General features: G+C 50.9%; 7 protein-coding genes across 13 annotated transcripts; 5 read left to right on the forward strand and 2 right to left on the reverse strand.

Moving 5' to 3' along the window:
- Positions 1–1,557: 1,557 nt before the first annotated feature.
- PSD4 (pleckstrin and Sec7 domain containing 4) lies at positions 1,558–29,887 on the reverse strand. Of its 6 annotated transcripts, none has more exons than XM_035119571.2 (16): positions 29,687–29,887; positions 22,761–23,945; positions 22,192–22,264; positions 17,269–17,701; positions 15,188–15,394; positions 14,262–14,342; positions 13,128–13,240; positions 11,053–11,111; positions 10,725–10,814; positions 10,079–10,122; positions 6,697–6,869; positions 6,358–6,428; positions 5,521–5,666; positions 4,215–4,359; positions 3,902–4,045; positions 1,558–2,927 (listed from the first exon to the last, which is right to left on the reverse strand). In XM_035119571.2, the coding sequence occupies exons 2-16, from the start codon at positions 23,838–23,840 to the stop codon at positions 2,664–2,666; spliced, it is 3,123 nt and encodes a 1,040-aa protein (XP_034975462.2). In that variant the 5' UTR covers positions 23,841–23,945; positions 29,687–29,887; the 3' UTR covers positions 1,558–2,663. The 6 variants fall into 6 exon arrangements, with proteins under 6 accessions (XP_034975462.2, XP_034975464.2, XP_034975461.2 ...); XM_035119573.2 differs by lacking the exon at positions 29,687–29,887 and adding an exon at positions 28,193–28,333; XM_035119570.2 differs by lacking the exon at positions 29,687–29,887 and adding an exon at positions 27,854–27,989.
- Positions 29,888–33,795: 3,908 nt separating this feature from the next.
- LOC132592350 (interleukin-1 receptor antagonist protein-like) lies at positions 33,796–39,656 on the reverse strand. Of its 2 annotated transcripts, XM_060276375.1 has the most exons (5): positions 38,973–39,655; positions 38,208–38,253; positions 37,304–37,392; positions 35,987–36,111; positions 33,796–34,910 (listed from the first exon to the last, which is right to left on the reverse strand). In XM_060276375.1, the coding sequence occupies exons 1-5, from the start codon at positions 39,010–39,012 to the stop codon at positions 34,698–34,700; spliced, it is 513 nt and encodes a 170-aa protein (XP_060132358.1). In that variant the 5' UTR covers positions 39,013–39,655; the 3' UTR covers positions 33,796–34,697. The 2 variants fall into 2 exon arrangements, with proteins under 2 accessions (XP_060132358.1, XP_060132357.1); XM_060276374.1 differs by having other exon boundaries at positions 38,208–39,656.
- A 2,127-nt stretch (positions 39,657–41,783) lies between these two features.
- Positions 41,784–45,092, forward strand: TMED4 (transmembrane p24 trafficking protein 4). The gene is made up of 5 exons (XM_035120678.2): positions 41,784–42,016; positions 42,132–42,232; positions 42,738–42,863; positions 43,159–43,305; positions 43,831–45,092. Exons 1-5 carry the CDS (start codon positions 41,824–41,826, stop codon positions 43,978–43,980), a joined length of 717 nt encoding a protein of 238 aa, XP_034976569.1. The 5' UTR covers positions 41,784–41,823; the 3' UTR covers positions 43,981–45,092.
- A 778-nt stretch (positions 45,093–45,870) lies between these two features.
- Positions 45,871–55,332, forward strand: DDX56 (DEAD-box helicase 56). The gene is made up of 14 exons (XM_035120638.2): positions 45,871–45,947; positions 46,040–46,201; positions 47,099–47,259; positions 47,988–48,158; positions 48,690–48,780; positions 49,337–49,581; positions 49,819–49,947; positions 51,517–51,630; positions 52,043–52,140; positions 52,353–52,426; positions 53,570–53,659; positions 53,752–53,857; positions 54,264–54,343; positions 55,023–55,332. Exons 1-14 carry the CDS (start codon positions 45,891–45,893, stop codon positions 55,116–55,118), a joined length of 1,674 nt encoding a protein of 557 aa, XP_034976529.2. The 5' UTR covers positions 45,871–45,890; the 3' UTR covers positions 55,119–55,332.
- Positions 55,333–58,139: 2,807 nt separating this feature from the next.
- NPC1L1 (NPC1 like intracellular cholesterol transporter 1) lies at positions 58,140–83,208 on the forward strand. Its single transcript, XM_035119174.2, has 19 exons — positions 58,140–58,327; positions 61,538–63,081; positions 64,569–64,669; positions 65,440–65,612; positions 68,077–68,205; positions 68,534–68,716; positions 69,224–69,338; positions 70,489–70,616; positions 70,833–70,979; positions 71,510–71,599; positions 72,920–73,110; positions 74,155–74,282; positions 74,522–74,651; positions 75,522–75,577; positions 75,762–75,912; positions 76,096–76,327; positions 79,752–79,865; positions 80,561–80,723; positions 82,129–83,208. Exons 1-19 carry the CDS (start codon positions 58,274–58,276, stop codon positions 82,323–82,325), a joined length of 4,026 nt encoding a protein of 1,341 aa, XP_034975065.2. The 5' UTR covers positions 58,140–58,273; the 3' UTR covers positions 82,326–83,208.
- Positions 83,209–85,817: 2,609 nt separating this feature from the next.
- Positions 85,818–90,822, forward strand: MRPS24 (mitochondrial ribosomal protein S24). Its single transcript, XM_035119175.2, has 4 exons — positions 85,818–85,900; positions 87,769–87,849; positions 88,919–89,030; positions 90,087–90,822. Exons 1-4 carry the CDS (start codon positions 85,850–85,852, stop codon positions 90,368–90,370), a joined length of 528 nt encoding a protein of 175 aa, XP_034975066.1. The 5' UTR covers positions 85,818–85,849; the 3' UTR covers positions 90,371–90,822.
- An 18,127-nt stretch (positions 90,823–108,949) lies between these two features.
- SLC20A1 (solute carrier family 20 member 1) lies at positions 108,950–119,539 on the forward strand. Its single transcript, XM_035119860.2, has 11 exons — positions 108,950–109,128; positions 109,756–110,385; positions 110,547–110,687; positions 110,817–110,902; positions 111,705–111,801; positions 113,373–113,492; positions 113,986–114,246; positions 114,363–114,903; positions 115,064–115,249; positions 116,355–116,439; positions 116,950–119,539. Exons 2-11 carry the CDS (start codon positions 110,034–110,036, stop codon positions 117,109–117,111), a joined length of 2,031 nt encoding a protein of 676 aa, XP_034975751.1. The 5' UTR covers positions 108,950–109,128; positions 109,756–110,033; the 3' UTR covers positions 117,112–119,539.
- Positions 119,540–137,557: the final 18,018 nt, after the last annotated feature.

Here is a 137,557-nt window from a genome sequence, read left to right on the forward strand (position 1 = left end):
TTGCGCGCTCATCTCGCATTATTAGCCGAGGGAGCCGGGGTACAGCTTCCAGGTCATGTGGCCAGCATGACAAAGCCGCTTCTGGCAAACCAGAGCAGCACATGGAAACGCCATTTACCTTCCCGCTGTAGCAGTTCCTATTTATCTACTTGCACTTTGATGTGCTTTCGAACTGCTAGGTGGGCAGGAGCTGGGACCGAGCAACGGGAGCTCACCCCGTCGCAGGGATTCGAACCGCCGACCTTCTGATCGGCAAGCCCTAGGCTCTGTGGTTTAACCCACAGCGCCACCTGAGTCCCTGTCTTCTGTAGGGAACCCTTAAAGGAAACAGTGGGGCTTTGCTTCTTTTCATATAAGCAGTTATAAGGTCATAAGCGGAAGTCCGCTGCGTTTCCGCATTTTGTGGCTGTTGGCGGGTACGACGCCTTCGTGAACCCTTGCCAGGGAAACCAGCCCTTGCCAGGGAAACCAATCAGTGCTGCTGTTACTTCGGATTCCACGAGTAACCAATCCGAGGCAGCGATCGGCGGTCCCTAAACAGAGTCAGAACAACTTTTAGTACCCCCCATAGTCGCTCCCTCTCCTGCTGAGCCACTCCTCCTAACAGTCACCTCTGAGATGCCCCTCCTCCACCCATTCATACGGTAGTAGACTTTGATAGAACGAGGGGGCACCACTCCTGCCCTCCCTTGCAATGGTGATCCTGGAGCCAGTTAGCCAGCCACTTTGCCACCGGAGGACTTACCTGTGCCTGCCCCCAACGGCAGCAGCTCTGGCCCCTCTGTGCCACGCACAAGGGGTACAAGCACCAGGCCTCTTTCCCAAAGCTGGGGGGGGGAAGGGGTCACCACTGCTCTCAGCTGTTTGTGGTTGCTCCTAGGTTCAGGGCCTTCCGTTCTGGTAGGCAGTGCGGGCTGCAAAACAAAAGGCTCATTTGGCAGCTTGCATTGCATCCCCTTGCAGCCGGCCAGTGGAGGACTTATTTTGGACATTCCGGAGGTTTCTGATTCCCATTGTGGGGAAGGCTCGGAGACCCGCTGTGACCAACCAGCTACCCACTTTGAGGATAAAGTTGCTCGACTTTGGAGTGATCTTGACTCTGCAATTGTCACAGTAGTGATTGAAGTACCCAGGGCTGCCGTTGCGGGTGTTTCGTGGGATCAGTTTCACCTTATGCCAGGCACCCCCAAACTTCAGCCCTCCAGATGTTTTGGACTACAATTCCCATCTTCCCCAACCACTGGTCCTGCTAGCTAGGGATCATGGGAGTTGTAGGCCGCAGGTTTGACATGCCTGCCTTATGCAATCAGCTGATGTGGGCAAGGTGCTGGCGGCAATGTGACCGCGTGCCCCCTCACCCCTCCTGGTTCATTAAATCTAGCAGAGAGGGGCTGACTGCTTGGCCCCAGAGCGTGGCTAACCCTTCACTAGTCCCTGCTGCACTGAAAGCGGCCGTAGTGTGACTGTGTCTAAAGAAACCGGCTCTGGACCATTTGGATGGGATCAACCATCAACTAGCTGAAAACACCCAGTTTTAGGCAAAGGTGGTGGAGGGGGGGGAAGGGGTGGGGCAGCTGCAAACATTCATGGAGGACACCAGTTATTTAGATCCATTCCAATCTGGCTCCGGATCTGGCCACGGAACCAAGTCAGCCTTGGTCACCCTGATGGATGACTTCTGCAGAGAGTGGGACAAGAGGAGAGAGCGACCTTGCTCCGATCCTACCTTCAGGGCAGAGTCCAGAGAGGAGGACTGGGATAGTGCCTTTGGGGCCCCTGGCAGCTCTGCTATGGGGCGCTGTGGGGGGACTATTCACAGTTCTATTTGGTATCTACATGAAGCCACTGGGATCAGTTACAGTGGAATCTTAATCATTTCCAGGAGTCCATTCGATTCCCAAAACCGTTCGGGAACCAAGGTGAGGCTTCCGATTGGCTGCAGGAGCTTCCTGCAGCCAATCGGAAGCTGTGGAAGCCACGCCGGACGTTCAGCTTCCAAATAACGTTCAAAAACTGGAGCAACCACTTCCGGTTTTTGATCGTTCGGGAACCGGAACGTTGGGCTCCCAAGGCGTTCGGGAGCTGAGGTTCCACTGTATTAGGAGTTTTGGGGTGAGAAGCGTGAGAGGCCTTCAATTCTCCCCAGGCACCCTCTCTCTCTCTCTGGGGCAAAAGGGTCCCGGGAGCTGCTCCGCTTCCCCACCGGCCCTCAACATCCAGGCTGAGTCCCTGCATATCTCCGTTTATTGCACAAAGGTCACAGCTGCCCCAGTGGCAGCGATTGAGGCACGAGGGACGGGGACGGGGGTTAAGGCAGCAGAAGGCTGAGCCCAGTGGAGCCCAGCAGCAGCAGGCAGGACACTTCCCTGAGTCTCTGCGTTGAAGGCGGGTGGTGTGAGCAATGCCCTGGAGAATGTGCAGAGGCTGCCCAGGACAGCACCCCCCCTCCCAACAGTCTCTGCCCATCCATTTCTTGAGACGTTGCGCCACCTGGAGTCCAAATACTGCAAGTGCTGATTCAGAAAGCAGCGCTCCTCATTTCGTACCGTGTGTCCACTTTGGGCTTCGAAGGCCGACACCCAAAGGGATGGGTGAGGGAAAGAGAGAAGGGTGTCCCAAAGCCAGCGAGGGCGGCGACAGCAGCACTGGAGGGTGGGGGCCCCTCACAGCAAGTGCTTGTTGCGCCTGGGGATGATTTTGCGTACTGTCCGGCGCTCGGAAATGTTCCGCTTCACCTTGACCCCCGCAGGCAGCCCGTCCACGTTCAGGGAGGGGCTGGAGTGGGACTTCTGCAGGGGCGAGCAGCCCTCCTCGGCCGGCAACTCGCCCGACTCCCCCAGCCGGACCTCCCACTGCTCAAGGTCCTCCGTGTCTTCGCCGGCCAGCTTCACCTCCAGCAGCCTCACGTAGGTCTCGTAGCGGCGCTTCTGCACAAAGGGACAAAAAAGGCAGGGTGTCATGTGGGGGTGGGGAGGGGAAGGCCCCCTCTGGCCGGCAGCACCTGAGGGAGTCAACCAGGGCAGCAATATGGGCCTATGGCCGTAATAAACTATCTATCTATCTATCTAACCAGGGCAGGCAACCCTGATTGCACCGGGACCAGGGAGAAGGTTCATCCTGTTAATGGAGGTTTTCTCCCCAGCTTCTCTTTCTTACCCAGGATTAAGGATGCAAAAGATGTCCATAGTTAATGTTTCTGTAGTCTAAAATCATGCAATTATCAAAGCTGTAGAGCTGGAAGACACCCCAAAAAAGTCGTCTAGCCCAGTGTTTCCCAACCTTGTGCCTCCAGCTGTTTTCGGACTACAATTCCCATCATTCCTGACCACTGGTCTTGCTAGGGATGATGGGAGTTGTAGTCCAAAAACATCTGGAGGCACAAGGTTGGGAAACACTGGTCTAGCCAACCCTCTGCGATGCAGGAATCACAACTGGAGAATCTGACAGGGGGCCCTCCAAATCTCTGCTTAACAACCTCCAACAAAGGAGAGTCCACCACTTTTCGAGGGAGTCCGTTCCACTGTCAAAACAGCTCTTGCAGTAATGGTACGTACATAACTGCATGCAAAAGTGGCAGGTTACTGCAGATTTCCCTTTCTTTTAAAGGAGCAGTAGTGAGATTTATTGCGATAGATGTGTTGCACTCACTGTGGGGAAGGTTGCAAAAGACCACAGGACTGCGAGGAGACATTTGGATAAGGAAAAGCTCAGAGCCGGCAGCCTGAGAGCAAGCCTCAACAACATGCAAACTCTCCGTTCGTAAAAAAAACCTTGCCCTGGAGAAGTTATGTATCTCTTTTTACAAATTAGGTATTCTGACCCTTCAAAGTGGGGAGGAGTACAGGGGGTTGGCATCCTCTGAAGGTTCCCCTACCGTCCCCTGCAAAAGCTCCTTGCCCACCTCGTAGAGCAAATATTCCTTCTTGAGTTGATACTCTTCCAGGTCCCGGCCCCGGCCCCGCTTGCTGGGCAGGTTCCGCTGGTGGTCCAAGAGGTCGTCTGACACCTGGTCCATCCAGGATTCATGGGAAAAGTGCTGCTCCTCCTGCAGCAAGAGGAACAGGTTGTTGCTCAGCCTTACCTGCCCAGGGGGTTGCAGCTAGGGAGTGAGCCGCAGAAGGGTTTGGGGCAGCCCATCCCAAATTCCCCCATCCTGCCATTTCTGTGCACCAGCCGCGAAGCAGCCTGCCGAGGGAGCCCCAGGGCACACACACCAGGGAGTTCTTGGAAGGTGCCGTCGGCAGAACCGGCCGGATGAACTTCCTCTGGGAGCCCACAGCTGCTGGGAAGGGTGGCGAGGAGAACATGGCAGCCACCAGGTTTATGCGGGAAACCCAGGAACTCATTTCCGCCGCGGTCCTAGGGAAACGGGAGAGGGCAGGGAGAGTTCTATGAATGCACGTTCCAAATCTAGGAAGCTTTCCTGCTCCCAAGAGCCCCACTGGCACTTCCTTGGCAGTGGCAGCAGCCGCAGCAGCAGAACTGTCTGGCTTTGCAGAAGATGCAGAAGGAAGACAGTCGACGGGAGGCATCTGAGCAGGAGTCTGCATGCGGCAGGCACAAATCACTCCAGGCAGCCCTCAAAGAGAGGGGCAGCAAAACCAGCAGGCAAGAGTTACACACACACACCACCAAGTTTAGCTACGTTTCAAATTGCAATTCAGAAACAGAATTGTGGTTGTCAAATAATAAAATCCTATACAGTGGTACCTCTGGTTACAAACTTAATTTGTTCCGGACATCTGTTCTTAACCTGAAACTGTTCTTAACCTGAGGTACCACTTTAGCTAATGGGGCCTCCCGCTGCCACTGCGCTGCCTGAGCACAATTTCTGTTCTCATCCTGAGGTAAAGTTCTTAACCCGAGGCACTACTTCCGGGTTAGCGGAGTCTGTAACCCGAGGTGTTTGTAACCACTCTCTACAGCCGTATCCCAAGAGCCATCACATCCCAGCAGGCAGAGCTGGGTTTCAGCCTAGCAGGATTGGGTCCCATACCTCTCCTCTTCCTGCTGCAAGAATTTGTTTACTGTTGGGCCTCTTCACCCGGTTAAACGGGAACAGCAGAAACCTTGACTCCCCAGGACTGTCGACGAAGACTACAGTCAGCATTTTAACTGACAATGTTAAGTGACAGGGACAGATTTTGAGGCACGCCAGAGGCCAAAGCCTGTTTCTCCACTTTGAATACACACTTAAAAAACTAAAACTGTTTGCTCTACGCTTTCTGATTAAGAATGTTGCCGCTGCGTCGCTAATACCGCAAGACCCGAAGTGGCCCCTTGTTTCCGAATGGGATTTACTGCTTCCTGCCCAAAGCCAGCCTTTGTCGCTTTTCTTTTTGGATCTGTGAAACATATGAATCGCTCAGACGAGGAGGAAGCGGCAGTGGCTTGGGGTAGGCCTGCCTCCTTTGGACCCAGCCATGCCAGGGGTGCTTCTGCCTCTGAGGGAGCCAAATAGAAATCCTGAGCTGAGGAGCTAGCCTTGGCTCCCCACAACAGAGGTCTGCAAATACTCACGGGGCTTGGAAGAGGAAGATGCGCCAGTCGGCCGTCTGCAACCGGAAGACATGGGGCCGCTTGGTATACTTGCTGGCCTTCTCGGCCAAGGCGTGGTGCACCCCAATGGGCTCCTCTGAGGCAGAGGCGTCTGGCCGGCTCTCATCCTGCGAGAACAGCAGGAGCAAGCTGAATTGGGGGTGCGGGGCAGAGCAGAGATTTTGCCTGCAGCACTAACCCCAGGTAGATGAGCTGAGAGGCGCCCGAGGCCAGCCAGGCTAGGTGGGCAGGAGGCCAGACCCAGGATAACATGCATGGAGCCAGGGGGTGGGGTCCTGGGTGGAACTGAGCCGGCAGCCAGGGCAGAGGGCCCACTCAGCCAGCCTGGGAAGAAGCCCCTGGTTAAAGAGACACACAATGGTCCCTCTAGCTCAGGACGCCCTAACCCAGATGAGCAGAGGCTCTCCAGGGTCTCAGCTGGAGGGCATTCCCAGCCTGGCCGTATGGGACTGAACCTGGGACCTTCTGCATGCAAAGCAGGGCTCTCTACCTGCAACTGCGAGACCCCAGGGGTCAGCAGAAAGGGTGGGTGGTGAGATGGGCACAGCCTGGAAAGTCAAGAAGCCAGAAGAGAGAGAAGGGCCAAGTACTGCACAGCCAGCTGGGGAGGCAGCGTAGAATGAAAGGATGCCCGTCCCTCCCTCCCTCTCTATGCCATGGCCCCCAGAAATGCCTCACTGCCTCCTGGAGGACCCCTCTCTATTGGCTCCACTGGGCCTGGTCTCCCGTGGGGAGGGTGGCCTAGGAGCTCACGTCCTTTGGTTTCCGCGGTGGTCTGGCCTGCTCCCAGTTAGTTACCTTGGAGAAGTAGAGGACCACCCCCTTCAGCACCGTATGAAACATCTTCCAGCCTCTCTTGCCCCAGGGCGCTGCAAAGGAGTGAGATGGGGAGCGGTCAAGTTGGGTCCGGCGCCTGCACCGTGGTGCTCTAGGGCTGCCTGCTGGGAGCTACCCAGGAGGGGCTGGTGTCCCCAAAGGGCTGGAGGTTGCTTAGGACCCCTGTGGCACAGGAGAGCCCCAACCACTGCCCACCCCCACCCCCTGGCTTGCCCACAGGCCTGGCATGCATGTGAGACGGCTGATATCTCTCGCAGGCCCAGGTCCCTGTGGGCTGCTGCCCCCTGGCCCAGCACTCACTCTTCTTGCCGTCGGCCTCCGCGTGGACCTTGCGCGCCAGTAGGCCCTGCCGGTAGGTTTTCGCCTCGGGGTCGTGCGACAGAGTCAGGAAAGGGTTGGCTTTCTTCTGGCCGGATGCTGAGGGCGAGAGCAGCATGGCACCGGACGACTTCTCCTCCTCCTCCTCTTCATCCCTGCAGCGGACAAACGGAGAAAGAGGCTTCTTCGTGAGGGTCTGTCTGACCCTCTGTTTCGGGGGAACAGAGGACAGGATGAGCAACAACTCCCGGTTCAGCCACTGCAGTAAACTCCTCCTTTTCTGAAAGCTGACATGACTGCCAAGCACGAACCCCCAAGGCATTGGGCTGCCCTCCCCTCCCACAAACAGAAGCTGATCCAACTGGAAGCTGAATCTGATGTCAACATTGGAGATGGGACAGAAGCCCTCTCGCTTAGGGGAGCAGAGGGGAAAGTCACCTGTCATCTGTGGAGGAGGACGGCTTAAACACATTGCTGTGCTCCCATAAACAGACCAGAGGCAATTGTATCTCATCCAGCAGAGCTTTACTGCTACTGAAGGCAAATGAGCATGATGGTCACAAATCCAATACATTCAGGATTGGAACTGCCCATAAGAAATCCAGTTGCAGCAGACTGAACTCAAACTTACTTATAAGACTATAGCATACAGAACAGAACAAAGAGATAGAAAGAGAAAGGAAACTCCGGCTCCTTCTAGCCTTACAATTATAGTCAGCATGACCTTGACGGAAAGATAACAGAATCAGTTTAAAGCAGCTGCTCTCAGCTTCCCAGAAGGAATAACCCAAACAAGAGCCTTCTTCCTGTTTCTTTCACATGGAAAGAAACCTTTCAGAACCCTATTGATTTAAGTCAGGCATCCCCAAACTGCGGCCCTCCAGATGTTTTGGCCTACAACTCCCATGATCCCTAGCTAACAGGACCAGTGGTCAGGGAAGATGGGAATTGTAGTCCAAAACATCTGGAGGGCTGAAGTTTGGGGATGCCTGATTTAAGTAGAACAGGAAAGATCTCTACACATCAGATCAATACTTTCTGGACTAAGAAATGCAAACTGACAAGGCCATGGGGCTGACATGGCTCTGCCCTCCAACACCTCTCTGCAGCATCTGCTGCTTGAGGTGGCCACCTGCCTCTGCCTCACGGAAGGGCCGGCCCTGATGGCTGCCAGCCGCTTACAAATTCTCGTCCTATTAGCAGGTAAATGTCCACCTCTTCCTTTTAGGCACCTGAGCTCTGCTGCCAATCCCTATTCAGGATTTGGGGGACGGGGTGGTTAGGAGCCATCAACCCACTGGGAAATCAGGAGCCAGCCTGTTCTTCCCACCCATGCTTGATAACCATCGGGAAGCTTTCGGTTGTGGGCCTTGAGTGTCTGTTTTTTTATTTGGTTTGACTCGATATTTGTATTCTACTTTTCCAGCAACAAATGCTGATCTCAAACGGCTCACAATCATCATCACGACGGCAATAAAAACAAGCAAGCATTGCAATTGCTATAATGTCAAACGACAAGAACAAATTCATTAAAACAGTTAATACAACACAAATGTTTTGAGTCCTTCCACATTCATAAAAAACCTTACCTACTCGTAGAATGTCAGGGAGGAAATTCCAGGCCTCTCCTGAGAAACTAGAGTGGGAAAGGGACACCCCTGAGGCACTCCCAGCAGCCAGCATGCCCAATGACGGTGGGAATCATAGCCAAGCAACTTCTGAGGACTACAGGTATCTCCCACCTCTGCCCTGGGGAACCCACATACTCAGACCCCAGCAGGAGGCACAGACCTTTGTCCAGGTCCAGGAAGACAAAGGTGCTTCCTGCCACATGCCTAGATTGCTGATGATGATATTCCTGGTAGCCCAGCACCCGCCAGGAGAACTGAGAGGTGGCTGAGCTCTGCTAGCGAAGCTTATCCTCAACTCCCTGGATAGCTCCATTGGTTAGAGCATGGTGCTGATAACACCGAGGTTGCAGGTTTGAGCCCCGTATGGGACATTGCAGGTGTGTGGAATAGATGGTCCTCAGGGTCCCTTCCAACTTAATTCTTGTGGGGTGTAACATAAACAGTCAAGTACAACACTTCCTGTTTGCCCAGAGTTTGCCCAGAGTTCCTGTTTGACACACAGGGGGGTGTTACTCCAGCCAAGAGGACTTCCTGTTACACCTGTCTGGAGCATCCTCCCCCTGCGTGTGACCAGGTAGATGGAAGTGACCCTGTGAGACCCTATGAAAGGGTCGGGCATGCAGCCATCTTACTTTTTTGACTCATGATGCTGTTCTCTTGATGCAGTTTGCTGTCTGCTGGCTCTCAGACAGCAGCACATGGGCTCAAATCCCTACATGCGATGAACCCACTCTCTTTTCTGTAACGCCAAGCTAAAGCCTGCCATCAGGGAATCTTAAAGGTAAAGGACCCCTGACAGTTAAGTCCAGTCGCAAATGACTCTGGGGTTGCGGCACTCATCTCGCTTTACTGGCCGAGGGAGCCGACGTTTGTCCGCAGACAGTTTTTCCGGGTCATGTGGCCACCATGACTAAGCCGCTTCTGGCGAAACCAGAGCAGCGCACGGAAATGCTGCTTACCTTCCCACCGGAGTGGTACCTATTTATCTACTGTACTTTGATGTGCTTTCGAACGGCTAGGTTAGCAGGAGCAGGGACTGAGCAATGGGAGCTCACCCCATCGCAGGGATTTGAACCGCCAAACTTCCGATTGGCAAGCCCAATGCTCTGTGGTTCACACCACATCGCCACGCATGTCCCAGTAGGGAACCTACTGTGAATTGAATGTAAGTAAACTTCTTATCATTACTTTTAAAAGAAGACCGTTGTGTCTTTATTCTTTTCAAGAGGGATAAAAGGGGAATTCCCCAGGATCAAACCCAATCTGGACAAGCCAGACTGGACTGCTTAACTCAAGAGATTCAAATGAATCTACCAACTAGCTTCCTGTTATATACTGGGGAATGTACCCTGCTACTGACTCACTAGTGTGAGTGAGGAAGGATAATATTTAATCAATATATCCTCTCCTACTATCCACAACATTCCCACAATCCTATGGTCCCCGTGGTGGGAGAGACCGCAAAGGCAGACCAGGGAAGCTGCCAACAGCCTCAGCCTCCGTCCATCACCTGAAGTCCTGGCTGTGAGCCACCTTTGGGAGCAGACTGGCTGAAGATTATTTCCCAGTCGGTTTGTGGCCCCTCACTTCTCTCTCTCTCTCTCTCTGCCCCCAGGGCATTTGGGGCTGGAGGGCTCCAAACAGGAGCAGCCATGGGCCTCTCTTCTGCCCACTCAGAAGTTCTGACACCCGCCACCTGCCCCCAATGTCAAGTTGCCACCACCTTTACTTACGCAGCCCATTCCAGTTTCTCTTGGCGGATGGAATGATATAGCTCCTAGAGAGAGAGAGAGAGAGCGCAAAAGAGCACCATCAGTCTATGATTCCCTCTTCACATCCAAGCCCCACCCTGCCGCATGTCCCCCCCCCAGGACCTGCAACACCCCCTGGAGGCAAAGGAGAAGCCAGCTGGAATGGGCCTGGGCCTTAGGCGCCTCCACTGGCAGAGCGAGTCTGTCAGGATTTCCCCTTCCCCTCCCAAACCGAGTCCCTGATTCCTTGGAGACAGAAGCTCAAACGAAGCACGAGGTGCTCAGAGTCACGCTTTCGGCTGGACAAGACGGAACTCTTTAAAAGACATTTTCACGTCTTAAAAAGGTCTGGCCGGTCGTCCAGGAGAATGTGAACCCAGGAGCGTCTACTCTCCCCTTCTGTGTCCCAAGTTCCCAACACAGAGATAATTTTTTTTTTTGTACAGGGGAATTTCCAAGTGGACAGCGGCCCATCCCTGTGGCTGGCACCTAAAGTGGCAGAAGGCTGCCCATCTCCGTACAAAGAAGGCCTAAGCAAGGCTGCCCAGCAAAGCTCAGCCCTCAGTCTCTCTCTCCCCCCCCCACTCATCTCTGGGTGAGACCTGAGGACGAGTGAGACCCTTTGTACCTTCAGCTGATCTTTGGGGAAGTTCCTGCCATCGTTCAGCCCGTCGAGGTTGGCGAGGAAAGCCTGGCAGGTCATGCTCCGCCCGATATTCTGCGTGCCACAAGCAGGGAGGGGAGATGGGGTGCACATCAGGCCAAAGGTAACACAACGTTCAGATTGTGCTTCACCCAAAGGCCCCCCCCCCGTTTCCCTTCCCCACACGCACAGTTAGGCCCAGAAGCGCAAGGCGGAAGGGGCATCAATGCTCCTCTCCGCCTAGGGGCGAGTCCTCTTTCCATTGGGGCCCCTGCATACAAAAGCCACCCCCCCCAGTCTCCCATGGCCTTACCTGCCCATGCAGGTCAGTGTTGAGGAGCATGATGGCACAGGTGAGGGTGTGCACAGCATCTGCAGAGGGGGGAGGAGACCAAGGGGAAGCTCAGGGGAGGCCTGCAGGCTCAAAGGACCCAGGACCCAGGACCCCGCCTCCTGCTCCCAGAACGCCAGCAAACCCCCTTACTCAGAAAAGGGACTTAGGTGACTTCTGGGACAAGATTTATAACAAACTTAAGAAGGTGTTGAAAAACACATTTGTTAAGAAACCAGAAGCATTTCTAGTGGGCATTGTCGGTAAAGAAATTCCTAAGAAAAATGTTTCTTTTTTTATGTATGTCACGACGGCGGCAAGAATTTTATTAGCCAAGAACTGGAAATCCCATGTGCTACCAACAGTTGATGACTGGCAGATGAAGATGATGGAGTTTATGGAACTGGCTGAGATGACCGGAAGAATCCGCAACCGGGGAGAAGAAGCGACAGAAGAAGAATGGAAATATTATAAGCTATATTTAAAAAAATATGTAAAAGTTACATATTAAGATAAGAATTAGGCCAAAAAGAAGCTGTGGAATGTATGGATATGTTAAGTAGAAAGGAGTAATATAAGTATAGAAAATGTGATTAAAATGTTTTAGAAATTGCTAAAAATTTAATTTGGTAAAGAAACGCAGTAGAGGGGAGTCCGAGGGGGTCCCTAGGTACAATGTGAAGGAAAAAGGAACAAGTAACTTGAATTTTTGTGTTTATTTTCCCCCCTCTCTTTTTACTGTTGTTATTGTAGTGTCTTTTTATATTTTCTGTTGTGTTATTCTTTGTTGTGATTATTTTAAGAAAAAATTCTAATAAAAATTATTTTTTTAAAAAAAGAAAGAAAAAGAAAAGGGGCTTAGGACCAGCTGAAGTGGCAGGGCAAGGAGCCTTGGGCTGGAGCCCAAGGAATGAAAACAAATCTTCTGGCCTGCAGTTCCTGCTCTTAACATGGGACGGAGCACAATGTCCCAGGCCAGTGCAGCTCCCTCTGCCTCATGCACCCAGCCTTTTGCCCCGCGCCATCAGAAGTCAGGCATTGGGTGTGCGAGAGAGGGAGAGCCGGGCAGGTCGCTCTCTCTTTCCCTCTCTCCGCCCACACGTGCCTCCCTCACCCCACCCCACTCCGCCCAAGACAGCGGCAGTGATTCTGAGGCGGTGGCGGTTAGACCAAGAGCAGACGCGGGTGGGGATGGTGTGCTTCGGGGAGGCGGTGGCTTTTGTCGCTGCTGCTGCCACTGCTGCCGTGCCGGCTGCTGCTGCTCCTCCGTCCTTGCTGTGGGGGTGAAGAGGAGGCAGCGGAGGGTGTAGCCATGAGCAGAGGATCCTTCCCCCCCTTTTTTTTCTTATTAACCTTTATCTGGACCCAGTGTTTCCCACCCTAGGCTTATACTTGGGTCAATAAGTTTCCCCAGGTTTTTTGTGGTAAAATTAGGTGCCTCGGCTTATATTCGGGTTGGCTTATACTCGAGTATATATGTGTGTGTGTATTTATATATATATATAGAGAGAGAGAGATTAAGGGACCCAGGTGGTGCTGTGGTTAAACCACTGAGCCTAGGGCTTGCTGATCAGAAGGTCGGCGGTTTGAATCCCTGTGACGGGGTGAGCTCCCGTTGCTCGGTCCCAGCTCCTGCCAACCTAGCAGTTCGAAAGCACGTCAAATGCAAGTAGATAAATAGGAACCGCTACAGCGGGAAGGTAAACGGCGTTTCCATGTGCTACTCTGGTTTGCCAGAAGCGGCTTTGTCATGCTGGCCACATGACCTGGAAGCTATACGCCGGCTCCCTCGGCCAATAATGCGAGATGAGCGCGCAACCCCAGAGTCGGTCACGACTGGACCTAATGGTCAGGGGTCCCTTTACCTTTACCTTTTAGAGAGAGAGATACCAAGTGGAAAGGATCCTGTGCAGTTCAGGATACATATGGGCCACCTGGGACCGTTTGCACACTGACACCCAAACTGCATGAGAGAGGGGACAAGGGCTCCATCCCTCCCTCATGTAAGCCCTGTCTGGGGCTGCAGGTAAAGAGCTGACCTTGCTTGGCTGCCTTACCTGGGCTGAAGCAGACCTCGGGATTGCAGCTGTGATAGCGCTGGGAGAAATGCCGCAGGATCCGCTCCCGCTCCTGAGTCTCCCCAGTGAGCACAAATGCCTTCAGGAAGGACCTGCAAAGAGGAGTGAGAGAAGCGCGTGAGGGGAGGCAGCCCCGAGGCAACTGCCCTCCTCTGCCGGCTCCCAGTGTCAACTACATCACTCCATGAAGCTGGAAGGAAGTTGGGACCTCCCAACAGCTACTGCATCCTTCCCAAGGGGGGAGCTCAGCACACACAGACGGCAATGGTCCAGGGACAGTAGGGAAGATAAGGTTACGCCTTCCCTGCCCATGTCAGCAGGACCTTCAGCCAGAATCCTGCTCTCTCTCCCTCCCCTCCCTCAAATGATCATGGACCCCCTCCTGGGCGAGGCCTGTTTCTGCCCTCCTAGAATAGCCAAAACAGGAATTCCCTCCCATCTCCCACAAAGCTTCCTCTCTGCTTCACTTGGATGCTATATTTTAAGTGATCCCTTCAAAAAAAATTACTGCTCTCTCTTTTTCCCCACTAATACAACACGATGTAAGTTTCTGGTTGGAACCTCCCACGGGGCCCTCTTGAAGCTGATCCAAAGTGTGTAGAATCATAGAATCATAGAGTTGGAAGAGACCACAAGGAGGGCCATCCAGTCCAACCCCCTGCCAAGCAGGAAACACCATCAAAGCATTCTTGAAATATGCCTGTCAAGCCTCTGCTTAAAGACCTCCAAAGAAGGAGACTACACCACGCTCCTTGGTAGCAAATTCCACTGCCGAACAGCTCTTACTGTCAGGAAGTTCTTCCTAATGTTTAGGTGGAATCTTCTTTCTTGTAGTTTGAATCCATTGCTCCGTGTCCGCTTCTCCGGAGCAGCAGAAAACAACCTTTCTCCCTCCTCTATATGACATCCTTTTATAGAATGGATGTAGAAACCTAGAGCAGCCCCCTGCCTCTCCCGCTGGGCTGATCCCTGGGAGGCCAAGACCTCCTCCTCTGCTGGTTTAGCATACTTTCCAGGGTGGGGGACATGGCCACCCGCCTTCCCATTCAAGAGCAAGGTGGAGGGGACACACACACACACACACACACACGACCCCACAGTAAGGAGCATCACCTCAGCGCTTGGTCCAGAGTCTGTCCACTGAATTGGAAGAAAGAGAGGTAAGCTTCTCTCACCAGCCGGCTGAAATCATTGCTGTGGACAAAGACACAGGAGCAGCTCAGGACCCCGCCCTCAAAGGAATTGGGGAGCAGCCTTGTAGGGAACCCACACACCACCACCTCCACCCCAGTTTCTCCAGCATCAGCTGCTGCCCACCTCGTCAGCTGCTGCCCAGCCTGTATAGGGACTCCCAATTCTGCCCATGGGCTCCTCAACCCAGCCCTCGTATTCCTCCCACAAGGTTGGCCAGGTGCAAAAAGGGGGCAGCCCCCCTTCTCCTGCACCTCTAGGAACAGTTGGGCAAGAAGGGGACTTTTCAGCCCAGAGAGGACGCCATCAGGAAGGCCTGCCTTGTTTAAAGTTCCTGCCCTCCGGCTCATTGCAAGAGCATAAGAACATACTAAGAAGGGTTTGCTGGATCAGGCCAAGGAGGATCAGGTCCAGCATCCTGTTCTCACTGTGGCCAACCAGATGCCCATGAGAAGCCCACAAGCAGGATCCAAGCACAAGAGCAACTCTCCCCTCCTGTGGTTCCCAGCAAGAGGCATCCAGAAGCGTTTTTGCCTCCAACTGCGGAGGCAGAGCCTAGCTAGCAGCCCTCAATATCCCTCTCCTCCTCCATGAATTTGCCCGGGGCTCGTTTAACGCCATCCAAATTGCTGGCCCAAGCCTGCCTCCTGCGGGATTGAGTTCCACAGTTTAACCACATGCCTCAAGAGGCTGCAGCCGTGTCTAGCTGGGAGAGCAAAAAAAAGTTTTAAAAAAGTGAGCTGAGCCGAAATAAGCAAGCTGGGCAGGATCCGAGTAACACCACTCCAGCCGGGAGGAGGGCCGGGAGAGAAGCCTCTGCCTCTGTTCCTAATCCAAGACCCCCTTACTTCTTCCGGAGAAAAGAGGCCACCTGCGACCTCTTGAAGCCATCCAGGTGGTAGAGCCGCGTTGCCAGCCTCATTGCGGCAGCCTGGTCTGCAGGGGGGGCGCTGCCGTTGGCGTGGAGGATGCCGTTGGGCTCTGCCTGCTCCTTGGCGGGTGGTGTCTCCTCCCCTGAGTCGGTGCCCTTCCCAGAGGGTGGCTCTTCAGGGCGGCTGCAAGAGAGGAAAGCGAGAGGCCAGTTGCAAACCAGGGAGCCTTCAGTGGGGAGGGGTAGCAGCTGCGTTCCACGGAAAAACACTGAAGCTGTTGCCCTCATCTCTGAGTAGTGGCCAAATCACAAGGTCCAGCCCAGGGTGATGCTGCTGGTGTTTTCAGGCCGAGACTGCCAGCAATCCATCTATACATCATTTTCATAACATTTTCTTTTTTCTTGAATTTTTTGAATTAATTTTCTTTTCTCTCATTACACATATACTTATAACATACAGCTTGCATAAACATCTCTCCCTCCCCCCTTTTGACTTCCCTCGACTTCCATTTCTGATTTATTAACCTCGTTAATATAATCTGCTATTTTCTACAAATATATTGTTCCTTTTATTACATTACCTATTCCCTATCCATAAAATAGGGAAAGTTTATTTAAATCCTACCACCGGATCAATATTCTTCTTTTGTTTCTGCAAATGTAATGTAAAAGGTTCCCACTCTTTTTCAAAATCCCTATGGTCCTTTTCTTGAAGTCTGTGTGTCAGCTTCGCCGGCTCTGCGTAGCTCATCAGTTTTTCTTGCCATTGTTCTTTTGTTGGAATTTCTCTAATCTTCCAATTCTGTGCTAGCAATATTCTCGCCGCTGTCGTCACATACATAAATAATGTTCTTTTCTCTTTTCCTGAAAGACCCCCCCCCTGGTGACACCCCAGAGTTCCCCTGCAGATGGCAGCCTGCCTGGCAGTATCACACTCTCTCTGTGAGTCTTTTTTCTGCTGTGTGAGGCCAGCAGTGGGCTACCCCTCTGCCCTTCTCCCTCTAGGACAGGCATCCCCAAACTTCGGCCCTCCAGATGTTTTGGACTACAATTCCCATCATCCCTGACCACTGGTCCTGTTAGCTAGGGATCATGGGAATTGTAGGCCAAAACATCTGGAGGGCCGCAGTTTGGGGATGCCTGCTCTAGGATGTTACAGGTGGGTAGCCGTGTTAGCAGAGAAACCAATAGGAGACAGGACATTCTATACAAGATCTCAAAGCAGCTGTCTTACTACAAAAGAATTTCAGAAATAGCCTGGAAAGAGAAGTTGCTGAATTGCAACTTATCACCAAGCTTAAAACCATGGAAAGACCTGGTTTGAACAGAGACGTTGGATTCTTATCTCATTATACATGATAAAGCGATCTTCAGCCATCTCACCCCTTGCTTTTTCATGCAAGACCATTTGCAGTCATTTACAGTCGTCAACAGGTACCAGTCAGTCAATCACCCATTTCCACCACCCTTCTGAGTGATACCCCTCCCCACCCTTTCTCTACATATAAGCGTCTGGGGGCTTCTATTTCAGTGTATCTGAAGAAGTGTGCATGCACACGAAAGCTCATACCAAAATTTTAAAAAACTTAGTTGGTCTTTAAGGTGCTGCCGGAAGGATTTTTTTTTATTTTGCTCCCTCTAGGATGGACAGAGCACCCGAGGGATGCTTTTCTTTGCAATGCTTCCGTTCAGATGGGAGTCGCAACACAGTGCCCCTCCCTGCCCCACACGGCTTTGGAACCCTTCCTTTGCACAGAGAGCTGGAGGAGCCCTGAAGGAAAGAGATCCTTAGAGCCACAAGCCACAAGGGCGGACGGCCCAGCAGGAGGAGGAAAGGAGGAAGCAGCAGGCGAACAGAGGGCTGAGCTGCGGTTCCTCAAAGCAGCAAGCGCTCTGCCATGCCTCTGCAAAGGAAGACACCTCCCCACACAAGGAGGCTGCTGCTGGGTTGCGCCTGCCCAGGCCCAGCCTCTAACCACACCAGGAGGATGTATGTGGGCGTCTAGCAGATGAACGGACGTCAAAGGCCCCAGGAGACACTCAAGGGAACAAACTTACTGTACGGTCGGTGTCTCTTCTTCTTCTTCCTCCTCCACCTCGTCCTCTTCCAAGGTTTCATCTCCATCCTTGACGGGCACCATCTCGAGACCCTCTGCTGAGCTCTCCAGCTTCCCTTCCGCACCACCGAGGGAGGCCAAGTGCAAATCTGCCGCAGCAACTTCCTCCTGCAGGCAGGAAGTCCTTCTGGGCTCCTCCACCCATGCGCAAGAAGGCAATGGGTGGCCACGGGATGGGGCTTGTGGCTTGTGCTCCTCCTGCTCTGCAGCAGGAGCAGAGAGGACCCGGAAGCTGGAAGAAGCCCAGCTGATCTCTGCAGGAGACGGAGGCTCTGGGGCAGGGTGGCTCTCCAGAGGCTCTTGCAGCAAAGCAGTCACCAGGGAGGTGCTGCAGACAGAAAACAGCAGGCCTTCCTGGGCTGGCAAGTCAACACCTGGGCGGGAAGGGAGGGAGGAATGGATGAGACAACAGGTTAATTACATCGTGACAAGGCTCCGCTCTGGTCCTCCATGGAACAGGGTTGGGGTCAGGTCGGGTGGGTATTTCGTAGGGCTGGGCCATATGTATTGTCCAAAACCGGTTCAAGGTCCCTATTGTGAAATTGGTTTCAAAAATTTTAACCTGGCAATATATTGCAAATCATGATGTGTGTGTGTACGCTCTGCAAAAATCACAATGCGGGGAAAACCATGAAGCCAGCCAATGCATCTACATAGCTGCATCCTTATTTCAGACATTGTGTTATCCTATATAATAAAGTCCCTGTGTCTCTGCGTCCAGATTCCCTGTGTCCCGTTTTCCGTGCTACTGAGCATGTGCCCCAGGGACACAGGGATTGGACGCAGAGACTGCACGCACACACACACATACATGCTCTCCCCACCCCACCCCCACCCCTCTGCCCTGTACTGGCTCAATAAGCAGTTAAAACAGAGGCCACCAGGTGGAAGGCAGGAGCAGGCAGCCAGGCCCCTAAGCAGGGCAGGCCTTCTCTCCTCAACGTGCCCAAGGGCCTGAGGAGGAAGCCGGGACGACCAAAAAATCGAGGCCCTGGCTTCTCCTCACTAACAGGCCCGAAATTGAGGCCCAAACAGCGCAAGCAACCGGGAGACCCCCGCTGGGCCGGAACGGCCAGGAAAGGCGCGGGGAGGCCACCGAATGCTCAGCGCCAACCGTGGGACCCTCAGAAAGTGCCGGGGCGGGCGCAAGCCCCCCGGACAGCAAAGCTCCCTCCCGGACGCAGCAGGCGACTGAAAAACAGCCGCGGAGGCCAACAAAAGTAGCGGGAGCCACCCCCACCCCCCGAAAAACTGGGCGTACACCCCGGAGCAGCCGCCTGGGCTGTCCAGGAGCCAGAATTCGGCCACTGGGCCCTGGCAGCAGCAGCACTATTGATGGGGGGAAATTAGGAACCAAACAGCAGGCGCAAAAAGTGCGCGAAAACAGGGTGGGGAGGGATCTGCACTCCAAACACAAGCTTCGGAGGGGGTAAAGGAAGAAATACCCCTGCACCCCCCAGCCAAGCCCAGGCTGTAAAGGTAAAAAAGGGGGGGACTTTGGTTTGGGGTTTGGGAACGGGGGGGGAGGGAGAATTAGGGATAAATTGAGGATCAAAGGGAGGGGGGAGGAACAATCAATTAGGCAAGGAATAAAAGCCCCCCACGCGCCGCTGCCACCGAAAAAGGCCGAATGTTCTAGCGCCCGTTTATTAAACTTCTCCGAACCCCCGAGATGTTCTAGCGCCCGTTATTGAACGGGCTGAAATACACTAGTATCAGTATAATGTAAGGATTAGCTGGTGATATACTATACCATGAAGTTGAAAACCAGGTATCGCTGAGCCCTAGCATTGGGCCCATTTAGTGTGGGCTTCGAGGGTCCAACTATAGTGGTACTTTGGTTCTCAAACGCCTTGGTACTCAAACAACTTGGAACCCAAACACTGCAAACCCGGAAGTAAGTGTTCTGGTTTGCGAACTTTTTCCGGAAGCCGAACGTGCTCCGTTTTGAGTGCTTCCAATTTGAGTGCCACACTTTGAGTGTTACGCTAAGGTCTGTCTGTTTTTGCTATTTATTTTGTGTTTTGTGGCTCTTTTTTTGGGTGACTGTGCAGAACCCAGTTCAGCTACTGATGGATTGATTGTGTGACTGCAGTACATTGTTTATTGGTTTCATTTTATGGATCAATGGTCTCGTTAGATAGTAAAATTCATGTTAAATTGCTGTTTTAGGGGTTGTTTTTTAAAGTCTGGAATGGATTAATCCATTTTACATTACTTTCTTTGGGAAAGCGTGCCTTGGTTTTGGAACACTTTGGTTTTGGAACGGACTTCCAGAATGGATTAAGTTTGAGAACCAAGGTACCACTGCTTAATGATTCAGAGGCTAAACAGAGAGGGGGCCTGAAATTGTGATGGGAACCTGAGATGCATTGCCCCACACCACAAACAGCACTATTTCCCCCCACAGGCCTGTCAGCAAAGTTAAAACTGGAAAATTAAGAAGTCTTCACTTGAGCTAACAGGTTTAAGCTACTAATAACTTCAGTCCCAGAAAGGATGAGTCACAAGCTCAGGCCCCCGACCTGAATGCCCACACCATGGAAGCTGTGGACGCATCCTGCAGCCTCACTTACTCCGATGCCCCAACACTTTTCCAGTCTGCCCCCGTTCCTGGCTAGAGGTGAGGTGACACCAAGATCGGTCAGGTGATAATTTTTGAGGACTGCTTGTAAATGCTGGATTTTCAATTCTGAAAACTGAGCTCCTGCATGGTTTATGTTAAACCGCAGAAGGCCGTCTTGCGCACGCTGGGCCAGCAGCCTCTCAAAAGCAAGGGCAAAAGGGAAGCAATGACATCTTGAATGGCATGAGCGATGGAGCCTCAAGAAAAGCGTGGGTGCACATTTTGTTGTCGTTTAGTCGTTTAGTCGTGTCCGACTCTTCGTGACCCCATGTGGGTGCACATAGAGATCTCAATTTTGACCACACAGTAGGAAACTGTTTTAACTGCTATAACAAGCTCATGCAACAAAAAATAATATTTAGAATATACTGGACCCCATTACATTTGTTTTAAAAAGGGCTATCTAAGGTATCGAGGACCCAGGTGGCACTGTGGGCTAAACCACTGAGCCTAGGGCTTGCTGATCAGAAGGTCGGCGGTTTGAATCCCTGTGACGGGGTGAGCTCCTGTTGCTTGGTCCCAGCTCCTGCCAACCTAGCAGTTCGAAAGCACATCAAAATGCAAGTAGATAAATAGGAACCGCTATAGCGGGAAGGTAAACGGCGTTTCCATGTGCTGCTCTGGTTTGCCAGAAGCGGCTTTGTCATGATGGCCACATGACCTGGAAGCTATACGCCGGCTCCCTCGGCCAATAATGCGAGATGAGCGCGCAACCCCAGAGTCGGTCACGACTGGACCTAATGGTCAGGGGTCCCTTTACCTTTACCTTTACTAAGGTATCTAACTGTTGGAGAGGCAATAGGGATAATGCTTCTCTAAAACATATGTCCTTTCATTGTCCTATATTGAAAGATTTTTGGCAGAAGGTAACAAACGATCAACAGAACTGTACAGAACAACCTTACATTTACAGAGCAAAATATCCTCTTGAATATTTACAAAGGGACATTACGAGTAGACTCTCCGTGCCCTTACCACAGTGAAAAGACTGATCCTGATGAATTGGGAAAATAAAAATGCGGCTCCCTACTACAATTGGATTGAAGATTTATACAAACTCGCAACATATGAACAACTTGCATATAAATGCGGACTTGCCATGGACAAATTCAATGATATCTGGAATCCATTCTTACAAATACTGTAATAGGTTAAGATCTGGTGAAGTACAATAACAACCTTGTAAATTATACAGTTTGGGGGTTCCCCTCCCCCCTTATTTCCCCTTCCATACATATTCTGTTTCTCTTTTGCTCTCTTTTATGTCTCACAATGTTTAGTGCACACATAATTACGTACTTTTTGAACTTTCAATGAAGATGTTTAAAATCTAAAAAAAAGTGCATATACTGTATAATTATGTACTTTTTGAATTTCAATGAAGATGTTTAAAATCTTTTTAAAAAATGTTAAAAGGGGGTGGGGAGAGCGACCCTGCACATGAGTGCAAGGACATTTCCACAGTGAAGAAGCTAAAGAGAGCCTTATAATTTCTTGCAGCGGGAGTGAATTTGCATGCGTGCGAGTGTTCTCTTAAGCCAAAGGCTTTTGGATCACAGAGTCTCTCTTCATCCAATCACTGGGGCTGAACAAGCAGGCCAGAGGGCTCCAGTTCATTTAATTTATTTTCGTATGTTCCATATCACTTTTCACCGAAAGTACATAGCAGCATCCTCTTCATGGAGCTATGCCATGCAGGGCCACCCAAGATGGACAGGTCATAGTGGAGAGTTTTGACTAAACGTGATCCACCTGGAGAAGGAACTGGCAAGCCACTCCAGTATCCCTGCCAGGAAAACTCCATGGACAAAGACAACATGAGTTTGACCAAACTGCGGGAGGCAGTGGAAGACAGGAGTGCCTGGCGTGCTCTGGTCCATGGGGTCACGAAGAGTCGGACACGACTAAACGACTAAACAACAACAACATAGCAGCATGACCTGCCTTTAAAATCTTCACGATCAATTTAAACCAACAAAACACAAAAGTAAAGAACAAGCAGCCCGAGATGACCTGATCTCAAAGGTTATTGGGCAGATAAAGGGCAGCTGAGAAGTGAACCAGGAGGCCTCTTAGGTGGGGATGGGGGTGGGTGGGGTGGCAGTCATAAAAGAAGAGTCCAGCTTTCTGGGAATACTTTGGCGCTCTGGGCAAACTGGAGGAGATTGGCAGGGGAGACAGTGAGTGTAGTAACCTGATGCTCTTAAAAGATGGTCTGCAGCCCACAGCAAGACTCACCTGGGGGAGTCATCCGGTCCAAATCACTGCTGGAGGGGGTGTGGTCCGACTGGTCTGGGAAGAAGCCTTGGACCTAGAAGACAAAACCAGAGGTCAGAGAAAGACAGGCCTTGGAGAGCAGCTCTGGCCCCCTCACCCCACCATGGTCTTGCCTATGGAGTCTCCTGCCAGCCCAGGCAATGGGCAATGTTTCCTAAGTACCTACGGGGGGAGAGAATGGCAGCCTGTGAGCGGCTGGACCAGGCAGGGAGGGGAGCAAATGATGGTGGGGGCTTCCAAGGAGGCCTTGCACCCCATCCTGAAGCACGTCTGCTTGTAGGGAAGGCCACCACGCTGGAGGGAGGGTGGGCAGGCCAGGCTGTGATAGACAAACAGCATCAGTACCAATTGTTAAGCACCCTTCCTGCAGCTGGCAGGTCTCCTTTGTTCCCAGGGCAGGCTGCGCAGAGATCCAACATTATCTGGCTGACCCTTCGAAGGCCAGGCTGAGCTCTGGGCTACGGCTGCCTTTCCCTGCAGCCTGGCCCAGGGAAGCAGCAGTAACACCGGGCTGGATGTTCAGGACTCACCTCCTTTGATGCGTCCGACAAGGGAGCAAGGCAATGAGGCAGCTCCCTGTCCTCCTCTTCCACAGCGCAGGCACTTTCCAGCTCCCCTTCTGTGATCACCAGGGGAGACAAGGAGCGGTAATGAGGCACGTAGCTTGGGTAAGGGGCTGGGGACGGGTCACCGCCAGGATCTGGCTCAGGCGCAGGCTTGGAGTCCGTGGCCGCAAGGCTCATTGCCACACCTGTCTGGCATGGCAGGCCGTGGGCACAATCCCTAGAGGTCAGACCACAGGTGGGGATTCCTTCCCCATCTTCCTTGAAGGGCTTTTCTTCCATATGGCCCAAGAGAGCTGGTCCTTCGGAGCTGGTGGTGCTTGGACTTGCGCAAAAGAGCGGGTTGTCGTAAAACAAACATTCTACCTCCTCCTCCTCCTCTTCCAGCGAGCCTTCATCCTCCTCCTCCTCCTCCTGCCTCTCCGAGTCCTCCTCCGGCTCCTCCCCACTATCGCTCTCCAGGAGCAAAGGCCCATGGGAAGTGGCTGAGTCCTGCAAGGGGGGCGTCCCCAGCACCTGCTCAGGGCTAAGGGAGGAACTCCTAAGTGGCTCCTTCTGCCGGTCAATCTCCCCTTGCAGGTCCAGGACGCAGCGCTCGGCTTGAAGAATGCTGGCCCAGAAGAGAGCATTTGTGGCATCATTGCTGCCGTCGTCCAGGCTCTTCGGATTTTCCGGTGGCTGCTGAGATGCTTCCCTCCTAGGCTGCACAATCTCCAGGCCCTCTGAAGCAGGGCAAGTTCCAGGGTGGAATTCCTCAGCACGGCTCTGAGCCAGCAGTGGGGAAGGCTTTTCGGAGGACGTTTCACCTCTGCTCCAGCCCACGCCCTCCAAGCTACCCATGAGGAGGTCTATGTCTTCCAGGCCCAAGAATGGAAGGGGAGTCATGGTTTCAGTCTGGGGGGTTTCTGAAGGTGCCAGCAGGCCACCCGCCCCTCCTAAGCTGTCTCCAGTTTCACAGGTCACGTCTCTTATTCCTAAATCAGTCAGAAAGTCTATTAGGTCCGAAGGACTGGAGGATGCAGGAGGCTCCATTCTGGCGTTCACCATGAAAATGTCCAAAAAGGTCCAGTTAGGCTAAGCCCTCATCTTGTTTGTAAAGGGTTGAGCAACGCGGGCCTCCTGCGGGCAGGATCCATGCCTCTCCTGCTGACGCTGGAAAAGAGAAAGCAAACATTGACGTATCACGAAACAGAAGTCCGGGGGGGGGGGGAGCTGCTGCAAACAGAACCAGGCCGAAAGGTCACCTGGAAAGGGCCCTGCAGGTGTCACCAGGTTCAAATTGGGAGTGCTTAAATTGTCCATCATTTCAAAGAACCTTTTCATGAGGGTGAAAGAGGAGAGCGCAAAATATGGTCTGAAGCTCAACATCAAAAAAGCCAAGATCATGGCCACTGGTCCCATCACCTCCTGGCGAATAGAAGGGGAATAAATGTAGGCAGTGAGAGATTTTACTTTCTTGGGCTCCTTGATCACTGCAGATGGTGACAGCAGTCACGAAATTAAAAGATGCCTGCTTCTCGGGAGAAAAGCAATGACAAACCTAGACAGCATCTTAAAAAGCAGAGACATCACCTTGCCTACAAAGGTCCGTATAGTTAAAGCTATGGTTTTCTCAGTAGTGATGTATGGAAGTGAGAGTTGGACCATAAAGAAGGCTGATCGCCGAAGAATTGATGCTTTTGAATTATGGTGCTGGAGGAGACTCTTGGGAGTCCCGTGGACTGCAAGAAGATCAAACCTATCCATTCTGAAGGAAATCAGCCCTGAGTGCTCACTGGAAGGACAGATCCTGAAGCTGAGGCTCCAAGACTTTGGCCACCTCATGAGAAGAGAAGACTCCCTGGAAAAGACCCTGATGTTGGGAAAGATTGAGGGCACTAGGAGAAGGGGACGACAGTGGACGAGACAGTTGGACAGTGTTCTCGAAGCTACGAACATGAGTTTGACCAAACTGTGGGAGGCAGTGGAAGACAGGAGGGCCTGGCGTGCTCTGGTCCATGGGGTCACAAAGAGTCGGACACGACTAAATGACTAAACAACAACAAGGAAGCATCATTTCAGCTGGTGGAAGCCAATCCAAGGGGCCCAAATCTCTCCCCACCAATCCATTGGCATGAAAACAGAAGATGTTGGAGGTGAAGTGCAACCCCACCACCACAACAGCCCTAATAATCTTGGGCTGGAGAAGGAGAAACTGGTTGGTGGCAGTGGGGTGGGAGACAGAGACTCACCAGCTCTGGGGCTCCAACCGAGGCAGATCAGAGAGGAGGCAGCGGTAGGTGCTGGCTGACCAAAGGAGCAGCCTAGCCCAAAGGAATGCCTTTGCTGCCGAAAACACACTCTGAAAAGAAACTAGGTTTCTCTTCAGTATTTTAAGAATTTATATACCGTATCCCTGCCCAAAATTAGGTTGCTAATGGGGACTAGCTATACGGATCACATCCCAGCAGTTCTTAAAGCACGGCACCGAGTTCAGATCCATTTCTGGGCACAATTCAAAGAGCTGACGGATACCTTAGGGCAGTGGTTCCCAACAGGTGGTCCGGGGACCCCCAGGGGTCCGCGAGCTATGCCAGAGGGGTCCGCAAGATGCTATTAGAATAAAAAATATATTAAATTTATTTTGTATGATAACAGATTTTTTGTTTTAGCCGCTTCCTGCATGAGCAGAGTCTAGCGCAAAACTAGAATTAGATAGAGGCAGTAGTTCTGCTGTATGCCGTTAGGTGGCGCTTTACAAACACTACTGTTTTGCAAAGAGGCAGCGCGCGCATTCTAAACGCTCACCTCCCCAAGATGCTTTGCGCGTGTCGGCTTCATTTGTGCGCTACTGCGCAGGTACCCTGTCTTCTCCATTCCTCTCCCTCCTCCCTGGCGCGCGCTGCCTCTTTGCAAAACAGTAGTGTTTGTAAACAAAGCGTTGTTTTTCGCGGAAGCTACAGTTTGCGTAGTTAAAAATGGACCGTTGGTTAAAAAGTGGTTCGTTAAAACGACAAAGGCCTACAGATGAAGAGGAAGATAATGCATTTGATGTTCAAGCAAGTAAGTCAATTAATGGGGGTCCTTGTCACAATAGCGGCTCGATGAGGGGTCCTCGAGAAAATTTTGTTGGGAACCCCTGCCTTAGGGGGTCACTCTGGTCCCTGGAGGGTCACCTTTCATCCCAGCAGCCAGCCTCAAGGCCAAGCCTCCCTGGTGCAAAGCCTTAAGTGAGTGGGGAACAGGGAGGGGGCCTTTTGAGTCATGGGAGGGGGCTCACTAGGGAAGACCCTCCTCAGGAAGGCTTGCCAGGCATCAGCTATGACATTTCAGTGCCAGGCAAGCACCTGTTTGTTTGCCCTGAAATTCCAGCAGGCAATGATAGTCAGCCTTGACTATTATGTAACCCATTCTTCTGAACTTTATGAGTTTGCTTTCATTGCTTTAATTCTGTCCTTTATGGTTTTTCGGGTGTTTTGCACACAGGAGCTGCCTTTGTTGTTCTATTGCCTTCTGACTTACAAAAGAGCAGTACTGGCGATTTCCAAATAAGCAACCCCCGCTTCCCCCAAGCTGGTGCCCTCCCCGGCCAGAAGAGCATCGCCCGCCGCCCCATGGTGCTCTTCTGGCCGTCCCCGGTAGGGCTTGTGCTCCAAAACACCTGGCAAGGCCCAGCTGGGTGAAGGCTGCAGGCCGACCCTGCACGGTCAGCCTCCTTGTTCTTTAAGAAGGGCGGCGTCTCCTCCGATTGCGGAAGGGAGCACGTGGGAAAGGGGCTGGGGGCGCCGGGGAGGCAGGCAGGCAGGCATTTGCACGCAGGCGGGTAATCTCCACAACTCGACCCGCGGCGCAGGTGGCCTTCCCACTAGGAAAGACCAGGCAGGTAGGCTGGCGCTTGGAAACCGGCTGCCCGAGGGGGGGGGGGACCCCGTTTCCAGGCTTCTCGGTTCCGGAAGCGGCTTTTGGAAAAGAAACTTGGCTCAGAGTTCTCATCTCGGGCCTCCCAGGGCAGGAATAGTCTACCTGCGAGCAGCCTCCGTCCTCCAGCTGCCTCCAACCGGGCCGCACTCGGGAGCTCCTTGGGGGCGCCGCGGAGGCGGCAGCTGCTCCCCGGGCAAAGTCCCCCTCCGTCGGGGCCGCCAGCCCGCGGCGTCTCCTTCCCCCGGCCAAGGCCTCTCCCAGCCCCGCGAAGGGAGCCCGCCCGGCCCGCTTCCCTTCCGGGGCCGTCCGATCCGAGCGGCCCCTTCCCACCGGCCGGAGCCCCGCGCACGGCCGCACTTACCCGACCGCGCGCCCGGCTCCGCTCCGCCTTTCCTGCTCGTCGGGCGGGACTGGCGACGGGAGCCCTCCCCGCCGGGCCAGAGCCAGAGCCGCAGCCGCATTGCCCGGTCGCCTGGCCTTCCTGTCTCCGAGAGGCGGCGTCGGCCTGTGCCGGCCGAGCTCGGCTGGGGCCCGGTTGCTCTCGCCCCGCGGAGGCTTCGCGCCCCCGACCCGAGGACACCTTTGCGCAGGATGGCGCGCCGCGGGCCGAGGTTGGGGACGGGCCCTTTGCACGAAGGAGCAAGCCCGGAGCAGGTGGCCTCTTGCGCCCGAACCGCCTCCGCAGGGCGGCTTTTGGCACGGCAGCAGCCCCCTCCCCATCAGCAGGGCTCAAGGCAGCCTAGGAAGCCTCTCTCTGCCCTTTCCCGAGAGTGCATGCAACCGTTTTGCCTGGTCCACTGGGGGACCCCATCCCCCAACTGCCCCCAGACTGGCCTTTCCCCCCTTGAGCGAAGTGGGGCAGGTTCTGGGCAACTGTTTCAGCAAGGATCCCGGAAAACAGCACAGGGTTTGGGGTGGGATGGCCCCCCCTTGCCAAGCCGAGGGGGGCGCTTAATAATAATAATAATACGGTAATACATATTTTTCTCAATAATGTGAAGTTTCAGTTAGCTTATTGAGAAGATCCAATAAAAAAGCAACTGTACCAAAATGAATTATTGTGAAAACAAGAAATATTAGAGAGGTTTTGCCAAATTTTGTTCTCATTCATATGTTTTCCAGGTGGGCCTGTGGAAAGGGGCAGGGTGGGGATCACTCACCTCCGTGTTCATTGCCCGCTGGCACAGAACTAGATCCAGCTGAATCCTTTAGGCTCCCTCCACTATGGGGTGCCCCAGAAGCACTTTGCACCCACTCTGTCACTACACAACACCAGGCCAGCCCTGGGCACCGGGAGGGATGTAGAACTGACCCTGCAACATCCCCTGGGAGGGGCAGATCAACCTGTCCTTTGGATCCCAAGGGCAGTGGCCCCAGCTCCTTGCCGTGGGGCTCAGCCCCGGACCTGCACAGGGGCGGCTTCAGCCATCAGAGCTACTTTCCCATCCCGCACCTCCCAGCCCTAGGTAACGGATGGGGAAGTTTCAACACAGACTTACCCAACAGCTGCCTGTTGCCCAGGGCTTGTGTCCATTTCCTGAGCAAGAAAGATGGGGCAAACTTGCTGCTTCCTGTTTGCCTGCAAGTCTACACTCACCGTCAGCACCCGTCTCAGGAAGTAACTGTCAGACTGCTCTTTGGGGGGCTCCTTGCAGGGACACAACAAAAAAATTGTTGGCCCAAAGGATGTGCCTTTTCATCCTCTGCCAAGGTCACCCAGCGAGAAGAGGGTGCCCAGAGGGGAAGGCAAGCAACTGATTCATTGGTTGCCCTCCCCTCCCTGCAATTGCACTGGGGAAAAACCGCCTCCAGGGTGCTCACAGACCTCCCTGCAGTGGAAAACAGCAGACTGAGTCACCCCAGAGAAACCACATGGGTACCATGCAGTGGCCAGCCACCCTCCCACCAAAGCCCCTGCTGCAGGTGGCCCAGGCTCACCCCCCCCAAGCGGTGCTGTGAGCCATCTGGGACTGTGGAAGTGAGGGGGTGGGCAGCAGAAACAAGCTCTGGCTTTACGTTTTTGTTTGAAGTGGCCGTGGAACAACGAAAGGAACATAGGAAGCTGGCTTTGTACTGAACCAAACCACTGGTCCATCCAGCTCAGTGTTGCCTGCACTAATTGGCAGCTGCTCTCCAGGGTTTCAGATGGAGGGTCTTCCCTAGCCCTCCCTGGAGATGCCACTGGAGAATGAACCTGAAACCTTTTTGCCTGCAAGGCAGACGCTCTGCCAGTGATCTACAGTGGTACCTCTACTTACGAATTTAATGCGTTCCAAACGCACATTTGTAAGTAGAAAAAATTTGTGAGTCGAATCCCATAGGAATGCATTGGGAGAAAAAATTCGTAAGTCGAAGCAACCCTATCTAAAAATCCGTAAGTAGAAAAAATCCTATCTAAACCGCATCCAAGATGGCGGATGGAGCTCCATTCGTAAGTAGAAACATTCGTAAGTAGAAACATTCGTAAGTAGAGGTACGACTGTATATGGCCATTCCCCTATTAAAACGGTCAGCATCCGAATTACCTTTGCAGAAAGGGAGGGTCCTGCTGGGGCTGGCACTGGGCCTCCCGAGGCCCTCCCGCAACCTGCTTAGCACTAAGTCAAACCGCATCACACTCTCGGGGACAAAGTGCACGGGGCACTGATCACGTGACGGGCCGTGTGGCGGGTTTGTTTTTCTTCCCTGGCTAGCAGCCTTGGGACCCAGATTGGGTTGCATTGCGAGGGGGAAAGGAGGCTTTGAACTCGCACGCAAACCGCATGGTTCTGATCGGGATCAGAGTCCTTGCAGCTGTTGTGCATCCCATCGATGCCAGTGCAGGCCTGACAGAGAAAGGCTGGAGTGGTTGTGCCTTTTGCACAACTCATTTTGGGGAGTATCCAAGTTTGACAATCCCAGCAAGGCTAGGAGAGTTGGAGTAGGGGTGCCCTGGCTCCAGCCCCGCCCCCCCCGAAACTGAGCTGGTTCCCTGCCAACTCCCCTTTACTCACCTCAAGTTTTGCCAGCCGAGTTCCTCCTTCCAGGTCTCAGATGGTTCAGATAGGCCTGGGGCAAAATTCACGGCAGGAGGCCCCCTTGAATGTTTCTGGTCCGGATGGTTTGTCTTTTCACAAGGCTCTCCTGTCCCTTTGATCCTGTTTCGCCTCTTGTGAATGAGCTTCGTAGTTTCTTCTCTCTCGCAGAGAGCCTGCATGCCTACAGAAGAACAGGACAGGGGAGGATGTTGGCGATTTCTCATCCATGGCAGGATCCTGGCATCGCTCTCGCCACAAGCCTGCAGCTGCTGCGGTCTCCAGAGGAAGCTGCAGCTGGGAAGGAGCAACAGAAGCCTCACAGTCCAGTGTGACCTCGCTTCCCACCTTTGAGAAAGAGAAGCTGCGCTGCTGCTGCTGCTGCTGCTACTGCTGCTGCCAGGGGGCCTTTGCCAGGTGGTGAGTGGCACGGCTGAGCTGAGCCGGGGGACTCCTGGGCCCCCACAAGCTCTCCCTGGTTGCCAGTGCTGTGGGCAAAGATTAATAATGAACAAAGCGTCTTTCTCACTGTCAGTGGAGCCAGCAGTGGAGGAAGAGGGATGGAGGCCAGAGCCCCTCCCTCTTAAGCAGGCTCAAGATCCCCCCACCCCCAAATGAGCAAGGCAAGAATGAGGTCGGAGCTTGGGAGGAGGAAAAGCATGGGGTACCAGGGCAATAAGAAGGAGGAATGCGATTTCATCTTGCTGGCTTTTAACACTGAGCTTTTTGCGATAATGCTTTTTAATTTTATTAATCTCTTTCTACCGTGGATAATTTCTGTATTATACTACACTGCTGTTTTAATTCTTGATGTGCACTTCCCTGGGATTTTTTTAAGGAAAAATGATAGATACAGGTTTTGATATGATAGATACAGATTTTTTCCTTTAAAAAAATCCCAGGGTAGTGCACATAAAGAATTAAAACAGCAGTGTAGTAAAATATATAATTTTAATTAAATTTTCTGTTTTTCAATTTAGAATATTTATTTAAGCAACCTTAAAATATCAATGACTTGCCTTCTTCTCTTTCCATGGTTCATTTTGCATAACATAAATCCCTGCATATTTTACAGGGGCCAGCAAACTTTTTCAGCAGGGGGCCGGTCCACTGTCCCTCAGACCTTGTGGGGGGCTGGACTATACTTTTTTTTGGGGGGGGGATGAACGAATTCCTATGCCCCACAAATAACCCAGATATGCATTTTACATAAAAGGACACATAAAAGGACACATGTAAAAACACACTGATTCCTGGACTGTCCGCGGGCCAGATTTAGAAGGCGATTGGGCCAGATCCGCACCCGGGTCTTAGTTTGCCTACCCATGAACTAAACCATTCAGTACTTCATTATTACATCCATCAAAACTTATTTACACTGTTGAATTAATCTCAATGCTGCCAACGTTTTCAAGTGTACATGATTTCCCCCATATATTCAATAAACATTTTCCAGTCTTTCTTTAAACGTATGTTGTTCTCGTTCTCTTATGCTATATGTTGATAGGTACATGTTTTAAGCAGATCAGGGAATCTTCCAAGGGCTCCATGGCAGAGTGCCTGGTCTGCATGTTCCGCCCCCAGCTGGGGCTGGGACAGACCCTGGAGAGGGGCTTCCAGTACTGAACTTGATGGGCCGGTGGTCCGACTCGATGTGAGTCAGTTTCCTATGTTCCTGTCTTAAGAGTGCAAGTATATACTCCAAAGCCACCAGCATTGGGAAGTGTCGGGACGCCCTCTGGCCTGTGGGTGTCATTGCCAGCACATCCCCCGATTGGTGGGCTGTGGGGGGGTCTTTCCAGGGATGATGTGGGTTTGTGTGCTGCTGTTGCTTATTATTTTTATCTTCCATTCCTGGGCTGCGTAAGCATAGAACTTGGTAGCTGTCCCCCTGAAATCTGGGACTGTCCCTGGGAAATAGGGAGGGTCTGCAAGGGGTCGTTTTTGATGGCAGCAATTAGAAATACCCCCCAAAAAAGCTGTAAAACAGAATGGAAGTATGTTGAGGACTTCTTGAAGAGAGAAGGGATAAATGTAGATTTGGTGATTTGTTTAGATTGAAAGATATAAAGGGAAAGTTGGAGAATATGTGTAAATAGCAGTTTAGATAAAGCGAGATAAAAGAAATCAATTAAAGGAAAGCGGTATTCAAACAACAGGAAGCATTTCCCCCCCTTTTTCCCTTTTTCATCCTTTTTTTCTCCCCCCCCTTTTTCTTTTCTTTTTTCTTTTTTCTTTCTTCCCTTTGCCTTTCCTTTCTTTTTATATACATATATTGATATATTATTTAATATATATGGATATAAAATTTGAAATATTGTCTAGAATATTATTTGGAATATTATTTGATATATTTGATATAACTTTTTTTATAACATTTTTCCTTGTTCCTTTTTTGTTGTCTGCTAATTTTGATAATTCCTTTTGGTTATACTTTCTTGAATGCCCTTTTTTGTATTTTTTTTGGTTCCTATGTAATTTTTTAAAGAATCGAAATAAAGATTTTTTTATTTTTATTTTTAAAGGGAGGGTCTGCAAGGGGAGACCCCAGCCCTAGACGGGGGGCTTTGACTTCTAGGCAGCAGCCGACAGTGGCCCTTCTGCTTAGCCCATGTGATGTCATACAAGGCCTCTGCTCCTTCTCACAGAGGAAATGAATCAAAGTGTGGAAAGTTATTGAAAGAGAAGGCTTACAACTAACAGTGAGGGGCAAGGGGATGTTTTCAAAGGGAGGGGTTTCCCGGGGTTCAGTCTCAAGTGTTGCCGCCCCATCAGGGCAAGGGAGGCTGGCCAGGCTCATTTGAACCTTTCACTCAGGTAAATAGGAAGAGGACCCAGACTCCCTTCCCTTAAGGAGGGTTTTGCTCAGGATTTAGGTAACAGGGGGGACCCCCACTCCCCCTTCCTTTGAATCAGGAAACCCCCTCCCCCTTTCTTTACCAAGGACCCAAGCAAGAACCACCCCCCACCACCCCACTTCTCCTTACCCATTATTTCATGGCGAGACACGGCAGAGTCCCGGTGCCAACACCCAGGGGGAGTTCGGAGTCCCAACAGGGTCAGAGGTGTGCTGTGAGGAAGCAACACGCCCCCCCACCCCCTCCCCGGACTGCTGAAGATGGAGCGAGAAGGAATGCAGAAAGCTGTCGCAGAAGGAAGGAGGAGCATGTTGGGCGGCAGGACAGGTTTGACGGCAGTGGATTCCCCAGGCGCAAGAGGAAGCTTCGCTCTTGGCCAGGGCTCAGGAGCCAAAGGCTGGGATGGAAGGAACAGGTTGCAGCAGAAAGGCTGCCGGGATCCAGAATGGAAAATAGGGTTGCTGTGCTTTCTGGATGAGGGAGGGTCCTAGGAAGCTGAGGAGCTGGTAGGACCGAAGTGAAACTGCAGCTCCCTTTACAGGTAGGTAGCCGTGTTGGTCTGAGTCGAAGCAAAATTAAAAAATTCCTTCAGTAGCACCTTAAAGACCAACTAAGTTTTTATTTTGGTATGAGCTTTCGTGTGCATGCACACTTCTTCAGATACACAGAGATGCAGCTCCCTTGTTATTTTTTGCTGTTGGGTGTTGATGTAACCGTGTAACAGTGTTTGAATGTTGTTATATATTTTTTGTTGTGTTGTTTTATTCCATTATTATAATTTTTTTCTGCATTGCTTGATTTTGAAATGCATTTTTGGGGTTGTAAGCCACTTTGAGCATTGTGTGTGTGTGTATGGAAAAGTGGCATATAAATAAAATTATGAATGGTTAGCCATGCTTCCATTCTCTGAGCAACACAATGCACACAAGGACATTAAAGAACCATCTCCGAGCATCACAGGTGGATTGTGTCCATAATTCATGATAATCAATTTAATGTTGTTTTAAAAGGGGTCACAAAAGAAGGAAATCAAAGATCTGAGTGCGTCCTCAACAGTTAAAATGTCATGGCTGCCTGTTTTCAGGTGCCCCGGGAAATATATTTCAGACTCCTGCTGCTGTTGTGAGGTGGGGGCTTCAACTTCCTTGCAGTGGTTCTTACGGTTGTCCTGCAGTGTCGTCGTCACCCCACCCCAGCAACTTGTAGATAAATAATACCAGATTCCTTTCTTTATATTTATTTAATTATTAATAAAAATTTGTACAGCACCCTTCATATTGTAGATCTCAGGGCAGTTCAAAACACACACATGCAAGATTATATATAAACACATTAAACATCATAAAAACGAGAGCAAAATTTCTAGAGGCAGCATCTTTTGGCATCTTAAAAGACATGCAGAATCTGCTCAGGGCTGTTTCTGTAGGTGATCTGCCTGCCCAAACGCTGCTGGGGGGGGGGGAGTCACAAGCCCAGCAGAAGCCCCGCCCTTCATTTTAACTGAGTTCTTCACGTTCTGCTAATTTCTTTCGAAACAAATATGTTCAAGCCCTGATGTCCCATATCTTTTCTCCTCATGAGTCCAGAAGATTTCTGGGGAGGGGAATTTGAAGGCAGAAAAGCAGCAGCTAAGAAAGCTGCTGGAGACATCCCCCCCCCCATCCCCTCCGCACTGGCTTCTCACTGGAGATCTCAGCCATCCCACAGTGGCACAGTGTGGCTTCAGAAGGGAAGCTGCATGTTCAGGGGTGGCACGATTGGTGCTGGAGACAATCAGCTGGGGGAAGGGGGGCTATTCACACACAGCCCTCCGAGAGAGTCCCTGGGGCATCTGTCCGGATAAGAAGTGCTGGATCTTGTGAAGCTACTTGTTTGCCCTTAATGACCTGCCTGGAGAGGACCCCTTGAAGGCTGAGAGGGATGTCTGGGGGGCTCTCCACGCTTGGCCACCTTTACAGCTGCTCCATCCGAAAACTTCCACTTTTGATGAGGGTGGGAGGACTAGGGTGGCTGAGAGAGGAGGAAAAAAGGAGAACAGCAGCTTGGAAATCCTCCCAGGAGCCTTAGGAGCCCTCGGTGTGGCTGTGCCAGGCACCTGGGCAGGTCCGGGGGCAGGGGGTGCCCCTCAAGGCTCAGCAGGGCTGGAAATAAAAGTCCACCACATGAGAAGGTCCCGGGAGCTGCGTGAGGCCAAGAGGTTCGTTGGCTCTGGAAGAGGTGCACAGGAACCAGCCGGGATGGGCAGCCGACTCAAACCGCCAAGCCCCGTCTTTGTTAGAGGAGAAGAACGTGAAACGGCTGGACTCCTTCCTGCCACCTTTGGGCAGATCTGTGATGTTGACGCTCTGAGGAGGAGGAGGAGAGAAAAGGAAGCGATCTGATGAGGGTGGCAGGCAGAGGGAGAAGGAGGCTGCCCCCTGTCTGCTTTGGGCTAGCGTCCCCCTGACTAGTGAGGGGCGAGAGAGAGTTCCCAAGGAAGACAGATCTTTAGAACATAAGAAGAGCCTGCTGGATCAGGCCCATGTCCCTTGTGGCCCAGCATCCTGTTCTCGCAGAGGCCAACCAGATGCCCCAATTGGAAGCCCGCAAGCAGGATTTGAGCCAAGAGCCCTCTCCCATCCTGCGGTATCCAGCAACTAGTAATTCAGAAGCATTGCTGCCTCCAACTGTGGCGGCAGAGCAGACCCATCACGGCTAGTAGCCATCAATGGCCCCCTCCTCCATCTAAAGCAGGCACCCCCAAACTCCACCCTCCAGGTGTTTGGGGACTACAATTCCCATCACCCCTGACCACTGGTCCTGTTAGCTAGGGATGGTGGGAGTTGTAGTCCCAAAACATCTGGAGGGCCGAGTTTGGGGGTGCCTGATGTAAAGTCATGGACTTGTCAGGTAGCAGCTACCCAGACTCTTTCCAAGGCCGGCCTGCCGCTGCTTCCGCCACCCACCCCTGGCTCTCTGCTCTTAAGCTGGCACGTGGCAGGAGGAGGATTGACGGTGAGGCTTTCAACCCCCTAGGGACCCAGGTGGCGCTGTGGTTAAACCACTGAGCCTAGGGCTTGCTGATCAGAAGGTCGGTGGTTCGAATCCCTGTGACGGGGTGAGCTCCCGTTGCTTGGTCCCAGCTCCTGCCAACCTAGCAGTTTGAAAGCACATAAAAATGCAAGTAGATAAATAGGAACCGCTATAGCAGGAAGGTAAACGGCGTTTCCATGTGCTGCTCTGGTTTGCCAGAAGCGGCTTTGTCATGCTGGCCACATGACCTGGAAGCTATATGCCGGCTCCCTGGGCCAATAATGCGAGATGAGCGCGCAACCCCAGAGTCGGTCACGACTGGACCTAATGGTCAGGGGTCCCTTTACCTTTACCTTTCCACCCCCTCTGTGAGCACATCCTATGAGGATGCCAAACTGCCTCTCCTCACCTCAAGCCGCAGCGCAGGCCAGGTGCCGGAGGAGCAGGCCAGGCACCTCTTCCCATCCTGAATGCTCAAGATGATGGAGACCTTCTCGTGGTCAAAGGCCCGGTTGTGAATCCAGTAGATCTTCTCTAGGGATGGGAAAGAGTAGGTGAGAGAGTATGTTGGCGTCCTGCGGGGAACCCAGTAATATAATAATAATAATAATAATAATAATAATAATAATAATAATAATAATAATTTATTATTTATACCCCGCCCATCTGGCCGGGTTTCCCCAGCCACTCTGGGCGGCTTCCAACAGAAACATTAAAATACACTAATTTATTAAACATTAAAAGCCTCCCTAAACGGCTGCCTTCAGATGTCTTCTAAAAATCTGGTACGTAGCTGTTTTCCTTTTTGACATCTGATGGGAGGGCGTTCCACAGGGCAGGCGCCATCACCGAGAAGGCCCTCTGCCTGGTTCCCTGCAACTTGGCTTCTCGCAATGAGGGAACCGCAAGAAGGCCCTCGGAGCTGGACCTCAGTGTCCGGGCAGAACGATGGGGGGTGGAGACGCCAACCAGAGAGGCTGGGGTGTGAGGGCATCCCCAGGGGTCATCCTGATGGGTGGTGTCAGGGTTAGGGGCTCAGTAGCAGTCAGAGGACAAGGGTGTGGTCTACCCTTGCCTCTTTTGCTGTCCTGGAGGGAGGTGGGGGGATGACCTTCAAGCCCAGGATGTGGGTGGCCTTGCATACACAACCTGCCTCTAGCTTAGAGGGCCACAACCAGGGGAAAAGAAGGGTATCCAGTTTCCTTTCCCAGTGACTGATGCCAAGACACAGGAGCCCATAAGAGAAATCCAGAGCTGATGGTTGAGGTAGAATTGGGCCGGGGAGGGGGCAGCAGAAGTGGTGGAGAGGCAGAACAGGAGAATGAGCAGGAGAAAGTCTGCAGGAGAGGGAAGCAATGGTGGAAGCAAGAGCACACATGGGCACACACACACAAACACGTTCTGTGCCAGGCAGGCAATCGAGGGCAGCATCAACGCAGGAGGAGAAGAACAGGCTGTGCCGATGGAAGGAGAAAGTTGCAGGTCTCTCCCTTTGAGAAATCATAGAATTTAAAGGGACCCCACTGGTCATCTGGCCCAAGCCCTTGCAATGCAGGAATCACAGCTATGTTCCAGGCTCCCCAAGTGGTCCAACCCCAGGTCCTGTCTGCCCGGTGGGAGGGAGGCATTGGTTGTGTCCACAATATGGGTCACATCCAACCCATGAGGAATAGGTCTTCTCCCACCAGCCTATAAGCTTCAGGAAAGCAAAACCCTGCAGACTCACCTTCCAGGGCAGAATCGGGGCCTTGCAGGTATCCAGCTACCAGCTCATTGTTCTGGAGGTAGAGGGACTTCTGGTTGACATCCCAGATTCTGAAACAACAAGGCTGCCTTTACAAGAAAAATCTTCCCCTTTTCTCTCCCCAGCAAAAAACCTCATAGTATAAGCCTCAGCATTATCCAGATCTTAAGGTGTGCATGCACACACAGAGGACTGAGCTGCTTCAGACTTGACCAATCAGCATGGACACCTCATTGCCCATACCTGGCTCCACAGGCACGGCCTGCCATTTACAAAACCCGCCAGCACTGGCAATGCTAAAGATCCTGGCCAGGGCGGTGCTTGTCCCTTTCTAGGCAGAGTGGCATTGGTTCATCACCCCCAGCAACTCCTCTCCCCTTTGACTCATCAGGCTTGCCTCCCCAACCCCTTGTACTGTCAGCATTACCAGGCAACATCAAACTCGCCAGGAAGAAATCGTATGCAAAACTGGACTGAAAAGAAACACGCTGTATTCATAATGTGATAAAATAGAGCTGTAGTCTTGCATTGGGCAGTGTGAATGGGGAGGGAAGGTGTGTTGTCAATCCATCCCAAGTGAGGAGAGATTCCCTTTCACACTTTTCACTAACTGCAAGACTCGCTACTCATCTACTTTGATGAGAAGCTGGCTTGGTCTTAAGAGTGACACCTGATTGCAGGCAAAAAGCAGAAATCGGGCATTGTCGAACAGCGTTGATTAGGAAGTCCCAGGACAGAGAAGTTTTTTGGTGGGCACAGAGGTTTCTGTATTCTCACAAGCATCCAGTTAGCACCCTTTCCCTCCTAAGTTATACTTGCCACTTACGAAGGAGCACCCACTCTGCCATGGAAACCACCTGTACGCAGTTGGGCCCAGGGCACTTACCTGGACCTGAAGACGGCTGCCCGGGCAAAGACCTTCTTCTCCCCATCTGGACAGAGAAAAGAAAGGAGGAAGAAGAGGATATGACTCCCAGGGTATTTGTGAGACTCCATTCTAAATCAGGCATTACCTGGTAGCTCTGCTTGACCAGTGTGGCTGATCCCTTTTTATAGATCCCTTGACAACCACTGGGTGGGAATGTACATGATTGCTAGACACGAATTCATTCTGTGGTTGTCCCCCAGGATTTCCAGCAGCTCTTTTGCATGTTGCAATTCATGTCGCAACTTTGGACGCTGAAACTAAAGTTCCCTAAAATGACAGCTCAAGCTCCTTCCTCTTGCTACGTGCAAAGGGGAGGAAAGAGTAACACATAAGCAGAGTGACAAGAAACCCTGACGCATTTTTAAATTATGCCCATAGCAGGGGATACAGATATTCCAAATGCTTCATTCTTCAAAAGAAAGCCAAGACTCAATTCCTCGATAAGAGCTGCAGCCAGCAACCCCATTTGAGCGGAGCATTATCTCAAATCTCAAAACAACAGCTGGTCTCTCTTTTGTTTAAAATAGGCTTACCAACGGTCCCAGTTTCTGCACTCCGCTACCCAACCACCCTGTTCCGGCATTTCCGCTTACAGAATGAACCAATTCACCACAAGACGAGCATGAGAAGCAGTTGGTCTTGCTCCCTTAACTTGGCGTCTTGCAAATGACCAGTATTAAAAAAGAGGCACACTCGAGTACACTAAAGCACACTATACTGTACCAGCAGAGTTGGAGGGTTCCTGCTTCTGCTGGTCACACATGGTTTCAATCCTGGTTCCTGGGTGGCCTTGTGGGCCTCACCCCCGGCTATTTATGGTGCACTTTTAGGAGGCGTGGCCAGGCTTGGGAGGGTGTCAGTGTAACCACAAAATATGCAAGAGATAATTACATCTTGGGACAAAGCTCTCTGGAGTCATTCCCCAAACCTTGAGTGGCCTTTTGCAGTGTTAGGAAATGCTGCTCAATTATGGATCTTCTCAATTTTGTACCCCTTTAGCTCTGCAACCTTTTTTTTGGGGGGGGGAACTGCCCAGATCACCCTAAATCCAGCAGTGGAGGAGTTGCCTGCTGTTCATGGTAGAGCTTGATGGGGCTGTTTTAGGGAGTGTCAGAAAGGGGGTATACCATTGCTGCTCTGAACTGCTCTGCTATTTTTCTCTGTATCTCCTTCTATGCTTGCAATATATCTTCCTTCAGCATATATGGTTGTTCCTTGCTCTGTGTATGGTTGTAGGGGTGTTGGTGCCATCTGAGTGTGTTTGGGACATAATAAGATATAGAATCATAGAGTTGGAAGAGACCACAAGGGCCATCCAGTCCAACCCCCTGCCAAGCAGGAAACACCATCAAAGCATTCTTGACATATGCCTGTCAAGCCTCTGCTTAAAGACCTCCAAAGAAGGGAACTCCACCACACTCCTTGGTAGCAAATTCCACTGCCGAACAGCTCTTACTGTCAGGAAGTTCTTCCTAATGTTTAGGTGGAATCTCCTTTCTTGTAGTTTGAATCCATTGCTCCGTGTCCGCTTCTCTAGAGCAGCAGAAAACAACCTTTCTCCCTCCTCTATATGACATCCTTTTATATATTTGAACATATATATTTTTATATAGAGAGACCAATAAGATATTATAGTCAAATACCTAAAGGGCTGTCTCACGAAAGATGGAGCAAGCTTGCTTTTCTTCTGTTCTGGAGGGTAGGACTCGAACCAATGGATTCAAGTTACAAGAAAGGAAATTCCAACTAAGCATTAGGAAGAACTTTCTGACAGTAAGATCTATCAGTGGAACGGTGGTGGACTTTCCTTCCTGGGAGGTTTGTAGCAGAGGTTGGTCATTTGTTATGGATGCTTTAGTTGAGATTCCTGCATTGCACAATTCTGGTCTCGGGGTGCTTGGAGGAATCAGCAGCTTCATGTGGATTTGTTTACAGCATCATGCTCGGTTGCACATTTTGTGTACATCCATCAGTGACTGTGCGTGGTGGGCAGCGTGCCTTGACTGGGTGACAAAGGACACAGTGTGTGCATCATTGAGTCCCCTCTGCCAGGCTTGGACTCTCTGGCAGTACCAGCCCACTTTCAAAATACAGCTATATTAAAGCTTTTCTATAGTTTTTAAGGTAAATGACTGAAGCAAGGTATGTTTACCCAGGACAGCTTGTCTGAAGTGAAGAGGAAGCTACTATTCTGAGAAAAAAGGAACTTCAGATTGGCTTACAATGAAAGGGTACATGATGCTTACTCATACACCAACATCATGTAGTAGGAAATGGTCTCCTATGGACACAAGCTGGGGTATGAGGAAATGAGATCATTTCCAATAAAACTTGTCTGTATTTAGGAACGCATGGCTGCAAGATGTTGTGCAACACATGTCCAGCCCCCATTAAAAAAATATGCACGCCTGTGGTCACTTTTGCTGTGTGTCACCAGCTGAACACGATCCAGCAGTGGTTATGCTAACCAGGGATCCCCAAACTAAGGCCCGGGGGCCGGATGTGGCCCAATCGCCTTCTAAATCGGCCCATGGATGGTCCGGGAATCAGCATGTTTTTACATAAGTAGAATGTATCCTTTTATTTAAAATGCATCTCTGGGTTATTTGTGGGACATAGGAATTCATTCATTTTCCCCCCCAAAATATAGTCTGGCCCCCAACAAGGTCTGAAGGACAGTGGACTGGCCTCCTGCTGAAAAAGTTTGCTGACCTCTGTGCTAATCCATTCTTGATCCATGTTAACAGAAACGGAGGTTTTTTAATATGGTAACAGGAACCACCAACCGGTCCTACTCAATTCCACATTGCTCTGGCCGCATCTGGAGTAGACCTTCCGAGTGCCACGTTTCAAGAGCCTGGGCCCACTGCAGCATGTGCAGAGGAGGGCAACCAGGATAGTAAGGGGGGTGGGTAGAAAACCAGGCGGAATGGTTGGAAGGAGCCAGCTTCGCCTTAACCTGGAGAATCAAAGAATTGTAGAGCTGGAAGGCACTCCAAGGGCCACCTGGCCCAACTCCCTGCAGTGCAGGAAAAACAGCCGGAGAAGCCCTGATTAAACGGAAGGCATGCCAGTGGTCTTCAAATGCCGGAATATATGCGTGCCTGGTGGGGAATGTGTGTTTCCCGCCCCCACGGTTTAAATATTCTGGGATTCAGTGTTATTCAAAGCAGCTGATGGCATCTGCCTCGCACTGGGCGGCTGCGCCTCTCGCTCAGTCCTGCCCAGGCGGAGGGACAGCAGGAGGAAATGCCTGACTAGATGCCCGTTTAGTCCTCCTATCCAGAGGCCTCAGTCCTTTTCCTCCTCCCTGCAGGGGTTAAAACGTCCCCGAGGAGGCTCCTTCCCAGCCTTGGGGTTGGGCTCGATGACCACGCGGGAACCCTTCCTTCGTGCGGCTTCTTCCGTTCGGGCTTCCGGGAAGGGAAAGCCTCCCAATGCTTTCTGCGCACGCGCAGCCTTCTCCGTCGGGCCGAGTCACCTGACCGGCGCTGTTTCCCCCTCCGGCGAGTGGTGGTGGGAAGGGCAGCTTCAGCGCATGCGCAGCAGTTGACAGCGTCAGCCAGAGTCGTTCATGGCAGGCGGGTGTTGCTCGGGGGATCCCGCGGCCTTCTCGGCCCGGCCGCCGGGGAGACGGCTCGTGGCGGCGGCGGCGCTGCTGGTGCTGTTGGTGGCGGGCCGCGGGGCGCAGGCGCTCTACTTCCACATCGGGGAGACGGAGAAGCGCTGCTTCATCGAGGAGATCCCTGACGAGACCATGGTTATCGGTGCGCATGCGCGAGGGGAGAGAGAGGGGCGGGGTGTGGGAGAGCGCGGGGGTGCGCGCGCACCAGCTCACCTGTCCCCTGTTGACGGTGGCGCGCCTGTTCCTCCGCTCCGCAGGGAACTACCGGACGCAGTTGTGGGACAAACAGGCCGAGGCCTTCCTGCCCTCCACGCCGGGACTGGGCATGTTCGTGGAGATCAAGGACCCCTATGGGAAGGTGAGCAGCAGCAGCAGGAGGAGGAGGAGGCGGGAGCGGGAGCTGCTTCTTCTTGGTCTGACAGCAGCAGCCAAGGGGGTGCTGAGCAAGGAGACCCTGCCCGCCACCCTCTCCTTCCTGGGGCCTTTCAATAGTTTGGGGATGGGGTGGGTGTGTGCAGGGGTGAGGGAGAGGATTAAAAGTCCCTGAATGGGCTAGGCCAGTGCTTCCCAACCTTTGGTCTCCAGCTGTTTCAAGACTACAATTCCCACCATCCCTGACCACTGATCTTGCTAGCTAGGGATCATGGGAGTTGTAGTCCAAAAAGAGCTGGAGATCAAAGGTTGGGAAACACTGGGCTAGGCGACTACTTGGTGGGGGTGGGGGTGAGGATGGCCTGGGGTTATTGCCCCTGGCGAAAGCACTAGCTCCAATCAGATATCATAGGGAAGCAGGAATGGAAGCAGCAGGTGAGATACACCCACACTCCTACCTGCCTGACTTTGCTGCTGCTTGATGGTTTCAGATGGTCCTCTCCAGGCAGTACGGCTCTGAAGGCCGCTTCACCTTCACTTCGCACACCCCAGGAGAGCACCAGATCTGCCTCCACTCCAACTCCACCCGCATGGCCCTTTTTGCAGGCGGGAAACTGGTAAGCAGGTTTCTCTGTGCCCTTTCCCTCTGTCCATCTAGCTCCAGCCAAGATGGTGGGGGGCTGCTCTTCAGGTGCTCTGCCCTCATGAACTGGACCCCACCTCACACTGGCTATTGCTTGTGTAAGGAGGCAAGAGAGAAGCTGGTGTAGAAGGCCAGAGCTCCTTCTACATTTGCTGAGCAACTGAGGTGGAAGGGAGGAGGAAGGAGCCTTGATGAGGCCGGGGTGGGGAATGGGTTGAACTGCAGTGGTGGCTCTTGAACTAGTGTGTGTGTTGCTGTGTTGTATTCAGCGGGTGCACTTGGATATCCAAGTCGGGGAGCACGCCAACAATTACCCAGAGATTGCAGCCAAGGACAAACTGACCGAACTGCAGCTAAGAGCCAGGCAGCTCTTGGACCAGGTGGAGCAGATCCAGAAGGAGCAGAACTACCAAAGAGTAAGTAACACCCACAACGGATTTCATTCATTCATTCTTTCTTTCTTTCTTTACCATAATGTCATTCAGGAGGAGGAGGGGGATCTTGAATGGCATTATTGGGGGGGGGGAATCTACCCTGTCCATGGTTTGTGAGGAACCTGTTAGACCTCGATGTTTAAATGGTTCCTACCTAATCACTAATACCATACTTAAGGAGCATCATCTTGAAAGGCTTTGCTCATCTGAAAGTTCAGAGAAGCACTTGTCAAATCCTAGGAACTTCTTTGGGAGGGGGGCATTCAAGCTGCATTGGTGCAGGCCGACTGGAGTTAGGGTGGCGTTTGCTGTAGGTAAATAGCAGCGGGTTTACAGGTGGTGTGCCTGCAATAGAACAAGCTTGGCAGGAGTTGTTCAGAGGGGAAAGGTTCTACATCTGCAAGGACCCACCTGCGTAGATGGAGAAGTTGGGTTGTATGGGTCTGGTGTGGGGAAGGGGAGAGGGAAGTACCTTCTCTGACTCTCGCCACCATGTTCACTTTGCAGTACCGAGAGGAGAGATTCCGCATGACCAGCGAGAGCACCAACCAGCGGGTGCTGTGGTGGTCCATTGCCCAGACCATCATCCTCATCCTCACTGGCATTTGGCAGATGAAGCACCTCAAGAGCTTCTTTGAGGCTAAAAAATTGGTGTAGCCCCTCTGACAGCACAGGCACCGTTGCTCTTCCGCTTCCACTGAGCACTTCTTGACCCTCCTGGATTTGGCACAGCTGAAAGGACAGGTGGAAGCACAGCATGTGAAACATCTTTGGACCAGCATTTGCATACTTCCTCTTCCCTGATGAAGGGGGTGCCCTGCCCACAGAAGTCTCTCACGTGCCACCCCGTTCTTTGCTTTGCTGTGTTGCAGCAGCTGGGAAAAGCCTCTGTGAGCAGTGCCCTTGTGCCGATCCAAAGGAAGAGAAAATTGCTTTCTAAGAGACTGAGTAGGCTCTTTTTTTAAAAGTGCTTTCCTGTTTCTACATCCCGATTGGTGGGAGTGACTTCTGGGTTGTTCTGTCCTGGTGGTTCCCTGTCATTCTTTGCTCTTAACACATGAGGTTTGTGGGGGCAGCCCTTATAATGGAAAATGGCCTGGAAGAGGAAATGGGAGGGGTGGAATAACATTTATACTAAAATGGGGGTTTTTCTTGCTGGGGGTGGGGTGGCCTGATACCACTTGGAACTTGGGGTGGGGGCTGCTTAGGACAACAGCAGTGGTTGCCTACAGGGTTCTGGCAGTATCTCCTCTTGTAACCGTCCCCAGTTTCCTGCAAAGGGGCTAAATAGCCATTGTGAACAAGGGCAAAACTTTAGGCTCCAGGTGTGTTTCAAGTGCTAGCACAGATGGGATCTCTAGACTTCTGCAAATGAGCCTAGCTTAAGGATACCCACAGGTAGTATCTTTTAATTGCACAGAGAGGAGTTTCCACTTGGATGAGTAGGGTTTTTTAACGGCCCTGCTAATGCCTTTAGTGTGGATGGCAGGAAGCTTGCTAGGAGACAGCATTAAGTGAGTTGCCATTTATGTACCATGGAGCTCCTTAACAGCCTTTCTTGAGTTTGGAAAGAGAGGCCTCTACCTATGCAAATGTATTCCTGATGATTTGTGGGTGACAGCAGGACCGGAGCATAGAATGGTGGAGAATTTGAAATGCGGTTATCTTCCCCTCCTCTTCCCTGTGTTTTATTTCCTGCCCCCTATGGTAAATTCTTAATAATGTTCCTTGTTACAGTTCTGGAGTGAAATAAAATTTCTTGCAAAAGGCTTTCTCTTCCATGTGTTATTGATTTGGGGGTTGGGTGGGGGTGCGGGGACAAGGGTGGCTGAGCTCAAGAGGAAAATATACTGTAATTGGCTCCTCCTGCAAGTTTCTTCTTGGCAAAGGAGCCCCCCCCCCCAACCAGCAGCTTCAAAGATTTTTTTGTGGGGAAGGTGTAAGGTGGGCCAGGCTCTCTAGAGAAGGTTCCTCTGGGTCCTTAGGCAGTGCCTGGCATGCGAAGGATCATAGAGCATGAAGACAGATTGCTTAAATGCAGGTAAGAAAGGCCCAGTTGCCCACTCACAGTGGCCAAGCAGATGCAACAGACATCAGCCAACCTGTTTCTGGGGTGATGGGATCAGTTCCTTGGTAGCTGCTCTAAACCCAAATAGGGTTGGCCAGTCGAACCAGATTTGGGCTAATAAAGTCCGATTTCGGGTAGATTGCCCTGCACCTGTCTGCCTGGCTGACGGTGCCCCCTTCACTCCAGGGACCCAGAGGAGGCCGCTCGCTTGGTCAACATTCCACCCATCTAGGCTATGGAGTAGGTCGTCAGTACTGAAAGGGCACCCGAGTCCCGGCAAGGAGTTCCGCCGGTGCGCGCTAAGCCATCGAGCCAGCCAGTCGCGTTTGGCTCCGAGACCCCGCGCTGCAATACCACCGAGTGAAGCAAGCGCAGCTCGAGCTGCCAAGGACTGCAGGGGGCGACGTTGGGGCCGCGTCTCGCTGCTCGGTTTGACCGGCTAGAGCGGCTGCTTCCGGCTGGGGAAAGCGGAAACGGCCGCCGCGCGGACAGGAGCAGCATGGAGGGAGAAGCGGCCAGCTTCGCGCACCTCGGGCTGGACGCGCGGCTCCTGCAGGTAACGCGGGCGAGGTGGGGAAGGGGGAAGCTGCGGCCTCCGCCGCCTCCTCCAGGCCTGACCTCCTGTCTCTCGTTCTCTCTGCCGAGCAGGCGACGGCGGAGCTCGGCTGGGCGAAGCCGACGCTGATCCAGGAGAAGGCCATCCCGCTGGCCCTGGAGGGCAAAGACCTGCTGGCGCGGGCCAAGACGGGCTCCGGCAAGACGGGCGCCTACGCCCTGCCCCTCCTCCAGCATCTGCTCCGGGGGAAAGCGGTGAGCGCCCCGGGGCCCCGACCTTCTCCCTCGCTGCGGGCTCTTTGCGGCTCCCTCCCTCTCGGAAGAACCGGAAGGTGGAGCTGTAGAGTTGGAAGGGACCTCCCCCCCCCCCAAGGCCATCTAACCCAGGCCCCCGCAGTGCAGCGGTCTCAGTGCCGGATTTACATATAAGCTAGACAAGCTATAGCTTAGGGCGCCACTCTCTTGGGGCTCCAAAAAAAAAATGTAAAGGAAAAAATACTGGATGTACATTTCCAAAATATAAGATAAAGTTAAGTTTAAGTTTGTTATGAATAAAAATCATTTTAAGTTAGAGCTTAATAACTATTTCACTATTAGTATACTTCTTATTAATTGTATTTCAGTTCAACAATTACTTTGATAAAATACATATTTTGTTATGTGCAAATGGCTTTAGATACCTATTAGGTCCATAAATGACAGGCATGTCCAACAGGTAGATCGTGATCTACTGGTATATCACTGGACCTCTGCGGTAGATCACTGTTGGATCATTGACTCCCCCCAAAGAAGCTGAACAACTGTGGCTTCCCTAAAAAAAGCTCAACATTTACCTCCCTGAAAAAGCTCAACAACTTTGACCTGAACCCCCAAAAAGGGGGTAGATCACTGCTAGTTTTTAACTCTGTGAGTAGATTGCAGTCTCTTGGGAGTTGGCCACCCATGTAGCATATAATCAACACAAAAAAAAACAGCAACAATTTGTTGTTGACAAAGGACAGCTGGACATATAAAGGGCTCCATCATCTTCAGTAGCTTAGGGCCTCATCAAACCTAAATCTACGGTAGCCCTGGGTCGCACCTAAAGAGCCCCTTTTGTGATGGCCTGGAGAGGGTGGGACTCTTCTGACCAGGTCTCTTCTTGATTCCTAGTCAGCGCTGGTAGCAGAGCAGGCCGTTCGGGGACTCATCCTGGTCCCCACCAAGGAGCTGGGTCAGCAGGTGCTGCAGATGCTCCGGCAGCTAACCTCCTACTGTGCCCGAGACCTGCACCTCGTTGACATCTCTGGCCAGGCGGACTTGGCAACTCAGAGGTGAGTGGTGGGCAGAAGGGCAGGATGGCTGTCTCTTGGGCTGGCCGTGTTAATGAAGTCCCCAACCCCAAAACGCTTTCTGAATCCTGGCCCGACCGCACTGGCTGCCAATTTGTTTCCCTGCCCAATTCGAAGTGCTCATTTTGACCTAATAAAAAAATTCCTTCAGGTAGCACCTTAGAGACCAACTAAGTTTGTTATTGGTATGAGCTTTTGTGTGCATGCACACTTATTCTGATTTTGACCTGTAAAGCTGTAAGCTCACAACCGCAATACCTCAAGGACTGTTCTCCCCATATGAACTGACCACGGACCCTGCGATCGTCATCTGAGGCCTTTCTTTGTGCGTCGTCTCCATGTGAGGTCTGGAGGGTGGCAACACAAGAACAGTCCTTTTATGCAGTGACTGCCTGTTTGTGGAATGCTCTCCCCAGGGAGGCTCGCCTGACACCTACGTTACATATATTTAGGTGCCAGGTGTGGCCTCTGGTTGCTTTCTGGGTGGAAACAATGAATGGGGGACCTCTTCTGCAGTTGACACTGTCCTCTTGGGGAGATCCTCTGTAGCCCAGCTAAGGGTGGCAGTCTCTTCCCATCAGCAACCTATGGTTATGGTTGCATTGCAGACCCAAAGCTTTCCATTCAAGGTCAGGCGGTAGTTTCAAAGAGACTGGGCCTTCCCATCTCTGATAGAGGCTTTTGTATGTTGTGGCTTCTCTTCCTTCAAGACCCATCTTGATGGAGAAACCGGATGTTGTGGTGGGGACGCCATCGCGGGTCCTGGCTCACTTGAAAGCTGGCAGCCTGAGCCTGCAGGATTCCTTGGAAATCCTGGTGTTGGATGAAGCTGACCTCCTTTTTTCCTTTGGCTTTGAGGAAGATTTGAAAAGTCTGTTGTGGTGAGTTTATCCTGGCCCTGGGTTGTTGGCTTTGAAAGGCCTGGGGCCAGCCTGTGATTTTGTGGGTGGGTGGAGGAGGCCTAGGAGGTCTCTGGGGTCTTATGAGCAGTACCTGCTCAGGTATCCTGCTACATCATTTGTTGAATGTTGGGTGCTATGCCAAGGGATAGTCCAGGAGCTAGATAAATTGCTTTTTGTATCCAGGTAGAATCCGTTTTGATGCTTGTTGGATCCATTTTGGTTTTGTGGCATATCTTATTGGGGAAATTGTGTAGTATAAGCAGAAATCCTGAGTTGAAATCCGCTTTCAGGCTGGAAAAATTTGGTGTCATCACACTAGGAAAAGAAGCTCGGCATATTTATAGTGACAGCTATGGAAGCAGAGGGATAGGTTGGGACTGTTGTGCCTGCAATGCCCTGTTTTACTCTCATGCTGGAGGCATCTGGTTCATTGCCTTTGGGTGCTGAGTGCTGGGCAAGGGGGGCTTTTGGTGTGACCTTACAAATGACGGGCTCTTGTTTTCTCTCCAGTCACTTACCCAAGATCTACCAGACGTTCCTCATGTCTGCTACCTTCAATGAAGATGTTGAGGCCCTAAAGGAGCTGGTGCTCCACAACCCTGTAAGTTTGTGGGGAAAGGGGTTGGAGGTTGCGGGGGAATGGTTTTGGATTCAAAGGAGGCAAGGTTAGAGGCTGGGATTTCCTTGTCCCATTGCTCTGGGGTTGTGGTGGTTGGGGAAATGCTCTTCACAGATAGGAATGGTCCCGTGTCTGTCTGCCTCTTGCAACTTGCGGGCGTTGAGTTGGTTCTGGTGGTCTCCTAGCAATCTGTGGCCCAGAAAGGGAGCAATTAAGAGTAATCTGGGGAGCAGGCCTCCCTCCCGGAGTCCATCCACATGGCCTTGCCAAGCTCTGCCCTGAAAGAGGAAACAGCAGCATCAGGGGCCCATTGAGGCAGCCCCCAGCCTGCAAGAGCCTTCACACTTGCAGCTGCATTTAGCTGCGGGGGGCACTGGCTGGAACATTAGAGGCCCCCACCAGGGAAGGGATTCACATATGCCTTGGCCCCGCTGCAGTAACGACTGTAATAGCTGAAGCTGCCTCAACAACATTGGTTGGTAGGCAGCGCATAAATACTCCAAAATAAAAATGAAGCCTCTTTTCACCTCCTGCACAGGTGACCCTGAAGCTGCAGGAATCGCAGCTGCCAGACAGCTCCAAGCTGAGCCAGTTCCAGATCCGGTGCGAGACGGAGGACGACAAGTTCCTGCTGCTCTATGCACTACTGAAGCTTTCGCTGGTGAAGGGCAAAGTCATCCTCTTTGTTAGCACCATCGACCGCTGCTACCGCCTCAAGCTCTTCCTGGAGCAGTTCAGCATCCCAGCCTGTGTCCTGAACTCCGAGCTGCCTATTCAGTCCAGGTGAGCCTTGCTAGGTAGGTATGGGGGCAGTGTTGGAGGCAGCAGCAGCAGCTGCCATCCTGGGTGACGGGAAAAGGAGCTGCAGCTATGGTGCTTTGGCCTTGTAGGGGGAGAGGAACAAATTGGCAGGCCGTGGCATCCATGCCTGGCCACGATGCAGCCCCGGGCACTGCCTGCCATATCCAGAGGTGATTTCCCCTGGTGAAACCACAGTTTCCATCAATTGATCTGTTCCAGGTGCCATATCATCAGCCAGTTCAATCGGGGCTTCTGTGATTACATCATCGCCACCGACGAACAGGACCTGGCAGAGAAAGAGGGACCGACAGGGAGGAAGAGGAAGAGGAAGGGCAACAAAGCAGGAAAGTAGGTTTGAGTTAAGAGCCACAAATACATTCTGTTTGACAACGGATGGTGTAAAATAGGAGACTTGGGGGCTAGGTGCCATCGGTGTGCAGCTGACCCTCAGGTCTACTTCTCCATAATCAGGAAGTGCCATGTGGACCAGGGCCTGGAATAAATGGTGGCGTAGATCATAGAGTTGTAGAGTTGGAAGGGATCCCAAGCATCATCTAGTCCAGGCATCCCCAAACAGGCAGCCCTCCAGATGTTTTGGCCTACAACTCCCATGATCCCTAGCTAAGAGGACCAGTGGTCAGGGATAATGGGAATTGTAGTCGAAAACATCTGGAGGGCCGAAGTTTGGGGGTGCCTGATCTAGTCTAACCACCTGCAGTGCAGGAATCCTGCCCACATCAGCCCCTGGTTGTGCTTGAACCCTCAACCTTCTGGTTAACAGAGAGATGCACTGTCCCACTGCACCACAAGGAAATAAGCTGAATTTGAATCATGGCAGGTGACTGGTTCCCATGGCTTCATACATCTGTGGTGGCAGAGGTGACCTATTTATGTTCCAGCCGGCCTACCCTTCAGCCGCTCCGATTTGTGTGGTATAGAGTACTCTCCTCACCTCAGACCACTTTTCTCTCTCCAGTGAGTGATCCAATGACTTCTACCCAACTGGCCAGTCAGAAGTGAATTTTACAAACCTCCTAGCACAGCATAAATAGCAGCCTCATGCAACTCTGGCAGCTGGCAGCCACCAACTGGAGACTGGTGTTTTCCCCACATAACCCTGTATAAGCAGTAAACTCTTATATCTTTGTGGAAGGAGAATAAAATTAGAAAGGAATTAAAAGAAAATTGAAATGCACATGAGGAAAGGCTGAGCAAGGTTGTTTTCGCAAGAGAACCATGAGAGAAGTGCGGAATGACATGTATGCGAGAGCAACTGCTATGACTCTTGAGGACAAAGGAAGGAGGGAAAGATAAGGAAGTTTTTATGCCTCGTGATTCAGTCGGTAGAGGCAAGTAGAAGGAAATACTGCCATACGTGGACATAGCTGCATTTCCCCTTGTGACTTGTGCTTTTTTCATATTTGGTGTGCCACCCCCGCAACTAATAAACATCCTGTTTGACTTTGAGCTGAACCCACAGGGTATTCAGTATTGAAACACAACACTTCCCTGACACCTCGAGTATAAAACAATCCCCCTCTGAGTAAATGCAACTTTAAAGGTGATTTCTCCCAAGAAGCTGGTGTTGTGCATGGTAACTTTAGTTCATAATGTATGCTTTTAAGTGTTGGATTTTATTCACTTTGGTTTTGAAATTTGTTTTTAAATGTTGGTTTTTGTTGACAACTTAATGCATTTTTTAATGCTCTTTGATAAGCAGCTTAGAGGTTTTAGTTGCAGTTAAGCAGTATATAAACAGGTTAAGTAGGGCTGCAGGATGCATCCAAGTGGCTTCGTTAGCAGAGGCCCAGAAAGGCCCGGATGCTTCCGAGGGGCCTCTTCCTTGTCCTGCTGCCTAGGAGAGGGAGAGAGTCGCCCCCTTGCCTTCATTGTTCTCTTCTGCTGCTTTCCTTGCAGGGGCAAAGACCAGGAATATGGAGTATCGCGTGGGATCGACTTCCAGAATGTCTCTGCTGTCCTGAACTTTGACTTCCCTCCCTCAGTAGAGTCCTACATTCACCGAGCAGGCAGGTGAGCAGCAGGTGGCCTTGCATTTACAGAACTGAGAATTCCGCATTCCTGGGACAAGGCACCCAAGCCACACTCGGGTTTCTAAGAACAGGGACTTATCAAAGGTCACTTGATGCCTGTGTGTCATCTGGGACTTGGTTGTTGTTGTTTTTTTGCAAGCTGCCTGGCACAGAACCCAGCCTTCTCTGAATTTCCTCTTGAGTCGGTTATCAAAGACCGAAGCTGGTCATTTTCATAAAGGTGCTTCAGGGGGAAGGGGCCAAGCGTGTTTGTGTCCTGCCTCCCTTTTCACGGACCGTGCCTTTCCCCTGCGCAGCCCTGGTGCCCCTCCTGAGCCCCTTCTTGCCTTCCAGCTGTGGCACCCTCTCTTCCCTGCCCTTACCTGATCTCCTGACCCCTTCCTCCCTTGCAGGACTGCCCGTGCGGACAACCCGGGCACTGCCCTTACCTTTGTGCTGCCCTCTGAGAAGGCTGTGCTGGCTGAGATCGAGGCGGCTCTCACAGGAGGAGGTGGGTGTGCTCGCGAGGCAGGGAAATGCTTCCCTCGGGAGGTCTTCCAAGCAGGCAGAGGGAACACCTCCCCCCGGGGGCGCAGGGGTAGTGAGATCACCACGGGGCACTGGCTTGGTTCTGGGCACAGAATTGCCCAATTCAAGAGTTGCCCCATGCAGTGGCTGCTTGCCTTCCTGTCGTGTCAACCAGTCCCGATCCTCCCCCACCAGGCAGTGACGACACTCCCTTGCGGCCCTACCTGTTCCGGATGGAGGAGATTGAGGGCCTCCGGTACCGTTGTCAGGTGAGTGGGCACGGCCTGGCTGCTCTGGGAGGTGGCTGATGCAGCACCACCTCCTCTTGCCCTCTCCCTGCACGGGGGCAAACGGCGGGGGGGGGCGGAGGCAGCTGTTACAGGTGGTGCTTCAGAGCCATCCTTGGCAGGGCAGACTGCAAGTTGGGGGCAAGGTCGGCATGGGCCCAGACTTTTGAAAGAGGAAGAAACCCGTAAGGGATAGCAGTTTCAGGCAGATCTTGGGTTCTCTGCGTCGAGGACAGGCCTTCTTCAGGGATATACAATGGTACCTCTACTTACGAATAACTCTACTTACGAATGGAGCTCCGTCCGCCATCTTGGATGCGGTTTAGATAGGATTTTTTCTACTTACAAATTTTTAGATAGGGTTGCTTCAACTTACGTACGAATTTTTTCTCCCAATGCATTCCTATGGGATTCGACTTACAAATGTGTGTTCGGAACGCATTAAATTCGTAAGTAGAGGTACCACTGTAATAATAACAACAACAACAATAATAGATTTATTATTTATACCCTGCCCAACTGGCTGGGTTTCCCCAGCCATTCTGGGTGGCTTCCAACAAAATATTAAAATACAGTAGTCTGTTAAACATTAAAAGCTTCCCTAAACAGGACTGCCTTCAGATGTCTTCTAAAAGTCTGGTAGTTGTTTTTCTCTTTAACATCTGGTGGGAGGGCGTTCCACAGGGTGGGCGCCACTACCAAGAAGGCCCTCTGCCTGGTTCCCTGTAACTTGGCTTCTTGCAGAGAGGGAACTGCCAGAAGACCCTCGGCACTGGACCTCAGTGTCCGGGCAGAACGATGGGGGGATGCTCCTTCAGGTATACTGGATCGAGGGAGCCCCCTGATACCCCCTTCCCTGAGTGGTTTTGCCAGGCGCTAGAGGGGGGAAATCTCAGAGGAGGCAGGAACGTTTGGCGAGGAATTGTAAAGCACAGAATCCAGTTCTCTGGATGCCACAGCATGACTTGGAGGCATTGCCTCTTCCCCCTATTTCTTGCTTTGGTTGGGGTTGCTTTCTCCCGACTCAGCTGCTGCTTTTGGTAATCATGGGGGTGGAGTAAGTCCTGTGCTTTAAAACCAGCCACCCATCTCCGGCTGGTCCTCAGTTGGGTTCTTTGCTTTCAGGACGCCATGCGGTCCGTCACCAAGCAGGCCATCAAGGAAGCTCGCCTCCGGGAGATCAAGGAGGAGCTGCTCAACTCTGAGAAGCTGAAGGTATTCACCTGCGCAGCACCTGGGGGACCCGAGAGAGTGGGAGGGGGCCGTCAGGGAGGAGCGGCTGCTGACCTCCATTTCTCTCCTCCCAGACATACTTCGAGGACAATCCCCGGGACCTGGACCTCCTGCGGCACGACAAGCCTCTTCACCCAGCCATTGTCAAGCCCCACTTGCGAAACATACCAGCGTACCTGGGTAGGAGGAGGGGGCGGCATTTGTGGCCTCAGCAGCGGGGCTCGAAGCTGCGTCTTCACCATGTCTGAGGGGATGGCAAACAGCAGCAGGCCCTGTAGATGAGCCCTGGGGCGGGACTTGGGCTTCCCTCCTCCAAGGGGGAAAGAGAGGGAGCCCCTGCTTCTCCTGCAGAATCCTCACCTTGGAGCTCACACGCCCCCTTGCCACTGTCCATGCAAATCTTCAAGGCTTCTTAAGCTGTTCCAGGGCAGAAGAAAAAGTGCAGCAAAGGGGGCTGGGTATTGGGCAGGGGGGGAAGCTGGTGCAAAAGCACCGCAGGCCTCTCGAGAATGGGCTGCAAGAGGGGGCTCTTCCACCTCCTGTTTGGGCCAGTAACTACCAGTGGCTGCTTCTCTTCTCTCTCCAGTGCCTCCCACCCTCCGGGCTGTGGCGCAGCCCCTGGGCAGCAAGCGCAGGCGACGGAAGCCGCTGCCACCCAGGACCAGGGTATGTCTTGCTCCTCTGCTGCTGCCCCCAAACTGGAGGGGGAGCGGGGACTGGCCTGCCTTTCCTCACACCCCAGCATGGGCCCAGGGAAGGTTTCTTCACAAAACTTTGCGGAACCGGGCACGGTTCCCTGTTGCCCAGCCTATGCCTGGGAAAGTTTGTGGCGCCGCTGCCGATCGTGCTCTGGGTCCTGTAAAGAAGGCTTGACAATTGAGGGGGGGGCTGTGGAGGGCTTGACAGCTGGGGGGCCTTGACACCTGAGGCCCTATTTCACCCCCTCCTCTGTGCTTGTTCCTTCACCCCCTTACTCTCTGGGGTGCAAGAGCAAAAATCTCACATCTTGCTGCTTCCCGGGATCTCCACTCTTTGCCACATTGGATGTGGGTTGAGTTTGGGACCTGCCATTAGCCAGAGGCACCTGCCATGTGGGGCCTTGGGCAGTTCTTCTGCCCCTTTGTGTGGTGCTGCCCCTTCATGGGGGGAGTCCCAAGTGCTGAGAACAAATGGCGGGTGGGCTTTACAGACCCAATCCCCAAGCTAAAAGCTCAGAAGTCTTTGCCAGAGGCCCTTTGGATCTGTGATTGTGGCAGCAGGCCAAGGGACCCAGCAGCCTAGTGGTCAGGGAACCCCCCTCCCACTGTGAGATCCACTTCTACACTGTCTCTCCCTCCCCTGATAGGGCCAGCGGAATCCCCTGCGGAGTTTCAAGTGCACGAAGCGGAGATCTGGAGCTCCAGCCAAGCACCAGAGGGCCACTGGAACGCCTGGATCCTGACCGCCGCTTATAGCTGAACTGTGTCGGGGAAGAGGCTGGCGCTGGGCCCCTGTTTTGGGGCCAGGATATTTGATGTAAATAAAGGACAGGTGTTTGTGCTCGGCCACCGTCTTGTCAGGTTCGGAGGCCTTTCTCAGAAGAACATTAAAGGGGTTGACCTCCCTTGGCCATTACAGTGCCTTAAGGCCAGGAGCAACTTTTCCTGCATTCTCAAGTCTTTGTCGGGTTTTTTTTGTTTGTCTTTGAGCCCCTGAAACCAGCTGGCTCCTCTGTCCTGGCACCACTGCCTGGGGAGTAGCCCTGGGCCCCTCGTGCCTGCCTCTCTGGGCCGGGTGGTGGGCACAGGACCCCCCTTCCCATTGGCTTCCTTGTGTGGGTGAAGGTGCTTTGTCTTGGAACCTGGGTTCCTCCCACGGAGATTCCTGGCAGCAGCTGCTGCTTGGAAGAAGTCCTGAAACTCTGTAAACATCCTTTGCCTTCAATCACATCCCACACCCCCTGCTTCTGGATGTGCCAAATGCCCCGTCTGCAGTTCCTTCTCACCTGGTTTCTGTAAACCGGGTGGTGTCTCTTGTATCGCACTCCTTCGCCCTCGCAAGCTGGGCCCAGCCCCAGCCCTTTGCTCCCTGGGTCTGAGGTGAAGGTAGAGCATGGCTCTTCCAGGGTGGTGGTAGCTGGTCTGCTCACAGCAGTGCATCCTGTGGCCCTTTGTCCTGACTCTGCTTGTGGCTACCTGTGCCAGCAGCTGCCAATAATGGCAACTGGTGGACTATTGCCCGGGCTCCCCTGGCCTTATCAGGCGTCAAGGCCAAGCCAGGCTTGTAAACCTTGAGGGAGGAAGATAAGCGGCTCAAGGTGGAGGCAGCAGACAGGATCAGGAGCCTGCGGACCATAAGCAACAAACACGTAACTCCCTCTCCTGTTCCTCAACCCCACCACCCCTGGTTTCCCTTGCCTTCAACTGCACTGCTTCCTCCTCCGATGTTTCCCCAAGAAGCTTACGTGGCTTTGCACTTGCAAGGGTCAAAGCCAGGCGTGGTGTGACTTGGCAATTCAAGTGTCTTTGCCTTGAGTGGGTTACCAGGTTGAATGGGCTACCAGGCCTGCCATTTTCACATGGAGGGAGGAAGACGGGCACCTTCCTTGTTGCCATGTGGCAAAATGAATTAGACCCACCTGGGGGTGTTCTCCCATCTGGGCTGCAACAGCAGTTTGGTGCCGAAGAGCCCCCCCCCCCGACCTGCCTTCACCCCTCAGCTGGGTACACAACTTCAGCTGTTCCTGAGAATATCCTGCTCCCTCACAAACCCTGAAGGGTTGCATTGATCTCTATATATAAAAATATATTAAATATATAAGTTCAAATATATAAAAGGATGTCATATAGAGGAGGGAGAAAGGTTGTTTTCTGCTGCTCCAGAGAAGCGGACACGGAGCAATGGATTCAAACTTCAATAAAGAAGATTCCACCTAAACATTAGGAAGAACTTCCTGACAGTAAGAGCTGTTCGGCAGTGGAATTTGCTACCAAGGAGTGTGGTGGAGTCTCCTTCTTTGGAGGTCTTTAAGCAGAGGTTTGACAGGCATATGTCAAGAATGCTTTGATGGTGTTTCCTGCTTGGCAGGGGGTTGGACTGGATGGCCCTTGTGGTCTCTTCCAACTCTATGATTCTATGATTTTTACAATGTATTGGGGGGGGGGGGCAAAGGACGACAACCCCAGAAGGGGGAAATAGCACCTGCTGCATTTGCTTTAAATAGTGAATTGCTTGAGGCAGGGGGATCCTGGAGGGAGAACTGAGCAGATGCTGGGTGGTGAGGCAGAGTCCGCCAGGTGCTCCATCGTACCTGAAGAGGACCATCAGTCTTTGGAGGGGCAGCGGTGGGGAGTTCTGGGCAGCCAGGATGCTGTGGGATGTGTTAGGCAGCTTACAGCTCGCCTGTTTCAATGCTAGTATACCAAATCTGGTGCAACTGCATTTGGGATACTGCATGCAGTTTTGGTCGCCTCGCTTTAATAAGGATATTGTGGAGCTGGAGGTGGATCCCAAATGGCCAACCCAAATGATCAAAGGGATGGAGCGACTCTCCTACAAGGAAAGGTTGCAGCATTTCGGACATTTTAGTTTAGCTAAAAGGTAAAGAAGCAGCATAATGGACATTTATAAAATAATGTGCAGCATGGATAAAATGGAGAGAGAAGTTTATCACCTCTCACAATGCTAGAACTTGTGGACGTCTAGTGCAGCTGAAAGTTGGAAGATTCGGGGTAGATAAAAGGAAGTCCTAGACCTGCACAGTTGAAGTGTGTATTATTTATACCCTGCCCATCTGGCTGGGTTTCCCCAGCCACTCTGAGTGGCTTCCAACAGAATATTAAAATACAATAATTATTAAACATTAAAAGCTTCCCTAAGCAGGGCTGCCTTCAAATGTCTTCTAAAAGTCTGGTAGTTGTTTTTCTCTTTGACATCTGGTGGGAGGGTGTTCCACAGGGTGGGCGCCACTACCGAGAAGGCCCTCTGCCTGGTTCCCTGTAACTTGGCTTCTCACAGCGAGGGAACCGCCAGAAGGCCCTTGGCACTGGACCTCAGTGTCCGGGCAGAACTATGAGGGTGGAGATGCTCCTTCAGGTATACTGGGCCAAGGAGGCAATGATGGCCACCGACTTGGATGGCTTTAAAAGAGGGTTGGACAAATTCATGGAGGAGCAGAGGGCCATCCATGGCTGCTGGCCATGATGGCTCTGCTCTGCTTCCACAGTTGGAGGCAGCCATACCTCTGGATCTCAATTTCTGGAAGCTACAGGATGGGATGGCTCTGGTGCGCCAATCTGGCAACTGTGAGGACATGATGCTGGACTAGATGGACCATGGGCCTGATCCAGCAGGCTTTCCTTATGTTCTTATGACTGAAGTGCATACAACTGGTAGGTCTCCCCGAAGCAGGTCAGAAGAACTTCAGCTCCACTTTCAGGTTAATGATAGCAGAGGTTTTACAGCCTTGGCGCAGCCTGATTGGCTCCACAGATGTCAGACCAGGGCTGCTAATAACTGGGCGTCTGGTGGACTCGGGACAGGCACCTTGGCACAGCAAGTCCTGGGCACTCCCTCCTTTGTGAATCTTCTGTCTGGGACTGAGGAAAAGCTGCCAGGATGCTGAGCGCCATCCTGCTTGCCTTGGTGCTTTCCAGGGCCGGGTTGGGCCTGGTGAGTGAGGTCAGGGGCCTGGTGGGGGGATGATGGAGGGAAGGGCAAGAGGGCTATAGGAGCCAACAGGCTTCGAAAGGCCTTGGGCAACTGAGCTGTTTCTTAGGGGAGCAGGATGAGATGGAACTAAATGGGCAGCCCAAGTCCATCTCTGTCTGGTTTCAGCTGCCCACAGAAAATGGGTCCTATATCTCTGGACTGCCAGGGAACAACAGACAGGCCTTGTTCAACTTTGCTTTCCTAAGAAGTTCACACTGGTTTACGAAGGTATAAATCATACAACTGTAGAGTTGAGAAGGACCCCAAGGGTCATCTAGTCCAAATCCTTGCAGGGCAGGAATTGCAGCTAAAGTATCCCTGGCAGATGGCTGTTCAACATCTGCTTTAAAATTTCCACTGGTGTCTGTCACCTTCAAAGGGAGTCTATTCCGCTGTCAAACGGCTCTTACTGCCAGAAAGTTCTTCCTAGGGTTTAGCTGGAATCTCTTTTCGTCACTAGAATCCACTGGTTTGGGTCCTGCTGTCCAGAGCGGTGGAAAACCAGCTTCCACCATCAGTAACAAAATAGCATAGCAAGTACATGGGAGACAATACTGCAAGCAATATTGACAGCCTTGTGGAAGAGGTGCCTCGCCTCTCCATCTTGCTCCACATCTCCTCGAGGAGTCCCAGTTCTTGCAAATTCCAAATCAGTCTGATGCGATCCACCCCTCCTGGACAGATCAGAATTTAGTTGTACTTTCACAGTTCCAATGCAGTTCTTGGCTCAAAAACAAGGCCTCCAAATATATTTTAATGTGTGCGTTTTGAGAGGAAACTGGGATTTTAGTGCAGATTCTCACACCCAAGGAGAAACCTAGTGGAACAGAGAGGCCTGGTGAGACAATTATCTACAGTTGCAAACTCAATAGGAAGAATAGGGCAGAGGGCTTTCTGGAGGAGGTCTTGCAGTATGTCAAAGAGGACACAGAGCAGCATCGCTCCAAATGATCATTGTGTGCGGTAATGCTGGGCCCCAAGAGTAACTTTGTACTGGGGACATGTTATCCCCTTGGCGAAAATGCCCAGGGAGATATTCAGATGGAGAACGAAATCAAGGAAACATCCAAATGAGGAAATGCTGTAGTAATAGGCAGGGCCGGCGCGTCAATTCAGGCGACCTAGGCAGCTGCCTAGGGCGCCAGAATGGAGAGGGTGCTGGCCAGCGCCCCCCCCCCAGTGCTGAGTGGCTTCAGAGGTGCAAGCCTGAGGGCACCTCGCAGCTGTAGAGCCGCTTCAGGCCGCTATCCCAATGTGCACGCGTGTCTCCGGAGAGCGGCCTGAAGCCGCTCTACAGGCTACAGCTGACAGGCACAGTGAGGTGGCCCCAGGGTTGCACTCCCGCGCGAAGCTCCGGAGGGGAGCGGGAGCCTGGGACCACCTCCCTGTGCCTCTCAGCTGTTTTTTAATTTTATTTTTATTTTTTCTACTTTCCCCTCTATTTTTTCCCTATTTTTTTATTTTTATTTTTTCTATTTTCTATTTTTATTTTTTCTATTTTCTATTTTTACTTTTTTATTTGGGGGGGGGCAGAAGGTGATCTCGCCTAGGGCGCAAAAAACCCTAGCACTGGCCCTGGTAATAGGCAACTTCAGTTATGCTTGCCTAGGCTGTGGGTACACACCACACTTAGAGATAACATTTCTAGATGCCCTCAATATCTGTGCGCTAGGAACAGTAGCACAGAGCGGGGTGCCTGGGACTTAAGTGGCACCAGAACTTGGTGCAAGTGATCTTGAACCAGCTGGGAATAGCGACCATAGAGCTATCTGATTCAGTGTATGTGCAAATAGACAATTGCAAAGAAAATCCAACAGTCACATTTGAAACTTCCGAAAACCGAGAGGACTGGGAGAAAAAGGAAGTTGCAAGGGTCAAAGTCAAGAGGGTCAATTCTCTCCAAATATTTGGGGTTTGTTTAAAACTACAGTATTAGCTAGAATGTATACACTGCAGATCAAACGAGGTAAGCTGTTAGAGAGGCAAGAAGATTCCCAATAGAAAATGGAAGTCTTGTTCAAATGAGACCAAAAAGGAACACGAAAATGCAGAGAAAAGTAAGCAGACAGAAAGGAAAGCAAAAAAGAAGAAGAAAAGTATTTGAGGAGCAAATTGCTAAAAACAGAAAGACCACGAGCAATGAAAGGTCTCTGGTAAGTTGCTAGCAGACAGACAGTTAGGGAGGCAGTGGAGTGTCTTTGGGTGGTGAGGGGGTGACTCAGAGAAGCAAGAATGAATTCTCCGCTTCTGTCTTCACAATAGAAGAGACCTTGACTTTCACAGGAAGGAAGTTTGAGGAACTGAAGACTCAGAAACTCCAGCGGGTGCAGAATGCCACGGCGAGACTCCTTACTGTGATCCTTGCTGTGGGATCACATTCATCCATTGCTTTACCAGCTGCACTGGCTCCCGGTGGAGTACATGGTCAGGCTTAAGGGGGTGTTTTTGACCTTTAAAGCCCTATGCGGCCTAGGACCCTTGTACCTACGGGACCGCCTTTCCTGGTATGCCCCGCGGAGGACCTTAAAGGTCCATAAATAACAACACTCTGGAAGTCCCGAGCCCCAAGGAGGTTAGATTGGCCTCAACCAGGGGCAGGGCCTTTTCAGCTCTGGCCCCGGCCTGGTGGGACACTCTGTCACAAGAGACTAGGGCCCTGTGGAATTTGACATCTTTCCACAGGGCCTGCAAGACAAAGCCTTTGGGCTGGACTCAATCTAACCTCCAACCCCTCTCATTTATTTTTTTGATGGAACCCCTTATATGGGATTTGTATATAAATTTTCCCTCGGCTCTTTTTGCTGGGCCATGTAGGACCAGCGTGGATAGTTGGCCCCAGTGAATATTTGACGTTTTCTCCCCTTATGGCTTTGTTCTATAGGCTACCACTAAAACGAGGCTGCATTTTAAACTGTATTCTAACTTACATTTTAATCAACTGTTTTGTTGTTGTTGTTGTTTTGTTGTTTTTAATGTTTTTACTGTATTTATATTCGGTTTAGCTGCCCTGAGCCTGGTCTTGGCTGGGGAGGGTGGGGTATACATAAAAAATTATTATGATTAAATTTATTATAGTGGTGACAAAAAAGTCTAGACCTAATTGACAAAATAAATACTAAGAAATGACCAGTTCTGTGTGGCATCTCTCCCTCCCCCTTCTATGGGACCAAGGCGGCTGCCCTCACACCAATCCATAAGGCAAAATACTGCTCCTTCTACGGAAACTGCGGCAAGAACCCTGAAATCGGTTCCAGTCTTCTCCCGTCAAATGTCCCTTGCATCTCCAACACGCCGGCCCGGAAGCTCAATGGCTCCCACCTCAACCTCCTCCAGGCCATCTGCCCGATGCTGTTCACGGGGGCCGATGATACTTTTGCCTGCTGCTCCGAGGCCCAGCTGCAAGACCTCGGGAGCAGCCTGGCCATGTCCCAGGTGATTTTGTCTCGCTGCCCGGCCTGTTCGGAGAACTTTGCCAACATCTACTGCCAAAACACCTGCAGCCCAGACCAGAGCCTCTTCATCAACATCACCCGCTCTTTCAACCGCACCGTCCAGGGGGAGGAGAAACAAGGGGTCTTGGAGTACCAGTGCTACTACAGCCAGCGCTTCGCTCAGGAGTCCTTCGACTCTTGCAAAGGGGTGAGGATGCCGGCCACGGGCGGCTACGCCATCGGCACCATGTGTGGCAAATACGGGGCCACCTTGTGCAACAGCCAGCGGTGGCTGGATTTCCAGGGGGACACAAGCAATGGGCTGGCCCCTTTGGCCATCTCCTTCCAGCTGGTGCCCGAAGGCTCTGCCCCAATTCAGGATGGCATCGTGCCCCTCAACGGAACGACCTGGAAGTGCAGCGAGGCAGTGGGCAATGGGACCAAGGAGAGGTGTTCCTGCCAGGACTGTTCCCAGGCATGCCCTGCAGCCCTGGACCCTCACCCTGCCCAGAAGCCCTTCCAAGTGGGGGAAATGGGTGGGGTCCTGTTCCTGTGCACCTTTCTCTTCCTCCTCCTCATGGTACTGTTTGTGGCCTTCCTGCTCCAGCAAGGGTGCTCCTGCTCATGTCGGAAACAGAAGGAGGAAGGCCCCAAGAAAGCCATGCCCGGGCCAACCTGTTCTCAGAAAGCGAGCCAGGCCACCCATGACTTCCTGGCCAGGATATTCAGCCGCTGGGGCACACTGGTGGCCTCCTACCCTGTCACGGTGATCACCATCTCGGTGGTGGTGGTGATAGGGCTCTCCAGCGGGCTGGTCTTTCTCCAGCTGACCACAGACCCTGTGGAGCTGTGGTCCAAACCCGACAGCCAGGCCCGGAAGGAGAAGACCTTCTACGACGAGAACTTTGGGCCCTTCTTCAGGACTAACCAGGTCATCCTGACCGCCAAGGACCGTCCCAGCTACACCTACGACTCCCTCGTCCTGGGCAATAAGAACTTCAGCGGAATCCTCTCCATGGAGGTTCTGCTGGACCTGTTGGACCTGCAGCAGAGGCTGCAAGGCATCGAGGTCTGGTCTGCGGAGCATGGCAGGAACGTCTCTCTGAAGGACATCTGTTACGCGCCCCTGAACCCTCAGAATGCTACCCTCTCCGACTGCTGCGTCAACAGCCTGTTGCAGTATTTTCAGAACAACGTGACCCGCCTGAATATGACGGCCAACCAGACGATGAGGGGCAAGAATGGCACTGTGGACTGGCGGGACCACTTCCTCTATTGCGTCAAGTAAGCCCTGGCCCCCAGGGGACCCTCTTTTTTTACATTTTAGTGGGACAGCGGCCTTTGTTTTGATCAGGCTGAGCTGGAGCAGGGTGTGTGGGTCTGGCTGAGTCCTATGTCTGGAGTCAGGAACAAATGACCTCCTGTGCCATCTTGGCACAGCCCTCAAGGCGGGAGGTGAGGCTGGGCTGTCCCGGGAGCCTGGCTTTTGTTGGCAGCGCCCAAGGGCAGCCTTCAGAGTGGAGGGTTGGCAACCTCCTGCTGGCTCCGAGTCTCTGCTCATGCTCCGCTGCAGTCCAACAACAGCAGAGTTCTTCCTCCCACAAGTGTCGTTGTCCCTTTGCCTGTGGCTCAGGCTTAGAGCCCCTGATCGGCAAGCAGAAGGTCCTCTGTTCATCCCCAGCATCATTTCTAGGTAGGGTTGAGAAAGGCCTGGGAACCTGGAGAGCCGCTGCAAACTGAGGTTGATTGAGGGAGGGGGGGAGAGAAACGTTTTGGCTCTGTGGCCCCCCACCCCTCCACGGCAACGTGGGCAGGTGGTGAGACCAATCAGGTCACAGCATGAAAATAGGGATGTCTTATTCCATAATAATAAGGATGATATTATTTATACCACACCCATCTGACTGGGTAGCCCCAGCCACTCTGGGCAGCTTCCAACATATATAAAAACATAAGTAATCATTAAAAAACAAGCTGCTTTCAGATGTCTTCTAAAGGTTGTACAGTGGAACCTCGGTTTTCGAATGTAATCCGTTCCAGAAGACCGTTCGACTTCCGAAACGTTCGGAAACCGAGGAACAATGGGCGGTCGGCAAAACCCATTGAGGAAAAACAAAAACACGCAGCAGAAGCCTTTCGACTTCTGTGGTGTGTCCGAAAACGGAAGCAATTACTTCCGGGTTTTCGGCGTTCGGCTACCGAAATGTTTGGCTTCTGAGACGCTCTAAAACCGAGGTTCCACTGTATAGTTACTTATCTCCTTGGCTCGGGGGTGGCATAACTCCATACCCTCCAGCATTTCTCCGATGGAAATAGGGACAGCCTAAGGAAAAGCGGGACATTCCGGGATCAAATGAAGAACTGGGATGATGGATTCTGTAAATCCGGGACTGCCCCTGGGAAACAGGGTCTGGCGCAAAGCACCTTGCAAGCCCCATGCCTTCGCCCCAGCCAATGACCCTTCTTTTTTCAGGCACTGGCAGCTCAAGCAAGTTCCTGGTGTGTGCAGCTGACTCAGCAGGATTTGGCCCTCCCGTCCTTCAGCAGTTTAGGGCTCCTAGTTGTGCCCTGCCCGCTGCTTCTCTTCCCGCCCCACCTGCAATTTTAGGTGTGGGGCAAGCAACTGCCTTTTGGGGGCCACAGTTGAACTCCTGGTGGGGCAATTTTGGCTTGTGGGCTAGGAGGTTCTCCACGCCGGAAGCAGACAGCGCTTCCTAGAGGGTCCTTAATGCCGGTCTCTCACTGGGTGTTCAATTCCTTTGCCTTCGCAGCTCACCTCTCTCTTTCCAAGACATCACCGAGCTGGAGCTGAGCTGCATGGCAGACTACGGAGCACCTGTCTTCCCTTTCCTGGCCGTGGGGGGGTATCCAGGTAGGAGGCATGCCCACCCCCACCCCCCGGAAGGAAAGATCGGGTCTTTTGTGTCATGCACAGATTGGGCTGCCCAGGCAGCAAGAGGCTGCGGTATAAGTGGTATTAAGACTTTTTTAAGGTCACGGGGCGGGGGGTTTGCACATGCACATGTGCTATTTTGGTGCTGTGGCAACCACTACAGCTTATGTTATTTTATTTTAAAAAAATGCTTTTTATTAACTTTTTGTTACAACACAGAAACACACACACACACACTAAGATATAAGGGCAATTAAGAAGCAAACTAAAAAGAAAACACAAAACAAATGACAAACATATGACCATAAATCAGTACGCTCTTGCACACGGACCCATGTTACCCATAAATAGCTTATTCCATTTTTTTCTGTTTTTTTTCCTTTCCCCTTCCTTTCTTTTTTTAGAAATGAGTGATGGGGGGGGGGAACACAAATGAAAATAAAAGAAATTACATTTCTGCACATTTTTATACAGATGTGCGTAATCTTTATCCATCACCTAATATATTCTGTATAAACTCGTTCCAAGTATCATTATACTCATGCAGAGAGGGAATTCCTGAGGGCCTCAAGATGCCCCACCTAGTCTGGTCCAGCAGTGGGGCCTGGCGAAACCACCACACCTGTGGCTTGAGGGAGATGGGGGGGCTGTGTGTGAGGGAACAAGGGCTCCGGGGGGGGGCTTGCTGCCTTGCGGATGTGCCACCCCCAACCTGCCTCTCAGTGACCTCCTTCTTCTCCGCCTGACAGAGGAGGAGTACTCGGAAGGCCAGGCCCTCATCCTGACCTTCTCCCTGAACAACTTCCCTCTCAGTGACCCCCGATTTGACTTCGCCATGTTGTGGGAGAAGCAGTTCCTGAAGATCGTGGAGGAATTCCAGCGGGAACATGAAGACAGCTACACGGTCGCCTACATGGCAGAGGTGGGTGCTGCTGCTGCCCCGCCAGGGTCCCCACCGAGGACCCTCGTGCCTCCCATTTGCCATTAGGGGTTGGGGCTAATGGCAGGGGTCACTTCATGCCACTGCGGTCAGCGGTGCCCTACATCTGCCGGCCAGAACCAGCCCATTCCACTGACCGGTGGACCCCAGGTTTGAAATGAAGGTCCAGGTGCCTGGCCAGCCCCAAAGTGCCCTGCTAGACTGGTTGGAGAGGGTTATACTCCATCCCCGCTCCCCTCCTGTGCTGTGTCTACTTTATTCTTCAATAATAATAATAATAATAATAATAATAATAATAATAATATTCCTTCAGTAGCACCTTAAAGACCAACTAAGTTTTATATTTTGGTATGAGCTTTCGTGTGCATGCACACTTCTTCAGATACACACGAAAGCTCATACCAAAATATAAACTTAGTTGGTCTTTAAGGTGCTACTGAAGGAATTTTTTTATTTTGCTTCGACTCAGACCAACACGGCTACCTACCTGTAATAATGATAATGATAATGATAATGATTTAATATTTATACCCTGCCCATCTGGCTGAGTTTCCCCAGCCACTCTGGGCGGCTCCCAATCGAGTGTTAAAAACAATACAGCATTAAATATTAAAAACTTCCCTAAACAGGGCTGCCTTCAGATGTCTTTTAAAAATAGGATAGTTGTTTATTTCCTTGACATCTGGTGGGAGGGCGTTCCACAGGGTGGGCACCACTACCGAGAAGACCCTCTGCCTGATTCCCTGTAACCTCACTTCTCGCAATGAGGGAACCGCCAGAAGGCCCTCGGCGCTCGATCTCACGATAGGGGTGGAGACGCTCCTTCAGGTATACTGGGCCGAGGCTGTTTAGGGCTTTAAAGGTCAGCACCAACACTTTGAATTGTGCTTAGAAACGTACTGGGAGCCAATGCAGATCTCTCAGGACCAATGTTATATGGTCCCGGTGGCCACTCCGAGACACCAGTCTAGCTGCCGCATTCTGGTTTAATTGCAGTTTCTGGGTCACCTTCAAAGGCAGCCCCACGTAAGAGCGCATTGCAGTAGTCCAGGCGAGAGATAACTAGAGCATGCACCACTCTGGCGAGACAGTCCGCAGGCAGGTAGGGTCTCAGCCTGTGTACCAGATGGAGCTGGTAGACAGCTGCCCTGGACACAAAATTAACCTGTGCCTCCATGGACAGCTGTGAGTCCAAAATGACTCCCAGGCTGCGCACCTGGTCCTTCAGGGGCACAGTTACCCCATTCAGGACCAGGGAGTCTCCGCCCCGCCCCCTGTCCCCCCAAAACAGTACTTCTGTCTTGTCCGGATTCAACCTCAATCTGTTAGCTGCCATCCATCCTCCAACCGCCTCCAGGCACTCACACATTCACCACCTTCACTGGTTCTGGTTTAAAAGAGAGGTAGAGCTTTTTTGCTGTCCAAATCAGTCAGGTTGGTGGCGGAGGAGAGGAGAAAAATGTGCCTGGAGAGCCTGGTGTTCATCATTTTTACACTTTGGGATTTTTCAAGTACTATGTCCCTCCCACCCCCGTGTGCCTGGAGAGCTTGAGCTGAGTGGGCATAGAATCAGGGGCACCGTCCCCTGAAGTAGCAGCAGCTGCTTCATCTCTTGGCTGGTGCAAGGAATGTGGAGGGCCGGCCTAAGTTATGCGCTTTGAGCATCTTATGTGCCTGAGAAGCCAATGCTGAGCTGGCCTTGCCCATTGGTTGCTGCTTTTCCATGCTCAAGGTGAAGTATTCGAAACTCCCATTGTTTTGCGACAGGGAATTTCATTAGCGCAAGCAGTTTCTGAGCTCTGGGTGCAGTGCTGCGGCTGAGATTTCAGATAAAAACTGCAGAGTGGAGGGAAAGGAGGACCTTTTCTGACTCCCCACTTCCAGCTGCTCTCTGAATACTGGATAAGAGACCCTCTTAAGACGATTACGGGGGCAGTGGGGGCAGGCAGGGGAAGGACTAGACCTTGTGAAAAATGAACGTAATATTTTAGCTGCATGCAGTTCATTCATTTTCAGTTTTGTATTCTTGTTATTTAAAAAAGTGTGCCTAGACATTCTGTGGTGGCTCTCATAACCTAGGTTTAAGGTGCCGTTCAGCTCCTAGCTTTCCTGCCTCAGTTTCTAACACTGTTAAGGTGGGATCACATCAACGTACAAAATAAATATATAGCAACATTTCAAGAAAATGCACTAACAGTTATGGAACAGAGCACGACTGAACCAAATAGTCACACGTAATATCATTAGGGCAAACATCTCATACTAATAAACACTGAAACAATGCCAAGCAATAAAATGCAAACATCCAAATAGCAGCAAAAGCAATACCTGCCCTCCACCCGCCAGGAAGGCAGGTGGAAAGTCTTACCCTTGATGGCTCCAGCAGACTCTCCCCTATAGACTCTTAAGGCCCTCTTATTCTCTCCCCCCCCCCATATACCTGCAGCGTTCACTGGAGGACGAGATCAGCCGCACCACCTGGGAGGACCTCCCCATCTTTGCTGTCAGCTACCTGGTGATCTTTGTGTACATTGCATTGGCCTTGGGCGAGTACTCCAGCTGGAAGCGCATCCTGGTATGAAGGGGCTTCCCCAAGGCAAGACGGGTGGAGGTGGCCACACCCGAGAGAAGGAGGAGGAGGAGCGGGGGGGGCAGAGGAGTTCCAGCCCCTCCTGCAGCATCAAAGCTTCCAGTATTTAAGGAGCTGTTGCTTTCCGAGTGCTTCCGGAGTTTGGTGCCACCACGGAGAGAGCCCTGCTCTTCTTCTGGACCGGAAGAGGTTTCATGCCTCTCTGGGTGTAGAAGCAGGTGCAAGGATGTAATACAAAGACTGGGCTTGCCTCTGTGTGTCCTCGCTGCTGAGGAGCATCCTCTCGTCACCATGCCTTCCATCATCTTTTCAGGTGGACTCCAAGGTGACGCTGGGCTTTGGAGGAATCCTGGTGGTCCTGGGGGCTGTGCTGTCGTCCCTGGGCTTCTACTCCTACATAGGGCTGCCCTCCTCCCTCATCATCATCGAGGTCGTCCCCTTCCTGGTGCTGGCGGTCGGTGCTGACAACATCTTCATCTTCGTGCTGGAGTACCAGGTGCGGGAAATGCCCGGAGGGCAGGAAGTGCCCTTGGCTACCAAGGCTTGGCATGTCCAGAACAAAGATGTTTTTGCTGCTTGAACGGGAGAAGAAACAGAGGCAGGAGAGGATCAAGCAGTGGCAGCCATGGCCCTGCTCTTGTTAGGCAGAAGCCCCCGGCAACGGGGGCAGGAGGTGACAAGCAGCATGCTGCTTGGGGGCCCAGGTCTACCACCCCTCCCAGCTGTCCCCGGCCTGCCGCCCAAGGCAACTACGTCACCCAGCCTCATGGGTAGGCTGGCCTTGTCCAGAACAGAGCAGCTCTCCTACTTCAGGACTGCTGGGCTTTGGGAAGGAGAATGGGGTCTGAGAGAGCCCGGATTGGAGGGGCACCTTTGCACACAGCTGAAGCTAGACCACCTCTGTTTGGGAACCCCAGAAGACACCTTGACTTCTCCGCCTTGCTGCTCTGTGGGTGAGGACCCCCCTTTCTCAGACCCCCCCTTCCTCTGCCTCCCACTACAGCGGTGTGAGCCACGGCCTGGGGAGACGACGGAGCAGCACATCGGGCGGGTTTTGGGTGACGTGGCCCCCAGCATGCTCCTTTGCAGCCTCTCCGAAGTCATCTGCTTCTTCCTGGGTGAGCAAAGCCACTCCTTCTCCGAGGTTGGAGTTGGGTACAAAACCTTGGTGGCCAAATGCCGCCAGGTTTGGGCAGAGAAGGGTGGCAGGACTCTCGGGGCTCATCTCGACTTCTGCCCATCCTGCCACTTCTCCCCGGAAAAAGCCCATCTTTACCTCTGAATCTCAGAGCAAACGTCAACCAGGTTTTCTGTGGACGGATGTTTGCACCGATTCAGTGCTAAAGAGCAGGTTTTCCTGGGGAAATGGTGGGGCTGATAGAAAACGGTCTAGAATGTGGAAGTGTGACGATCCCTCCGTCAGGCTTTGGGAAATGCCTGACTAATCTGATTTTGCAAAGCTTCAAGCCTGGGAGTCTCTAGAATGCAGAGCTGCTTTGGGGCCCTTTGACTGGCGGCTGCTGTCTAGCTGCACGGACAGAGACCACAACTCAGGTTGTGATGGAGACACGGTTCAGGCAGAGAGGGGCTGCCAAATGGGCCAGAGGCCTCCTTGCAGGGATACCCTCATTCCGGCCTTGTGACAAGGCCTGCCTGCCTGGGGGTGAGCGAGTGCTAGAGCAGGCAAAGCTGCAAGGGGATAGGGGCCCTGAAAAGCCAGGAGAGCCCGGATGTGGGCTTAGCTCTGAGAGCTGAAAAGAAGAATACAAGGGAATGGCAGTAGCTCAAAGCTAAAAGCTGACCCCGACTCGCCCTGTGGCCAGAAAGCCAGGGAGATCCACCCCGTGCCTTTTTTTCCATGGACATCCAATGGAGCTGAATGTTGGAAGATTCAGGACAGGTAAAAGCTAGGACTTTCACGCAGCGTCTAGCCAAACAGTGGGTCTCCCTCTCAAAGGTGATGGCTCCCAATCTGGCTGGCTGTAAAAGAGGATTAGATGAATTCATGGAGGAGGAAAGGGCTGTTGTTGGCAACTGGCCAGGATGGCTTGGTTCTGCTTCCACAGTCAGAGGCAGCAATAATGCTTCTGATTCCCCGTTACTGGAAGTCACAGTTGGGGAGAGGGCTCTTGTGCTTGGATCCTGCTTGTGGGTTTCCTAATAGGGCAGCTCATTGGCCACTGTGAGGACGGGATGGACCACTGCCTTTGGCCTGATCCAGCAGCCAGGATCTGCTGCTGGACCTTACGCCTCCCCTGCTGCTTCTAGGTGGCCTGTCGGAGATGCCGGCTGTCCGAACCTTTGCCTTGAACGCTGCCCTGGCCGTCCTCTTTGACTTCTTGCTCCAGGTGTCCATGTTTGTGGCTTTGCTGTCTCTGGATGCCCGCAGGCAGAAGGTGGGTGGGGCCTTTCTTTTAAAGTGTATTTTTGAGGTTGGAGGGTTCCCTTCCTGACTGGGGTTGGAGGCTCCCCACTGCCCCAGACTGATGCTGGACTCCCAGGCAGGTCCTGAATTGCCTGCTGTGGCAGAGGGTCCCCAACACCTCTACTCCTCCTCCTCCCCAGCCCCGCACTCCGACAGGGTCCTCAGCTGGCACCCCTTTTACCCACAGGCCTCTCGCTTTGACCTGTGTTGCTGCGCCCGACTGGAGGAAAAGAGCCCAGAGGAGAAGAAGAAGAAGCCAAGAAGCCTCCTTCGCACCTTCATAGAACGCTTCTATGCTCCCTTCCTGCTCAACAGCTTCGTCCGGTTCGTGGTGGTGAGTGCTGCTGGCTAGGTGACGGAGGGTGGTTTTTTCCTGTGTGTCTGTGAATCCAAGGCATAGAGCAGGCAAGGTGGCAAGAGAGGGGCAGGAGAGAACACAGGGTGTGGGGAGAAAGATCCTTCTCTCTGAGCCTTCTTAACCAACTCCCCCTCGGTGGCTGTTAGTCATGGAAGCCATATCTACCTCCTCCAGGATTAGAGGCGGGGAGACAGTCACAGGAGAGAGGGTGTGGCCTGCAGGTCCACGGGGGCCACCACCAAGCAGGCCCTGGTCAGGATGGGACACCACCTGGGGAATCCACAGGCCCACCCACATGCCCTGAGGGCCATGATGGGTGGAGAGAATGGGGAGGTGGGAATCCATCTGACACATAAAATAATGGCCTTCAGGTGAGACTTGTGTGCTTCCTGGGAGCTTCCTTGGTCCCTGGTTGCGGGCAAGGGAGGACTGGGATGCTGAACTGGACGCTTTGGCCTGATCCTGCTGCTTCACCTGCAGAAACCCTCTTGCATTCTTACCTTCAGATGCTGCTCTTCATTTTCATGTTCTGCGCTGGGATCTTCCTGATGTTGCATGTCGAAGTGGGGCTGAATCAGGAGCTGGCCGTGCCCACGGTGAGAGCTGGCTGGCCTGCTGGTCTTCTGGGGCAGCGATGATGATGGTCCCCCAGGGGGTTTCTCCACAAGGAACTTCCTTCAGGGAACTCGAGGACTTGGCTGAGTCTGGGTGCTCTGCAAAAGGCTTGCTGTCCCCAGCACCTTCAAGAAGGGAGCTGCTTACTTCTAATTGGCTTCCTCCAGTAGCTTTGTTAATTAAATTATTTGCAGTTTTTATAGCTCGCTCTTTGTCAAATGTTTTCAGCCCCAGAGCAGGGGACAGAGTAATAAAAAGAAACAGAAAAACATCAATACAAAAAAAAATTACGGTACAAAATAATATACACAACAGTTCTGTCGGTCGGCAAGCAAGCAAAATGACAGCAACATTATAAATAGTATTTCCTGTTTAATGAAGTATGGGTCAGCAGGGCTGCAAGTTAGTGATGTGCTGGTAGATTTGCTGATCTCTTTTCTACATACCAGCCTTCCCAGGTAGCATCCAGGGTCTTCCGGGGTCTTTGAGGCCCCCCCCCCCATTTTATTTTTAAGCTGTCCTCATGGCTGACCTGTTCACTTCCTTCAGACGCCTCATTTCCGCTGTCTTCCCATGGCTGCTTCGGTTGAAGTGGCGAGATTTATCCCTCTCCCCCTTTTCAAGATCTCCAGTGACTGAGCCTATGGGGACAGTTTTTTAAATGTCCACCTCCGGTCCTCCATTCTCTGTTTAATTTCCAGTAGCAAAGGGCCAAGAGCCTTCATTGAGGGATGAAAGGGGCGGGGAGGGTGATGTTAAGGGCTGGCCCTGGGCACAGGGAGGGCAGAGCTGCTCGGAGTCTGCTGGGGCTCCTCTCTCGGGCTGCTCCTTCAAGGCAAAGGTAGCGGACAGAGGGAAGGAGATGGACCCACCCTGTCTCCAGTGGACAGCCGGAGAAACCAAATAATGTTGGAAGATTCGGGGTAGATGAAAGAAAGTTTTTCTTCATGCAGTACATAGTTAAACTGTGGAACTCCTTCCCACAAGAGGTCGTGATGGCCTCCAACCCAATTGGGTGTAAAAGAGGATGAGACAAATTCATGGAGGGGAGGCCTATCAATTGTTCCTAGCCACAATGTCTATGTGCTCTGCCTCCATGGTCCAAGGCAGTGAAGGCTTCTGAAGACCAGTTGCTGGAAGCCACTGGAAGGGAGAGCTGCTCTTGTGCTCAGGTCCTGCTTGCAGGTCCCGGTCCCCCCCCCCCCGGCATCTGTTTGGCCACTGTGAGAACAGGATGCTGGATGGGCCATTGGCCTGATCCAGCAGGTTCTTCTTATGTCCTTACGCTCTGCTCTCCCCAGGATTCCTACATGCTGCAGTACTTCCAGTACCTGAACGCGTACTTCATGGTGGGGGCCCCAACTTACTTCGTCACTACGCCGGGCTACAACTTCTCCACGGTGGCAGGGATGAACGGCGTCTGCTCCAGCTCAGGCTGCGATGACAACTCCTTGACGCAGAAGATCCAGTCTGCCGTGCAGTTCCCGAACGTGTAAGTCCCTTGGAGGAGCCGTTCTGCTCCTGTAAAAAGGGTGTGGGTGAGTGTACAAGAGCGCCCCCCCCCCCAGTTTTGCCCTCAAATATGCCAGAATATTATTGCATGCTCTTTCCTCCACATACCTGCCAGGAAACATAAGAAAAAAAATAGAGAGAGGGAGGGTTCCTGGAGGGTTCGTCTCTGAGGGGCAGAGAAAAAGATGCTTTGACTAGGGAGGGTGTGGTGGTAAACGAGCAATTGCAGAAGCTATTTAGCCCTGACCCTTCCTGGGGGAGATGTAGCTGCAGACCCCCAGGCAGATGCTAGAAAGCAGCCTGGAGTTTGCTTCATGCAGGAATAGAAATAATAATAATAATAATAATAATAATAATAATAATAATAATAATAATAATTTATACTCCGCCCACCTGGCTGGGTTTCCCCAGCCACTCTGGGCGGCTTCCAACAGAACATTAAAATACAATAATCTATTAAACATTAAAAGCTTCCCTAAACAGTGTGGTCTAGCCCTCCAGGCTCTAGAAGAGGCACAGGAGATGCTTAGTGGTCTGTGGGGCTCCAGAGGGCAATAATCTCAAAATCAAGGCAGCCGCCAACCAGCTGAGGACCAGACAGACAACATGCAGCTTCTCCTGATATTTTGAGGTTCAGCATCAGGCCCAGGATCAGGTGCCTGGCAGGATTAGCCCAGCTTCCTGCATCTGATCACCGCCAGATCAGCTCCATCCCTCCTCGTTCCACCTCACCAGTGGTACCTCAGGCTGTGCTTGGCAAGCCAGTCCACAAGCGCCGCTGCTGCTTTTCATTTTGCACCTGCCTCCAAGGGCAGCCCCTGCCCTGCAGACCACGGGCGGTGCTCCTGGAGGGGCCTAAGGCCTGGAAGATGGCCAAGGGAGCCCGTGACCCCCGGGGAGGAGCAAGTGCCCTGTGCCTGCCTCCCGCTCTCTTGCCAAGGTCCCCTTCCAGCCTTGGGCTCTCTCTTCATGGCTGGCCATGGGCCTCAGCCCCCCTTCAGGCCACTGTCTCTCCCCCCCCCAGGTCCTTCCTGGCCATCCCTGCCTCTTCCTGGGTGGACGACTTCATCGACTGGCTGAGCCCCTTTTCCAGCTGCTGCCGCATCCACAGCTTCGGCCCAGACAAGGGCCAGTTCTGCCCCTCCACCGACAGTAAGCAGAGAAACCCGCCAGAGATTCTTCAGCTGCGGTTCTTGCATTGCAGGGGGTGGGGCTGGATGACCCTTGGGGATCCCTTCCAACTCTACAGCTCTATCATTCTATGAAAGTATAGGGGGTGGTGGGACATCCCCGGGGGGGGGGTGTTTCCCTGCCCAAGGTTGCAGCTGCAGGGGACCAGAGATGCCTGCCTGGACCTGGGGCTCTGCCTCTCCTCTGCTTCTCTCCCCCAGCTTCCCTGTCCTGCCTGTTGAAAAAGTGCATGGCTCTGACGGGCGGGACCCTCCGGCCAAGTGTTGAGGAGTTCCACCGGTTCCTGCCCTGGTTCCTCCACGACATGCCCAACCTGAAATGCCCCAAGGGGTGAGTACTGCAAGCACCAGGGTGTGTGTATGTGTGGGTGTCAGGGTCTGGGCGATTGTTCCTGCAGCAAGGAATGATCCCCTCCTCCCCAGAAAGGGTCTCCTTGCCTGGCTGTGCGTTGTAGGGACACCTCTGCCGGAAGGGGTGACCAGCTGCTGCTCCGGGGCTGAGGAGCGGCCGGATTGAACCAGTGGCGCCCATGAGGCCAGGCCAGGCTGGGCAGGGTGCCTATTGCAGTGGGTGGACTTTGCCAGGAGAGCAGTAGGAGGAAATGGCCCACAAGGAGGTTGGTATGGAGCCCATGGATTTTTCCTGGGGGCAACTGGACCTCTGTGGGGAGATGGTTCCAAACCCAGGCCCTGAGGGAGGGACCTCTGAGGCCGTCTTGATGTGTGAGCCATCCATGGGTAGGTGGGGCTGGGGGAGGGCTTTTCCCAAGCCATTTTTTGGGGAACTGCGGGTGGCAGTTGCCTGCTAGCCAGCTGGGCTGCCCTAAGCCTTTCAGTGTGGTGTAGTGGTTCGAGTGCTGGATTTAAGACCTGGGGGAGACCAGGGTTCAAATCCCTCCACTCCACCACGAGGCTCGCTGGGTAACCTTGGACCAGCCACAGTGCCTCTTAGCCTAGCCTACCTTACAGGGTAGCTGTTGTGGTGGTGAGGCTAAAATGACGGGATGGGGGCGAGGAGTATGTATATACCACCTTGAGCTCCTTGGAGGAAAGGAGGGGGGATAATAATTGCAATGAATAAATCAATAAAATAGAATAAAAAGGGCTCTGGGGCCATTTCCAGTTTGCACCTGCTCCATTGGGTCTGACATGGGGAATGTTTCTGTCTGACACTCAACATGCCCCCCATCTCTTTTTCCAGGGGTCTTGGTGCCTATGACACCTCTGTGCGGCTGGGGCCAGATGGGGAAGTCATAGGTGAGTGTTTTCCCCCCTCCCATCCCCCAGAGGAAAAAGAAGCTCCAGGTGCGAGTTCTGCCGCCCTGCCAGGAGGGCACCGACTCTCTTGCTGCGGCAACCAGGGTTGGCGGAGGGATAAGCAGATGGGGAGGTGGGCTTCTGGCTTCGTATACATGCCAGTGCCTGTCTCCTGCCTCCACAGCATCCCGCTTCATGGCATACCACACGCCCCTCAAAAACTCCCAGGAGTACACGGCGGCCCTGAAGGCAGCCCGGGAGCTGGCGGCCAACATCACCGCTGCCATGCGGCAGGTGCCCGGCACGGACCCCAACTTCACGGTCTTCCCATACACGTAAGATGTCGGGAGCAGCTGGGGAGGGACCGGAAAGGGCATCTTGCCCTTTTTTTTGGGGGGGGGACTGTCCCTAGTTTCCCGGCTCTTCACCCCTGGGGTCAGCGAGGCTCCGGGGAGAGCGGCAAAGTGGGTCTCTTTGCCTCGCTGGTGTTCCCACGGCCGTTGTGGTTTTTCCTGCAGGATCACCTACGTGTTTTACGAGCAATTCCTGAGCATCGCCCTTGCGGGAGTCGTCAACCTGGCCGTCTGCTTGCTCCCCACCTTCCTGGTCTGCTGTGTCCTGCTGGGTATGGACCTGCGCTCAGGACTCATCAACCTGTTCACCATCATCATGATACTGGTGGACACCCAGGGAGCCATGACACTGTGGGGCATTTCCTTCAACGCCATCTCCCTCATCAACCTGGTGACGGTAAGCCAGCCCTTGCCTGCGCACCTCAGGCTGAAGGCCTCCCTGTGGGGCACAGCTCTGGCTTTGCAGGGTGGAGGCGGTAGGAGAAGGCACCCCTGAAACTCACAACAGGGGGGGGGTGTTTTCCAAGGGTCATCGTGGAGTTCCTTCCAAGGTGTCTAGCCTCAAAACGGGATTCCACCTTCTGGCTTTGCGAGTCTGCAAATTCTACACAAAATCCTCCCCACCCCATATTTATCCTGAAAGATCTACATTGGCGCCCAGTACGTTTCCGAGCACAATTCAAAGTGTTGGTGCTAACCTTTAAAGCCCTAAATGGCCTCGGTCCTGTATACCTGAAGGAGCGTCTCCACCCCCATCCTTCGCCCCAGACACAGAGATCCAGCTCCGGGGGCCTTCTGGCGGTTCCCTCACTGCAAGAAGTGAGGTTTCAGGGAACCAGGCAGAGGGCCTTCTCGGTAGTGGCACCCGCCCTGTGGAACGCCCTCCCATCAGCTGTCAAGGAAATAAGCAACTATCTGACTTTTAGAAGACATCTGAAGGCAACCCTGTTTAGAGAAGTTTTTAATGTTTGATGTTTTATTGTGTTTTTAATATTCTGTTGGGAACTGCCCAGAGTGGTTGTGGAGGCCCAGCTGGATGTGCTGGGTATAAATCAATAATAATAATAATAATAATAATAATAATAATAATAATAATAATAATGCAATTTGATGTGAGGCACATGGAAGCACACTATTTCCACACATTATCCAGCTTGCACACGTACTTTGTCGAACACATCTGCTAATATTTGCTTTCCATCACAGTATTTTAAAGGAATTCCATCCACACCAACATACCCAAACTGGGAGTTCGGGGTGGATGAGAGATAGTTGGGGCGACAGGTGTATGGGGTGCAGAACAGGAAATGAAGATCATGGGGAGAGATGAGCATCAGCAAAGTGAAGAAAGCAAATGCTCCTTATTGCATTTTCCCAAGAGAGAGTTGAAAATCTGATAGGCAGCATCTATGCTTTGGAACTCCCTGCCTATTGACATTAGGCAGGCACCCTCATTGTATTGTTCCAGATACTTGCTGAAAACTTTAGTTCAGCAAGCCTACCCAGAAATTTAATGTAGTTACCCACATTTGTTTAAAAATATTTTTCTGTTTCCTTTCCACTTTATCTTATATATGTATTTTTTTAATGGTTTTGTTGTATTTAGGTGTTTTATTGATAATTTTATCATGTAAACCACTTAAAGAGTTTTCTCAGTAGTCTATGAATTGTCCAAAATAAAGGGGGATTTTAAAGCACAACTGCCAAGGACCCCTCCCTTTGAGGCCAGCTCTAGAAATATTAAGCAGTAAATAACTTTGGCTTTCTTTCCCCAAAGCTCATAGGACACAAAACTCAACAACACATTTGTGCAGTATCCTTAGAACACTAAGGTAGACATAATACATCATGGCAAGTTGCAAAGATTTTAGTGAGAAAACAAGGGAGCCAGGGGGTTCTTATATGTAAGAATATTTGTTTGGGAATAAAGGAAAGGAATTTTGTCACTTACATTTTACCTGATTGCACAGAACTTGGGGCAATGCAGCACTTTCTGGGGGGAAATGTTCCGAGAGAGCATTGATTTAGATGGTTCTAAGGTGATTGTGATTGGGAGAGAGAAGCATAGCGTAAATTTAAGGGGATCATTTGATGGCAATTGATTGGTTTCGAGACCAATGGTAGGAGAGGCTCCATCACTGCTAAGCCAAACAGAAATTTATTTAGAGGTTGATTCCACCTCTCTATTGATTCTGGACTTTCACCATAAAAAGACTACCCAATTCAAGTCAGTTGACTATTAACTAAGAACATAAGAAAAGCTCTGCTGCTGGATCAGGCCAGAGGGGGCTCTCCTAGTCCAGCATCCTGCTCTCACAGACGCCAGCCAGATGCCCATTATCAGATGATGCCCACAAGCGGGACCTGAGTGCAACAAGTCATTGCGGAGAAGGGATTTACCTGCGAATGGGTGTTCTGAAATATAACTCCAAATAACTGCCTGTTCAGAATTTCCTGAAGGGGGTGCCAAACGCTAGACACCTGAAAGTGAGCACTGTTAGACTGCATCGAAACAGAGGTTTTCGTCCACCATAACAAAAAGTATCAGGGAGCTGGGTTTATTTCCTAGCATTCAAGAGAAACTTTGTGGAGGGGGTTTCTAGGCACTTCACCCTAGCCAGCCTTGGTCCTGAGCTGCAAAGCTGTGTGCCTATTTGGCAGAGACACAGCAGCTTGAAGGTGAAGGGTAACGGTGGGAAGGGTAAAGCTGCTGCTGCTTCTCTTCCCCCTCTCCATTTTCCTGATTACAAGGATTTCCTTTACCAATTCACCTATGAGCATTGTAACCACTGGAAAAAAATGCAGAAGATGCCCAGGGTAGGTTGGACCATACAGTATTTCTCCTTCAGTTGCAACAGAAGCAAGGTGCAATTTCTTTGCCCATTGCTGATCAGGTCAAAATTGCCACACATGGTACAAAAAAACAACTGGGGCTTTTTGGCCCAGAAAATGTGCCAGGTGGGCTTTGCAATAATTTGTTGTTGTTTAGTCGTGTTCAACTCTTCGTGACCCCATGAACCAGAGCACGCCAGGCACTCCTGTCTTGCACTGCCTCCCGCAGTTTGGTCAAACTCATGTTTGTAGCTTCGAGAACACTGTCCAACCATCTCGTCCTCTGTCGTCCCCTTCTCCTAGTGCCCTCAATCTTTCCCAACATCAGGGTCTTTTCCAGGGATTCTTCTCTTCTCATGAGGTGGCCAAAGTACTGGAGCCTCAGCTTCAGGATCTGTCCTTCCATTGAGCACTCAGGGCTGATTTCGTTCAGAATGGATAGGTTTGATCTTCTTGCAGTCCCTGGGACTCTCAAGAGTCTCCTCCAGCACCATAATTCAAAAGCATCAATTCTTCGGCGATCAGCCTTCTTTATGGTTCAGCTCTCACTTCCATACATCACTACTGGGAAAACCATAGCTTTAACTATACGGACCTTTGTAGGCAAGGTGATGTCTCTGCTTTTTAAGATGCTGTCTAGGTTTGTCATTGCTTTTCTCCCAAGAAGCAGGCGTCTTTTAATTTCGTGACTGCTGTCACCATCTGCAGTGATCAAGGAGCCCAAGAAAGTAAAATCTCTCACTGCCTCCATTTCTTCCCCTTCTATTTGCCAGGAGGTGATGGGACCAGTGGCCATGATCTTGGTTTTTTTGATGTTGAGCTTCAGACCATATTTTGCGCTCTCCTCTTTCACCCTCATTAAAAGGTTCTTTAATTCTTCCTCACTTTCTGCCATCAAGGTTGTGTCATCTGCATATCTGATAATAATAAAATAATTTAATAACAAAGCTACTCGTCCTGCTTCACAAGGGCTCTGTTCCTCCCGGCAGGCTGTGGGCATTTCGGTGGAGTTTGTGTCGCACATCACCCGCTCCTTTGCTATCAGCACGGAGCCCACCAAAGTGGAGAGAGCCAGAGAGGCCACAGTCAACATGGGGAGTGCGGTGAGTTGTGGGGAGGGGGCCATATGTGGGATGTCTGTGGCTTCGTTTAAGATGCGGCTTGGGTGCATTGGGGCAGCAAAGAGAGACCAGGCTTTGGTCTTTCAAATGGTGACACACACACACACACACACCCCGCCTCTCACCTTCCATTCTGCTCAATTCATTGCATCAGAATTGCGATGCCCTGCAGTGCCCCCTAGGCTCGGTGCCTAGTGCGGTGTAACTGGTCACGGTGCCCTAAATCTTTGGAACTGGTTCGTAGAATCAGTGAATTGTAGAGTTGGAAGGGACCCCAAGGGTCATCTCCCTGCAATGCAGGTATCACAGCTAAAAAAAATCCGATGCTCCCCCTCTCCAGAATCAGTTGTGCTCTTCTCACTCCACCCTGCCCCCCCCCAATGAACACACTGCTTTGGGTCATCCGGAACCAGCTCCAAGTTGGCACAAGAGCTGCTTAGCCTCTCCCTCCATCCTGCACTTTCCAACTTCCACCCTTGGGAGGTGTTTGTGCCTATCTGGTGGGCAGCCAACTGGGCGCTGGGCTGACTGTGTTGGTGAGGCTGCCAGGGCCATAGCACTCCTTGCCTGCGTGCGGAGGCAGTCCCCGCTGCATGAGCCAGCTCTGCCCCTTCTACTCCATTTGGAGATTTCTGGGTATATAACCAGCCTGTGCTCTCTGCTTGCTCTCCCTCCAGGTGTTTGCCGGTGTGGCCATGACAAACCTCCCGGGCATTGTGGTCCTGGCCTTTGCCAAAGCCCAGCTGATCCAGATCTTCTTCTTCCGCCTCAACCTCATCATCACGCTGCTGGGGGTGCTCCACGGACTCGTCTTCCTGCCTGTGGCCCTCAGTTATTTCGGTGAGCCAGTTTGCCTCCCCAAGCTGGACCCCAACAGAGGGGCAATTGCTGTAATGAAGGGCAAGGAGGACAGGGGCACAGGGAGGTGGAGGCACAGTTCAAGCCACCTGCAACAGGAGGGGGAAGTGGTTGCCCACCATTGCTCGGGGTGGGGTGGGAGAGGATCCTGAAGGACTCTAGGGAAGTGCTCTGCAGAGGTAGTTTGCTTGCTGCAAGGGGTTCCTCTCTCCATGAGACCTCGCTCTGGGTTCTCCTCCTGTCGAGCAGGCCCACCTCTTCCTCTCTTCTCCAGGGTTTTTGGAAAGATGCAGATCCAGCTGAGCATTCATTCACTTTTTTTTTTAATGCCACTTTCTCACACCCACACAAAAAGATGCTCGACGTGGCTTGCAGCAAAGAAAACAATATATTTCAAAACCCAAACCGTGCAAAAAGAATTTCTCAATAGCACAGCAAAACACATGTAAGCTGTTTAAGCCAGTTTAATCTTCAGTGCTGCCTTTACTTGCTTCTTTAGAATACACCCCACTTTCGAAGAGTTGGCAGCACTGCTCTGCACCAAGCCCCCATCACTCAGCATAGTGCCTGTCTGTCTCACGCTGGCATCACAGAGCACACCCACCCACCCACCATGCAGGATAGAGTTAAACTATGGAACTCGCTCCTACAGGAGGAAGCAATGGTCGTCCAACTCGGTGATGGCCTCCAACTCGGATGGCTTTAAAAGACAAGTTCACAGAAGAGAGGGCTATTGATGGTTCCTAGCCATGATGGTTCTGCTCTGCCTCCATGGCTGAATCCCAGTTGCTGGAAACCACAAGAGGGAAGAGGTCTCTTGTGCTCAGATCCTGCTTGGTGGTTTCCCAAAAGAGGCATCTGGGGTGGTCACTGTAAGCACAAGAGGCTGGACTAGACGGGACATTGGCCTGATCCAGCAGACTCTTCTTATACAGTGGTACCTCTACTTACAAATAACTCTACTTATGAATTTTTCTACTTACAAATGGAGCTCCGTCCGCCATCTTGGATGCGGTTTAGATAGGATTTTTTCTACTTACGAATTTTTAGATAGGGTTGCTTCGACTTACGATTTTTCTCTCTCACTGCATTCCTATGGGATTCGACTTACAATTTTTTTCGACTTACAAATGTGTGTTTGGAACGCATTAAATTCGTAAGTAGAGGTACCACTGTATTCTTATGAGCTCCCTCCTTCCCAGCAATCAGACTGCAGCTATGAACAAATCATGGAAGTCAGCGCTTCTCTTCTGTGCATGCTCCTTGACCGAGACAGCAACTGTCCTCCAGAATGACTGCCATGTGGTGGGGGTGCTTCATGTGAAGCTAGGGAGCCTGGTGGTGGTTGACTTTACCTCTTTCTCTCTCTCCCCCCCCCCACTCCCAGGGCCTGATAGCATCCACTTGAGTGTGCAGCAAGAGAAAAAAAGCAGCCTGGTCATCGCCAATAGCCTTGCTCTTGAAAGCAGCAACGGGATCCAGAGCCCAGCCTCTAGTGACTGCAGCAAGGCTTCAAAGGACGGAGCCAAGCAGGAGGGATCTGAAGAAGTGGGTGGCAGTTGCCCAGAAGGAGCTGGCATCTAGGCAGACACAGGACAGAGGCTCTGGGCAAGCAAGGAGGCTGGCCAGTGCAGGGAGCAATCACAGCAGGCCCTGCAAGGGAGTGCCATGTGTGTGCGTGTTTGTGCGCACACCCCAAATAATAATTATTCTCCAGCCCAGATCCCTGTGAGCAAGAGGGCAACAGTGCAGTGTTATCTGTAAGAACCTGGTTCCTAGCTGCAAGAATCTGCCGAATGTGGGCGCTTTGTAAACCAGAGTTCTGGCCTTTTCCCAGCCAACCAAGAAGAGCTGGAGAACCCTGCAAACTGGTCACCTGTGGCCCCCCAGTTTCTGCAGCCACCAGCCTGGTGCAGGATGTGACTCCAGGTGTTTCTTTCCTCCACAAGATGCTCCTCTGAAGAGGGAGGAGAACCAGGACATAGACTGGGACAGATGTGCGATGGGGCCGCCTTGCCAATGCTTCTGCGCTTCTGGTGGTTGGGGCCTGTCTGAGAACCCCATGGGCATTCCCTTGAGTCCCGTGTGCGAAAGACGGGGTGGGAATGGAATAAAGATCAAAAGCAGCACAAACACATTTCTTTGTGTTCCTTGGAAATTCTCTGGTGGTTTGTCTCTTGGTCAGAGCTGCCCCTCCCTCTAACTATGGGGCTTCAGAGGTTGCACAGGGTTGCAGAGCTGTGGCCCTAGGCGGGAGGGGGAATAATAATGGCCCGCCCCAACACCCGTTTTTGACCCCCTCCTATCGAAGCCACTTTTTGGTGCCAACCTACCAAATAGCTTTCACCTTAGCCGGCCTGCCTGGGGCAACAGAGAACAAAGGGTGAGCCTGAGTCACAAACTTCTGTGGACTGGTTGGTTTGTCAGAAGCATCCGGTGCCATCAGAACTTGGCATAACCCCATATAAAACAGGCATGGGCAGGTATGGAGGTGGGAGGAAATAGCTAACGCTCCAAGGGCAGCAAACGGGGCCTTCGCTAAGACGTCACTGTGCCTTATTTCCTCCAGAACACAGGAGGAGACATAGAGACCCCTCTTCCCCTGTTTTACTCTCTCCTCCACACAAAAAAAATCATAATATTTTGCTTTAGTGATCCCCCTCCCTTTCTATATGGTGGATCCAGGGTGTGTGTGAAAGCAATCCTATAGAAAGCAGCCATGGGCTAATCAGGCCTGCAGAACAACACCTGCTTGCCCAACATCGGGTGTTATGGGTGATGCCGGGGTCGTTTTCATTTTCAGTATGGCTGGGCTGGAAGGCAATACTGATCACTGGCTGATTGACAGGGCTTGCAAAGGAACCATTTGATGCAAACATGTCCGGATGTGAAAAACGGGGCACTAGACATCAAGCCCATGAGGAGGGGGCAGAACATATGCTACCACCAGGCCGGCACTCAGCAGCTGCCCCATCTTACATCTGAGGGTGGAGGGCATAAAGATGAATGTTGTTGTTGTTTAGTCATTTAGTCGTGTCCGACTCTTTGTGACCCCATGGACCAGAGCACGCCAGGCACTCCTGTCTTCCACTGCCTCCCGCAGTTTGGTCAAACTCATGTTCGTAGCTTCGAGAACACTGTCCTACCATCTCGTCCTCTGTCGTCCCCTTCTCCTAGTGCCCTCAATCTTTCCCAACATCAGGGTCTTTTCCAAGGATTTTTCTCTTCTCATGAGGTGGCCAAAGTATTGGAGCCTCAGCTTCACGATCTGTCCTTCCAGTGAGCACTCAGGGCTGATTTCCTTAAGAATGGATAGGTTTGATCTTCTTGCAGTCCATGGGACTCTCAAGAGTCTCCTCCAGCACCATAATTCAAAAGCATCAATTCTTCGGCGATCAGCCTTCTTTATGGTCCAGCTCTCACTTCCATACATCACTACTGGGAAAACCATAGCTTTAACTATAAAGATGAATATGAAACTCATAACACTAGAACACATGGACATCCAATGAATGCTGGAAGAAGCAGGACAGGTAAGAAAGGCCTTCATGTTAAACTATGGAACTCACTGCCACAGGAGGGAGTGATGGCCACCAACCTGGATGGCTTCCAAAGAGGGCTGGACAAATTCACGGGGGAGAGGGCCATCCATGGGTACTAGCCGGCATGGCTATGCTCTGCTTCCACAATCGGAGGCAGAAAGAATGCTTCTGAATCCCAGTTGCAGAGAGTGCTCTTGTGCTCGGGTCCTGCTTATGAGATTCTCTCCACAGGCATCAGAGGCTGGACTTTGGCCTGATCCAGAAGGCTCATCTTATGTTCTTTACCCATACAAGAATTCCAATTGAGAAAATTACATGATCCTTCCCCTCCTGTTTTAACAATTGATAGCTCAATCCATAGAACACAGGACTCTTAATCTGAAGGTCATGAGTTCAAGCCCCAGGTTGGGCAAAATATCCACGCATCGCAGGGGGTTGGACTAGATGATCCTCACGGGTCCTTCCAACTATACAATTCTGTGATTCCAAGTTATATATTCTGCTGTTCGATTGGATTTTTTTAAATTACAAAAAAACAAGAAGAGCCCATTTTCTCTCTGGATATACCCATCATTGCCAAACAGCTCTCTGGGCAAAATATTTTTTTTTCTGCAACTTGCAGGTGCCTGTTGTCTTTGTCCATGGAGTTTGAGTCAGCAGTCACGAAATTAAAAGACGCCTGCTTCTTGGGAGAAAAGCAATGACAAACCTAGACAGCATCTTAAAAAGCAGAGACATCACCTTGCCGACAAAGGTCCGTATAGTTAAAGCTATGGTTTTCCCAGTAGCGATGTATGGAAGTGAGAGCTGGACCATAAAGAAGGCTGATCGCCGAAGAATTGATGCTTTTGAATTATGGTGCTGGAGGAGACTCTTGAGAGTCCCATGGACTGCAAGAAGATCAAACCTATCCATTCTTAAGGAAATCAGCCCTGAGTGCTCACTGGAAGGACAAATCATGAAGCTGAGGCTCCAATACTTTGGCCACCTCATGAGAAGAGAAGACTCCCTGGAAAAGACCCTGATGTTGGGAAAGATGAAGGGCACTAGGAGAAGGGGACGACAGAGGACGAGATGGTTGGACAGTGTTCTCGAAGCTACGAACATGAGTTTGACCAAACTGCGGGAGGCAGTGCAAGACAGGAGTGCCTGGCGTGCTCTGGTCCATGGGGTCACGAAGAGTCGGACACGACTAAACGACTAAACAACAACAACAAACTTGCGGGTGAAATCGCATCAGCTCCGAACATCCCTAGAAAAGTCACTGAGAGTCTGGATGCCCCTTTTAAATCTAGATGAAGTCACTGGAATTCAGGGCTGGCATGTAGAAGGTCTCAGGTTCCATCCCCGCGGGCAGCATCTCCAGGAGGTGTCGCACTGCGACCGGAAGTTGTGCGGCAGCACGTGCTCGGCTACTCTCTCTGGACTCGACCCATAACGTGCTGGCGCTCGGGTACCCCACCCCCACCCCCGCTCTAGACTCTGAGTACATCCGGGGACCTTCGCCCTCCCCTCTTCTCGCGAGACTTGACCGGTTCATCCTTCTTTCCTACGTCGCGTCCCAATATGGCGGCCCCCTGGTGGAGGGCGGCGGCGGCAGCTCGGCGGGGCCTTGAGGCGAGTCTGGGGGCGGTCAGGAAGTCTTTTTTGGGGGGGAGGCCTGGAAGGGGTTTCACGCGCTACCGCGGAGGGTTCAGATGCCCCCACTCGGCCAGGAAGCTCCCGCGTGTGACCTTGCGGAGCCCGTCGCTGCCGCTCAGCCTACCTCGCAGGGTTGTTGTGGTGGGGATTAATTGAAGGAAGTGGAGAGAGCCACGCACGCCGCCTTGAGCTCATTGGAGGAAAAAGGGCGGCATATAAACGTGACAAATTACGTTTAAGGAGCCTTCATTTAAAAGCCTCCAATGAAGCCTGCCGTTTCTGGAACAGGCGCGGTGATCCTTCGTTAAGCTGCTTTCGCCACCAGGAAGTTCTCCCTGAAGTTCAGTCTAAATCTCTTTACCTTCAGTTCCGGCCCGGCCCAACTTCATGTGCGTCAGGGGCAGCTAAGGTGGTGGCCTGCAGATGTTGGGCTACAACAGCCATCAGACCCATCCAGGGATAAGGGAATGCGTGGTCCAGCAACCGCCACCTTTGAAGGTGGTCTTTGTGTCTCCTAATTGTCTCTTTACGTTGCACCTGTGTGGCCCGGAACTGGGCATTCCAGGTGAGACCTGCCCAAAGGAGAGCAGAGTTTTGGAACCGTTGCTTCTCACAATCCAGACGCTGTATGATTTCTGGTGGTACAACTTAGAATTGCATTAGCCTTTTTAGCTACTCCACAGTGCACTCCTGGTTCCTGTTTAGTTTGTAGTCTACTAAGACCCCTAGTTCCTTTTCACATGTGCTCCTGCTAAGCCAGGTGTCACCCATCCTGTTCTCCTGTCAGGATAAATCTTGCGTCCTTCTCCTGCCTTCAAAGGTATTCACTACCCCTCACAGTCTGGTGTCTTCTGCAGATTTAATGAGCACCCTCCATCTGTCAGGCATCCCCGAACTGCGGCCCTCCAGATGTTTTGGCCCACAACTCCCATGATCCCTAGCTAACAGGACCAGTGGTCAGGGAAGATGGGAAATGTAGTCCAAAACATCTGGAGGGCCAAAGTTTGGGGATGCCTGTCATAGAGGAATATGTTCAACTGCCAGGCCCAGAATGGAACCCTGTGGCATCCAACTTGCCTCTTCTCTCTAGGACTAAAGAAATTGGAGTTCTTGATTGAAGCTTACACAAAAAATTATAGAAGGCAAGAACTCTGGCCACAAAGTAAAATTGTGTTGGACTAATAGTTCAAATGATTCAAATTTTTCAAATAGACTCTTATGGATAGATGTATTTCTTGAAGTTTATATGCCAGGTGAAGTTAGTGCACCAGGACAACGCCCTGTTTTGAAAATCCTTCTTCAGCTGTTATTTCCCTCTTTAAAAATATTTTACCCAAGTGTTTATGTTTGTAGATTTCTTTATACGTGTATGCATCCTTTTTAATGATCTGTTCTTTTAAAATAAGCTAAGCCCTTCAGTTTCTCCATTCCATTCATGATTCTCATTCCATCAGGTTTCAGTAATGGCTATTGAGTATCATTGCTTTCCTGTCTTAAGATTTTGAGTCCATCCTCTTTATTTCCCATACAGTTCAAACCTTTCCACCATCTCTGAAGCCAATCCCTTAATTCTAGTTTTCTTCTCTCTTTTTTGAGGACATAACCTCCTTGGAGGCTAGGAGTGCTGCCAAAACTTTTAGTTCTTGATAACCAAATGGCACTTCTTTGTTCAGAGGCAACAGCATTTCTAAGTAGTTGGTGCTAGAAATGTAGAAAGTGTGGTTTGTGCTTGTGTCCCCTGTACTACCAGGGAGCTGTTGAGCTAACCTAAAAATAGGCATGGAGGTGCTTGGTTTGGTTCTCCATTGTGTCAGATGAGTACCTGATTGTCATTCTGTTTTCAGGCCTTTGTAGGGAGTCCTGGCAATACTTCCTGGCACCTTTGTGCAAGGCGGGATTTCCGGACCAGTGTTGCCTGCTGTAAGGTAAGAGCCTGAGAGATCCAAAAGACACTTGGGTGGCTGCTGTCCTGGGAGGGCTGTGGAGCACTCTGCCTTTTTGCAGGAAAGACTTTTTTTTTTCCTTCTAGGGCCAGGGGTTCAAATGGGGTTCTCTGACTTTGCTTGCTGCAGAAAGCTAACCACATACCACGCTAAAAGGTGTTGGGAGCTCCTTTCATTTTAACTGCAGAGGAATTTTTTTCTTGTTAGCCGTGTTGGTCTGACGTAGTTGAAACAAAAAATAATAAAAATTCCTTCCAGTAGCACCTTAGAGACCAACTTGTCATAGGTATGTGCTTTCGTGTGCATGCACACTTCTTCAGGTACAGTGGTACCTCGACTTACGAATGCCTCGACTTCCGAAGGTTTCGACTTACGAAGTCCGCAAACCCAGAAGTATTTTTGCCCCACGCGCATTCTGCGCATGTGCAGAAGCGGCACACGGGGTCTGCGCATGCGCAAAGGGCAAAACCGCGCTTTGTGCCTGCGCAAAATGGACGCTTCAACTTACGAAGGATTCGACATCCGAAGAACGCCGCGGAACGGATCGCCTTCGTAAGTCGAGGTACCGCTGTACATTCTTAGGGATTTTTCTGTATGAATTAGGTCCCCTCAGATTTAGGCCTGTGAGGGACCCTGAGCATGCCACAGCTGAGTTGGGATCAAGGGGGCCTCTACCCACCACCCCTGTAATAGAAAGACCAGGTCAGGAAGGGGATCATAATCAGCACCACAGCATTCAAGCAGGGGTGAGGGGTTGAGTCTTCCTTCCCCAGCCACAGTCTTGTATAAATGTTCCTTGTACAGCAATCTGCATTAGAAAAAACACTCCCTTTGGTGCCAAATCCGGAGTCAAAGGCCCTTGTGGATGTATTGTAAATCATCCAGAGGTCTGTGAGGTTCTGCCCACTGCTGGCTTCCTGTGTATTGTGGCACTGGAGGCAAGGGCAGGATGCCTTCCGTTGTTATAAAGATGGCATAGGATTCTCCTGTGCGCAGACATACCCTTTGTGTGTGAGAGAGGTAAATACCTCCTGCAACACCTCTCTTGCAGAACCGAGCAGCTCGAGTTCGTGTTGGGAAAGGAGACAAGCCTGTAACCTATGAGGAAGCCCACCCACCCCACTTCATTGCACACCGCAAGGGCTGGCTCTCCCAGCACACAAGTGAGTTGGGGGAGGCAGTGGGGGGAGGGAATGGGCTGTTCTGACACTTAAACCAAAACTTTTTTAATTTGGAAAAGGTGGAGATGTACAAGCGGTCTGCGGCCACTCCTTCCTGGAAGGTTTTGGGTTTGGGGCTGTTGTTATCAAACAGGGCCTAGGACGCTATTGTTGGGGAAAGAAGGTGGTGGGGTGGGGGGTCTGTTGTTATCAAACGGGGCCTAGGACGCTATTGTTGGGGAAAGGAGGTGGTGGGGTGGGGGTCATCACTCCTGACATCTTCCACACTGCTGGTGTCTTGAAAAGAGAAACCCATTCAGTGTTCTTGTCTGCAATGGGTGATTTTCTTGGCAGGTGTAGATACTCCCTTGGCACTTGATATGGGCTGCATACAAAGTTCTTCCAAACCTGGCCTCCTTGGAAGGGTATTCAGTCCCTCTGACTTGATTTAATACTTGTAATTCTGCTTTTCCAACAACAGATGCTGAGCTCAAAGCAGCTCACAACAGCCACAAGAGCCTTAAATCACAAACATACATTGCAATCACGATCATATCGAACATAGCGGCATATAAATAAAGCAAAAAAACAACCACCAGTTCATCAAAACAACTAATGCAATTCAATAAAGGCATAATTATTCCCCCTGGGATTGACCTAGGCTGTGAGCCATGTCCTCATTGGCTCGTTCATTTTGCCACCCAGTGAAAGTTGTGAACCAAAGGGCTGGTTGAAACCACAAGTGCTAGCTATGACCCTCCTGAATGCAGAGCACAGCAAGGCTGGTGCTCCCTGATACAGAAAGTCGGTGTGGTATAGTGGTTAGAGTGTCAGATTAGGACCTGGGAGACCAGGGTTTGAACCCCCAGTCAGCCTTGAAACCCACTAGGTGATGTTGGGCTAGTCACTCACACTCTGCCTAACCTACCTCACAGTAAGGATGAATGGGGAGGATGAGAAGTATACCACCTTGAGCTCCTTGGAGGAAAAAGTGGGATAGAAATACAATAATCAATCAATCTACCCCCCCTTCCCCTTGTGTTGTTGCCTGCCCTGTAGGTAACCTGAGTGGCGAGGGAGGGGCAGCTGAACGCTCTGTGGAGGATGTCTTCATTCGCAAGTTAATCTACGGCACCTTCCATGACTGCCTGGCCAGCGAGATTGTGTTGAAGCGCCGTGCCAACACGCTAATAATCTGCGCCATTTTCCTGCAGAAGCTGCAGCCTTCCAAGTTCTACTTCCTGATTGGCTATACAGAGACATTGCTCTCCTTCCTGTACAAGTGCCCCGTCAAGATGGAAGTGCAGACGGTTCGTGAGAAGGTGGTCTACAAGTATCTCTAGTTCTGGCCGTCCCTGCTGGGGAGAGCTTGTCTTTGAGCCAAGACCCAGCTGGGCCTCCTGCTTCTTGAGCCAGGAGCAGGACCCTTCCAGCCAGGGACTTCAGAGGGAGTTTTGCTTGTGAAGGCTCAGAGAATGACTGAGCCCTGTGAAAGGAGTTGGGGTTTGGGGTTTTTTTTTGTTGAAACTCAAACAAAGAATGTTTGTGCCCCTTATTTGCGGCTCTTTCCAGATCTATTTTCCTGGACTCCCGACTTATATGCCAGGAGCATCCGAGAAGCTGTTGACATCCATTGGGCTTAACCCTGCTCCAGGCAGGGGCTTGATGTATCTTTGTGGCTATAGCAGCCGTGGTGCAGAAGCTGCTCAAAACATCCCCTCCTATATGGCAGCCTCTTTGGGGTGGTCCTGCAGGTTTCCATTCAGTGACAATTGCAGAATATCTGGTTCACACAGGCAGTGGGTGGCAGTGCATTCCTTCTGCAGGGGATAACTTTACTGCTCAGAGAACTGGGCCGCTTTTCTTCGGGAGAAGAAAAGGCTAAGGAGTAAACCCTCCACAAATCTGAAGCGGAATTCCTAAGACGGTTGGATGGCACCTTGAATGCCTCCTTCCGGCAACTCCTGCAGCCAAGCTGGTTCCAAATGTACTGCTCTGCTTACCTTTGGACCATATCAGCGAGGCCGAGGGGTGTGTGTTTCTTGTCATCTGGACAGCCCAGGACCTCCATACATACTGCCCAGGCTTGCACCCTGGAGAGGTTTTTTTTTTCTTTTCTGCTTCTGCTCTTCTGATAGATGGGTTGTGGACCTTGTCCTTTGTCATTAGTGACGGTGACATCACTCTGCTTGGGGCCACTCATACTTGTGCAGCCAGCACCCAGCTAGCACCAACACAGCAGAGAGTTGTACTTTCCCAGCACAGATACAGGAAATGTAAATTTCCCTGGAGCAGAATAAGGCAGCTGGGTCCTGTACAACAAATGAGCAATAACTGTCTTTGATGTGCTTTAAAGCAATTGTCCTTGGCTCTCCTCCGCAAAAGAGAGAGAGAGAACGGTCTGGATTATGCCGTCACTTTTGTGCTGGAGAGGTAAATAGGGGAAGTGCCCAGCCACTGGCATCGTTAAAAATTAGGGAGCTGAAAGAATGATGCAAGCAGTTAGCTTGTAGGCTGCCCACATCGCACAAGCCGGCTGCCTGTTTTCTGTGCTGGGTGTGGTGGAAGAGAGGCTTCTTCCTCCCTTCCCAGCAGACAGCCAGAGAGAGGGAGGGGTGGTGGTGAGGCGGCATGGTTTTTTTGGGGGGAGGGGTTAGACCTCACCTACTTTGTGCTTTTTCCACTGCACCTACTGGCTGAGGAAACTCCTGGTGGCATTTTGTACTCACAATAAAGAAGGTCATAGAATCATAAGAGAGCTGGAAGGGACCCATTGGGCTATCTAGTAGAACCCCCTGCAAGCTAGAACCACAGCCAAAGAATCACTGACACATGGCCATCCAACCTCTGTTTAAAAACCTCCAGTGAAGGGTAGTCCACCACCACTTAAGGAATTCGGTTCCACTGTCAAACTGCTCTTAACTTCAGAAAGTTTTTCTTAATGTTTAGTCAGAATTTCTTTGGAGCAGCGGAAAGCAATCTTGCTCCATCTTCCTTATGACAGCCCTTTAGGTATTTGAAGAGGCCCATCAGATCTTGTCTTGTCACTCCTGCCATAATGATACCCTCCCTGCTGCCATATCCAGGAGGCAGGTCGCTCTGCACATGCTCAGAAGTTCTTGTGTGTTATTTGATAGGTTTGTGGGTGGCGCCCTGACTCTGCCAAGGGACCCAGGTGTCTGTGCCTAAGCTAGAGCTGCATGTGCTGTATGCGCCCCGGTTGGATGTGGGTCAATGGAGGGCTTTGAATATGAGCTACACCAGGCACCCCCAAACTGCGGCCATCCAGATGTTTTGGCCTACAGCTCCCATGATTCCTAGCTAACAGGACCAGTGGTCGGGGAAGATGGGAATTGTAGTCCAAAACATCTGGAGGGCCGAAGTTTGGGGATGCCTGAGCTACACACTCCTGTGGCCTCCATTTTTCCACCATCTCAACAGCTGCCCTCAATTACTGGCCAGGCTGGGTGCCAATGGAGGGCAGGTGGCAGCAAGGAAACTGGCTTGAGGCAGTTGCAGAGAGTCAATCATTGACAGGTGGGCAACTGCGGAAGCTGGTCACTCTTGGCATGGGCTTCCTTGGCTCGAACACTAAAGCAAGCTCTCTCCCTCCCCTGCGTGCTGCCCTGAGATGAGGCCAAGCTGTGCTTGTGCAACTCCGCTTGTGCAACTGCTTGCCCTCTTCCTTCCTTCCTGGTTGACCAGGGAGGGAGCTGAGGCATATCTGGACAGAGAGCACATGGAGGGAGTCATGCGGACTGCAGCCCTATTGCTGTCAAAAGCTCACCTCCAAAAGCAGGAGAGTCTGCCAACCAGCACCGAAGCATTCACAGACACTGATTTTGGAACAAGGAAATTGTTCAGATGAATAGATGATTGCAGATCTGTGGAAGGAGGAGGTTTGGATCAGTTGAGGAAGCCTGAGTGGCCACTTGCCCATTGTGCTTTGGTTCAGTCTGTGTCGACTGATATTCCTAAAAGTGGGGGGGGGGGGAAACCACCACCAGCGTCCTCCCGCCCTGATGGCTTACAGGCCTGGTAACAAATTTTTCCTCTCAGAGGAGTGCTCCACTTCGTGGACAATTTTCTCAGGCCTGGGTAGGAACTTTCTCAGCAGAGAAGGGGAACTCATCAAATTTGTAATCGGCTCCCCCTCCCCAGAAAACAAACATTTATGTTACCTGTACATAATAGCATAGCCGTAGGTGCTGACTCCTAGGGGCCAAGACACTCCCCCCATGTAGTTTTTGAGGGAGCGAGCCCCCCTCAATTTTCAGAGGGTGTTCAGCTCCGTCCTCTAGTTCCTCGTGACAGGTCTGGACGTTGTGCACCATCGTGTCAGCCCCCTCCCATCCTGTGGGGAGAAGCTGGCACCTCTGAGCATAGCATAGAAGCTGCCTTAATACTGAATCAAACCATTTGTCCATCTATACTGACCCAACAGCTGTTCTGCAGGGTTTCAGGCAGAAGTGACCGGAGTCGGTCAAGCTCAGTGATCCATGCCTTTGCACATGTAAGCAGACCCTCACCCACAGTGGGGTTTTTTAGCATCGCCTCCTGCCTATCTCTCCTCTGCATGTCCTGCGGTGTGCAGGGACATTTTTTACTTTCAGGACGCTGAGACTGCAGTCCAAAGCCTGCTCATTAACGTCAATGAGATCTGCAGCCCACTGACTGCATCAGAGCAGTTTAGGAAAGCCGGGAATGCTTGAGCCCCCTGTTTGTCCCGTTGCTTCTCTTTTTGCCTCCCTCCTGGCGGAGTAATCTGATGGGTACCCACGAACATGGAGGGAATTTGAAGAAGAGCCCAGTACCAGCTGGATCAGGCTAATGGGGGCCCATCTAGACCAGCATCGTGTTCTCACAGCAGCCACCCAGGTGCCCCAATGGAAAGTTGCCCACAAACAACAGGAGCACAGAAGCAAAACCCCCCCCCCCATCAGCAACTGGCATTCAAAAGCATACCACCTCTTCCAGGATAAGGTCTGCAAGCACTGGGTTGTTGGAGCGGTTGTGTATGGATAATTAACTTGGCTTTATGTGGGTTGCCTGGCCTCAACTGAACAGAAGTAATTGTCTGGCAACTTTGGGTTTCCTCGAATGATGCCCAGCTTCTGACCTCGCACAGGTGGAAGTCTGTAAAGCGAAGTTGCCAATGTGCACAACAGGAGAGGTCAAAAGCAGTGCCAAAGGAGGCCTCTGTTGCTTGCAATGATTTCTCAGCTGCCAGTGGAAGCTCATCCCTGTGGCACAATTGGCAGGCCCTCTTCGTTGTACAGTAGGTGGCGGGGGAATAGAATCGGAACTACAGAGTTGGAAAGGACCCAGAGTCATCTAGTTCAACCCCCTGCATGGCAGGAATCACAGCTCCTTGCGACCCACTGATGTGTGTTACAAACTTAGGACATGAGTCCATATCCTGAATATCATTGTTAAGAGTAAGCAAATCTTTTATCCTGAGCATGTGCTCTTGCTTAAGAGGGTACAAATATCCATCTAGAACAGCCTTTTAAAACGCAGACACAAATCCCAGCAGGCACAAGGCAGCCCACCAACAAATTTTGCTTTGGCTTACTGAGATTCTGATCAAAACATAAGCTTCCCAGATTCTGCTGGAATTCAGACTGCAAGGTCCACAATTTGACGTGCGCATGGGGTTGCTTACTTTCATTTATTCCATAACCAGCAGTGCTTCTTCCAATACAGCATGACTGTCATAGGAGGCAGAACTGAAATTCACAGGACTGCAACCCAGAAGTGAACTAGAGGAAATGCAGTCTTTTTGTCACCACAGGTTGGTTGGGGGGCAGCCAGTATTACTCTCTCAGAATGAGAGCAGCACTTTGTTGCAACTTTTTGGTTTGGTGCTTTTATATTTTATAACCCACGAAATCTCAAGAACAAACCACACATTGTATGGAAGCTCCACAGTGCATATTGCAATACTGTATTCTGTTTTTAAAAGCAGCCCACTGGAGGAGAGAATTTGGATCCTGGTCATGCTGCGGGGGAGCAGGGGCATCAAGCAACCTAACCTCTGTGCCACAGCCCTGGTCAAAATCCTCTCCCAACCCAGACCTCTTAAGACTGTACTTTTCCTCCTACGCATGTTATAGCAGTTGGCAAGGGAAGAGGATTCGCGTTGGGGCAAATGGTTAGATCAGGGGTCAGCAAACTTTTTCAGCAGGGGGCCGGTCCACTGTCCCTCAGACCTTGTGGGGGGCCAGACTATATCTTTTTTTAAGGGGGGGGATGAACGGATTCCTATGCCCCACAAATAACCCAGAGATGCATTTTTAAATAAAAGCACACATTCTACTCATGTAAAAACACCAGGCAGGCCCCACAAATAACCCAGAGGTGCATTTTAAATAAAGGGACAGATTCTACTCATGTAAAAACATGCTGATTCCTGGACCATCCACCATCAACCAGATTGAGAAGGTGATTGGGCCGCATCCGGCACCAGGGCCTTAAGTTGCTTGCCCCTGCCCCTGGGTTAGATTGTCTTTCCAATCCAAACTTACTCTCTCCGGTGGCTGCTTTTCTAAAGATTGAACATGTAGTTTGTCCCCAGGCATTCAAATAAAACTGCCAATAAGTTTTTCCTTCCTTTCCTCCATGGAATTTGCTTTGAATGTGATGTAAAAAACAAACCCCAAAAGATTTTTTTTTTTAGCATCGTATGCAAGAGGGGAGAGTCAAAGCAAATATTCCACTGGCTGCTTGTGCTGTTCTGCAATCACCACTGCATATATCTAGTTACAGGTAGGTAGCCGTGTTGGTCTGAGTTGAAACAAAATAAAAAAAAATCCTTCAATAGCACCTTAAAGACCAACTAGGTTTTTATTTTGGTATGAGCTTTCGTGTGCATGCACACTTCATCTGATGCACACGAAAGCTTATACCAAAATAAAAACTTAGTTGGTCTTTAAGGTGCTACTGAAGGATTTTTTTTTAATTTTATCACTGCATGTATGTTTGTTCTACTTTATCTTTTAAAAATAGCACTGTATGGTTTTATATTGTGTTAAAATGCAACCTGCTCTAAGATCAACAAGATTTAAACAGAAGAAACTAATAAACAAACCCATTTCCCTTACTGACTAAAATGAATTTCTGGGTCAAGCTTCCTCATGAACCATAATCTCAAAATGTTCAGTGGTCTCATGAAAAGTCCTCTGTAGATGCTCTTTTACATGAGAACAGAAGAAGTACTACTGGATGAGCCCATCCAGTCCAGCATCCTGTTCTCACAGTGGCCAACCAGATGCCTGTGGGAAGCTTGCATGCAGGATTCAAGCACAATAACACACTCTTTTCCTGTGGTCTCTCGCAACTGGTATTCATAAACATAACGGGTGCGCCTTAAGATTGCTTCCCTCCTGCCAGCAATATTTTATTGGGTGGCTGGTGCCTCTCCCCGCTTGGCAAGCTATGGGAGCCCATGCAGAGAAAGGACAAGGTTGCAGAACATGCAAAGGCTAATATAGCTTTGGCAGCCTCTTTGGTCTCTACTAGCCCTCTGGCCACTGGGTCATCCTCACCAGGCATGCTGGCTCAACTGGACATAGTGCAGCATCTCAATGGTGGGACACAGAAGACCCAGGTTCACATTTTGTCACTGGATGGTCCAGGATGGTCCCATCCTGAGACTCCCAGGCCCAACAGGGCTTAAGAAAGCAGCCACCCTCCACCACCCCAACCCTCTCTTTTGCCTTTGAGCCTGGCAGGCCTCATGGTGTCCGATTCAGCTTTGGTGAATGAGCAGCGAGGTTCAGGCTTTGTGGCCGTTGCAAGCCCCTCCGCAGCTCGCTAAGCTCAGACTGCTTAAATGTCGGGTTACATCTAAATAAATTCAGTGTTTCCTGCATGATTCTTCTTGCCAGTATGTGTGTGTGTGTTAAAAGCAACATTCTTTGAGGGTGAGAATCTTCGCTCCAGGGCCTGTTATGCCAGGCACAGCGTTATTTTAAAATTGTGGTGTGGAAGAAGAGGCAGGCAGGTCAGGGGCAGCGGCATCTGAACGCACCATGTTTGACGTGCGTTCACTGCTTGGTGTTCTGGAGGTGGGTGGCTAATAGCCACCATGATTTTGCTTTAAGTGGTGGTTTGATTCTGAATTCCCGTTCCTGGGAATCACCAGTGGCGAGGGTGCCATGTTTGCACTCATGTCCTGCTTGTCGTCTTCCCAATGGGGTATCTAGCTGGCCATGGGGAGAAGAAGAAGAGGGCTAGATCCAACAGGTCTCTCTTTCTATTCGTACACTTGGTTATGTTTAGATAGGGATATATCTCTTCTCAATGCCATAGCACGCCTTGCTGTCAAAATGCTTAAATGTTCACAGTTGCAAATTTGGGTGAGATCCAGGGGTCTTGCCCAATAGATAAAAAAGAGCCAGAAGAACATAACAAGAGCTTGCTGGATCAGGCCACTCACCCATATAGTCCCACATCCTGTTCTAACAGTGGCCAACCAGATGCCCCAAAAGGAAACCTTGCAAGCCCTCTCCCCTCCTGTGGTTTCCAGCAACTGGGATTCAGAAGCATTGCTGCCTCCAGCTGTGGAGCAGAGCATAGCCATCCCCAGAGGAGGATGTGTGGCCGGTTCAGTTACACTGGGTGCAGAGACTTGTGGGTTCCACAGCTGTTATGTAGAATGGAAGGTGAGAGGTGGGTGGGTGAATTTTGGAGCTGTAAAGGGCGCTGCTGAAATTTGAGACCCCAAGGTCCACCACTGCCATCATGGCTAGTAGCGGTTAACAGATTGAGGTTGAATCCTGACAAGACAGAAGTACTGTTTGTGCGGGACAGGAGGGCAGGTGTGGAGGTGTGGAGGACTCCCTGGTGACCAGGTGAGCAGCCTGGGAGTCATTTTGGACTCACAGCTGTCCATGGAGGCGCAGGTTAATTCTGTGTCCAGGGCGGCTGTCTATCAGCTCCATCTGGTACACAGGCTGAGACCCTACCTGCCCGCAGACTGTCTCACCAGAGTGGTGCATGCTCTAGTTATCTCCCGCTTGGACTACTGCAATGCGCTCTATGTGGGGCTACCTTTGAAGGTGACTCGGAAATTGCAATTGAAGGTGACTCGGAAACCTTCTTTTAAAGCTACCTGAGCTAGTGGCCATCACTGCCTCCTGTTGGAGATAGTTCCGTAGTTTAACTATGCATTGCCTGTAGAAGTCCTTTCTTTAATCTGTCTTGAATCTTCCAACGAAGTCAACAGCCAAGCTCCAAAAGGAAGCACAAATCCTGATCATCAGCATTGCTTAATGCACATAACGGAGAAAATAAAACAGCATTTATTAAACAGGGGGAAATTGCTTTTCCTTAAAAGGTCCCTTCCCACCTTTCCTCCAGCCACTCAGCTGCTAGATCTCTAGGCCACCTTGATCCTTAGAAACTGTAAACTGCAGGTAGTTAACCCATAGCATTCACCATGCAGGATTCCAGTTCATCTGATGGGAGCTGTTAGGGCACAGTCACTGCCTTCTGGCTGGTGGAAAACTCCCGAGACAGCAATATGACACTCCTTTATCCTCCAGGCTTGGCCGTTGGGTCTTGTTTATGCTTCATCCTTTTGGACTGTTGTTATCCTTGGAGAGAGCTCTCGTCTGAGGGCATGGAAGATCTGTGCCTCATGGATTTTCCCCTCTGGGTTTATGCAATGATCGCTGACTGGAAAGCCACTCCTGCAGCGCAGCACAAGGAAAGCAGGACAGCAAACAACAACTGGGACATCTGCGGCATGCGAAAGTTTTAGGACTGTAGCAGAAAGCGAATGGGAGGCGAAGCAATCTGTCCCCTGCCTAAACTTTTGCTGAAAGCGAGACTGCGTATAACCACCCGAACACCATCATGACCACAAGTAATCACGAGGGCACAATAAACTTGCTGCACTTGTGTGACTCACCTGTTGACTACTTGCTCAACCCAACAAGGCACTAAAGTTCAACACTCCTTGCCAGCTGGCTGGAGCACACAGTCCCACCTCAAGACCTTTCAAAGGTCAGAGCAGCTTCCGCCAGTCCTGCTCCTCCCACCCAACCACTCTGGCCCTAGAGTAGAGCCAAGCTTTGGATGTCAACACAGCCCAGTTGGGCCATTGGGTTCCTCAACTGAAAGTCTCTTATCTCTGTCTCACTCTCAGCTTTAGAAGCTAGAGGCCACTCAGGCAATTCCTTCAGAGGCCCGACTAATACATCTTTCTATTTATTTGCTACATTTACATCTCACTTCCCTTCCACCAGAGACCTCGAGGTGACCCATGCTGGGTTCCCCTGTGGCCTCTTCCATTCAGTGACGGGCTGATGAGGTGCCTCCAGGCTATGATTCAGTCCTCTGGATCCAAGAGCACTTCCAGGTCCCAGAACTGGGTACTGAGAATGATTATTTGATTCCCCCACCTCTCTCTCTCACACAGCAACATGTACAATCCAGATAGTATTGTATAGCATTAAGTAACCAAGACAAAAGCTCTGGATCTGTTCAAATGATATACCTGATTAGGCACTGTACCCAAGTAAGTTTGTTACAAGGTGCATGTCTAGCACTCATATTCCTACATACACTACCAAGAGCTGTAGGACCTTTTGCTAGAGTTATAGTGTGTGTTTGTTATGTACCGTATATGTGTTTCCCCCCCTTAACCTTACCCCAAAAAGCTCACTCACACAAGGGATAAAGAAAGGTCGGCTTAGTTCCCTGATGAGAATGCTCCTAAGCAGTTAATTGCTATAAGTGAAACTGTACTCTCAGAAGCATATATGCATATAAATTTGATTGCCCTGGGCAAGAGAGAATAATAATAATAATAATAATAATAATAATAATAATAATAATAATAATAATAATAATGGTGATGAAATTGACAGCGCATATACCGTACATGCTGCTTCAGAGAGCAAAGCTACAGTAGAAGCAGGCAGCAACTTGCACACTAGAGACACAGCTTGATCTAAAGAGGACAAGGAGGTTCCTTGTCAAAAGCTTAAAGAGAGAATGTGTGACATTTGACACAGACTCACGCTAAAAGTACAGCAAGAAGGGGAAAGGGGAGCGGATACCTGAAGCAAAGCTGCCAGGCTGGTCCTTGAGAGCACAGAGTGAAAAGAGGTCCATGTTGGAGCTGTTAGAGCTGACCAACCATTGAAAATCATCAGCATCATCCTTTTATTTGTATGCTGCCTTTTTCCACAGTTAAAACAATGCTCAAGGAGGCTTACAATATGAAAAGATTTACATAATTTCAAAGTAGTCGTAAAAATAAACAAAACACATTAAAAACCACATAACCAAACTGAACTATTTCCACATAAAAATAAAGATACAAAAAGTTAATATCAGTTAATATCAGTAACAACCATAGCTGCCAAGTTCTCCCTTTTTTTAAGGGAAATTCCTTTATGCTGAATAGGCTTCCTCGTGAGAAAAGGGAAAACTTGGCAGCTATGGTAACAACAGCAAAAGCTCCCAACAAAATGCTGGGCAGCCCTGCCCTGGGCCAGGTGGAGGGAGACAGGAACGGGACCCTCAGGCGCTCAGCAGGGGATCTACAGTGTTAGTACTGCTTGGGGCCAATGTTAGCTTATTATGGAGAAGGGAAGGGGGTCTTTTAGATGAGTAATTCGGTAAGAACACCTTGATTATTCATTTCTTACAAGTTTGTGTCTGCTAGCTATTCTGCTTACCTGACGTTGTTGTTGTTGTTGTTGTTGTTGTTGTTGTTGTTGTTGTTGTTGTTGTTTAGTCATTTAGTCATGTCAGACTCTTCGTGACCCCATGGATCAGAGCACACCAGGCACTCCTGTCTTCCACTGCCTCCCGCAGTTTGGTCAAACTTGTAAGTTGAAATAATATAATGCTAGTGAGAAATGAACTGGTTACATTTGCTTGTTTCCTAAATTCTACGTTGTTTTTACTATTGTCCATGTGGAACCCACTCCTTTTACAGGAGGAGCAAATTAAACTTTGGTAACTCCAGATTACTGCACAGTCTTAGATCAGGAAGCACTCCAGGCCTGTTCAGAATAAGGACTTGTACCGGGGTCAAGACAGCCCGTTGAGGGGGAAATTTTATATTAAGTTATACCAACTTTTACTTGTGACGTTATCTACAGAAATGAACCATGTACAAAGCTCAGATCGGCATGCACACCCATGCAGGCTGGTTGAATGTGTACGCAAAAGGTGGCTCTGCCATCCTTTTGGGGGGAAAAACATTGTGTGTGGCCTGAGAAGTCTGCCATGGCTGTGAGAGGGTTCCCATGACTAGCCCCACAAGTGAGAAGCTGGAGCAAGCGAGGTGAACCCTACGATGCTCAGGAGGCCAGCATGCTCTTGTCTTGGCCTCACAGCCGCATCTCCTCTTCCTAATCATCTGCAGAGTCATTGCTTACAGCCAGATCTTCTCCCTCCTTCCAAGCAGACCCTTCCAGCCCAGTGAATGCTCGTAGGCTGACGCCGGGCTTCTGAGGCCGCTGGCTACCGGGTACTGATCTTGAGGCCTGTTGGGTGAAGTGGGAGCGTCCGTGGGGCTCAGGACATGGCTGGATGCGTGGTAGGAGAGGGGAGCCCTGAGCTGAGGCTCTCCTTCAGGCTGTCTTAGGACTCTTGCAGGTCCTTCCTCAGTGGTGCTGGGCTCCTCCACAGATCCTCCTGCCTCTTTCCCAAACGAGGCCTCACCTCCCTGGGTCAGGAAAGAGCCTGACAGGAGGTGGGTGATGCTCACCTGCTGCCCAGCAGCAGGGACTGTTCCCTCCATATCAGGGATGGCCCCAATACATTTTGCCTCCTTTACCACCACCTGAAGTGACTGGAGGTGGCCTGGGGGGCAGTGGCGAAGCTGCATGCTCCGCTACCGGGGGGCAGAGAGCAGGCGAGGGTGTGATGCACCGTCTGTGAGGGTGTGATGCTCCGTCTGTGGGGGCGTGGCGCTTGGCGCGCGTGGGGGTGGGCAGCGCATGTCCGGGGGGGGCCGCTGCAATGGCACCCTACCGGAATAGTGGTGCCGGGTGTGGTCCGCTCCCTCCACACCCTTTTTCCTCTGCCAGAGCTGGGGGGCATGCGGGGAGAAAAAAAGAGAGGCTGGAGAGTAGCAGGAAGTGGCAGAGGGAACTCCCCACCCCAAGGGATAACTGGGGTGGTGGGCAGGGGCTACTATCTGCAGCCAGAGGAGGAGGAGCAAAAGCACACAAGGATGCTCCTCTTTTTTATATATATAAAAAATAAAATGTTGGGAATACAGCGGGGGGGGGGGAAGGGTTCAGCAAAATTTAGATTGGGACAGAGCAGGAGTGGGGTGAGGGGGAATTGTGCTAATTTTATTGGCTGGTAAAACAGGGTTTGAACTCGGAAAGTATCAAGGAGCTGGCTGAAATCTCTGGAGACACCGATTCCAAGGAAAGAGGGTAGATTTAGTTTAGAGAGTGGGAATAAAAAGGGGGTAAAAGATTTTGAAAATTAGTTTGAATATTTTTGGGTAAAAGGGTAGAGAATATTGGGTAATTAAGGTAAAGAGAAGTATGAAGGGTTAATGGTTAAAAAGAAGTTATAATATAGAAGAAAGAATGTAATCTTAGAGTTGGAAACTGCAATAATTAGTGAATTATAAAGAACTCAAGGAAGGGGAATGAGGAAGTCCGAAATGTTTAGATCTGAAATTGAAAAATATAATTATGTCTTTTTATTATCTTTATGGGTTTTTTCTTTTCATTTTTTCTTCACCCTTTTATATAAATTGATTAAGAATTATCTATAAATAAGAGAGCTAAGATGTATTTTTATGATGTTTAGTTAAGATTCTGGAAATGCTATGAGTTAATCATAAAAGAATGGAAACAAAGATAAGTGAAGAACAATGAAGAAACAAGACGTGATGATATTGTTCTATATCTTTGTATTTTTTTTCCCTTAAAGTTTTTGTCTTTTCTTTTTGTAATTTTTTTTCTTTTTTTTCTTTTTCTCTCTTTTTATGTAAAACCCAATAAAAATTATTATTTTTTTAAAAAAAGGATGCTCCTTTTTTCAGATCTGCCACCCCTCCCAGCCTACCACCTGAAGCGACGGCCTCCGTGAGGCTAATGGGTGGGCCGGTCCTACTCCAGCTCCCCTGGGGCAAGAACATTTGCCTCTCCTGCCCTTGGAATGCAGGACTTGTGCAGCAGCTCTGACACAGGAAGAGCTCTTGATGCTTGGGAAGCAAATGGCTCAGAAGGGCAGGCCCCCAAGCTGTCCTTAGGCCTTGAGGCACTTAGCCACAGATGGTGGGTAACCGTGGCGCAAGCTGCACTACAGAGCCCAGAGCAGTCTGTTCTCAAATAGCTCCACCAATGCACAGAGGGTATCCAGTAATGTATGTCCGCTTATCCAGGTAACTGGGAGAAACATCTACAGAATCAGATGAACAGAATGGTGATCACAGTGTGGCAGCAACCTTACCCTGGGCCACTGGGGAAATTTCATGCTGCCTCACTGTTGGAAGGAACAAGAGACATGCGTGCACACACTCTGGAATCAGTTTAATCATCTCTCTAGAGGGCTTTGGAGATGGGCTGGTATAAGGGTTGGCTCTGTTAATTCTTAACTTTTTCATCGGCAGCTGCTGGTACATCTTGGGTGGGGAGGCTTTGGCTTGCAAGAGGGCAGCGAGGTCTTTGCAGCCCTTTCTCCCTGGGCAGGCGAAGTCTCACCTTGGAAGGACATGCTCACATGCGCTGGGGTTGCGCAACTAGGCTCATTAAGCCCTGTGACTCGGGACATGCGAACTCCTCGAGGCTGAACGGTGGAAACCTAAGTACCCAGTTGCCCCTCGTGTGAGGCATGTCCCCCTTGAAGGAAGGATGGGCACGTGTAATCACAGCAGGGCAATTTCTGGTGACCTCTGGGGATTAAAAAGCTACTGGCATCATGCTGGAGGCAGAGATGGGAGCCAAGAAAATGATAATCGCCCGCGTCCTGTGGAATGCTCTGCCAGGAGAGATTCAGCATGTGCTTTCTGTTTCAACTACGGACTTTTCTATTCCATCAGGTTTATGCAGGCAATTAAGAATGCATCCTTCCATATTCGTTCACTGATTTAAATTTTTATACAGTTTCTAGCAGGGTTGCCATATTTCAAGAGGTTATAATCCAGACACAAAAGTTGTGAGCTCTTTAAAGGAAGTTCAGCCATACGTCCAGATTATCCCAGACACTCCAGCGATTTCTGCCCGGATGCTGCTTTCGACTGCCATTTTCCGGGTATGTCTGGGGAATTATGGACATATGGCAACCCTATTTTACCGTATGGTTTTACGTTTAATTGTTGAAAGCTGCTTTGCTTTTTCAGAGGGGAAATACAGCAAAAGCAGGACGCAGGAAGTGCCTAGTGTCTGGCCCAGAAGGTCTTGCAAGTTAGCGAGCCCAATTGCTGGAATCCACAAGGGGCAGAGAGAATTCTCTTGTGCTTGAGTCAGGTCTCCCATGGGCATGTGGTTAGCCACTGTGAGAACAGGATGCCATTGTTCTGATCCAGCAGGTCCTCCTTATGAGCAACCAGAGAGGTGATCAGGCGACTCTACACATGGATATCAGCAAATTAAAAGACACCTGCTTCTTGGGAGAAAAGCAATGACAAACCTAGACAGCATCTTAAAAAGCAGAGACATCACCTTGCCTACAAAGGTCCGTATGGTTAAAGCTATGGTTTTCCCAGTAGTGATGTATGGAAGTGAGAGCTGGACCATAAAGAAGGCTGATCGCCGAAGAATTGATGCTTTTGAATTATGGTGCTGGAGGAGACTCTTGAGAGTCCCATGGACTGCAAGAAGATCAAACCTATCCATTCTTAAGGAAATCAGCCCTGAGTGCTCACTGGAAGGACAGATCATGAAGCTGAGGCTCCAATACTTTGGCCACCTCATGAGAAGAGAAGAATCCTTGGAAAAGACCCTGATGTTGGGAAAGATGGAGGGCACTAGGAGAAGGGGACGACAGAGGGCGAGATGGTTGGACAGTGTTCTCGAAGCTATGAACATGAGTTTCACCAAACTGCGGGAGGCAGTGCAAGACAGGAGTGCCTGGCGTGCTCTGGTCCATGGGGTCACGAAGAGTCGGACACGACTAAACAACTAAACAACTAAACAACTAAACAATATTATTATTATTATTATTATTATTATTATTATTATTATTATTATTATCATCATCTGAGTGTTTCCCCCCGACACTGAAGCAGGTTTCTAGGCTAGGGTGTGGGACCTAAACCCTTAAAAAAGTAACAACCACCACCCTAAGCAATATAGCTATCTCTGATCAAAGCCCTATCTCTTCAGACCACAAAAGAAAATTCTGTAGCTCAGGATGCAAAAGCTCCATCCTGCAAAGGCCAGTTTCTTGTTCCCACCAGTGTTTCCAGCCTCCTTTCCTCTTGAGACTGGAGCAAAACACCTACCCTCATCTCCAGACAAGAGGCCCTTTCATGAGTCACCGTGGAGCTGCTTTTCCAAGCTTGGTTTGGGTCGCATTCGGTTGCCTCCTTCTGGCTGTGTGGGAGTAATGAGGCTGGCACAGATGAGGCAGAGTCAGCTGTGGAACCAGCTAAGTTATGGCTCCTCTGGGCTCCTGCCACACTGTTTTGGAGGCAACCTCTGCTCTGGCCTCCAGCTGTGCTGCCTTTGGAAGTCACCTGTGAATTCGCCCTCAATATCTCTGGTGCCTTCCGCTTTCAATTGCACAAACAATATAGGGTTCAAGGTGGGAGGACTTTGCGTGAATAAGATGAGCCTGTTGGATCAGGCCCAAGGGCAGGCATCCCCAAACTGTGGCCCTCCAGATGTTTCGGCCTACAACTCCCATGATCCCTAGCTAACAGGACTAGTGGTCGGGGAAGATGGGAATTGTAGTCCAAAACATCTGGAGGGCCAAAGTTTGGGGATGCCTGCCCAAGGGAGCCCATCTAGGCCAGGATCCTGTTCTCACAGTGGTCAAACAGATGCCCCAATGGGAAACCAGCAAGCAGGATTTGAGCACAAGAGTGATCTCCTCTCCTTTAGTTTCCAACAACTGGTATTCAGAAGTATTGCTGCCTCCGACTTTGGAGGCAGAGCATAGCCATTGTGGCTTGTAGCCATCCATAGCCCTCTCCTCCATGAATTTGTCTAATCCTCTTTTAACGTCATCCAAGTTGGTGGCCATCACTGCCTCCTGTGGGAGCAAGTACCATAGTTTAACTGTGTGCTGTGTGGAGAAGTCCTTTCTTTTATCAGTCTTAAGATTCATTGGATATCCATGAGTTCTAGTGAATAAATGAGGGCAAATATGACAAGCAGGATATATATATCTGGTTATGGTCTGGATTTTGAAGCAACAATTGCCTTTACTCCCCATTTTGGCACCTCACACTTAAGACGCGCATAGCAGTACTCTGCAATGTATGTTCTGATAAGCCTCCAAACTACATCCTGGACCAAGAAAGAAAATTTGTCAATCAATGAGGAGGAGGAAGGATAGGGGATAGCAGAGGCAGGTTGTTGATGTTGTTGTTTAGTCGTTTAGTCGTGTCCGACTCTTCGTGACCCCATGGACCAGAGCACGCCAGGCACTCCTGTCTTGCACTGCCTCCCGCAGTTTGATCAAACTCATGTTCGTAGCTTCGAGAACACTGTCCAACCATCTCGTCCTCTGTCGTCCCCTTCTCCTAGTGCCCTCAATCTTTCCCAACATCAGGGTCTTTTCCAGGGAGTCTTCTCTTCTCATGAGGTGGCCATAGTATTGGAGCCTCAGCTTCACGATCTGTCCTTCCAGGGAGCACTCAGGGCTGATTTCCTTCAGAATGGATAGGTTTGATCATCTTGCAGTCCATGGGACTCTCAAGAGTCTCCTCCAGCACCATAATTCAAAAGCATCAATTCTCCGGCGATCAGCCTTCTTTATGGTCCAGCTCTCACTTCCATACATCACTACTGGGAAAACCATAGCTTTAACTATACGGACCTTTGTAGGCAAGGTGATGTCTCTGCTTTTTAAGATGCTGTCTAGGTTTGTCATTGCTTTTCTCCCAAGAAGCAGGCGTCTTTTAATTTCGTGACTGCTGTCACCATCTGCAGTGATCAAGGAGCCCAAGAAAGTAAAATCTCTCACTGCCTCCATTTCTTCCCCTTCTATTTGCCAGGAGGTGATGGGACCAGTGGCCATGATCTTGGTTTTTTTGATGTTGAGCTTCAGACCATATTTTGCGCTCTCCTCTTTCACCCTCATTAAAAGGTTCTTTAATTCCTCCTCACTTTCTGCCATCAAGGTTGTGTCATCTGCATATCTGAGGTTGTTGATATTTCTTCCTGTAATCTTAATTCCGTCTTGGGATTCATCTAGTCCAGCCTTTCGCATGATGAATTCTGCATCATGCGAAAGGCTGGACTGGCAGAGGCAGGTGGGGACTTCCAAATATCCGAGAGAGGGAAATGGCAAGCCTTAAAAAGCAGGGTTCAAATTGCCTGTCTGGATCTCTCACAAAGCATCTATCTGAAGGGTAAAGCTCAAATGTGGGTGGTTTTTTTTTTTGCATATGGCATTTTATTTCTTATACAAATATTGAGCTCCATCAGTACATGCAAATATCTGGCTCATTTAAGACTATATAGAACCTTTATTCTCAATAATGATGGACCTCACAGGTGAAGCATGCTGCTATTTTTTATAAATTGTATTCGTAATGCTTTACAGTTTAAATTTCTGATTCTTTGTTTTCTTTCTTTCTTGTTATGTTTGTACTTGTTTGTCAACAATTACCGTAAATAACTTTTTAAATAGCCACCCAAAAAAGTTTTTGGAACTTTGTGGTCCAGTGCACCTCAGGCTCCCTTCAGCAGCATAATTCGCATGGCTGTGCCTGCAAATCCACTTGGCAAGTGTGGAAAGTTCTTGTAAGACTCCATCCAAAGAAGGAGGAAGATGTTTGCTCAAAATAATCGGATTAAAAGGTAAAAGAAACTGAAAAGGCAGGTTCTATCTGCTGGGCATGTCTGGAGCACATGATATATGGAGGCGTGTGGGCAAAATAAACATGCTCTGTGTCTGTGGCCTGGCTCTGTTACACAGGGGTAGGAAATTACACCACGAGGGATGGAAGAAAAAAGCCAGTCTGTTCCCCAATGTCTCCTGGCCCTCCGGCTGCCCTTCCTCCCAAAGCCACAATGACTTGCCAGCCCACTGTGGCGCATGCCCTGCAGGGATAAAAACAGGATCCTCTTCCTCCCACGGGTCTGGCCTGGCACCATGACACCATGACACCGGCTATGGCAAGACATTCATGGGAGGAAGAGGAGAGAGAGAGAGAGAGAGAGAAAGAAAGGCCAGCCCCTGTGGAAATAAAACCTAGTGTCTCATCACTGGTGTGCCGGGAGGGCATTCTACAAACAGCATTCGGAAATTGCAGAAAGCACAAATAAGCATTCATTTCCTACAAGAGAGACAGAAAACTGGAGCGCCCCCCCCTCAAGACCACCATTTTTTACATTTATCTCTTGTTTTATGCGGAAGCCGAAAAAGTGCCTCGGCAAGACACAACGAATAAAAACATTTAAAAACCGGGGTGGGGGCACCTCTGAGCAAACGGCGAGTGGAGGGTCGCCCTCCGAGCCCCTTTCCCCCACCCCAAGCCTCTTCCACGCGGGAGAGTCGCTGGCCAAGGCGCCCCCTGGCGGGACTTCCACCTACTGCATCTTCCCGGGAGGCGCGCCTGCGCGGGAGGACCCTCCGGGCGGGGGCGTGGCCTCCTTCGGGGGTGTGGCGGGAGAGAGAGCGCTCTCTCTCACTCTCCCGCGCGCGCATTCTCTTGTCTAGTCCCGCGCAGGAAGTGACTGGGCGGCCGCGGCCCCGCCCTCCTCGAGGGACCAGCTATAAGTAGGAGCGGCCCTCGCGCTTTCCGAGACAGAGCCGAGTGCGCACGAGGTCGGGCGTCAGTGCTGTCGGCGCCGCTGATTGGCCAAGGCGGGCACAGACGCCAGCGGGGGAAGGGAGAGGAGCAGCCGGCGACGCGACGACACTCCGGGCAGCAGCCGCTCGGACCAGACTAGCTGAGGGGACTCTGCCGGCGTCGCCACTCCTACGGGCCCACTCGGTGAGTCGGAAGCCTGAGGCGGAGAGAAAGAGCGGGCGAGCGGGCCGGCCCGGAGCCCGCATGGGCGGTTCTTCCTCCTCCGGGTTTCCCTCAGGCGGGAGCGGCCGTTACGTGCAGGCGGGAAACGCGGAGCGGGAAGGCGGGTCTGCCGGGCGCTCTCGGCCTTCACAGAGGAGGCACCCGGGAGAGGAGGGGGAGGGGCTCGACCCCCCCCCGGAGGGAAAGGGAGTGAGCGAGCCTCCGCCTCGGACTCCCCGCCTCAGGACAGGCCGGTGACCTTGGCGCGGGCGGGCGGCATGGCTGCTTGTGTGGCCGGCCGGCCTCTTTGTCCCGCGCGGAACCCGGCTCAGCGCCGCCCTCGGCGTGGGGAGGAAGCATTGAGAGCCTGGCCGGGGTGAGGGGCTCCCCCTGGAGTCGGCCAGTGGGCAGAGGCGGCCCTCTCTCTGATGTTTGTGGGGTTCCTAGTCCATCAGGCTCAGTATTGCCTCAGCCGTGGCTCTCTAGGGCTTGAGGTAGGGAGTCTCCTCTTCCTACCTGGTCTATGGACCTTCCACGTGGTGGGCGGCATGGGCTGACTGACACAAGGCTTTTCTTCTTTTCTCTCCACCCGATCCAATCTCCTTCCAGGATGAGAGATCCCTGGTTGCCGCCTCCTTCTTCGCACAGACGTCCTTCTTCCTCTTTCGCAGCAGGATGGCGGACCAGGCAGCTCCCCTGAGCATCTCTTTCAGCCAAAGGAACTTGACCACAGAGACTGGCATACCCAGCTTATAGCAGTGACTTTCTGGCCCTGCAGTATTTAATTTTGTAACACTATTTATTACAGTATTTTTTATCATACCTCAGTTTTTGTTTACACATCAAAGTAACGAGTTGCTTGTTGGGAACCACCAAAGTTAGTTATCATGGAGACAACCACCGCCACTCTGAGGAGCTACATCACCACTGTCCTGAGCACCACGCCCTCAGGCCCCTTGGTGGATTTCCTCTGGATGCTGATATTAGGTTTCATCATTGCCTTCATCCTGGCATTCTCAGTGGGTGCCAATGACGTAGCAAATTCCTTTGGCACTGCTGTGGGCTCTGGGGTGGTGACCCTCCGGCAAGCCTGCATCTTGGCATCTATCTTTGAGACGGTGGGCTCCGTGTTGCTTGGAGCCAAAGTAAGCGAGACCATCCGGAAGGGGCTGATAGACGTTGAAATGTACAACAGCACCCAAGAGCTGCTCATGGCTGGCTCCATCAGTGCCATGTTCGGTGAGTAGAACATCCATTCCTTCTTGCCCTGCGCTTGGAAACTTAAAAACACTTGAATGTGGCTCACACTGTTCATGCTGGGTGTCTTGCTGTGAAATAAAACTTCAAGTACCTCAGTTGTTGCCCAAAGTCCACTTAACCACTTTGCCTTTCTTTCTTAGGCTCAGCTGTTTGGCAACTAGTGGCTTCGTTTTTGAAGCTTCCCATTTCTGGTACACATTGTATTGTCGGGGCAACAATTGGTTTCTCTCTTGTTGCCAAAGGACAGGAAGGAGTCAAGTGGTCCGAACTGCTTAAAGTTGGTAAGCAACAACCCTATGGCCATCTTTTCCTTAATAAATGCAGGCCTTGATTTCAGTATGTAATTTTAATGTGGCAACAGCGTTGTCTTAAAGTAGCAAATATTTAGTGTGTCCTTAATTCTTTTCTAGTGCTGTCCTGGTTCATCTCTCCCCTCCTTTCTGGCATCATGTCTGCTGTCCTGTTCTTCGTTGTCCGTAGGTTCATTCTTTCCAAGGTAAGTCTTCCTCCAAATAAAACCTGATGTGCATATGAGATGAATGTGGTGGGTGAGGACTCCTGAAACATGCTGCTGCCGGCATGTCAGAACTCACATTGGGAGCCATGAGGTCTAGAAGCTTAATTAACTGAAGCTGGAATGCTAATAATGGATTGCAAAATGTGCCCCCCCCCAAGGTAGCCTACAGGCCTACTGTAATTTTTAATTTGTGTCACTCTGGACAGCATCCACTTGGCTGGACACTTGCCAAGTGTTGGCATTTTCCCTTTCCTTGGCACTGAGTACGGTGAAGAGAATTTTTTAAAAAAATTGTTTAGTGTTCTAGGCAGAACAAATGCTGTGTAAACCACAGTTTAAAACATTGCTTATGTGAAATGTAATTAAGTTTTCCCCAGCAGCAGATTCTCACATCTCTCTGAAAGATGAATTGTCTCTGTTACAGCTGTCCAGAGTCCTCTGCTGTTGAGAGGTTGTTCCTTTTCATGCAGACACATGGCTGAACAGATCTGTATTCCACAGTCTGGCCTAGACTAGATGGGAGGGGCAACAGCAAAGAGACCTGTAGTGAATTGCCACTGGCACATCAACTATGATTCTAGATTTGAGTAGCATTGTATTCATTCCAGAGGTCCAGTTTGAATTATATTGTGTTAAATCATGCTGTGATAGTTACAAAGCAATGCATTTGTAAAAGTGAGGAATTCCCCACAGAAATGTGAGCTTGAATAATGTTTCACTTATGTGGTATCACTGCAGAGGGGACCTGGGTTTACCTATTGTGAAACTCCTTGTCTTGTAGGTAGATCCTGTTCCAAATGGCTTGCGTGCATTGCCCATCTTCTATGCCTGTACAATCGGGATCAACCTTTTCTCCATTATGTACAGTGGTGCGCCTTGTAAGTAGACATTGAAACAAGAGCTTGAATTTTTATAACCCTTTATTAACTTCTCAATCAAACAAAGAATTTTACCCCTTTTGCTTTACAGGAATGACTTCTCCTAGAAGGCAGCTGGCCTGGGCCAGTTACAGAAGGCTGCAGGCTCAACCCTAGATAATAGTTTCCTCCCTCCTACCCAAGAGGCCTGCCTGCTCACAATCTAAATGGCTAGTAGAGACCTGTTCTTAGTCCTTACAGAAGCTGCAGATTCTGACAGCTTAGCTGCTGATACTGGGGTGCCACAGGCTCCCTCCTTTAATTACCTGCAAATCCTGACACTCTCCTCTTCCCCTCTCCTTTTGCCTCTTTGCTGAGACCTGGGATGCTAGCTGCTGAGAAAGAAAGGGGCCTTCTCAACATTCTGCTTAATGAATTCAGGCTCACGGCAGGGCAAGAGGCCCTGTGGTGTTTTTTCTCTCTGGCCTCCGATGATGCCTTGATTGCGTTTGATCCCAAATAATAATTCATCCTGTTATGCTCCCGCCCCCAAGAAGAGCTGCTGGCAACCAAGTACTTTGAAGAGGAATTCCATGGTCCGTCCTTGTGGCTTTCTGGGGTCTCTCAGTTGAAATCTTAAACTAACTGTTACTAAGAGTAGGAGAAAGAAGCTGCCTTCTAGTTCAATACTCAAGATGTAGGATTAGGTTGTGACTGGTAGAATTGCTTGCACCCATCTGCTTTCTAAGTTGCAAGTTGTCTAATGAAGGTTAAATGCTTAGATTTTAATATTGGTTGTCTCAAGTTGAGAGAAGGTGGCAGCTCTGACACAAAGAATATGGGACAAGGGTAGCATATGGAGCCATATCCCACTTGTAATGGGGGGTGGTTTGCACCACAGTTGCTCTGTGGTACTTGGGGGTCAGATAAATGTCAATCACAAATCTCTGGGCTCCCTCCTGGTTTTGCTTCGGAGCCTTCTGTTGCTATTGACACTCTCTGCATCTAGCCTCATGCCTTTAGGGGGCCAAGTAAACAAAAAGTGCAGCTAACCATGGAAGCGAGGGGTCGGGGTGGGCAGGGAGAAGCAGCTTGCATCCAGGTGTGTTATGGGTGGAGGCTAAGACCTACTTTGAACTACCTAATTCTAGCAGGGCAAATCCTTTTCTATAAACAAGGCCTTATGCTGTGAGAGACCCTGAAGTTTCTGTTGCTGGGCCAATTGAAGTGCTCTCGGGCTAACTGTAAAAGGAATCTTGTGAGTCTGAGACAGGTTTGGGAAGCCTGATGTGAGTGGGGCTGTTTCCAAGCTTCACAAACAGTTAACTGAGGGAGGGTGTTAGAGCATGTGGATGTTGGATGGAGAGAATCTAACCTGGCAGGTTGTACTTTTTACTTCTGTTAAGCTGCAATTGTAACTTTGTGAATGTTAGACTGTTAGACCTGTTATTATGGAAGACGTAGATGTTGTAGATCTCAGAAGAGCAAGAAACCCTTGTCACTAAACCTATTCAGCCAGGGGAGAGCTCTTTTGTGCTGGGAAGGGCCCCACCGGCCTTGGGGTTTTCAAGATGCATTGTTTTATTTCCTAGTGCTGGGCTTTGACAAACTTCCCGTCTGGGGCATCGTCCTCATATCGGCGGGGAGCGCTGTTGTGTGTGCTCTCGTCGTCTGGTTCTTTGTCTGTCCAAGAATGAAGAAGAAAATTGAACGTAAGTACATTTAGAATTGTACATAGTGTAATCTTGCAAGTGTATATCTGAATGCAGTGAGAGGCTGGCTGTTCGCTTTCAAACGTAATCTAAACATGAAGCACTCTTCATGCATCTTCCCACAAGGCACTTAACTGGCACAAATGGATGTCTTCTGGATTTTGTGCAGTTGAGAACTCAAGAGCCTTTTCTGTGTGCACTTGTAACAGGGCTATCTGTGCCCTGTGTCAGGCCAAGTGACAAAAGGGAGACATAAACTCTATGAACATAGGTGGTAGGAAAGGGATACCCAAGAAAGCCCTGGATCCAGAACCCTGTGCACATCCTCAGCCTTTTTTGCCCAGTGTTTTCACAGATGTTATAAACAGCATTCAAAACCTACTAGCTCCAGGCTGCTGCTTTAACAGAGGTGGGGCAAGGTTTCGGGCATCCCTTTATGCACATAATGAAGGCTTTCTCGCTTGTCCTCCTGCAACTTCACTTCCTTCTGCAGAAGAGATCAAATCAAGTCCCTCTGAGAGTCCCTTAATGAAGAAGAACAGCCTGAAAGAGCAGGATGAGGCCAGGGTGGATAATAGGATTGCTGATGAAGATGACCAGAGGAGTTCCCCTACCGAAGGGGAGCCATCCTCTGTGCCCCACAGAGCAGCTGTGGAGGAAAGGGTGGTCTCCTTCAACCTGGGAGACCTGGAGGAGATTCCAGAGCGGGAGCGGCTGCCCAGGGTGGAGACGAAGGAGACCAGCATTGACAGCGGTGAGTTGGCTCTGAAGTGGGGCATGAGGGGTGGGGCAGCTCAAGCAAGTGTGAGCTGTGATGCTCCTGCCAGGGCAGTTTCCTTTCTCGTGCCAACCTGGACTTTCTGCCTGCAGGAGCCATGTCCTTTCCAAACGGGAGCCTTGCCCAATTCAACCAGGCTGTCAGCAGCCAGATGAGTTCCAGCGGGCATTACCACACGGTGCACAAGGACTCTGGCATCTACAAGGAGCTGCTGCACAAGCTCCACCTGGCCAAGGTGGGGGACTGCATGGGCGACTCCTCGGCGGACAGCAAGCCCCTGCGACGCAACAACAGCTACACCTCCTACACCATGGCCATCTGCGGAATGCCCCTGGACTCGTTCCGGGTGAAGGAGGTTGAGCCAAAGGGAGCAGATGAGGCAGAGAGGCTGGCATGGCCTGGATCGGATTCCAAGAAGAGGATCCGGATGGACAGCTACACCAGCTACTGCAATGCCGTGGCCGACCCCCACCCGGCTGACGTGGACTTGAGCCAGGCAGAGAAGGGCGGCAGCAGCGGCTCCCTGGACGAGTGGCACGACCAGGACAAGCCGGAGGTGTCCCTCCTCTTTCAATTCCTGCAGATCCTGACGGCCTGCTTTGGGTCCTTCGCCCATGGGGGAAATGATGTGAGGTCAGTGGCTGGGCAGCTTGAGTGCTTTAGAAAGTTCTATTTTCCCATAAGGCCCTGCCTGTAATGGAGCCTTTGGCAAAATGGCTCCCTGCTGGGGTTCCCCCCTCCCCCCCGCTTTGTCTTTCCACTTAATTGATCCCTGTGTGTTCCCTTTTGGCAGCAACGCGATTGGTCCTCTGGTTGCCCTGTACTTGGTCTACAAAACAGGCGATGTGTCTTCAAAGGTGGCGACACCGATTTGGCTCTTGCTGTACGGTGGTGTCGGGATCTGCACTGGCCTGTGGATCTGGGGGAGAAGGGTCATTCAGACCATGGGGAAGGATCTCACTCCCATCACACCATCTAGGTAAAGTGGAGAGCTTTTTTGCTTTATACTGAGCACGCTGAGGGGGGAAGTAAACTGGTTTGGAGGGCTGGGCTGGAATGGAGCTGGCAGATATAAGGGCCCTATTAGCTGAAAAGGTCTTGGGTTTGTCTGCTTGCTTTGAAGCTGTTTAGAACTCTGCAGGAGTTATGTAAGCATCAGCGTGAAGGTTTGTCATCACACCTAAAGTATTCCTGATGCAAGCTTATCTTCTCTGACAAGAAAAATAAACCCCACCAAAGCTTCAGTAGATGCTCTTGACCAGGCATCCCCAAACTTCGGCCCTCCAGATGTTTTGGACTACAATTCCCATCATCCCCGACCACTGGTCCTGTTAGTTAGGGATCATGGGAGTTGTAGGCCAAAACATCTGGAGGGCCACAGTTTGGGGGTGCCTGCTCTTGACCCACTGAAGGTGGTGGATTCTCCTTCATTGGAGGCTTTTAAGCAGAAGTTGGCCGGCCATCTGTCAGGGGTGCCAAGGTGCTCTGCATCACTCACCAATGCAGCAGCCAAAGGCACTCACCCTTTCCTCCAACCTTAGAGCAGATAACAGGATAATTGCAGCCCCCTTTGGAAGCTCCAGGAGGAAGACAGGGTGCTCATTTGCCAGAGGGTGGTGAGCGTAAATTGTGATAATGCCAGCATTCATATGTTGCAGTTTCCACTCTGTGTCCTTGACTCTTGCCAGCCCTGAATGAGGCCTTGAAGAGTGTGGGTGTGTCATCCTGGGATGTTGATTCAGGCTAGACTTCAAAATGGAATAATGTAGAGGGGAGCAACCAAATTTTACATGGTTACCAGTAATTGCAGGGTCCCTTATCTTTTCCTTTAGCTGCAGCTGGAAGGCAGAGTCAGCTTCCGCCTGCCTTTCCTATGAGCAAGAGCTATGAGCCCATGTAGGGTAAAGGAAGGAGAAATGTCAGGGCAGTTGGAGGCTGCAGTTCGCTTCCCAGCCCCAGCAAAAGGGAAAACCAACTTTAAATGGAAGGGGTGGGGATTGTGACAACCTTGGGCTCCACTTTGGGAACCCTAATATATTGAAGCTGCCCAGTGGCTCAGCCTAACATCAGCTCTTTGTCCACAGTGGCTTCAGCATTGAGCTGGCATCTGCTTTGACCGTAGTAATTGCTTCAAATGTTGGCTTGCCTATCAGCACGACTCACTGCAAGGTAAGTGGAAGAGCTTCTTTGCGTAACATTTGATTCTATGTCACTGGCAAGGGAGTCCATTTGAGGCTCAGGGGCTCCACAAGTGGGCTTTGGGAAGAAAGTGGGTCTATAGAGTGGCTGATTTTGGTTGGCTCAAAAACCGGGGTGGGGTATTGCATTTTTATTCTCATATCTGGGCTGGGAGAGAATCGTTTGCTCAAGGCCACCTTGGCTTCATGGCTGAGCAGAGATCCGATTCCTGATCTTGCAGATCAAAGTCCTAGCACACTTTCCCTGTTGTCTCTGTCTCAGCTGAAGTTTGAGAACTGCATTAATCTTGCTTTTAAAATTCATTTGAGCTCTAAGGTAATGGAGAGCTCTTCACACGCTTCATCATTTTGTGAACTGGATGAATTCTGGACTGTTCTGACTAGCCTTTGTGGGCCCGCCTGCCTTGGTGCCTGGGACTTTCAGATCTTATCCCTTGTCAGGAGTGCTTGTGCAAGACCTGTGCTTTGTCCCTTGCTGCAGGTGGGTTCTGTGGTCTCTGTGGGATGGCTGCGCTCCAAGAAAGCCGTGGACTGGCGCCTGTTCCGCAACATCTTCATGGCCTGGTTCGTCACAGTCCCAATTTCTGGTCTCATCAGTGCTGCCATCATGGCACTGTTCAAGTACCCCATCCTTGGGCGATGAAACAGACGTGCTGGAAACCCCGTAGCTTTGCTGCCCACAAGCGCCTGTCTGCATATCCTTGCCAAGTGGCTGAAACAGTGTTAGGGTGACTCCACCATGTGCAAGAGGGGCCGGTTGTCTTCTTGATGCTGTACCTGCTTTTACGCGTAAATCTCTCGTCTTGGAACTAGAGAAGTCCCACTTCTGCTGGGCTGTGAATAATTGTGTCTACATTTCTATACTGTTTTGTATTGAGCTTTAACTTCATAATTAATGTTGTTAGACCTATCATTTTTGTTCTCTGAGCTGAGCCTTGAACCTGGCGAGCACAATGAGGAGGAGGGAGGGAGTAGCTTAGCAGAAATGTATGTGACAAGGGGCCACTTTTATAAATAAATAAAAAACCTTTTTAAAATAAAGTAGGCTGGGGTGTGTTTTGGTGGGGGGCAGCACTGAATCTTTGCTTGGAAGTACATGGCAGAACCAAATTGGGCCCAAGAGAGCCATCAGCCCAAACTCTCTTGTTAAATAATCACCAATCCAGTTTGGGACAGTGAGCCAAGAATGTCTGCCTGTGCAAGCGGCACAGATTTGGAAATGGCAGCACCTGTAGAGCTGCAAGGGGACCCCCAAGGGTCATCTTGTCCAACCCCCTGCAATGCAGGAATCACAGCTAAAGAATCTCTGGCCGATGGCCAACCTCCCAATGAAGGGGAATCCATTACCTTCTGAAGGATTCCTGGAGATAGTCCTCTCCTTTATGAATGAAGGGTGCTGTTGATGTCTGCTCAGCCTGCACAGTTTTTGGTAACCACAGGAGGGGAGAGGGCTCTTGGGAGTGAATCCTGCTTGTAGGTCTCCTGCTGGGGCATCTGGTCGGCCACTTTGAGAACAGGTTCCTGGACTAGATGGGCCATTGGCCCCGATCCTGAATGATCCAAATTTGTTCCTTAATGTCAAATGCACTTTCAAAGATCAGTATTAAAACGTTAACTAACAGGCCACAAAATCAAAGAACCAGCATGAAAATATCAAATATTTGAACCATTGCCAAAAAGCTCAGGAAGATCAAAATGACTTTGCAGAAAGGCAGGCGCCCGGGGAGATCCTGTGAGGCACCACCTTCAAAGCAGTCCCATATATTTGTTTATAGGTGGGTACCCAGGGAGGGCAGAAGCACCCCTTAAGTGCTCTGGCCCTCAGCCACGAAAAGCTTTTCTAGGTCCCAGCAAACAGACTGGGTGCCTGAGGGGATTGATATACCACAGGTGTCACATGATACCAGCCAGTCCTAACTAGTCATGCTAGTCACACATTCTGTCCTGAGGGCAGTTTACGGAGACAGCCCCATGTAATGAGCCTGACCTGCAGGTTACTGGAGCATGGAGAGCAGAGGCCCAGCCCTGCCCATCTGGTTTATCATGGAAGCTAGGATTTAAGGCATTCCATTCCAAAGAATGGGTCTGAGCTTTGCTGAGATCTAAGTCGAGCTGCCCAGGGGAGCCCTCCACTTCCATGCTGTCCTGTCTTACCTTGCCTCAATCACCTAATCCCTTGGGACATATGGGTGGTGGTGAGACCTAGAACTTCTTTCATCTCCCTTGAAATTGGTTAGAGCACATTTTCTGGCATGCCATCAGGCCTGGAAGATCATAGCCAAATGCTCCGAGGAGCATCCGGCACACTGGTAAGTGGGCGCTTCAACAACCATGTGGATGAGCAATTAAACTGCAATGTTGAGAAGCCAGTCTTATTTCATGCAGCCTCTTGTTGCCTCTATAGCATGCTCTAATCTTCAAGATGCACCCTGTAATTATATAATTACTCTTTTCCCCCTCTGCTGGCTCTGTGGAGTTGTGAGCTGGGGTGGGGGCAGAAGGGAGTCCTGCAAGGATCTGTGCTGGCCCTGAGCGACTTCCTGCCTTGTAGGCACAACTGCAGATCCTTCTTTCCCAGGCAACTCTCCCCTCCCTGGCATTTTATCTCATCTCGTAATCTGCTCTGGGGAGTTTACCATGGCTGTTAAGTCCTGCTCTTGGGAAAGTGGTAACAGGCAGTTGGGGAGCTGTAGGGATGGTCCTAATGCAAGCAGAGCCTGGCCTACAGCTGCAGGATCAGGCTAAAGGGGGGCCCATCTAGTTCTGCGGCCAGCCAGCTGCAGTGCCTTCCTGAGTGTTCCTCTTCCCTGCAATTGGTATTCAGCTCCAGTTGGAGTGTCTCAGGGGACTGGGGTGATCTAGTCCACTGTTTCTGGTAGCAGCCAGCCAGATGTTCTGGTAGATCCCATGCATGGCCTGGGAAGATGGCCTCCCATGTTTGATCCTCCCCGGGAAGCCCCAGATAGCACACCAGTCTTGAAGTAACCAGTGCATGAACTTTAGTTGAGAGTTCTGCATTGGAGGGTGTTGGACTAGATGAGCTTTTGGGTCCCTTCCAGCTCTACCATCCTATGGTAGGCTTTCCTGATCTAAAAATTAATGCTTCATTGGAAAGTGGGGAGGTACAATTTGCCTTGGAAGGAGTCACAACTGCGCTCCCTCCTTAAGAAGACTCCTGCCCTGGCCCCATAAGTGTTAACAACTATTGCCCAGTGGCAAATATCCACTTTCTGGACAAGGTGCTTGAGAAGGTTGACAGTCCAACTCCAGGCATTTTTGGAGGAAGCTGATTACTTAGATCTGTTCCAATCTGGCTTCAGGCCTGGTCATGGCATCCAAACTGACTTGATTGACCTTGGCTGATGACATTTATTGAGAGAGAGAGATGAGAGGGTTGTGCAATCTTGGCTCATTCTCAATCTGCCGCTTTGGATGGTGTTGGCCACAGTATCCTTCCGGACAGGTGAGCCATCTCCTAGGGGCTGAGCCCAATATGCAGATGATGCCCAGATCCATCTCTCTGTTCCACCTGAATCAGGAGAGGTGGTTGAGGTGTTGGACCAGCACTTGGAGGCAGTGATGGGTTGGATGTGGGCCAATAAACAGAACCTGAGTGCTGAAAAGACAGAGGTGTGACGGGTCCCAGATTCTCAGGCCCAACAGATGGGAAGCCGACTCGCCCTTGGTGGGTTTGTGCTCCCTTGGAAGGCACAGGTTTGGAGTTTGCTCCTGGGTTCACCGCTGTTACTCAGGTGACCTTAGCTGCCTTATTTCAGCTCTGGTTGATTTGCCAGCTTTAACCTCCTTTGGATTGAGATGACTCAGCTGCTGTTCTCAGCACGTGGTAACTTCCAGATTGGATAATTGCAGCACACTCTATATGTGGGGCTGGCTCTTTGCCAGCTGCTTCCCCCCCCCTGCCATTTTCAGCCTAGCCTGCCTCACAGGGTTGTTGCGAGGATGAAAGGGGTGAAGGGAACACGGAGCTGCTTAGAGGAAGAGCAGAAGAAAACCCAATTCTGATGGTTTGCAGAGCTTTGAGGCTTGAGAGACTCCCTCAGAAGGTGGTGACCTCTCCTTCACTGGAGGTTTTTTAAACAGGCTGGGCGGTCATCTGTCGGGGATTAATTAGCTGTGATTCCTGAATGGCAGAGAGTTTGGACTGAATGACCCTCAAGGATTCCGTCTGACTACAGTTCTATGATTCTATGCTGGGGGTGGCTATCTATCTTGCATTGCTCTGGAATGGGATGCTGAACTGGCCCCCTCCGAGGTCCAGAACATTTTAAACTCTAATGCAATATCTGTTAGCGAAACTATGCTGCCATCTCTAATTGGTTCCGTTTGCAGCTCTAGGCTGCGTTACACTTTGGTCCAATGCGCATAAAGACAAGGTGTCGTCCCTCTGCAAGTTAAGTGTCTAAATTCGAGGTCCCCTTTGTGCTTGAGAAACACTCCCCCCAAACCCACCCCATGATCCTCCCGATTCCCCACCCCCACCCCCCACTCACCCTGATTGTCCCTGAGCTGCATTGTTGATGCTGCTTGTTGGAAGAATGTTGGGGGGGGGGGCAGGAAGGCAGGTGCTTTGATTGGTTGGCCCCTTCCAACCAATTGGCAATTGGCAGTGGTTCTGTTGGTGTCAGCCACTTATGGCCTACTTGAAATGAGGCTGCACTTTAAATTTTAATACTGTATTTTAATCTGTATTTTAATTAATTGTTTTTATGTTTTATTGTGGTTCTGTTGGTGTCAGCCGCCCTGAGCCCGGTTTTTGACTGGGGAGGGCGGGGTATAAATAAAAATTTATTATTATTATTATTATTCTCCAGGGGAGCCTGCCTGCCTGCCTGCCAGCCATAGGAGGAGGAGGAGGAGCCCTCTCCCTGTTTGGTAATGGCTGCTGCTGCTGCTGCGGTTGTGAGCCTGCAAGGTCACAGCAGCTGCTTCTGCTCTTGTAAGGACGTCAGAGGCTGACTATGCCAGTGCAATCCACTTAATAGCTAACTGCCTCTCCCAAATGCCAGCTCAATGCAGTACCTGAAGGGTTGAAGCTTTTAAGGAGGACATTCTGCCCTGCATGGGGGTGGGGGGTGTAGCCAATGTGATTTTGGGTGCAATGGCGGTGCTTTGGCCTGGCGATAAGAGTGGGTGGGCTGTGTGTCAGGTTTTATTAACAAGGGTCAGTACGTGCTCATGCATATTTCGTCATGGCTAAAGGTCTCCCCTCGCCTGTTGCAAAACCTGTCGTATTTAGCTTGCGAAAGATGCCAAAATAATTTCGCTAACAATTGGCTCGACTGGAGCTGGGCAGAGAAGAGCTGTTCTGGGCCTGGAGCATTGGGGACAGGGACCTGCCCATGGCACATGCTTGATGGGGGGGGGGGCAGTGATGGGCCCAGGCAGGGCAGGTGGGAGGGATTGCTCTTGCTTGCATGCGGGTGAGGGGATAACCCTGAAATGCCGCGAGCGGCAAATGGCATTAGAGACAATTTCATCCTGATCCAGAGCCCAGTGGGATAATGGTCTATTCCCTGTGCTGTTTTGAGAGTGAGGGAGGGGAGGAGGTTAGCCTGAAGGTTTTAAAATGGGTTGGTTGGTCATTTGCCAGGGATTCTTCAGCTGCAATTGCTGCATTGCAAGGGGTTGGGCTAGCAAAATGGCCCTTGGGGTCCCTTTCAACTCTGAAATTCTACGATTCCATGTTGACTGCAGTTTTGCTGTCGCTGTTGCTACCTGAGGAGAAACCAAGAGCTGGAGGAGGGGGTGAATCTGCTCTGCTTACCTGCTCCCCAACCACTCCCAGATAGTTTGTGCCTTTGACAGTTTTACCCTTGGCAATATATAGGAACCACACCTGGCCTGGGATGGGGGAAGAGGGCCTTTGTAACTTTGGCCAAGGTCCTTTGGGTGCAGGAGCCAGGGCTGTGGGTGAAGAAACTCCCTCCCCCTCGAAAGGTGCATAGAGTGTGTGGCAGGGAGCAGCAGGAGGTGGCAGAAGTTAGGTGCCTGGGTGCTGGCTTTGGGAAGGCAGCAGTGTTCAAAGCCAGAGAGAGAGAGGGGGGGGGAGAGGAGGGGGTTCCTAGAACTTCTGGATCTCAACTCTGTGGCAGCAGCTGAAGGAAGCGCTGTGTCTTCCTTGTGGGTGGTCTGGCTCCCTTAATCTACATTTAAGGATGGTGATGAATCATGTTCTTGGGCATCACACTTTCATTCTCAATTTCCTGTGAATGTTTTCCAAAATTAGAGGGGGGCTTGCTTTGTTGTTGTTTAATTAAATTTCTGTTTAGGTGGAAGATTTAAATGTGGCAGATGAAAAAAGGAGCCGGGTGGGGGTGAGAAAAAAACGCAGGGGGAGGTGGTGCGAAAGCAGAAGCTGGCTCTCAAGAGTGTTGGAGCATCACACAACTGCCACTTTGGAGGCTTGGGATTTGTTTTTGTTTTTCACAATGCAAATGACGCTCCCAGGAGTCCCAGTGATTTGGCCAGCTGATTGTGTCAGATTGCACATTTGTACTTGTGAAATCCCAGAGGGGTGTGTGTGATGTCTCATGGGCAGAGTCACTGAGTGGGTGGAGGAGGAGGAGGAGGAGGAGAAGCCAGTGTTGCATAGCGGATAGAGTGTTGGACTAGGACCTGGGAAGAGACCAGGCTGTGAAGCTCCCTGGGTCACCTTGGACCAGTCACTGCCTCTCAGCCTGATCTACCTTGTGGGGAATTCAATGAGAACGGGGAAAGAACTGTGTTAGCCACCTTGAGCACCTTGGAGAAAAAGGTGGCGTACAAATGCAAATAATAAAAATAATGAGCATCACCATTGGCTGGCCAGGAATTTGAGTCTGTTAGGAGATTCCAAAAATCCCAAGGCAGAGTTCCAAAACTGGTGAAGGCCTTCTGGATCCGGCTGCCGACATGCACTTGGGCAAATCTGGAGGAGAGGCTCCTGGATGGGCAGTAGCCAGCCAGGTCAGGTTGACCCTGCGGTGGGGAGGAAGTCCAGGCTGAAGTGCCACTGGGGCGTTTGCTCAGCCTGTCCAGCCCAGCTGGTCCTTACTTCTCTGCTTCTATCTAGCTCCAACTTCTTTGACACTGCAGAAGTGAGGGGTAAGTGGGGGGGAAATATCCACAGCTGTGTTCATCTCAGGAAGCCCTGGGGTGAGCGAAAATAACCCTCTCTGCAGAGGCAGCCAAGAGGTTGCTTAGTTCAAATAGCTGAAGAGCTGTCCCACGGAAGATGGAGAAGCTTGCTTTCTGCTGCTCTGGAGGAGAGGACGCAAACCAATGGATTCAAATGACCCAAAAGGAGATTCTGACTAAACCTTAGGAAGAACCTTCTGATGGTAATAGCCAATTGACAGTGGACCTGGAGTTCCTCAAAATCTCCTTCACTGGAGGTTTTTAAAGCAGAGGTTGGGTGGCCATCTGTCAGGGATTCTTCAGCTGTGATTCCTGCGTTGCAGGGGGTTGGACTAGATGACCCATGGGATCCCCTTCCAACTCTACCATTCTATAATTCTGTGAGTTCTGATGCCAAAACAGCTAAATATCAATCAAAGCCCACGTCTACCAAGCAGAAGGGGTGGAGGGGGAAAAGAAACACAACAAGCCCTAGTGGGCCAGTGAGTGGCCCAGCTAACAGGATGGGAGGAAGGCCAGGGTCCCCTCGCTTGCTTCCCTACATGCTGGCAAGAGGCAACGCTCCCTTTGCTTTCCTCTAGCCCATTCCAAAACAGAACTAGTGGAGCTCAGTTTCCTCCCCTACCTGCCCCCCAGCCACATATTATCTGGAGCTGATTTTGAGGGTGTGCATTTGGGGGGGGCTGCAGGGCAAGGAAGGGAACATTATATTGCTGCAAGTGGCTGTTTCTTGTGCTTGTGGAGCAGAAGTGTGGGATACCACCCCATTATTTCCTTCGTAAGATTAGAGTGTGTTAATCTAGCGAATGCTCGGATAAATAAACACCCAATCCAGCTTCTGTATAAGGCTGAGCCTCAAAGCACCTGTGCTCATTTCGAATTGATTTGCATTCCTAAAAATGTTTTTTTCAGAAATAATGGGATCCACGGAATTCACTCATGTGCAATTTCAGGGCTGGAGTGAACATTAAAATGTGGTTCATGGAATAAATTGTTTATCATTTAAATTTTAACCAATTATGAAGAGTTCTGCATCTAGTCCAAGTTGCATTTGCCCTCTTACTGCCTGTTTCCACAATCTGGAGAAATCTTCTTTGAGCTCTTCACAGCCACTTTTTCTTTTAACCACCCCAAAAGAATAACTATCTTCTTATTTCATGACTTACTTAGGAACCTCACACGGGAAACAGAGAAGGAGGAGACATCACAGTTAACAGTTTGTGATGTTGGAGAAATATTTGCAACAGAACTAAAGAAATATGAGGACAGCAAGGAGAGGGAAAGAAACCCAGAAGAGAGATGGTAGACTGAAAAAAAGATGAAATTCATACAAGGGGGAAACCAAAAAGTTCCAGAATAAATGGGACCTCTCTCAGGTTGTGGACAATAAATGTAAACGCTGATATGGAAAACACAAAAAACAAGAGGAAAAAAGATATTAAAATAGTGGCTAAAATGGCTAAATAGTGGCTAAATATGTGCAACTGTTACAGAAGAAATAACAGTTGAACTGGATCTGCACAGAGACGACAGTGAAATGACGAGAACAGATTTAGCTGTTGTTATAACACTGTTAGATTCCGAAATAATATTAAGCGGAGATGAATCCCAGAGGAAAGTGAAGGAGATGCCCAGTCAGAGTACCTTTAAGGTACAGAGTCTAGGACGAGAGTGGGAGTCACAGAAAGAGCTTATAGGATTAACCTGAGATCTGCAATTAAAAATAAACTTGGCAGGGCTATTCACATTAAATATATAAAAGTGAAATGTCATAATCTGAAAAGACATAGAAATATCCGCTGATGTACAACCAACCTGATGTTTTGAGGCAAAGGGAACTGTGGGGTTTTGTTTTGTTTTTTTTTTTTTATTACAAAGTGTTTAGACGAAAGCAAGATTCAGGCTAGGTGTGCATGTATAAGGAGGAACAAATTGTGGTTCAAAATTGCTAGGAATAATAACTTGCCCAATTCAGAGGGGAGAAGCAACAAGGAAGCAGCCCTTTTTTTGGGAAAAGATCTGTGAGATGAAAACAAAGTGTTTTTCAGTAAACATACATAGAATTAACGATGCGACAAAAACAGAAAATAATAGTTACAAAATGTGGCTGTGGCGATGCTTACTTTCTGATTGTAGTAAACATAAACAAAGAAGGCAAATGAGCAAATAAAATAGTTTATAACAAGCTGTATATTCAGTAAACTGGGTATTAGAACCTGCCTCTGTAATCTCGCATTTATTTATTTTATTTATTTATTTATTTGATAAAATTTATACACTGCTTGATTGTAAAACAGAAACAAAATCCCTCAAAGCGGTTTACAAAAAGATAATAACACCGAGTAAACTGGCAAAAATGTATAAATCTAAATCAAATAAGTGTTGGCAGTGTAAAGAGAAAGAAGGTTTGTTTTATCATATGTGGTGGTCTTGAACGTTAAGCGTACTGGGAAATTACTTACACTGAAATGAAAAAGATGCTCAAAATAACGTTTGTAAAAAAAACCCAGAAACCTTTCTCTTGGGAATTTTAGGAACAGAACTACCTAATTTATATAGAAACTTATTCATGCAAGAATGTTACTTGCCCAAAAATGGTGTCGATATTAATGGAAAGAAGAAGAAGTCGTCCCAGCAAAGGAAGAATGGATACAAAAACTTATGGAATATGCAGAAATGGTGAAACTTACCAGAAGAATAAGAAATCAAGATAACAAACCTTTTATAAAAGAATGGAAATGGTTTATTGAATTTACAGATAAATTGCAAACAGATAAAAACATTAGCAGGATTGTTGTAATAACTTGCAGTTTTAGAAGAGTATATATTTAAAGTAGATAATTAAATGAGCAAATTAAATGAATTTGGATATGCAGAAGATATTAAAAAATAAATTTAATGAACCGCAGAAAGGGGGGGATGGGAGGAAGTCATACTTTGAAATGTTAAATTGATTGTAAAACTAATGAAATGTATAAACTTGAAGAGTATAAATTAAAACTTTCTTAAAAAAAAAGATAATACAATCGATAAAAATTCACAGCCGTGCTTTAAAACACACAAAAGTCAAAATAATAAAACAGATTAAAATTAGCTCAACTTTCTAAGCATCTAGGTAGGCTTGTCTGAACAAGAATATTTTTAGCAGGCGCCAAAAGGACTACAACTCCAGCTTATCAGGAATTACTGCTAAGTCCCAGAAGCTTTTGGTACATTTATCTTATTTTTACTGGGAAACTGAGGCCTAGGTTGGGTCACGAGATTTGTCACCAGCCCTGCCTATGAGATGATAAAACTATCAAGGACTCCAGAGCATCCCATGTGATTGCTGCAGCTTGTTTTGGAAGGGGGGGGAGAAGGTTCCCACCTCGGACCTAAGAGGAAGGTCACCCTCGGCCTCTTTTTGCAGAGGGAGCTCAAGGCCAGTCTTAGCTGAAGACAACTGAAGGCAGCCCTGTTTAGGGAAGTTTTTAATATTCGGTTGGAAGCCTCCCAGAGTGGCTGGGGAAACCCAGCCAGATGGGCGGGGTATAAATAATAAATTATTATTATTATTATTAGCTGGATTTACATATAAGCTAAACAAGCTATAGCTTAGGGCCCCACTCTCTTGGAGGCCCCCAAAAAATTTAAAGGAAAAAAAATAGATGTACATTTCCAAAATATAAGATAAAAAACAAATAAAATAAAACATACATACAGCAACAGTGTTTTGTGTTGTGTAGGCTCCTATGATGTAAGTAATAGGCCTCGTCTGCTAGCCTGCTCCCCTAAAATATCACTGGTTTGCTCATTTCTATATATAGGGTGCCTACATTCTTCTATTTACAATTATTAGTAGTTTGCATCATATATTTACACCTATTATTTCATGTTATAGCAAGTTTCTAGAGACTAGATCATGGGTAGGCAATCCGGCCCGCGGATGATCCAGGAATCAGCATGTTTTTATATGAGTAGAATGTGTCCTTTTATTTAAAATGCATCTCTGGGTTATTTGTGGGGCATAGGAATTCATTCATTCCCCCCCTCAATATAGTACAGCACCCCATAAGGTCTGAGGGACAGTGGACTGAAAAAGTTTGCTGACCCCTGGACTAGATTATGAGTCTTTGTAAATTGTGTTTATAAAGGAACTTTTGTTATTGCCAAATGCCAATGTGTTTGCATTATTAAAGGTAAAGGTAAAGGGACCCCTGACCATTAGGTCCAGTCATGACCGACTCTGGGGTTGCACGCTCATCTTGCATTATTGGCCGAGGGAGCCGGCGTACAGCTTCCAGGTCGTGTGGCCAGCATGACAAAGCCGCTTCTGGCGAACCAGAGCAGCGTACGAAAACACCGTTTACCTTCCCGCTCGGAGCGGTACCTATTTATCTACTTGCATTTTGACGTGCTTTCGAACTGCTAGGTTGGCAGGAGCTGGGACCGTTGCGGGGATTCGAACTCCCAAGCTTCTGATCAGCAAGCCCTAGGCTCTTGGTTTAACCCACAGCACCCCCCTGCGCCCCCTTTGCATTATTAAGTTTGTTATAAATAAATAATCATTTTAAGTTAGAGCTTAATAATTATTTCACTATTAATAGAAGTATATTCTTAATTGTATTTCAGTTCAACAATTACTTTGATAAAATACGTATTTTGTGATGCGCAAATGGCTTTAGATACCTATTAGGTCCCTAAATTACCATATAGCATATATTCAACACAAGAAGAGCGAGAATTTGTTGTTGACAAAGGACAGCTGGACATATAAAAGGCCCCATTACCTCCAGTAGCTTAGGGCCTCATCAAACCTATATCTGGCCCTGCTTGATGGGGCACACACGCCTGGCTGCATGTGGGAATGCTGGGACCTTATTTCGGAATTAGCAATAAACAGTGCGCTTGCTATGTGTTGGAGGTTTTTAAACAGAGGTTGGATGGCTGCCTGTCAGGGGTTCTTTAGTTACAATTCCTGCCTTTGGGGTCACTTCCAACTTCAATGATTCATTGGAAGTTTTTATTTTTATTGTTAAAAAAATATTTTTATTGAGTTTTACATTACAAATTTAAATTCAAACATTAAACATCAGCATCATCATTTAGGATTCCCTGAACCCTTCGACTTCCCTCCGCCCTTCCATGGTTACGATTATCAATCTTTTTTTCAATTGCTTCCCTTAATTTTCTCTATTTTTTAAAAGAATCCATTTTTACCATAGTTTTTCGTACATTACCAGCATTACTCAAATCCTGCCAAAGTTTTTAGTTGTTTACAGTGTTCTCTTAAATACCTTGTAAATTTTCCCCATTCCTTCTGAAAGTTGTTCTTCTCCCTGGTTTCTGATTTTCCAGGTCAGTTTTGCCATTTTGGCATAGTCCATCTTATTCATCAGCCATTCGTCTCTGGTCGGGACTTTATCTTCTTTCCATCTCTGGGCCAGTAGTATCCCCTCTGCTGTCGTTGCATACATAAATAATCGTTTCTGCTCCTTTGGTATCTCTGCACCTAAAATACCTAGTGTAAAAACCTCTGTTTCCCCCCACAAATGTTATTTTAAACATTTTCCCCAACTCATTATAAATCATTTCCCAGGATGCTTTTATTATCTTGCATGTCCACCACATGTGATAGAATGTGCCTTCCTTCTGCTTACATTTCCAACAAACATTTGAAGCAGTTCAGTACATCTTTGCTAATTTTACAGGTGTTAAATACCACTGATACATCATTTTCACATAGTTCTCCTTCATCGTACAGCATGCTCTGAATTTTAAATCCTCCGATTCACTGGAAGTTTTTTAACAGATGGCCACCTGCCAGGGTTGGGCTGGATGACCTTTGGTGAACATTGCAGCTCTGCAATTGCAGACATATGAGGGATGGGGTGGGGGATAGCCCTCCACAAACTCCCTTCTCCCTGCCTGTCTCCAGCACAAAGGGAGCAGAAAGGACGCCTCTCTCCCCACCTACCCATCCTGGCAATCTCTCAGCCACAGTGGGTGGCCCAGCTCAGCCTGCTCTGGAGATCAAAAGCTGGCGCAGGTTTGGGAGTGGCTGCCAAGCTCAAGTCACTCTATGTCCTTCCCTGCCATTATCAGCTCCTGCAGTGGCTCTGGAGCTGTGGGGGGGGGGGGGCAGGAAGGAAGCAGAGGCAGGCAGGAGGAGGTAGGGAGGGCTTTTTGGCTCCTAGCTCAGGGTCTGCTAGCTCCAACTGAAGGGCCTCTTCCTCCCCACCTCTGCCCTGTTCTGTCACCCAGACGGCTTAATCAAGAACAGCCCCATCTGTTGGGGCACCACCACAAAAAGCCCTTCCTGGCTGCTCCCCCACTGTGTGGGAGAGCATTGCACATGGATGAGTGGGGGTCTCAAGTCTCAAGGGACATAGACCCCCCCATCCCTTTCACAGGCCTTTTAGCTGGCATTGTGTTGTGGTTAGGTGTTGTGTGTAGGACCTGGGTGATCTGCATTTGATTCCCCTACGAAGCGCTCCCTGGGTGACCTCAAGCCAGTCTCTCACTTGTAGTCAAACCTACCTTGCAGGGTTGTTGTTGTTGTTGTGAGGATTAAAGGAGGAGAAGGTTGTATACACAACCTCGAGGTCTTTGGAGGAAAAGGTGGGAGAGAATTGCAATAACTATGGTTGTCGGACGCATCTAAATTCATGCACCCAGCAAGGATTAATATATAAGCCAGGTGAGCTTCCTCGTGAAGTAATAGCCTGGGGTGATGGGCCACTGAGAGAACAAAGGAATAGTGATGGGCAAATGGGTGAGACCCCTCCAGCTCTTAGATAGTGAGAACCCTCCAGCTCTTACCGTGTTTCCCCTTTTTTAAGACACCGTCTTATAACTTTTTTCCCTCAAAAAAACACAAGGTGTCTTATTTTCAGGGGATGTCTTAATTTTTTATTAGGTTTTTATTTTATTTTATTACGGTACCTTCTGTTGCTCGTTGGTCTTATAAGGCAGACAGGAAGGGTGGAATTTGCAGAGACTGGCTCTCGGAATACAGGAAGGGAGGAAAGTGTAGTCGGTACCTTATGACAGGCCGCTGGCTCGGGGCGCTGCTTGGCGCTGCAGCAGCCGCCGGTTCCGGGCGCCGAGGCCATGCAGCCCACAACATTCCGGCGGGGCAGAAGGGGGCCAGCAGCGCTCCCGTCACCGTCCGTTCGGTGCCGAAGCCGCGGCCTGAACCTGCGCACGCGGGAAGGTCCCGCGCCGGGGTAGCTTGGTGCTTGGGGCGCGCCGTGAGCGGGTGTGTGAAGCGATGGCGCGAGGCTCCCCCAGCTCCAGCCTAGGCGGGGATTTTGCTAAGGCGAAGCCTTCAAGGAGCCAGGCTTGGGCGGCTGGCTGGCGGGGGCTCGATCGCACAGCGGCTGAGGAGGCAGGGCGGGAGTGGGGTGGAATCTGAAATGGCCCAGTCGTGGGTGGCAAGGTGGATTGGGAGCGGGGCGAGACGTTGCCGGCTAAGCTGCTGGACTGCTCCAGCACAACATGGCTTTGAGGGAGGGGCGTGATGGCTTCCGCGGGGGTCAGCGGGGCCCTCGGCAGCTGCGCTTCTCACGCTTCCTCTGTGTGGAAGGTGGTGCTGCAGAGCCCAAGGCGGGAGCTGGGAGAGCCTCTCCGAAGAACTGTTCTCCCGCGCTTAAACAGAAAGAGCTCAGGCGGACCAAACCAAAGGTCCCTCCAGTCCAGCGCCTTGTTTTTAAAAGCGGCTAGAAAAAAAAGCCGTCCGTTGCTCCAGAGGCGCGGAAGGGGCAAGCAGCGCTCCCGCCGCCACCCATTGCCCCGGCGGCACGGAAGGGCTCGCACGCCTCCCGTTGCCGCTCAGCCTTGGGCCATGCAGCCCACGACGCTCCAGAGGCGCGGAAGGGGCAAGCAGCGCTCCCGCCGCCACCCATTGCCCCGGCAGCACGGAAGGGCCCGCACGCCTCCCGTTGCCGCTCAGCCTTGGGCCATGCAGCCCACGACGCTCCAGAGGCGCGGAAGGGGCAAGCAGCGCTCCCGCCGCCACCCATTGCCCCGGCGGCACAGAAGAGCCCACACGCCTCCCGTTGCCGCTCAGCCTTGGGCCATGCAGCCCACGACGCTCCAGAGGCGCGGAAGGGGCAAGCAGCGCTCCCGCCGTCGTCCGTTGCTCTGGCGGCACGGAAGGGCCAGCGGGCCTCCCGTCGCCGCTCAGCCTTGGGCCATGAAGCCCACAATGCTCCAGAGGCGCGAAAGGGGCGAGCAGCGCTCCCGACGCCGGGGGGCTTCCCTGTCCGGGCGCTCGGCCCGAGTGGAAAAAAGTCCTGGGAAGAGTGGGGAGGCTCCCAGCGCGGCTCGCCTGGCAACGCGCTCAATTCATGCACCCCCTCCCACATGGTCTCAAACCTCTCCGAGGTATGTCTTATTTTCGGGGTATGTCTTATGTTTCGCACATGCCTAGAAATCCTGCCATGGCTTACTTAATGACTACGTATTAAAAAAGGGGAAACATGGTAGATAGTGAGAAGGATAAAAGCCAGCACTTCGGGTTGAAAAAGTTGTCTGTGAGATGAACTAGAGGGGAAAAGGTTGGAAAAGGCAGAGCACGATGTTTGATTTCTGCTTGAATCCAAGGCTGCTGCAGCTATGGAAGAAACTGGACCCTCTTGGGGTGTTAATGCTGTGAGCCCCTCCATCATGGGGTCATGTATATATGTGTAAATAAACCATATAACAGCAGGCTGTTCCATTGCTAGTATTAAATTGTTTCTAGATGTTGTGTTTATTATGCTGGCATAAGATGGGACTGGTGTGGGCATGGGCGTTGCCTATAATGGTCTTGGAATTTATTTATTTACTTGTATGTACGCCTGGCTTTGTACTTTGAGGCGAGGCTGTGGGCCTGGGGTCTAGGAGAATGCCGGATGCTCCTGCTACCGCTGGGCAGTTAGCTGGGCTGCAGGGGGTCCTTGCACAAGGGAGACCATGGAGTTCCCAAGCTGCGTGTGCAGAGGGGCTTATTGCCAGCCTCCTCTACCCTTTGCCCCCTTTTCAAACATGAGGCCTGGATGGCCCATCTGCACTGCTTGGTTAGGGCAACCTCTGGCGGTCAAGGCCTGGCCACTTTGATAGTGCCAAACAGCAGGAGGTGGATGGGCTGGCTGTTGCAAGAGGGATGGGCGATTGCAGGGTGGGTGAGCTCAGATCCAGTTTCTCCTGCTGTTTTGGGGCCCCACGGATGGTAAAATGGCAATTTGTGGATGCCGAAATCCAGCATCGCCAGAGCTCTGCGAGTACAGCTTTCTCCCAGTTGAAGTGCAGAGTGTTTGAGGACCGGAACATTCGCAGGAAAACCAAAATGCTAGTTTACAAAGCTATTGTACTACCAACCTTACTATATACTTGTGAAACATGGACCACTTATAAACGGCAACGCCATCTCCAACTCCTTGAAAGATTCCATCAACGATGTCTCCGAAAAAGTTTACACATCACTTGGAAAGACAGGCAAACTAATGCCAGTGTACTGGAAGAAGCAAAGATCACCAGTGTTGAAGCAAAGATTCTTCAACATAAACTTCATTGGACTGGTCATGTTATTTGGATGCCTGATTATAATCTTCCAAAGCAACTTTGTTGTTTAGTCGTTTAGTCATGTCCGACTCTTCGTGACCCCATGGACCAGAGCACGCCAGGCACTCCTGTCTTCCACTGCCTCCCGCAGTTTGGTCAAACTCATGTTAGTAGCTCCGAGAACACTGTCCAACCATCTCGTCCTCTGTCGTCCCCTTCTCCTAGTGCCCTCAATCTTTCCCAACATCAGGGTCTTTTCCAGGGAGTCTTCTCTTCTCATGAGGTGGCCAAAGTATTGGAGCCTCAGCTTCACGATCTGTCCTTCCAGTGAGCACTCAGGGCTGATTTCCTTCAGAATGGAGAGGTTTGATCTTCTTGCAACTACTCTATTCCATGCAACTACTCTATTCCAAATGTATAAATGGAAAGCTTAATGCTGGTGGTCAACAAAAGAGGTTTAAAGACTCTCTCAAGGCAAATCTAAAAAAATGTAGTATAAACACCGGCAACTGGGAAACACTGGCCTGAGAACAGTCGTGGGCTTTGAAGACACTCGAACTCAGGACGAAAGGGAGGAATGTGCTAAGAGGAAGGCATGTCTGGTAAACCCTCACCACGATCAACTCCCACCCAGAAACCTATGTCCCCACTGTGGATCCAGAATTGGCTTCCACAGTCACTGTTAAGACCGTGTTAATGGAAGACAATCTTACTTGACTACAAGTGATCGCCAGAAAAGAAGAAAATGGCAAATGCAATTCCATGTGTTTAAAGCTGTCACAGTGGCCGGAGTGGACTACTTCAGAGTAACGACGCTACGCAGCTCTGCATTTTATTCTTTTATTGGTGCTGCGTATTTACAGTGCTCAAGTCATTGCTATTTACACGGAGCGAGGTTGTCAGTCGGTTTCAGAACCTCCTAATGGCTTTTGGCGCGTCTTTCTCCAACACAAAAGCTTTGGCAGACCCATCCTCTTGCCCCTCCTCTTCCTGCGTAATTCTGGAGTTGGGGGGATGGGTCTTCCCCCCTTACTTGCCCCTTCCTGTCCCACCTGGGACCCTGGCTCCTCTACCTTGCCTGAGCCTCGGACACGACTTCCTGCTTCCCCACTGGAATCGGAACTCTCCCTGCTTTCCCCTTTGCTCGGGGACGGGCTTGAACTCAGGAGGGGAGGGACTTCGCGATATCCCCTGTCCCTCACATCCACCCCCCTCCCAAGCTCTCCTTCACCCCTCCCCAGCCCCCCCCCATGTGTCGGTGACGACTGGAAGCCTAAAAACTCGGTGCTCTCCGAGCCCGTTGGTGTGAACACCTCCCCCCAGTCCTGCGAGCCCCCCCCTTCCGCCTGGGAGGACGGGAATCCCAAAAAGTCCGTGGCGTCAGAGCTGGTGGGGGTAAAAATGTTTTGCCAATCTGCTCCTTCCTCTGACTGGGTGGATCTTGGCGACACCCATACCTCATCCTCTGGTTCCTCAAACTCCGCTTCCCAGCGCCATGGTGAGCTGTTCTCCCGTGCCTCCTCCTCCTCCCCCTCCCTTTCCATGTGCCAGGGCTTGGGTCTGTGGGGAAAGAGGGCGTGAAATTCTTCCACCAAGAATTCCTCCTGTATCTGAGTGGCGGGAACCCATTCATTCTGGGACGGTGGAGCATCCTCCCATGCCATGAGGTACTCCAGGCCCCCCACCCCCCACCTTGAATCCAGGATGGCCGTGGCCTCATTGAGTTGCTCCCTGCTTTCCCTCTCCCCCCCTCCCTCGGGGGTTTGTTCGCTGTCTCTGAGCCTGCTGCTTTCCCTGTACGGCGACAGCAGCGATCTATGAAACACTGGATGCACCCTCATGTCCTCTGGCAGTGCCAGCCTGTATGCCACCGGGTTGACCTGTTGCGTGACCGTGAAGGGGCCCAGCCATTTGGGTGCCAGCTTTTTGCACCTCCCTCTGGTGGGAAGGCCCTCCGAGGACAACCACACCTTGTCCCCCACCCTGATGACCTCCCCTTGTCGCCTGTGGCGATCTGCCCCCTTTTTGTACGCTTCCTTGGCCCTCTCCAAGTGTTCTCTGAGCTGCTGGTGCACCGTCTCCAGTTCCTCTGCCCAATCCTCAGCCTGTGGGCCCTCCTCCTCCTCCTCCCTCTCCCTCTCTGGGAAAGATCTGAGGTCGCGCCCGTAATTGGCCTTAAAGGGCGACACCCCTGTGGAGACGTGCACTGCATTGTTGTAGGCAAATTCTGCTAGTGGCAAGCGATCCACCCAGTCCGTTTGCCGCTGGCTGACGTAGCATCTCAGGTACTGCTGCAGAATGGCGTTGACCCTCTCCGCTTGTCCGTTGGTCTGCGGGTGTCTAGCCGTCGACAAGCTGACCTCCACCTGCAGGAGGTTCATGAGCCGCCGCCAGAACCTGGAAACAAATTGGCGGCCACGATCCGAAATAACCCTTAAAGGTAATCCATGCAGTCTGAAAATGTGATCAACAAACAGTTTGGCTGTCTCTTCTGCCGAGACTGCCCTGGCACACGGTATAAAGTGACACATTTTGGACATGAGGTCCACCACCACCAACACTGCAGTCTTACCCCTGGACGAAGGCAGATCTGTGATGAAGTCCATGGACACCACTTCCCACGGCCTGTGTGGTGTGGCTAAGGGCTCCAGCAACCCTGGTGGCGCTGCTCTGACCACCTTCGCCCGCTGGCAGGTGGTACAGCCCCTTACATAGTCTCGAACATCTTCCCTCACCCCTGGCCACCAGAAGTGTCTCATGACTAGGTGAGTGGTCTTGTCCCTTCCAAAATGCCCCGCTGTAGGGTTGTCGTGCATCTGCTTGAGGACCGTACGTCGAAGCTGGGTGGTGGGTAGGTACAGCGCACCCTTGTAGAAAAGCAGCCCTCTGCGTTCTGCAAAGTCTTTTGCCTGCTCCCTCCCCCCTCTCAGTTCTCTGAAGATGCGGTTGGCAAATTCATCCGCTGCCGTCAGTGCTGTGAGTTCTGCCTCGCTCACCACTGCTGCTCCGCAGGACCATGCCGACGGGGGGAAAATGTGCCTTGGGGCTGGTGGCGCCTCCTCCTCCATGTACTCTGGCTTGCGGGAGAGGGCATCCGCCCTGACATTCTGCTCTCCTGGGATGTAGTGTATGGAGAAGTTGAAGTTCGAGAAGAACTCCGCCCACCGTATCTGCCGCTGGTTGAGCACCCTGGCAGTTCTCCAGAACTCCAGGTTCTTGTGGTCTGTGCACACCTGGATGGGGTGCTTGGCGCCCACCAGGAAGTGTCTCCAGTGCTGGAACGCCGCGTGGATCGCAAGAAGTTCCCGATCAAAAACTGTGTAGTTTCGCTCGGGCTGGGTCAACTTCCTGGAGAAGAAGGCACAGGGTCTCCACTCTCTGTTGGCGTCCAGTTGCAACAAAATGGCGCCCACAGCCTTATCAGAAGCATCTGTTTCAATGCGTAGGGGCGCGTCCTGAACCACGTGGAACAGGTTCTGGTCTGAGGCGAACACCCTCTTGAGGCTTTCGAACGCTGCTTGCGCCTCTGGTGTCCACCTGAACTTCTGCTTGCCTCTCAGGCAGTCAGTGATGGGAGCCGTAACTCGAGAGAAGTTCTTGATGAACTTCCTGTAGAAGTTGGCAAAGCCTAGTAGGCGTTGGGCATCTTTGCGCGTCCTGGGGCTGTGCCAGTCCAGGATGGTCTGCACCTTGTCCTTGTCCATTGCCAGCCCCTTGTCTGACAGCTTGTAGCCCAGGAAGTCCACCTCCTTGGTGTGAAACTTGCACTTCTCCAGCTTCACATACAGGTGGTTCTCCTTCAGGCGCTGTAACACCTCCCTGACGTCCTTCACGTGCTGCACTGGGTCGTTGGAGTAAATAAGGATGTCATCCAGAAAGACCAAGCATTTCCTGAAGAGTAGGGACCCCAGGACGTGGTGCATGAAGGCCTGGAAGCATGCTGAGCCCCCTTGCAACCCGAAGGGCATCACCAGATATTCAAAAGAGCCCAGAGGCGTGAACATCGTGGTTTTCCACTCATCGCCTTCCCGGATCCTGATCAAGTTGTACGCCCCCCTCAGGTCTAGCTTGGTGAAAATCTTGCCTCTGCGTGCCGCTGTCAGGAGATCATCCACTCTGGGCATGGGGAAAGCCACTGGCTCTGTCACCGAATTCAGCCGTCTAAAATCCACCACAAGACGGCGCTGTTGCGTGTCTTTCTTGTCCACCCAGAAGACCGGGCTGCCCCCTGCTGCCTTGCTTTCTCTGATGAACCCCCGCTTGAGGTTCTTGTCGATAAAAGCGCGCAGATCCTCCAGTTCCTGGTCTGACATGGCGTACAGCTTGGCTGGGGGTATAGTTGCCCCAGGCACCAGGTTGATCTGGCAGTCAAAAGGCCTGTGTGGGGGCAGGTGGTCGGACTCCGCTTCACTGAAGACCTCCTGCAG

The sequence above is a fragment of the Zootoca vivipara genome, chromosome 6 (assembly GCF_963506605.1).
Source record: "Zootoca vivipara chromosome 6, rZooViv1.1, whole genome shotgun sequence".
In the NCBI taxonomy this organism is placed as follows: Eukaryota; Metazoa; Chordata; class Lepidosauria; order Squamata; family Lacertidae; genus Zootoca; species Zootoca vivipara.

Coding starts and splice junctions, on each gene's coding strand:
- PSD4 (XM_035119571.2), bottom strand. CDS start 23,840: ATGGTGAACGCCAGAATGGAGCCTCCTGCATCCTCCAGTCCTTCGGAC. Junction 17,702..22,191: donor GGACCGGATGACTCCCCCAG/GTGAGTCTTGCT, acceptor CTTCCCGCCCAG/GTGTTGACTTGCCAGCCCAG. Junction 10,815..11,052: donor ACACTGACCTGCATGGGCAG/GTAAGGCCATGG, acceptor TGTGGCACGCAG/AATATCGGGCGGAGCATGAC.
- SLC20A1 (XM_035119860.2), top strand. CDS start 110,034: ATGGAGACAACCACCGCCACTCTGAGGAGCTACATCACCACTGTCCTG. Junction 110,903..111,704: donor GTAGGTTCATTCTTTCCAAG/GTAAGTCTTCCT, acceptor CTTGTCTTGTAG/GTAGATCCTGTTCCAAATGG. Junction 114,904..115,063: donor CATGGGGGAAATGATGTGAG/GTCAGTGGCTGG, acceptor CCCTTTTGGCAG/CAACGCGATTGGTCCTCTGG.
- TMED4 (XM_035120678.2), top strand. CDS start 41,824: ATGGCAGGCGGGTGTTGCTCGGGGGATCCCGCGGCCTTCTCGGCCCGG. Junction 42,017..42,131: donor TGACGAGACCATGGTTATCG/GTGCGCATGCGC, acceptor TCCGCTCCGCAG/GGAACTACCGGACGCAGTTG. Junction 42,864..43,158: donor TTTTTGCAGGCGGGAAACTG/GTAAGCAGGTTT, acceptor TGTTGTATTCAG/CGGGTGCACTTGGATATCCA.
- LOC132592350 (XM_060276374.1), bottom strand. CDS start 38,317: ATGGAGTCTCACAAATACCCTGGGAGTCATATCCTCTTCTTCCTCCTT. Junction 37,393..38,207: donor GCAGCCGTCTTCAGGTCCAG/GTAAGTGCCCTG, acceptor TTGTTGTTTCAG/AATCTGGGATGTCAACCAGA. Junction 34,911..35,986: donor GGCCTGCGCTGCGGCTTGAG/GTGAGGAGAGGC, acceptor CCTCCTCCTCAG/AGCGTCAACATCACAGATCT.
- DDX56 (XM_035120638.2), top strand. CDS start 45,891: ATGGAGGGAGAAGCGGCCAGCTTCGCGCACCTCGGGCTGGACGCGCGG. Junction 45,948..46,039: donor TGGACGCGCGGCTCCTGCAG/GTAACGCGGGCG, acceptor TCTGCCGAGCAG/GCGACGGCGGAGCTCGGCTG. Junction 52,427..53,569: donor GCCTCCGGTACCGTTGTCAG/GTGAGTGGGCAC, acceptor CTTTGCTTTCAG/GACGCCATGCGGTCCGTCAC.
- NPC1L1 (XM_035119174.2), top strand. CDS start 58,274: ATGCTGAGCGCCATCCTGCTTGCCTTGGTGCTTTCCAGGGCCGGGTTG. Junction 69,339..70,488: donor AGTCATCTGCTTCTTCCTGG/GTGAGCAAAGCC, acceptor TGCTGCTTCTAG/GTGGCCTGTCGGAGATGCCG. Junction 74,283..74,521: donor GTTCTGCCCCTCCACCGACA/GTAAGCAGAGAA, acceptor TCTCTCCCCCAG/CTTCCCTGTCCTGCCTGTTG.
- MRPS24 (XM_035119175.2), top strand. CDS start 85,850: ATGGCGGCCCCCTGGTGGAGGGCGGCGGCGGCAGCTCGGCGGGGCCTT. Junction 85,901..87,768: donor CAGCTCGGCGGGGCCTTGAG/GCGAGTCTGGGG, acceptor TTCTGTTTTCAG/GCCTTTGTAGGGAGTCCTGG. Junction 89,031..90,086: donor CTGGCTCTCCCAGCACACAA/GTGAGTTGGGGG, acceptor CCTGCCCTGTAG/GTAACCTGAGTGGCGAGGGA.